Genomic DNA, 134,626 nt, shown 5'->3' on the forward strand with positions numbered 1-134,626 from the left:
TAGATCTTCTGTCTTGCACTTTTGCAAAATCACAAACTAACCACAGTGCAGTCATGCACCATCAACAGCTGAAGTGTGAACCTCCTCACTTGCTTTCATAATACTGGAGACGGCCTGCTAGACTTCAATAAAACTGCCGACCTCCATGTTTACCTCAAGAAGCATTAGAACAACGAACTGTGAATCCACCTAAGGTGAATGAGGTGACTGACCTGTGTGTTTGAGCATTTAGAAAAGACACAGATAAGACAGAATGAGATTATAAAGTAAACTACTTTTTTTTTTTTTACACTTCCTACAGTATCAGTTAGTGTGTGAACACTGAAGATTACTCATGTTTACAAATAACTCACAGTGATCTTATTGTTCCTGTCCAGAGACTATTATTATCTTAACACTTACGGTATATAGTGACTTACCTTTTCCATTCTAAGGCTGTACCACTCATACACTGTGAGTCATCTATTATATATAGTTAGTTCACACCTCTGTGCTGGTCTTTGTCTCTTTTCAACAGACTTATTGTTCAGTGAGTCTGTTCTGTTGTGTTGACAGTGTTTTCATAATGTGAGGGAGTTCAGAGTGTACTCGAGGGTGATGTAGCTCAGCCAAGCTCATCACGGCAACATGTACATACAGCAGAGAAAATAATCAAGAATAATGTTAACAGAGTTGCTGTGGCTCCCAACAACATGTGCTTTCTATAGTGACGTCTCACTCCAAATGAGAGGCGAATACTAACAGAGTTTGCAGAAAATCTGCAAAGAAAACATGAATTAAAGCAGAAGTAAGCGATCCGGTCGTTTGGGCTAATGCTGCGTTCCAGGCAGGCTTTTGAAACCGTAAGTTACAGCTTCAAGTCACGACTTACGACTTTGTAGCGTTCCAGGCAACCCGTAACTCGTGTTTTTCCGACCTGTTGCCTGTGAAAGTCACTATAACGGCCACTCGTGTTTTTCCGACCCGTGAACTCGTACCAGATCGAACTGGTACGACTTCACAGGTCGGAAAAACACGAGTTACAGGTTGCCTTGAACGCACCATAACTTCTTGTCAGCCGATGGAGTTAGCAGCCCCCGCCCTCGTCATGGATCTATTGGTCCTCGTCGCTACGTCACCACATTCACGCGCATCCCTTGGCTGCACACACAGCCCTTCATGCCGTTCTCTCTCCTCATTGGATAAAACTTGTAGGATACAAGTAAAGCACTGGAAAAGAGAGTAACGACACGCATTGGTCCAATGGAAGCGCCTCCTGGTGGAGGAATGTGGGTATTGCAAAAGCGCCCAAGAACTGACAACTCTGCATTGTTGGTGAATGAGCAAGTGTGGTATTTTCAATAATTTAAGGACATTTATAGATCACCCACGTTAATAGCATCATTGAGGATCCTTTACAGATAAATATTAACACATAGGCGAGTAAAAAACAAAAAACAAAAAAAAACAGTTATCTACATTAATGTTTCAATCTACATTTTGTAATAAACAAATTATAAGTATAATTTGATATGACCAAGACACCTAAAAACAAAAACACGGCCGTTTTCATCAATTTACAAGCAAGTGGGCAACAAACATACATTGGAGTGAATGAGTTTTCTGGGCGCTTTTGCAATACCCACATCCTGCCACTAGGGGCGCAAAACCCTTACCACGGCAGTCAATGGAGGTGTCGTACTGTCTTTTCCAGTGCTCTAGATACAAGGAAACTTTTCTCCTCGGCTTACAGCAGAGCAGAGTGACTGACAGACCCGTGTTTCAGACCAAACACTCTATGTAAGTGATTGCCGTCGGATGATATAACTATTTAAGACACAAAAATATCGCTTACTTAGGCTACTTATTATCGTCTTACTATCGTGACTGGGTTTGGTGCATCAGCCGCTAATTCTTCATTCAGGTGCTAATATTGCAGAAGAGGTTGCAACAAGAAGACACTTCACACATTAGGCCTACGTGATGTTTTTCTCTGCTTCCTTTGAGTGAGGTTATAAAGTCACAGGCTTCATGTAATTTTTTTTTTTTTAACTCAACTCTGCAAACTTTTAAGTGCAGAGAGCAAAAAAAAAACAGTTTTGCTTTGTAGCATATGAGCTGCATTATTTAGAGTTAGTATAAACTGTGTGTGTGTGTGTGTGTGTATAGATTGTAGCATGGACTCAGAGCAAATGTTTTTTTCAGACAGCTGAAGAAGCAAAAACATGCTTTACAAAAAGAGAAACATTTGAGAGAATTTTAAGCAGCAGAAATTGTTTTATTATTATTATTATTATTATTATTATTATACTATCTTCTTCTTCTGACCTCACAGCTTAATCTTGTGACCCCCTGCTCTAGACTGGGAACCACATGTTTCGCCTATATGGATTAAAAAAAGGTCAAGTGGCGAGCAGTCAGTCAACATTTTGTTTCGAGGCCCACCACGATAAGAATACACAGCTGTACATGTGCTCATGCTTTAACATGAAAATAAGCACGGCTCAAATGTGATGTATTTTAGATCGGCTCTTTTTTTTTTTTGGAGATGAGACAGCTCTTTCTGAACTTTGACGTTTCAGGTTGGTACTTACCTTTAAGCGCCCGGCTTCCTGTTGAGGAGCCGAACAGGGGGGAAGTTAGCGGACTGTTTGCGGGTAAACCAATTTCACACATGAAGCGCAACACACAGTGACAGCCATGCCAAATATATTTGCTCAACCCTTGCAGGTGCATCTTCCTCACTCTTCTCTGCCAAAAGAAGAAGCCAAATGTGAGACTGAATTTTTTATTCTCTTGCTCCTGCAACTAGAATATAAAGAAGCTCTGCAGTATCAAGCTTTAGAGACTCAAAAAGACACACTTGAGTCAAAGTGTTTAAGTCTGTAACTATAGCTGCTTACTACCATTTAAATAAAGATTTCACCCCAAGGCCTTAGACTTAACCAAACAGTCTATACTATTAAAGTAAAGAGGGACAATGACTGGGCCTTTGCAGATCTAATTCACCAAGTGAAGAGTCTCACCTAATGTGTTTTCTTCTTCATCTAAGATGTTAAGAGAGGATCTCATCCAAGGCCAGAGGAAATAATCAGTCACTCATATAGTATGTATTTATATGAATACGTATAGCAGCTCCCGGTTATCTCCTCCGGTGGGAACCATTAACTGGGTATATGCAGATGAACCTCCTTCAGAGGGTCTCTCCCTGGCCTACCTCTCTCCCTTCTCTCTGACACTCTGTCACACTCTCTGTCTCAGCGGGACTCTTAGAAAGATTGGTTACCTCTGTCTGTGTCTCTCCTTCCCCCAGACACGGTCTCCCTCCCTCGTTTTTCTCTTTTTTCCTCTCCTTCTCGATGCCCCCGTCTTCCACAGTGGGACTCCTAGAGAGATCTGCCCTGTATCCTGGATGACTCCTCTGCAGTATTAATGAGGGGAGAGCTGCAGAAATCTGAGGCTGACAATGACAAGAGGGACCGGGTGGGGTGGGGAGGAAGAGATGATAAAGACAGAAAGATGGATGGATTGAATGCAGGGAAGGGAAGGGGGAAGGCTGAAGATAATCTGTCTGCTGGAAGCTGAATTTCTGTCCATATTCACTTTTTCTTTTTGTTATATATTCCACAGACACACCCAGAATGAGCCACCTCTTTGCAAGTGGATTAAACTAAAGCCATAGAGCAGGAGGACGAGAGGCGACCCAGGAGGACAAAGTGCAAGAGGACAATAAGTGGAATGTCAAATGGCATAAACAAACCTGGCTTGAGGGCAGATTTGGGCTTTTCCCTGAGGATCACAATCTTCACAACTGAGACATTTCAAAAGAAAACCTTCTTATAAACAAGAGAGCTTTTGGTCTTTCGTATTTGTTTAAAAAAAAAAAATGCTCTGGCGCGTCTACGAATCCAGCTTCCAGTGTAAACAACACAGGCCTGAGGGTTTAGACAAGTACTCTGTCTCAGGATGACTATCTGAACGCAGATCTGCAGGAACAGAAGAGAAGCACATGAAAGTTCAGTGTCAAGGCACAAGAGCTATTTGACTTGACGGCTGCTGGATTGGTGAAAGTTTTTTGTTAGACACTGAGAGTAAAACTTTAAAACTTTAAAATTGGAGTCAGATCACATAAAAAGATCTTTTCAACTCCAATTAAAATCTCATCTTAATTATTTTTGGTGTCTCCAGCAGCACATTCACTGCCCCGTAAACTTCACAATTCTCTGAAGGATTTATTAAAAACTTTAACAACTGCCACACACCAACCAAATTAAAAAGGAGTCACCGCTGCCTGTCCCAAAGCCATGGATGGGAAAACTGACAGCATCCAGGATTTTCTCAACCAGATCTGGAGCTTTGCTACAGAGAAACACAACCAGGGGGTGTACAACACCGCCTGTCTGGTGGTCCTCCTGACTCTGCCCCTGCTGGTCCTCCTCACCACTCTGGTGGTGTGCTGCCACTGCTGCTGCTGTCGTCATGCCAACAGCTGCTGTTGCTGCTGCAGAGACACCATGGAAACCACAAGGTCGGAGACAAAGAAGAAAAAGAGCTCGGCCAATACCGAAGACTTGTGGATCTCTGTCAAGACGGGGCCGATGACGCCTGACAGGGTCGCCCTGGCTATGGACTAGGAGTGCGTTTTTATTTTGGGATTACTGATCCTGGAACAGTTGGTGGCGTGGAACTGATCGAGCGCCTTAATGGTGCAAAACTCAAACTATCTTCAACTCCGAGGAGGGAGGAGGAAGACATTGCTTCAGGACTTTGCGTTGCAATGGGCACAGATTTGGTTCAGTTGTGTAAAGTGTACAGATTATTGTCAGTTTTTATTCTTGTGTTGTCACGTGTGGAGATTTGATTACATTGTTTACAGCTTTTGGTGTGAGTTTTTGTTTCGCTGTACATAAAGCAAGAAATATCCAGACAGGAGAATATATACAGTACTATATGTCTACCTGTGTCAAATGTGTATGTGAGTGGGTCAGTGTGTGTATGTGTGAAACTGAGAGAAGTACAGTATTATAGAGAGCACTTTGTTCTTAGAGCTCCCATGTGAAATTCATTGCATCTGTATTTGGGAGAGAGAGCCAATTTAATGTCTGCCCAGTGTTCAGATGGCTGTATTACTGCCTACTCACATTCAGGCTGCAGTGCAAAGTGGTGAGATTCACTCTCACTTTCATGGGAAAAGGCACTGATTTCCAAAAGGTTAAACCCATTGGAGATAACTAAACTTCTTCTGTTTTGATTTCTCGTTCTTGCTTTATTTGATACAATTTTAGATCACAGGAGAGACACTTCTGTTTTTTGGTTTTCGAAAAGCTTCCAGTATTCAGGTCAAACCAGCCTTACAGGCACGATTCATAATCAGAGGGTGAGAGTAAAAACCACCGAAAAGCAAAACTAAAACTAGAATCTGTGACACCCAAATTGATTGTCAGATTTTTCAACTCTGAAAACAGCTTTGTCTAGCTCAAAATCAGCATTTTTTTTTCTGGGCCAGTATTTATTTACAATTGAGACTAAGGTGAAAGATAACTATCGAAAGTTTGTCACATCTCTACTAAAAATAAATTAAAACCACTTCATTAAAAGGGAGCTCCAGAGGTTGTGTAACCTACTGTACTTGGCATTTGATTGAATAGCATTTAATAGACTGTTACACCTCTTTTCATGTTTATATTTTATGTGTTTATCGAGAGCAAACAACGCAAATTAAGCTTGCAGTTATTGTTGTCTATGCATATTTATAGTGTGCACTTGTCGTTGAGATACTAAATTATACATATGATTTCTCTGATGTATAACACAAGCACATAATTTGTTTCCTGCTCCAGTTTCCATTGTTTTCTATTAACAAAAATTAAAATTTAAAATCTATGTCTCTATAGAAAAACATACAAAAGAATGAAAAAGATTCTAAATGATTGTACTGTTGTTTTATTTGTTGCATTGGTTATTGTTGTTAATGGTCTGATCATCATAAAGGTTAGGTTTAGAGGAGGAAGCTGCTTAAGAAGAAATCGTCTCTGTTGAACATTGTCGAGTGTAATTCTTAGAGGTTTGATAAATACCGGCCCATGATATTATTTGCATTAATAACATTTTACAACACAGCAGAATTATAATTTCATTCAGCTAAGAAACAAACACAATGGTAATTTATTCCATCTGTAAGTCAAACTCTTCAATTATGCATGTGAATATACCTCAAAGTTATGTGGTAAAAAAAAAAGAATGAATTTAGCATTCAAAGCAAATTTAACTGAACATATTTCTTAAAATATTGAAGAAGAGAAGAAACCCTGAAATAATCAAATGATTTGGGCTTTGACTGGATTGCGCCCGGAGGTTCATTTTATTTTTTAAGTGTATGACATCTCAAAGCCCAATTAAGCAGACGCGTCTCAGCAGTATCATCATCTTTATGCATTAGTTTACACTGGCACTAAGTTGATCTTCTTGCTCAAGTGCTGCTGGGAAAACAGGCTCCACTCATTTCATTACTGCTCAGACAGATACATTCCCATGTGGGAAGTGGGGTTTGTTTCCTCTGCTTCAAGTTCATAGAGAGAAACTGTACATGTTGGGTTTAATTTGAAAGCTTGCCCTGCAAAGAAAAAAAAATCAGCATGCAGCAATACATGATGACTAATCAGTGTTACCGCCCAGACTGAAAGGTTTCCTAAGAAAGACCAGACAAACTGTCATGTGGTTTGTATTCGTCACAGAGAGGTTTACAGTCAGTCTACAGAGTTTCTTCTCATGGTTATCTACTGTTGCAGCAGATAAAGTGACATAGTTAAAGAGATTTACTATTAGGAATAGTTTGACATAAAATAATGCTCATAGACATGAGAGTGATATCAATCTTCTCATCTATTTCTTAGAAAAACAGCGCACAACCATATTTCCCTGAACGTTAAACCATCTCTCTTAACTACGGAAAACATGTACATATCTGTGAGCGTTGGGAGGAGATTCAGAAGATTAATCCGGCTTTCTAGACTGAGACGCTGCAGCAGGAAGCCGCAGCAGGGAGTCTGATGCTGAAAGATCTAAAACCAAACGGATCATTGAGTTTAAGTTCAGTATGAAGCTTTGAAATAACACCTCGTTGAGTTTTGTCCCTCACTGTGTAGCAGAATCTCACACTTTCAGTATTCTGCTGTGGTTTCACCCAGGCAAGAAAATTACTGTTTTCTGTTTCGACTAAATACGTTCAATAATTCACACATGAATGCTAATAATTTTTTAATTCATTCCATCTCAGTTGCCTCCTGCAGTTGCCAGCTGGCCATGAGCTACTGATCCTTATTATCACACATCTCACAGCTCTCATACATTATTGTGGGTGTTTTATGTGTATTATGATGAACTGCTATTTGCATTAATGATTTCACATTGTTTTCTGTTAACATGTTCCACACCATTCACGATTTTCAACACCTCTAGGCAGTATTTGTGATGTGTTATTATGTTTTGACGTCCCTCACTAGTATAATAATATAATATCAGTTACAGGAGTCAAAAGGTAGGCAATAATACACATATATATACATACATACATACTGTATGTATTTATATACAGTATGTATAATTATTTTACCCTTTGTCAGTTTGCTGTGATCAGAGGGAGCAGAGGTTGGAGGATTTTTCTGCTGTTTGAACAGCAAATCTGCCGTCCTGGGTAGTTTTCTATTCAATAGCATCACTTTTTTTGATCCCATCCAATTATGCATGACATTGTATATTTAGGACATGTTTTTGTTGTTCCACAGTTGAAAAGTGCTGAGGTTATTCCTTTTTTTTAATTATGTGCCTGGCTGGGCTTTGTTGGTAGCTCTGCATGCATAATTTATCCTGACATATAGAGAAACAATGATAAAGGAGAGTACAATTGGAAGATGACAGGGAGAGAAATAAAGTATTTTTCTATTTTTGTGGAATCCCATCTTGCTGTGTTTAATTTAAATTAAACTAAACAGTGTTTTGACGTACGTGTGCATATGTCATATATTGCATAGGCCTCTTCATTCAAAGTGGCTGCTATAGAGCAACCTGAATGGGAACAACGCCTGTGATCATTTTCTCACTCAGTTGCTGACACATTATTCATACTGAGACCACACAAACTGTAACTGACTGTGGAATACGAAGGAAAACAACCAGCAAAGTGTTGCATTAGTGCATTCACATACAGTACAGTGTAATAGCTGCTGTGCAAAGATTCTGAGCGTCTACATTTCATATTACTTATGCACAGGGATTAACTATGAAAATAAGTAAATAAAAGAGGTGGAAGAGGCTTTAAAAAGGTAAAAGCTGTGTACATAAACAAACTTGAAGGCTGCAAAGCTGGAGTAATTAATAAGCACTTTCGCCTCCAGTGATCCTCATGAACATGTAATTTCCATCATCATTTTGATGGCCGTAGCAGAGCAATCTTTGATGCAAGTAATCAGTTTGGCTTCAGGAGCAATTCATCTTTGACATTATTAACGCTCAGATATGTACTTTGGGAAATTTGTTCTGTCTCACGGATCATGATTTTTAACCTGCGCTTTTTTCAGGGTTGTCACAGCTCTGACATAACCTAAAGCATGTAAACATGTTTGTTTATTCCCATTCCTGGGGACTCTTTGAGAATGATCTTACACTCACTTCTGCATGTAAGGAGAAGAGACAAAGGAGGCATCTTGTATTAAGTGATCAGGAGGTGTATCCAACTCCCCTAAATCTTCTTTTTCTTTTTTCTTTTTTATCACTGATGTGTTTGGCCAAGGTGGGATAAATGGTAAGCAACAATCAATGTGATGACAGTAAATTCACACTTTAGCTCTGTGGTTCTCAAGTATTTGTGAGAGTCTATCTGCCTGTAGCTCAGCTGACATATCCCATTACCAGTATCCCCAGCAACAGCCACATTCATATCACTGCAGCCTGTTAAATACATCTGCAATATAAACTGGTCATCTGTGTTTCTTGGTACTTTCCTGATAGTACTGCGCTTACCAGCAAGTAAATATGCAGCCTGTACGGAAAATTAACACAACACAATACAGAATGTGACTGCAGAGGTGGGCTGAAGATAAACAGGAAATTGCACATTGAATAATGAAACTGTGGATTTAAATTGAGATGTGACAGAGGCATGGCGCTGCCAGAATGCCCAACAGACACAGGAGGATTATTACTCATGCAAATATCCATATGGACAGATAAATAGGTAACATGCATGGCCAACCACATAACAACAACATCCCTGCTTTGATTCCTGCTGGGGGCCTTTTGTTGCCCATCATGCCCACTCTCCATCTCCTGTTGTTTCCTGTCTGCTCCTCCTGCCAAACAAAGGCCAACAAAGAAAAAGAGAAAACAAACAAAAATCAATATATACACATTTTCATCTCAACAATCTTCCACCGACTCCCTGGATGCCTGGTTAAGAAATTGTGTTGTTATAATGTTCTTTCTATGTGTAGTTAAAGGGATTCATACTGTACCATGAACTTAGGGTGAGGTGGTCCTCTTCTTCTCTTCCCTCCTCTCTGGTCACCACTTCTATTTTTCCATGAACTGCGCACACTCCACCCCTTAAAACAAACACTCCCTTGTTGCCACATTACTGAGTTCTGTCATGGAAAAAGTACATCACGCACCAACTCAAGTGTCAACCCAAGAGGTACCGGCTGACATATCTGTGTGTCAGAAAGCTTATCCTGTACTGTATACTGTATATGTACGCATAGGGGAGAGAGGGGGAGAAAGAGAAAGAGAGGCAGAGAGAGGGCAAACTGCTTTTTCCCCTCTCTGTTTATCCTGGCACTAAGCAAACCACTTGCCTCACAGAGCAATGGCAGGAACCAATCTCCTTAAAGTAATTTGCAATCACTGTGGTTGAAAAGGCCTTTCGCATCAATGAGCTTTTGTGAGACATTTCATTTCAAAGTTGAAATGAAATGCTATGCTGGAAATATTTGCTGCCAAATTTTAGGCAGCTGGCTTCTCACACACTTATTTGATTTGGATGAATAAACACTCAAAAATAGTCTCTTTCTACTTTTTCATTTGGCCTTTGGGCTAGGAAGGACTTTCCTGAAGTGGTGCATTTCCTCTCAGTATCTTATTTGTGTTTAAATGGTGTAATTTTGCTGTTTATCCTTCCTGTACTTATAGGTGTATAAGGGTTCCTGCCCAGACAGACGGTGAGCTGTTGCTGTTACAGGTTATATGATACAGAATTAGGAAACTGTCCAGGGATCAGAAGGCAAACAGTCATTAGTATGATAAATGTTTAGTAAAATGGGAAACACCCTGTAGAGAAAATCATCTGAGGAGTGTTTCAGCACTCATGTATTCATCAACCTCACCATGCATCATGCGTAAGTTTTACTGTAAGATGTCAGTTTCATAACAATTCAACACTGTAAAATGAGCAACTTCCATCATTTTATGATCATTGTGATGCTGTTGACAGTTGACCCTGGATTAGACTAAATGTGAAATGTGAAAATTAAAGGTGAGATGAAAGCACTGCAGTAGTAGAGAAGAAAGATGTTATTATATCTGAGATGAGACGTCCGGTCTTCGATCCACCAGCTCTTCAAAATCTGTGGAGCAAAAGAGACAGAGCTACTTCCTTGGTAATTATTACTTCTTTAAGGAAAATGACAGTGTCTTCATGTAACAAAAACTTGATTTATTTTATTTTGAGTTAATGCGTGGCATGGTTATTAACGAGCAGCTATAATGTCAGTTTGACAATATAAAAAAATAATAAAATCACATACAGGTTTCTTAATTCTTAGTGAAGGTCCAGTCCTTGAAAAGCTTTTTTTGAGCATCAGCTTACATAAACCTCAGGAGGGCTTAAAATAAGTGAAGGCAATGCTAATGTATGAGCGACAGGGACTGTGAATCAGTTCTGGCAGATTAGCAGGTTGATTGATGCGCTTCGTCCTTGTCACGTGAACCAACAGAGTTTGTGATGAAAGTGTGAAGAAATGTAATTAAGTAATAAAGCCAGATTCAAACCAGTATTAATGATCTTTGTCAGCTTTCCCGATTGGAAACAAGACTTTAGTCATTAAGAGCCTGAAGACGGGGCAAACAAACTTCATTGTTATTGACGTTTGATATGGGCACATCGCAGTGATTGATATGCACTGTCCCAGTCTTATGAATGTAAAACAGGAGCAATGTGGCTATTCCTGACAGCCATTCACTATTATTCACTGGCTTGTCCAACACGAGCTAATGTGATGTGACAGTTTTTGAGGCACAGTGGCAGTGTAATGTGTCACAGTCAGCCAGCTTCATAATCAATAAACTCAAGGCTCTAATTGCTGGTACCTGCTCTAAAACAAAACACACAAACCACTTTTACAACTTTTTTCTACTCTTTTTTTTTTTTTAAACATTCATGTTATTATGACAATACTACTATACACAGGGAATCAGAAAGTTGCTACTCAAATTCTTCATACAACATGAAATGAACAAATATAATACAAATAACCTGGGCTGCTGTCCTCAGGTTAAGACAACAACAAAAACAAACTTAAAAATGAAAATAGTAATTGGAGAAAAACTCAATTTCTTGGTTTCCAATTTTTACTTAAATCTACTGTTCCCTGATTTGTAATTGGAGTTTGAACCAGAATCAGTGAAACAGGAGTTTTTCAAATTACAAATACGCTATGACTGATCTACTAAACCCATTAATGTTCAACTTCAGTTCACACAAAACAACTCAAAGGCAGTTTGGAATTTGCTAATTTTCCACAATCACACTAAACCTAGGATTTTTTTTTGGATGAATCTCACTGTAGGTAAACAAACAATAAGTTACTGTTGTATATGAGCTTTTCTGTCTTTGCCTCCCTCCCAAAAAGAGTGTACATATTGTCCAAGTGTGAGACACACAGAGGCATGTAGACCAGTGAGACTTCCTGTGTGGTCAGAGCACCAAGACAGGTCGTCTAAGCTACACTAATATGAGGAGATAAATCCCAGTCTAGTGTGACGGCAGTTAACATGGCTGAAGACGGCTGTTGTCGCAATAGGTGCTCCTCCTCTATTTCTTTTGGAGGTTTGCTTTTCTGCTCTTCTCTCTGGCCAACAACGACCGCCTCTTCCTGCTGGACAAGGCTCCCAAAGGTCGGATCTTCATCTCAGTGAAGTCGAGGGACATCAGGTGGCCCTTCCACGGCTCCCAATTCACTCCCTGTCAGCAGGACAGCAGATTGAAAGAGAACGAGATCAGAATGAGGGACAGGAGAGGCATAGAGGGGAGAGGGAGGGAGGGAGGGAGGATTGTTGGAAGGGCACGTTGTGATGAAATAGGAGAAACAGAACGCAGAGACATGTGAAGTCAGAGAGCAGACAGGCGGCATGATGGACAGGCAGAATGACAAACACTAATAAATACCAGCCTCTGGCTTCATTTCATGTGACTACAAACTTGTTTTGACTGTTATTGCATTTCACCAACAGACAATGCAGGAGACATTTGCAGTGGCAATATTATGGATGAAATCTCGACAAGAGCAGAGAAATCCCCGGGCATTTCCTTCACTATCAGTCTCCCTTAGACATAATAACTATTGTTGTTACCCCATTGGCCTGGTAAAAACACTTATGGTTTATAGCTGGTGTGAGAAATGTGTTTTCTTATCACTGCTGATGGATTCAGGCCATTTCTGCCTCACCTCAACAATCCAAAACAAAATAACTAGAAGTGGGCTGCGGTGGAGTTGTCTTTGATTGCTGACCAGGGAGCAGCCTCTTGGTCAGTGCTCATGTCGTCTCTTTGTGTGGATGTTGAGAATGGATCCCAAACAAAAACAACACATTTTCTTTATCTTGATGGCCAGCTGTGTTTGTTGTAAATCTTTTTTTTTTTTTTTTTGCAGGTGTCAATCCTGACAAGAAAAATAGTTTGTTGTGAGCAGTGTTGTGTGTAACTACTAATTCCATTTATTTCTATGAGATAGCAGATATTTACAGTCATTTTGTCCTGATCCAGAATGGCAAACGCCGATAGTAAAACAGTTTTAAGATCCACTTTACACTTACACATTATTATTCATGTCAAGGGAAGATGAATATTGTTTGGACAAGAAGTCCGCTGTGTATCTTGCTATAATTAAGTCACTTGAAATCATACAACATTGGAAAATTAAATAATTTAATAGGAATAGGAGTGAGGACATGATGTCTGACAGCCTCATTTTCAAGATACAAAGACAGATTAACTGGTAACTGGTTAATATAAACGTGTCACAGAATTGTATCATCACTGCCACCTATTGGCATGAGGGCACACTACACCAGAAAACTGAGTTAATGTCTATAACCGTCCTTGGGAGTTAAACTATCAAGACCTGTTATCAGAGCACTGATGTCAGTGTGATTTAATGCACTGTAATGTATATTCAGTGTTTCGCTCAAGGACATAATGTGGGCGGGAAAACCCTGCGATCAAACCCCCAACCTTGTAATCAGTAGATGTCCTGCTCTGCTGGTTGCCTGTTTTATTTACTTATTTATTTATCAACTCTTTGTTCATGCTGTCTGGATTATTGCACCTCATGATAGAAAATTACATTTTGCAATGTACGATCCGACAAAGTGCAGCTTATGCAACGCAGAGCAGAGCTGCCTCCCGGCTCACTCACCATACTGTGTCTGTTGTCTCCCCATTTGCCGTTCAGGTTGGCCAGGTGACAGTTTTTGTACCACCAGGCGCCACGGTGGGTCAGGGCACAGTTTCCCAGAGCGATGTCGTTGTCGTTGTCAATAGTTGTCCATGGTCGGCCCTGGTGGTAGGTCATGGCATCGCCTGGGGATCATCAATAACAATCAGCAATATTAATTAGCACGGTTGACATATCCAAAAAAACTCAACGGAACAGAGTTGATGCAGTTCCAAAGGCCTCTACTCACAAAACAGAGAAGTAAACAGTGTACTGTATGCTGTTTCAGCACACTGTGTGTATGTAGACACAGTGTCTCACACTCACTGTGCATTCTTATCTGTCAGATACCAATGTCCCTATATAGCTACTGTCTACTGCTGAGTGAATATAAGTCTCTAAATCAAATATCCCACCTACTGAAGGTGTGTACTGTATTTGCTTTTCCAGCAGCCCACGATATGACAGGTGGGATGCCTTGAGCTTCAAACCCCTTTATTCCCTCTCCTGTCTGTTTCCTTGCTGTCTCTGCCCTCTCTTCTTCTCTATGACTCCTATTTGAGTAAAGTGTCAGGGAGAAAATAAAAACCCTGAAAGCGGCACATGTTGTCTGCTCCGTCTAAATCTTTCATACTGGCTGTAAATTGGATAAGACTTGGAGATCAAAAGACCCACCTGCTGTCCCACTGTATTTGCCAATAGTGAGTTTGAACTTCTGCCTCACTGGAGCAATCTGGAAGTTGTCATATACAGCGTAGGCTCTCTCTGAGCCCAGGCCCAAGTCAAACCGCAACTCATATTGAGTAGGAGTGTTGGTGAGCTCATATATCTTATCCATGCCTGAAGGAGCAGAAAAACAGAGAATGTGAAGGGGAGAAGAAAAACTCCATTTCTATTCATAAACGCATGTTTCAGTGTCTGTAAAGGACTCCCAAGATCATTTGCATGCTCACCAATAAAGAACTCGTCTGTCATGTCGCCAAAACCTGCTATGTATTGTCTCCAGCGTTTCATGAAGTCCAGCTTGCCAGTGGTACGGCGCTGGAGCATCTGAGAGCAACAAGGAGTGTTGTTTCACAAAACATTTCAGACAATTTGCATTCGCTTTTGTTTACCGTTCCAATCGCTAAATGAGAGTGGCAGCAACTCAAAAAATGAGACTGAATGAAATGCAGTATGAATGAAAAAAACAGAAGCAGGAGAAACCAAGATGTTGTGTAGTCAAGCAACTCAACATCGACAGGATAATTTTTCATTTCTCATGAATGTTATTCATCTGTTTTCACAAGTTTTGAAGCTCTTCACAAGATGAATTACATGACACTAATGGGTAAAAAATTGTGAGATGCTACAATAATATTTGCAGGTAAAATTTCTTCCCTTAGTGATTATATGAAACATATTTTTAAATATCATGATACTGGTACTTTATTTAGTTTAATTTAGTTTATCAATAGGACATACCACCCAGCCGCCGCCATCAGTGTCCATGTCGCAGTAGACCTCAATAGGTTTGGAGCTGTCGCTGTTGATATAGATGGTGTAGATGCCGCTCTGACTATTGCCATTCTTCATGATCTGAAGACAGTCCATGGGGAAGGGATACATGAGGCCAACTAGAGAAGAGGATATAATATGAACATTAAGAACTTCAAATAGTAAAGACAATAACATATCCAGGTAGGAAAGAGCAACACATGTGTTATGCGTGGTGTACGAGCGGCTACTAATCTGAGGTAAACTGCACAGACCTGTTCTAAAGATGGTCTCCACCATCTTGCTCCTCTTGCTGCCCCTGTAGGCGATGATGGTGACTATGTAGCTCTTCCCCGTCTCCAGGCCAGATAAGGCAAAGCTGCTCTCACCGGCTCCAAGCTGCTGTTCAACAGCCTGGCCACAACACACAAAGCAACACAAATGACTCTTGCAGGGCACTCAGTGTAAAGCAGAGGCAGTCTCATACAACGTATAGTTGTGTCTGAAGCTCCTGAAGATCAAGGTGTGAAATGAGCTCCTTAAAACATTAAAGTATGAAGGAAAAGATCAGCAATGTGCCATGTGAACATTACTTCCAGGTGATTAATTTATTTCTAGCCACAAGAGGTCAGCGTTCTACAGAGCTGAGCCTCAGCCTTTTTCAAACAATGAAGAAAGTAACTTAATTTGCATGCGTGTTAAGGTAAAGACAGGCCCTAAATCCCAGTGCTGTCTATTGTCTACTGTGTGCGTGGGTGCATGTGTGTGTGTGTGTAAACCTCATGGCTCAGTACCTGCATGTTACCATCCTCATCTCTGTAGGTGAGGATGTAACCCTCGATGTCAGCCAGAGGAGGAATCCAGGTCAGAGAAACAGAGTCCAGTTTTACATCTGCAGCCTTCAGGTCCTTGGGGCCATCAAGTTCTATGGGCACGAACATAAATAAAAGTGTATTGCAGCAAAAGAACATTCATTCATTCTTACAAATTAATGTCTTACAAAAATCAGCTCTGGGTTGGGTAAGTAGAAGATTTTTAGCAGAATACACATAATATTTGTGTTTTTCCTTCTAATATTCTTTGTTATTTTCACATTTTATAAACCCGAGAATCAAGTGTTTCATGCACTCTAAATATCACAATATTAATGCATTTGACAGTATAACATTTCAGCCCCTTTTCACCTTAAGCGCAACAGCAGAGACAAGTATACCTTCCACCTGCGGAGTTACAATTTGGCTTCACAGATAAACTGGGTTGAATGCTTAAGAGATTTGAACTGAAACAGATGCTGAAATAATTTGCTTGACCCAAACACGGATGCTGTAACAGTCGGAGCTTTAACCTCCCGTGGCTTGAGAAAACAAGAGTCATATTTTCAGTGCTCATCTGCTAAAAACCCTGCCCTCTGTTTTCATTCAGGAGTTTCTCCACTTGTCAGGTTTACTATCACTGAAAGAATTAAACAGCTTTTCTGGTAATTAAATTGTCATTTGGGAAAATAGTGTGAATATTAACAAATTTAGTAGCACCATTAGTGGGAGGCAATGCTGCAGAAAAGGTCTGTGGGACACAATTGACACATTAATGATGCTTGTTACTGGGTCCAATAAAGTCACAAATGTAATAACACACACTTTAATATATCCCTGGTGATTCCTTCTGACACAATGGCTTTCCTATTTGAACTCAGCGCTGAGCCGGTCTGTAGCCAATGATGGTTCCTAATGAGTTACGACGAGACAAGTTTACAATCCAAAACTCAGACATTTGCCGCCTAATTGAAAAAGATCCAGCTTTCACTTAGCGCTCCCAGGTGATTTTACAGATCATCTGGTACACACAAAGACGCCCCTGTTGTCGCCCATCCACCATGTGCTGCTGTTGCTATTTTTACCCCACACTGAGGTTCAAGGTCTACCCGCTGACCTGGCCTGGCCTGTGGGAAACATTTCCTGTCAGAGTAGGAGTTGTGCTGATTCCTGGTGGTTAAGAGTAAACTAATTTTGGCTTTGAAGTAAAATTGTAGTTGAATAAATCAAACACCATATGATATGACAAATTATAGATTGCCATTTAGTGTGTATAAATCAAAAGTACCGGGATTTCTAAAGTGAGAAAATCTTTTGTAAAACAGTTTCAGAAGCTCCAACTGCCGTACACAAGAAAAACTTCAGCAAGTCTCAAACACAATGCAAGCACCCATGGGACCTCTCTAAATGAGATTTCCTATCAGCTGTAGTTACTGTTATTCTTGCCTCATCATGTGGAAAGAAATAACTTTCCTGCATCTGCAAATGATAGTGATCGGAGATAGTGACCTGTTCCTGCCTCCGTAGAACCAATACTCCCCCAAATTACGGCCCTATACTGTATAGTAGATCTTGATTTATCACCATTCTCAGACAAAGGTTTCTATTTTTAAAACTAATAGGGTGGTAAACTGTTTGAGTCTGTGTGTTACTGAGAGGCAGCTCTGTGCTAAGTTCACATTATTTTTTTTAAATCAATGCCACACCTGTGGTGCTTGTGGCCCTGCAAAGCTTTTGGTGCCTACTGTAGAAGAAAGGCTATTAAAGACACAAAGAAATCCAAAATAAGGCTTTTTTTTGTTACTTTTGTTTGACTTGTCATCCTAGTCTTCACTACCAATTCCCTGCTGCACAAGATAAAGTAAAAACCTAAAACAACAACAACAACAATCCACTTCAGTGTTCATTAATGGTTGATTTCAGCATTAACAGACCAGAGGGTCCAATATTTGGCCCAGAGACAGCCAGTTTTTCATCAACTGCTCGGATTTCATATTTCAAGAGAAAAGGTATCTTCAAGGTTACCAGCTAGAAATCCTGTCTGTTGTAGTGTATTAACCTGTCTCGGCTTGTGTTGAGATCTTCCTGCTGGCTTTGTTCCCCTTGATAGCCCAGATGTAGACATTGTAGAGAACTGCAGGCCTCAGGCCAGTCAGACTGTGAGAGGTGCTGTCAGACCCGAGTGGGATTTCTCCACTAGAGCCCTCAGAGGAGCTGTAGGTTAGGATGTAGCCATCAATGTCTGCCTGGACCGGATCCCATGAGATGCTGAAGCTGGTCTCTGTTTCATCTCGAGCTAAGAGGTTAGCAGGAGCATCCAGTTCTACAGGAAGATGTTAGTGGAAGAAGTTAATAAACTAATAATGCAAACTGATGTAGTGTTTTCATTTCTCTCTGCAAAGGGAAATGAAACAACTCAGTGTGCATTTTCTACGAATATTAGTAACATGACTGTGAGTAAATGAAGAAAAATGATGATATCCTAAACATCCTTCAAAATAAAATGATCAGTATCAAATCAAGAAGAGGACTCAGGCAGTAGGCTATCAGGATCCTAAGGGGTCTTTGTACTGTAGGTAGTGTTCATCAGATCAGAAGCTATATTCACCTCTGACACACTGAAGATGGATTCACTTCCTTGAGCCAAAAAGGTTAATAGAAACATCTAGCTCTGTACAGAGTTGTGGACGACACATCTGGGAGCAGGGGAGCCCCTTCCAGGAACTGGGCCTGCTGCTGGGGGAACCAAGTAGCTCTGGCTAAATATTGTCAAGCTCAGCACACGGCATTTGCTTTGGAATTAGATTCATTGACTCTGGACTCTTATCATATTCAGGAGGAGCTCACAAACGACAGCTGTTTCACATTTGCACGTTTTGCTGGTGTGTCTAGTTGTTGCAGGGATTACCCAAAGTATCAGGTCTTGTGATCTTGATGATAGTGTGTGGTATCTCGGCCTAGAATAATTTAGAGTCTCAACTCTGTTACACAAGCAGCTACACGAGGCTGTGGCTTGAGGGTGAAGAGAAGTTGTGACTGTGGGAACCCATGAAACTACTTGTGGAAACCAGCATTCAATATGGCTGACAAAATGAAGAACGGGTCCCTATAGGTCTTCAATTATCCTCTGCTGCCGTCTTCCACAATTCAGAAGAGTTGGTAGCAGCCATAAGGTGTGAATCCAGATGTTGGATTTTACACAAAAGTTAGAGTAAGCAATGCATGAGAGCAATAACATTTTAGAGGAATTGACTGAAGTAATGCAGACATCATGTCAGCTGGTCGTCAAGAGTAACCATACTCCATGTGTAGCGAATAAGCAGTGGGCAAGAAGATGGATTAACTTAGGGTAAACATACAGTACATCGGAAAACTGCTTTAAGCAAACGAGGAGATTCTGTCAAGTCTCCTGTGGGAAAACTACTTTACTTTACTTTAGTTTACAAGGGAGTTGCTTGGTTACCTCACCTAAATGACTGTAATTAAAGGATATTTGAAGATTTAAAGGATTAAACATGGCTGTAATGATCATGTAATTTGGTTTAACAAAAAATATGTTGACACCTGTTTCTGCTTGTGTTGAGATCTTCCTGCTGGCTTTGTTCCCCTTGATGGCCCAGATGTAAACAGTGTAGAGGACTCCCGGCCTGAGGCTGGTCAGACTGTAAGAGGTGCTGCCAGCCCCCAACGGGATTTCTCCACTGGAGCCCTCAGAGGAGCTGTAGGTTAGGATGTAGCCATCAATGTCTGCCTGGACCGGGTCCCATGAGACGCTGAAGCTGGTCTCTGTTTCATCTCGAGCTAAGAGGTTAGCAGGAGCATCCAGTTCTAGAGGAAGATGTTAGTAGATGTAGTCAATAAACTAATAATGCAAACTGATGTAGTGTTTTCATTTCTCTCTGTAAAGGGAAATGAAACAACTCAGTGTGCATTTTCTACAAATTGTCTCCTTGGAGCTATAAGGATCTCTCAGTAATATGAGCAGTTTCCAATTGATTGACTTGAGAAAAATTTTAGAAATTGTCTTTCTAAATAAGGAGTCCCAAAATGCAAACAAAACAAAGCCCATAATGTTAATAGGTTGTCACAGAATAAATATACTGTATGTGAATAAATAAATTCTGACAAAAATGTCAAACAGAACCTTATATTTCCAAGGGGGCAAAACATTAGTAACACGACTGCGAGAGAACAAAGAAAAAAGATGATAACCTAAACATCTTTCACCATAAAATGATCACTATCAATGCAGTATCGGGCTCCCAATGGGCTCTCTGTAGGTAGTGTTAATCAGATCAGAAGCTATATTCATCTCTGCCTGGATTTGGTCTCATGACACAGACACACTAATGATGGATTCACTTCCTTGGGCCAAAAAGGTTAATAGAAACATCTAGCTCTGTACAGAGTTGTGGACGACACATCTGGGAGCAGGGGAGCCCCTTCCAGGAACCGGGCCTGCAGCTGGGGGAACCAAGTAGCTCTGGCTAAATATTGTTGAGCTCTCGTCAGGACACAGAATTTCTTTTGGAATCAGATTCATTGACTCTGGACTCTTATCATATTCAGGAGAAGCTCTAAAACAACAGCTGTTTCACATTGCACGCTGGTGTGTCTAGATGTTGCAGGGATTACCCAATATATGGTCTTCTGATCCTGCTGATAGTGTGTGGTATCTGCCTAGAATAACTTCAAGTCTCATCTCTGTTACACAAACAGCTACATGGGCCTGTTGCTTGAGCACGAGAGTTGCTGTGAACGCAAGAGACTGCTAGCGGAGACCAGCATTCAAGATGACCGACAAAATGAAGAATTGGTCCTTCAAGGTCTTCCATTATCCTCTTCTGTGACAGTTTTCTCCCAAAATCCAGTTGAGAGGGTAGATCCCATAAGGTGTGAATCCAGATGTAAGATTTTATACACAAGTAAGAAATGTAGAGGAACTACATGAAAGATGAGGAATGAAGCAGAACTACAGTAAGTATGAAGCAAATGGTCTACCAAAGAAGCCAATGGATGTTTTTCTGGAGTGTAGTACCAGGACATGCTGGAGAGATTATTTCTCTGAGGTAGTGTGGGTCTGCACAGAAGTAAGTTTGTAAGTAAGTTTGGGGAAAAGGACTTCTGGGTCACTTTGCTCCTTGTGACCCCAATAAGCAGTTGGCAAGAAGATGGATGAACGGAGGGCATGATCCTTCAAGTAACTGCTTTAAGCAGACAAAGAGATTAGTCTCCCGTGTGAAAAATACATTTTCTTGTTTTGGGGTTAACAAGGGAGTTCCCTGGTTCCTTTGTAAAAACTGTAAAATTATAGGATACTTGAAGATTTAAAGGATTAAACATGGATGTAATAATGAACCACGTAATTTGGTTTTAAAAAAAAAAGAAAAGTGATGCTTGACACCTGTCTCTGCTTGTGTTGAGATCTTCCTGCTGGCTTTGTTCCCCTTGATGGCCCAGATGTAAACAGTGTAGAGGACTCCCGGCCTGAGGCTGGTCAGACTGTAAGAGGTGCTGCCAGCCCCCAACGGGATTTCTCCACTGGAGCCCTCAGAGGAGCTGTAGGTTAGGATGTAGCCATCAATGTCTGCCTGGACCGGATCCCATGAGACGCTGAAGCTGGTCTCTGTTTCATCTCGAGCTAAGAGGTTAGCAGGAGCATCCAGTTCTAGAGGAAGATGTTAGTAGATGTAGTCAATCCTGATGCAAACTACATTATATAGATGGGTGACAAATTCACTGAAAAACCTGAATGAATAAGTAGTTGGCACAGTGGGTCACTAATTGTTTGATCATCATGGAAATGAAGTAAGTTATTATTGTGGCCTTTTTCAGCACCAGATATGAAATCATCATTAATATCACTAATTGTGCAGCAATAGACAGAATTTGTTTTTCTGGTGGCAACACCTACACAAAGAGTGTTTTCCTTTGATTTGTCACCCATCTGTGTATCATTTGATATGACAAAGAAATATATCAGGTTAATATAGTGTCACACACAAAGTGCTTTGGGTTTGAACAGAAAGTCATAGATCTGAGACCTGTCTCAGCTTGTGTTGAGATCTTCCTGCTGGCTTTGGCCCCCTTGACAGCCCAGATGTTGACAGTGTAGCGGACCCCGGGCCTCAGGCCAGTGATATTGTAAGAAGTGCGGTCAGATCCCACTGGGAGTTCTTCACTTGAGCCCTCGGAGGAGCTGTAAGTTAGGACGTAGCCATCGATTTCTGCCTGACTGTGATCCCAGGACACAATGAAGCTTGACTCGGTCTCATCATGGGCCAAGACGTTAGTAGGGCCATCCAGCTCTGCATGGGGAGTTATGGTTAGTATAAACTATGCAAAGACATCACATCATTCAGTGCAAACATAACAGAAACTACAGAAAACTGATGCAAATGAGCAGTGTGTAGTTACCTGTTACACATAACCTGCTCAGAGGGGCACTGTGTAAGATGTCAAACTAAGTCAAGGGGTTTTATAGTTTTGGTCTCCTGATGAAAGCTTCAGTTACTTGAATTGTCGTTCATGGCTTGAACTTTTGAAAATGAAATTTAAGCAATTTTATAAGAGCTGTTTCAATATTAAATATCAATATTAAATCGTACAAAAAACACCCCAATTCAAATCCAAGTTTGACGTCTTATCACAATGCTACTCTATGTGAGCAGCGATACTACGACTACATTATGAGTTGTTAATTTAAAGACATGCAAACTACAGCTACTACATGATTGCAGAGAGATTATGAATTATTAATGTTGGGAAAATCTGCACCACTGATGTTTTGTCTTATATGAAGACACAGATTTAGCTCAGAAAATCCACTCAGATATCTTACTGTCTTTTTTCCCTAGCTCCTGCTATTATCCGAATACATCATTTTCTGTTTACTTCTGGAGAGCTAACAGGAGAGTGACGAGAGATAAGTACATTTATATGGTGCTGTAAGGCTGTAGCTGCATTGTAATGAGCACTTGTGAAAACGTTCAACACCCATTGTGCAACAAAAACAACTCAATTGCATCTTTCCCTCATTGAAATGAATATGTCTAGGTTGCTCCTCCAGTGTTGCTCAAAGAACACAAACACATGTTATGCTGCTAACATCACTGCTAGAAAATTGAGTTTCAAGCCACCTCAGATATTTGCCTCCTGTTGTTTGATATATGACTCAGGTTATTGGGACTGATGTGTCTGTTTTCCTCATGAAAAAGAAAAGGGGGGAAAATGAATCAGGAAGATAAAAAAAAGTTTCAAAGTAGCGTATAATAATATAAAAATGGAAAAACGTTATTAGCTATTAATAGCAAACAGCAACTAAAAGCAGTAATATATTTTTACCCATTTGGCTAAAAATAATGGAAGCCTTAAGTGGTAAAAAAAAAAGAAAAAAGATGCACGCACACACACTTTATATCTATGGAAATATGGAAAGCATTTTCTACTGTTGGTATATACTGTATGTACTGTTGAGTTTGTAAATGCCCTCAAACCTTTGGACTTGAATTTTTAAAAACAATTTGGATAATTGCCAATCAGTGTTCAAACCAGTTATGCCTTTCTTCAGAAACATGAATACAAGCAGTCAGCTGTATCTGCTCACTTTCCCAACAGGGAGATTAAGAGTTAGCAGAGCATAGGAGAAAACAACATAGCTGACTGTGTTGACCAAGTGAGATTGGCTCTTCTCAGACTTCTGACAGAGATTCAGCCTCAAGCTAAACTAAACTGCCTTTAAATGAGGTGTCCAGCCTAATTATGTCAAACAGCCTTTTTCCAGTGGGAGTTCAAGTTTCCCTCTGGGCAGTTAGGTAAAGAGGGGTTAGTGCGCTAAGTGTAAAATGTCAACATTCATAATTTTTACGTCTTGCCACCACAAAAAAGACAAGAAGATTGTGCACACATTGCAGGAACCCACCACAGAAAAAGATCAGAAGGAAAAGACTGGTGCATTGTACAAAGAGAATGTTTGAGGTAAGAGCGTCTTGCGCAAAGGAGCATAACAAAGAAACATTTAAAACTTAAAATACCTCTGTTCACAGGCTATAAAGATGAAAGAAAACAACCCACAGTGCCTGGGAACACTTGAGATTTCTGAGCATCACAAGTCAATATGGAGACAAACACTGGATACATATGTTTGTGTTTACAATGAAGATTCACTAGCATAGTGTTTAAAAAACTAGTTTAAAAAAGATGGGCTTGTATATGCCTTACCTTACCAGTGACCTTAATCTGACACCACCATTTACTTGCATATAAGGATGTTGTATGTGTGGCGACACAAAGATCAAATCAATCCATCCATGAACGAACCCCGGTCCTGTCAAGGTTTACCTGTTTCAGCTTCTGTTGAACTCTTTCTGCTGACTTTGTCTCCCTTGTAGGCCCAGATGTAGACCGTGTGCAGGACTCCCGGTCTCAAGCCGACCAGCCTGTATGAGGTGCTGTCACGGCCTACAGGGATCTCTGAGCTGGAGCCCCCAGCGGAGGTGTAGCTCAGCATGTAGCCCTCTATTTCTGCCTGGACTCGATCCCATGAGACTGTTGCAGTGTCCTCTGTTACCTCGGTGGTGACAAGGTTCGTTGGGGCATCAATGTCTGTAGAGGAGATGAAAGAAAACAACTGATGAAAATGAGGCATTCTTTCACTTTTCAGGGTGCAAGAGGCTGAGTCATACCAAAATGACCACTATAAAAACAATTCAGCAACCCTTACTATCCCGTGAAGTGTTGGGAAAGCTCATAGTATTGTTAAAAGAGAGGAATGTTGTTTACAAAAAAAAAAGTGAACCCTTGATCTCCAATGCCACCAGCCAGTAGTTCCACACTACTACTGTTAGCACATAGAGAATAATAATCTTCATGACTACAGGAATTCAAGAAAAAAACAAGTCATTTTATATATGTATATATGACGACATGGCTAATGCTGTCTTGATATACTGTATGGGGGAACTCATTAAAAAAGATGGATCCTCTTAGACACGGGTCGTTTTTACTTGTGGTCAGTGCTAGCATAGTATAACAATAGTATAATGTACAGTGCAGTATGGAGAGTGGGTTTAGGTTTAGACTTTAGCTGTCAACAGCCACAACTACACTGAATTGATGTGAGTGGAAAAAGCAGATGAGCAAAAAAAGCAAAACCAGCAACAGCAGCATGTGGTCGGTGAGCACAAGCTGTAGTCTGCAGAAGCGTTTGGCAGGAAGGAATCGTAGAGCTCTTTGAAGAAATGTCACTGTTGTTTTTCTCTTTCAATCAGCTGACAGAAAGAGTATGTGGCACGCAAATTCTACATTTACGCAACCTTGTTATCCACGGTTTTGTTTCGTTCTGTGCACGCATTGAAGCTGACAAATGAACCAAAGAAAAATTTGTTCTCTGGCACACAGAAAAAAAAAGCTCTGTGAAGCTCTTCAAAAGAATATCACAGGCACACAACCCAGCCCGTGGTCCTGTCCTGTCCACTGAACTCCACAGCAGGAGCTGCAGAGAGAAGAGGACACAGGAGCAAGAGCAGAACACAGAACCGTCTGTTGGTAGAGTCGCCGTTCCTGAGGAATCACAGGAGACATATGGTGGACGCAGGTGGAGCAGTTGGTGGCACGTGCGTGTTTGGATGGGTGTTACAGTGAATAGAGAGCAACAAATACCGGGATAGAGGGAGGGAAACCAGAAAATAAAAGACAGAGTCACAGAGTCTAGGTAAGACAGACACAGAGGAAGTTAGGGGAAATGTAAAAGCAATCATCATTTAGGATTATTCCTCTGTGGCAGCCGAGGTCAGCCTTGTGTCAGTGCGTAGTCTGCATCATGAAAACTGATTGATGATGCATCCAGGAGAAGAAAAGAACTATGCAACTGTATAACCCCATATCCCCCTCTTTGTCTCTCCTCCCTTCGCCCGCTGTCACTCCTCTGTCCTTGTAGCTGCTCTGCTCCACAATCTGTCATGAGCTAAACCACTGAATAAATTTATAATAGCTCCATTTTTATAAGGATTGAGTGTTTCCTCTAAGGCCTAAGGATGAGGGGTCATTCAGTAGCCTAAGTACCGTGAGCAATGCCAAGTAAGGTCAAAATGCTCACTTCATAGTTCCTTCATGTAGAAACATATAAAAAAAAAGATATGCCTTTATAGGGATACATGTTCACAATAGCACAGAATGAAGGCGTCCAACTAAATGTTACATGGAGTGTTTTTGAATATTACACTGCAAGTTATCAAAATTACACTGTTGCTCAATAGGACAATAAATCAGTATGAGTTAGCTACAATTTTGTGACAAGATTGGGGTTAAAGTTGGGGTTGGGGTTAGGAAGCTGTCGCTCATATTTGTAGTTATCTCATTTCGAGGGCACTAGAACTGGCTATAAAAGTGTATTTCTATTCATCACATAGCATACAACATCTGCAGCACTGTCATTTCCTTAAAACGTCCTAGATATACTGTAGTGCATACATCAGTGCTTGAAGACAACACTGGACTGCGAGGGGACATAAAACAGCGGCAAGCCATTTAGTCCTCTGGAGGACAGCCCTTAATGCATTTTCACTGTAAACGATGTGTTTTATCCATTAGTACAGAGTTTAAAGAGGCATAGCCCTGTGTATCGTCATCTTTTACTGGACAGTTTTTTGTTTGTGATACATAACCCGAAGTGATGTCTGAAATAAATAAAGTGAATGGGTTTCGAGCTGACGGCCCAAGAACCATGGAAGTTGAAAACATCTGACAGTTTGAAGGAAAGTCTACAAATTATCTTGAATTGTTCTTGGTTTGCAACCATCTGACTGGAGCTCACACGGAGCTGTGCCTTATGCTCCCTCCTTCTCCCTCTCTGGTGTTATATTGTTATCCTCTGAACAAAGAAGTGCTGTTCTTTCTGCTCTCATAGGCTATATAGCTTTGCTGCCTGACAGTTTCAATATATTATTGGAGTTTTTTTCTTTTTTTCCAAGTGCTGCTACCTTCTGTGGGATCCCTGCATTTGCTCTGAAGTTACAGCCTGTGATAGATCGCGTTACTCCGGATGTTCTACCCCACTAGCTGCTTAGCGACAGTGGCTACCGGGCTTCACAACACGAGCTGTGGCTCTGGCCATTTGGAAAACAGCTTATCCATTATGCGTGGCATGTGTCAGCAGAGGCAGCGACCACAAGCCGCATAGTAACAGGTCGTCTTTCATCATTAACAGCCTTGCAGCCTCACGGACTCACTGTATGGTGGAAGCTATACATCCATATACTGTATGTGTGAGGATGGAGCTGGAGGAAAGTATGTGCTGATAAGGTACCATGTGGAGATGGAGTCCCCTGGCTGCTACAGGCTTTTTAATGTTTTCCCTACAGTCTACTGTAAGGGCCTCATCATTCTTTGTGACAGAAATTATGTGTTTATTTGTCAACATCTAGAGGTACAGCAGCACACGATATAGTTGATGCTTTTAGTCATTATAAGGCATCCAGGCCAATAGATCTCTCGCTCTCTCATTAGTCCGTGGTAATGAACAGATAACGACCAGTTACAGATAAAAATCTGTGGGTTGGAGTTTGATCTTTCTTTAAACCTTCTCATTTCACAATTTCACATTTAATTTCCTGGCATCTTCTGTTCATCGCTGGCCAAAAACCTCTCATGTGCAAGCCTGAGCAGACATGGTACTCCCACTGGGCCACATCAGGTGCTACAGTCTGTCTAGATAAATATAAAGTCCCAGCATTCATTCCCTCTTCCAAAGTCAGGCCCATCTGCTTTTGGTTATATGGGCCTTGGTGGTGACTTTATTGAATTCGAACCGGCAGAACCAGCCGTGGTAAGTTGTGTTTATACGGCTTATAATCTTTTGGCAAGTTCGTGACTGTGAAACGTCTGCTCCGTACAGATTTCTTTGATTCTGGGTGTTTCAGCTGTCCTTGAATAAATTCAATTACAAATACATATTGACCGTGTATGCGCTGCAAGACCAGCATAACATACCACAGTCTGAGAGAAGATGATTTATGGAGCCACACTAGACGTACAATATGGAAATTCAGCCAAAAAAATAACATATAGAGATCAATAGCTACATACATCATACAGTTCGCACACAGAGACAAGATAAATTGAGTATATATTTGTATTTTTTGGGTGGGAAATACAAATATAGGAAAGTTATAGTTAAAAAATAATTACCTCAATGTTGTGTTATCAATTGATCAGAAAGAAAATAAATTTAATTCCAAAAACACTGGGACTTAGAGACCTATTTTGCCTTTCATAAATCAGAAGAGGGTAGGGGAATGGAACTACAGTATAATTAAAAATATGCCAACAGTGAACTGTGAAAGAAATTCAGATGAAAAAAAAAGCCTGAAAGAATAGAAGACAGATGGTAAAAGTGAAGAGGAAATGTAGGAAAATCTTTCTACAATGGAGCATCTATAATGGAAGAAGTCATCTTTGGCCCCTGAGGACAGAGATCAGTTTCATATAGCAGTAGCTCCACGGTAATGCTCTACGTGTTGCTACATAATGTCACTGATATTGCCTCTTTGTGAGACATTATTCTAACATCCTGCTTTATTCTTCCTCTTGATTCTCCTGTAAACATCTTATCATCGTACAGTATCCTTACTGTTCCTGTGCAATGTCATTGTTCCTGCTCATGTAGCCACAGCAACTACTGTCACCTTTTTTTCTGTTGCTGCATTTTCTATGTTTTCCATATTTCCTCCTTGTGCTCCTTTTATCTTTTTACCACATAAAAACCATGCCGGCCCAAGGCAGGCAGCTTGTTGGGTGAGATAGTCAGGGACTCCGCTCTTGGTTGCATCACGTCAGTCATCATGAAACCAACACATCCTTGCTGGCAAGTAGAGCAGAGGACTATTCTCCTCAAACACCTCTAAGCCCTTTCAAGTTACACCTAAAATGAAGGATTGTAGCTAGTGGAGTGGGGACAAGCCACTGTCTGCCTGGTGTAGATTAGCACATTCACACGCACACGCGCGCGCACATACGCACACACTCCTGCAATTAGGTGGCACACTCACAAAGGAAAAGAGATTAGCAATGACAGGGGCCCTTGAGTACCTGACTGGCTTCAAAAGAGACGAGGTGAGTCTTGAAAATACCTCGCTAACACTGATGACTGAAAAAACCATTAAATTGGCTGCCTCGGGGTCTAAAAATGAAGAGCCATCAACATGAAGACTGCTTTTGAACTGGGTGAGCTGAGAGTGAAGGTGAAGCAGGAAAGAAAGGAAAGGGCGCTTGAGAGAGAAAAGCAAGAAAATAAAGCACAAATGAGCAGAATAATTAGAGTAACTGAAGATCTAGAGTGGGGTTGCGGACCACTCGTCAATCACTTAAATAATAACTTTTAAATGGAGACCAGCTGTTAAAGGCTATATGCGAAATGAATTCCTCCTCACGTTCTGAAAACCAGACCAGAGCCAGATATGCAGAACTCGGTGCCACACGGCGAAAGTCTAACATTACCATATGGACTCTGTAAATCCCAGACCCTCTCACCTCAACCGTCAGAGAGCATCTTGCAGTCGTCACCCCGTCTGTATCATGTTTCCCCTAGGTGACCATTGCTAACCACAGCCATTAGCAACTGTCCAGATTATTAGACTGTAAATTCCAAGCCCTGAAACCAGTAATTGTGCTTCTTGCTGGGTGTAATCATTATGCTATTATCGTTGGCCGTGTGTGGAAGGTAATACCAGGTTGTATCATACGGTAAGTCAGTATTGCATGTGACAGATTATGTGTTTTTCCTATTAGCATTCAACCACTGGTGAATTACAGATGGCTTGACAGGAGCTAAGAGCTGCCTTTGATGCACCCAATTCAAAACTAAGTGGAATATGGATATCGTCGTTTCTGAAATGTCTTTCACTCCCACAAGTGGCCGATCTATCATCTTAAAGTGTTCATTTCAGCCACATGGAGACACAGCCAGCAGAACAAACGCAATCCCCATTTCGCAATTTCTGCATAGCAGTGGTTTGTTTTCAGAAAGCTGAACCCATTCTGTGTTTACTGATAATAGCTTCAGTCACATTCAGTTAAACAACTCATGAATGTTGATGTGTCGACACTGACCTGTGGCACCAGTGACAGACGACACCTTCCCCTCAGTTGCTCCTTTGATGGCCTGCACTGAGATCAGGTACTCTGTCCCTGGGTACAGACCTGCAGGAAGAAACAGGAATTAAACTCTGATATACGTGATAAGCTGCATTCTGTACTATTGTAATACTCAAGTATACACTTGCAATTCCCAAACATCAGGTGCCTCTGGAAGGTAACATTTTTAAGACTCTAAAATGGTTGGGAACTGCTGCTTTATGCTTCACAACTGCATGTTTGTGTTAAAAAAAGAAATAAAATAAACACATGGTGCTATATTCTGACATCCTGTGCTTTTACTTTTACACAGTGTCTATTCAGTACGTGTAAGTCCATACACATACTGAATGTGTGCATGAATGTGTGTACTTGCTGTTTGCGAGCAAGTAAATATAGACTAGTAATGGTGTTCTTTCTGTTATAGACCTACCCACAATAGTGTGTTTGGTGCGTGCCTCCTGACTCATCTGTACGCTCAGCTCCTCCTCCTGTCCTTCTGGGTCAGTGTGTTTGAGCCTGAAGCGATCCACTTCAGCTGGTGGGTTCTTCCAGTCCACCTGGATAGAAACTTCTGTCTGGCCAAGAACTCGGATATCATCAATAGCCGAGACATCTGGGAAGGATACAAGTGTTGGACAACAAGGTGGAGCAGACATAAGCCTTAAAAATGGGGAAGCCTGTATTATAGCCACAGTAATCACAAGCATCTGCCCTGCTCTGCTCCCACATGTCCTTGAACAAGACCATGAATCCCTACAGCCCAGTTATGTGACCTTTCTGGGGTGGAGGCCAAGCAGGAATTTTCCTTTTGGCCATTTAGAAAACATCCAAACCAAACATGATATATGCAGATTTGTGCTATTCTGAAAACCATAGTCACCTTGGGGGCCTATCTATTGTCTCTATGTAACCGCATGGTTCACTAAATGTGAGGAAAAAGTGCACGGTAAAGTTTAAACACATGTTTTCAATGGTAAAAATGAGCCAGCAGAGAATGACCCAGTCTGATCATTTCTATATCATAAAATGATCATACAGGCTCTGAGTTATTGCCAGTGATTAGAAAAATACAATAAAGTCTTATACACAAGCCTTTTAACACATAAGCATTAACCTGTCTTTGCAGTCATTAAGGGTTATTTGGCAAAGATAAGAAACACTTTTGGTTTCCATGCACTTTGTATAGTTGTACAGACATTTTGAATATTAGCATAGAGGAGGGATGGCCTGGATTTGCAACATATGTTGAAGAAAGAACAGAACAAATAGTCATTTTTAAAATGTCAGCTATTGTGTTTTCTGAACGCAAACAGAAGGACATTCAGTGAAACCCTCTTTTGAAGTAAATCATCTTTTGAAGTGTGTGACTGCTTCATGCTGTTTCCTAGGCACACAACCATATGCCAGATGATGGTGTATTTTCTCATGGCCGTACGTGAATGCCATGCTGTGTGAGGTTTTCCACGGCTAACCAGGCTAACCACACATTTGAGTTAAACTCTCCCTCTGTCTGTCTGTCCCACTCACGCCCACCATTTCGGTCTAGTAATCTCTTTCCCTTCACATCTGTCTCCTGCCACATCTGTGAGCAAGTTCGATTTCCATTAGACACATCCGTGGACTCATTTCCTTGTAATTACCTTTAAATTTAATGGTTAAAAAACCAGTGCTTAATGAAACACTTAGTAATAACATCCTTTACCTTGTTAATTGCTTTTAAGCACTGTATTTGCGTAAAAAGACATATCTGTTCAAACAAGTTCAGGAAAAAACTCTTGTACCTTACACAAGTAACAGCATGTGGCCATTTGAGTGTCCAAGTGTAACTGCTCTGAGTCAGTGTTTGAATTTCGTGGCAATGTGTGACCTCACATCCTCTTGGTTTGCACTAGCATCTTTCTCATAATCTAGTATCATAAGTGGCTGCAGCTCCTTCTGCTAAACTTTAAACAACTTAGCATTTAAGCGTTTTCATGCCTCATCACACGTGTACTCACATCTGACCTCAACAGTGACCATTTAATCCACAGAAAGTCTAACTAAATCCCCAAGACTTGAAGGCCATACCTGGCCTCCAGGGGTCTTTAATAGGTCACATCTGTCCCTGCTCGAAAAAACACAGACAGAACAAAAGGCAACAAGTTGCACACAGCCCTATTCCTTTTCACCAGAAATGAATGTCACTGTGAAAAAATAATTTAGTGAAATGTTAAATGCTGTCAGTGATTTACTAGAGCTCACCTGTGGTAGCCTCTATCTTGTCTGCTTCACTTTGGATTTCTTTGATGACTGCGTACACTTGAACAATGTAGGTGACCCCAGGAATCAGTCCTGTGATGAGGTGGGAGTTTTCTGTGTTGGGAATCCGAACCTATGACACAAGTTGAAAAAAAATCTAGTTCTACACTACAGCCTTTATTTGACATACCAATTGATACGAACAAAAAAAACACTACCTGCTCCAGGACAGTCTTATCACCCTTGGGATGATATGTCAGAACGTAATACTCTGCCCCACGAACAGACTCCCACTCGACCAGGAGCGAGACATCAGTTACTCGAACCAACCGCAGACCCTGAGGGCCGAAGACTGAAAGAGAGAGAAAAGTGAAAGAGGGAGAAAGGCAGAGAGTGTTGAATCAAGGCTGTAGAACATTTGAATGTAACATAATTTTAATTGCATCCACCACTGCTTTCTTTTTTTGGTCTGTCTTCTTGTTTGAAGTGGATATAGCTCAACTGTAAATCTCAAGATTTAGCAAGATTTGATTTTAAATTGTGATGGTGAACATACAGTACACAAACATACACACGGCCGTGATGCAGAGTATTAAACATCTTCTTTCTTAATCTTAGAAAATAAAGTTTTCTTCAACTTTGAATGTTGTATATTTAATGGTGCATAGGGATAGTCTTATCACCAGTGGCTCAGTGCATTACAACAGGAAGATGAGCTCAAGCTGAGTTGAAATTAGCTTGAGTTAAAGTATGTAACACATCTCAATGAACAACGTTTTAGATTAGGCAATAGAAGTTATGATTATTTATTAATATAAAGTATATAAATCAATCGCAAGTTGCAGAGTCTTGTTGTATACACTTTTTGCTTACATTTCATTCATAAGTGTTGGTGTTATAGAAGCATGTGAATTAATATTATAAGAGTCCACTGCACAGGAGGAACTCATAACATATCTCAAGCAGGTTTCAACTTACAAAGTGAACTTCAAGTGACAGAAACCAGTGGCTGCCTGGGAGCTGAAGCTCTCCCTCTGTTTCACCTGCCTGTCCGTCTTACACCACAGGAGAGGAGTCATGAACCAGGCAAACACAATGGACATTTTAAACACTGAGGTTTCTTCACAAACCTGAGCCGAAAATAATTGAGAGAAACATTGTTTTTCAGTGGAGTGGTTACACAAAGCCAAAGTGCTTCGGTGGCGATGATGGAAAAAATATGGTAAGGGGGTGAGAAGGTATATTACTACGTGGGAGTACAATAACAAAACAGCAGCCAAAAGACAGGAGACAGCAAGTCAGCACTGTTGGGGAGTTTGGTTTTCCACAAATAAAGAAAACTTTCTGTGGGTATGAAAAAGACTGAAATAAATGGTAGATGGTGGTGAATTTAACAGAAGTAAAGAAACATGTGAAATGGGGTGGTGAAGGATTCAACCATAACTTTGGCAGGGAAGGAATTCACATCAGGTTGAGATGCTGCTCCACACGGCAAAGACAGGAAGCTTAATGTTTTTCCTCTAATCTTGCAGTCCTTTTCCATCTAACATATCCCCCTGTTGCCACTTGAGGCACGACTATCAACAATCTTTACCCTCAAATCATATTTCAGAAGAGCGAAGGGTGAATAAATTAACATATTAAGATTGGAAAAAGTGAAGACTAATGGTGATTTGTGTCTCCTTTGATTGTAAATGAGTAAAATACCATTGAAGAAGGAAAATGTGGCTGAGACAACATGAAAAGACTGTAAATCTGGAGCGAATGTGCACGAAGGAAGTATCCGTGTTAACTATGTTATGGACAAATGAAATGGGAATTCAATAAACCTCTCTGTCTTTGTTCCTCTGTGTCCTATTATATCCCCTCACACCCCCGTTTGTAAATATTTTAAATAGAATATTTTCACATGGATCTTTTTTCACATGAGAAAAGCAGCCAAATATGGTTTTGAGTTGAGGCAATTCAAAGGGCACCATTATGTTGAACACAATCTCTTTAAATGCGCCCATAAAAGCAAGGGAACATTTTTTGAGACAGTCAAACAGAGCAAGATAAGAACGTAAAATGAAAAGCACCTGCAATGTGTTGATGTAGCTCTAAAGAAGGTACTATATTCATTACATCCAGATTATCTCATGGGATGTGGTTACTAAATGTTACTCCTTTCCCCTGTAGCCTAAAGGATTGACAAGAATTTAAGCTAAGAACATATTTTCTTAGTTATGGCACCCGTGATTCTCTAAACCATCTTACATCTGCCTTTCATAGTAGTAATACAAAAAATTGCATTGAAGCTATATTACCATGAATGGCACCATACTGGATGTACAGTCCATCTAAATGAATACTTTGGGAGTCATGTTGCCGTCATCACCCATGGAGCAGACTGACATCCATCATCCAGGTGTTGAAATGGAAAGTAGCCACAAAAAACAAAGACCGCCTCCACTATTTTGCTTCTGTGCTCCTCTTCTCCCGCTGCTTATTACCACTATTATTACTTACACCTAAAATCAACACAATGTATTTTTTTTTTCTTACCTCCCACTTTCCCTCCCTCCCTGACTTCTCCTCTGACACGGTGCCACTGTTATTGTTGGACCGCATTCAACAGCACCTACACACGAAACTGCAGATCTGTCTCTAACTATCCTCTGCCTCCGCGGAGCAAAACGCAGCCCGAAGAAACTAAACCACCATCAAGGGTTTGACATAGCTGACCTTCTACCATTTATGCTCTATTCTAGTCTATACAACTTCGGTTCAGGGCATGAAGTCGGCTGTGGGTGTTCTTTTGGGTTGATCCACACACAGTAAACCTTAGAAATCCTCTGCTTTAAAGTGTGCGCTCTGTCCTTTCGGTTAAAGAAATGTCTTAGACAAGTGTAGCTAGATGTTATTACTTGAAGGAGAATATTTTAAAGCTTCTGCTGCAGTTTTGACATTCACCTGCAGATGAATATTTTGGATTTCTTTAGAACCTGTCACAGTCTGAAAGTGTGAACTCAGTGAATTAAACTGTCCATGCCTGGCAGCCGCTGCTCACCTTTCTGCTCGCCTAGCCTTAAATTGCCATAAAATGCAATTTTGTACTCGGCTCCTGAGGCAGTACAGTAATAGTGGTTTGGCAAGCAGTGCATTTAGGAGGAAAGATGATGATTCTTCTGCAGGGGGTCAAAACTTGATGAAGGCCCAAAAGACTGATGGGTGCCCTTATATTCCCGTGGTAAGTCATCCAGAGGCCAATGCTGCCAGTGGCCACGGGGTCAGTGCACTGAAGGGCCCCATCAGCTGCTATATCTGAAATAACTGTTGGAGAGATGCTTTGAATTCCACAGAAGTAGGTCGCTATGGTCATCATGAAAATGTCTTGACTCTTGTGTCAATGAACTGACCATTTATTACAAATTGTTTGTTTGCTGTAGACTTCCCTTTAAAGGAGTTGTTACAGATCGAGCAGCAACAGGGACTCTGCTGCAGTACATTATATCATACAGGCTACCTAGTTCGTCAGTTGGAAGAAATGCAGTTGGGATTGTGAAGAAAAATTTAGGAGTGCTGTTAGTACGGCTCCACTTCGTAAAGATATTTAGATGTTTGTTAAAATACAATTCCACCTAAACTCTTATTGATTCGTTCATTTCCATCCTTATGATTCCCAAAGATGCAAGATACTTTGGCGTTGTGTTGTTGCTATGCGGAGTGACAACTGTCAGGTTAAAAAGCTCCTATTCATACATGAATATAGGGTTGTGTTCCCTGTCGTGCAAGTCAGCTACAGTAATTCACCAGACAGCCGTGTGAGTATCCTACATCACAAATGGAGATGGGAATTATGATTCTTTGAAGAGAGTTGGATCTTATGGCTCCATTTTTGCTAGAGGCCAGCCCGATAAATGCAGACTGCTGAGTGACTGGCTGGCTGACTGACTGTGGTGAAATTACACCATTGCTGTGTTTTTAAGTGGCAGTAGAGATGGCTGACCCTGATTTTAATGGTATTTTTGATTGCAAATATTTCACTGCGCTTTATCAGTGCTTTTATCGCTGAAGTACATCAAAGTGCTGCTGCATTGGAGTTGGGCTCATTTTTTTTCAAGCACACCTACCTCTTGTGACTGACTCTCACTCTCTCTGTTCTCATAAAGAGGAGTGGAGTCAGGGCAGGTAGTGAAATTTGGGCTAAATGAAAAGCAGAGCTGAACAGAGTTGACTTGGTTCCCTTCACTTGCACCGAAGAGCCGTTGACGAGAAGCGGATCATTTGCAAATGTAACATCACTAATCACCAAGCCTTTAGCACCATTTATATCACGAGGACTTATAATTGTTGTGCCACTTTCTGGTGTGTCCAGGCCTTTAGGCTAAATGGACAGACATATCAATCCATTACTGAGTTATTATGCATGAAATGAAAATACTCTGCAGAATTTGCATTATTCAGCATTTGAATAGCTTACCTAATGAGCAGTCCTCCCCATAAAAGCCTTCTTCACAGATGCACTGGCCATCAACGCACTGGCCGTTGCCGATGCAGTCATTAGGACACTTCTGGATGCTGCAGTCCTCACCGGTGAAGTGTGGGAAACACACACATTTCCCATCCACACAGTGTCCCTTGTCGTTGCAATTGTCTGGACACAGCAGCTGGCTGCAGTCGTCTCCAGTGTAGCCCTGATGGCACACACACTTCCCATCCACACATCGGCCGTTGTCATTGCACTCGTCTGGGCAGGAGGACACTGAGCAGTCAGGGCCTTCCCACCCCGGGTTGCAGAGGCAGCTGCAGGTGTCGTGTTGGTAGGTACCGTGGCCACTACAGCTTGTGTCCACACCTTGAAAAATAGAAAGGAAAAAGGTCACACTGTATGTTCCATAAATCTTATAGGTGGGAGACAGAATTTTAAAGGACATTACTTGCAGACCTCATTACTTCATCTTTATTTCGCGTTTCCACTACATGGTACCGGCTCGACTCGACTCGGCCTTTTTGCGTTTCCATTACGTAAACTACCTGGAATCTGGTAGGCTACCCGGTAGGCTACTATTTTTTTAGTACCTGCTCGGCCGCGGTTCCAAAACGGGTGAAGCGGTACTAAAATGTGACGTGTGAACATTGCAGACCGCTGATTGGTCAGAGAGTGGTCAGAGAGTCGTCAGTGGCCGCGGGTCATCAGATATCACCACATTTCAATAAATAAATGTTATAAAATGAACAAACTATGCAAGTCTGGTCGCTTTTCCGCTGTCTCTGCCCCCCCCTGCCCCTCCCCACCCTCCCTACCCGTCTGGCCATGTGGGTTTGTTGACAACGAAGCCGGCGAAAAATCAATACGGAGGGTAGATAACTTTAACACATTGGATGTTACGATGTGTATACCCTGCCCTATCGTATGTGTAGTCAAAAACAAAGGCTTACAGTTACGGAGCTGGTTTGTGTGGCGGTGCAGCAGAGAGGAGAGCTGGGACACCGGGGGGCTGCGGCCAGGTAACGGATGTTGCAAGGTTGGTTTTCAGCCGTAAGAGGCCGAAGGCAGAGAGCCTCCGCTCTCACTCGTAACAAGTTCTCTTTCATAATATTTCGTTCGATGTCTCCCATAGTGAGACATCTCACTCATATTACTCAGAGAACCGGGGTTATGTAAATAACCTAAAGTTATGTAGTTAACTATCAAATTACTCCGGAGCTTTTTAATTAAGGTAAAAATGTGGCAAAACCACGGGGGAAATCCTGTTTAGTTTCATTTTATTTTGTTAAGCGCCGCCGGTCGCTATGACAACCGGCTACTCTAAAGGCGGTACTATGGAAACGCTCTCTAGAATACCTGGTACCAGAGCCGAGTCGAGTCGAGCCGGTACCATGTAGTGGACACGCGGCTTTAGATTCCTCCACATTTGAATAATACTGTAAAATAAATGGCTAAAAGACATTACAGCATTGTCATAAAATAATTTGTTCCAGTATTTCCATCTGGTATCAGCAGTTGACATCCCAGGTCAGTCAGCCCCTGGTCAGCCCCCTTACTATTCAGGTTGTGATACATTCTTACCTGCAGCACCACCTCTTCCACAACAGCCTTGAGTACACTGGGTCTTTAGGTAGTTGACTTCCTCTTCCAGCCCATTGACTCTGTACAACAAAGACTTGAAACTTTCAGATTCTCCACAGTCACACGTGGGCGTCTGCAGCCTGATGTTGTGTTTGAAGATGATGTCGTTTTCCCCATTTGTAGTGGTTTCTGTCTGCAGACCTATGAAACAGGACAAAGTTAAACATTACTGCAATTGATCAAAATGGTCACAGATTTAAGAACAACATTGGTAGGCTATCCAGTGGAAAAGTCAACATGCTATAGCTACTATGGTTGCCCATAAAGTTGGAATAATTTTGTTTTCAGACACATTCCTATTTTTTTTATTATTATAAAGGTTAATTGTGGTTTAATTTTCACAATGATATGTTTGGAAGAGATTGATCAATAAGATATACACTTTATCTGTCAAAATAAATCACATTGTCACACAATCATTTCATGAGAAGAGGTAAAATAATATTTTCTTCTCAATTTATGGGCAACAGCATGCTCAACGTATGTCTACATAGAAAATACATGCACACACACTTTCCTGATTGTGTCCATAAAAATTTCATTCACTCATTTGTATTAGGCTTTTAATGACCTGCTTCGTCCTGGGTGGGCAGGTGTTCTAGTTTACAACTGGAGCTCCCTGGGATGTCAATTTTATAGACATGGCTGAAGGTGACTCCCTGCTCTGGGGCTGGGTGGTTGTCGGCGGAGCTTGAGTGTGAGACGGTGCAGAGCAGGGCCAACAGGCACAGGGCCCTCCACAGGAGTCTAGTGGTCATGGCTAAAGGACAAGATAGGAGCAGATTGTTAGTGTTACAGCAAGGGTGTGGATAACCTCACAAGCATGTTTCCCAAAATGTGCGAGCACTAGTTTAATAAAGTTATTTTCACCTTAGGCATTAGAAAGCATCAATAAGAACAAATGCACATCAAATTCACTTCCAAGATTGTCAGGCGGAGTAGCATGAGACCATGCTACACATGGAGCTGAAATATATATCCCATCTGTTATTTAATGCAATAACATCAATGCATTGATTGTATCTTTAGCGCGTAACGGACTACTGAAACTGTAGATGTTTGTCGTCATGGCTGGCTGGACTTCAGTCTCTGGCTGAAAAAGGGTCAAGTCTGTACTTTCCAGTCAGAAATTTATAGAGAACTGAGGACAGAAATACAGTCTGGATGGTACATAAGTTACATTACATTCATTGGGGCACGCTGCTGTATATTTAATTTCAGCAAACCTGAACCATTATGTCACTGTGGTGTGTGTGTGTGTGTGTGTGTGTGTGTGTGTGTGTGTGTGTGTGTGTGTGTGTGTGTGTGTGTGTGTGTGTGTGTGGGTGTGTGTGTTACACCCTCATTCCACAGTATGGCAGCAGAAAGTGAGCAGTCATCACTTTGCCAGAGATCTTTTTGCCCTAAACCATAAATTGTGCTCAGTCAGGCGTTTCAGAGCTTCAGAGACCTGTCCTCAGTGATGATGTCATTGTGTCTAATGACAGTGATGTCATGTGAACATAAAACCTCCAGTGGCTTCCCCAGGGAACCCAAATTACATGCTTTCAAAAGAGCATGCCCATCTTAACCTTCTGGGCCTTTTTTGGGGTCCTTTGGTCTGAATTTAACTTTCTGGTGTAAAAGTTTAAATAGCGGCAGCAGGAACTTCTGATCCAACTGTGCTGAGCTTGTGTGGTCTATGGAAACACAAAACCTCTAATAGAGTGACTGAAAGCTCAGTAATAAAGGGTTGGGGGCCCACTGTGATGCCTGACAACTGGAAAACTGCACTGTGATATACAGTAGCCTACATGTTTAAATAAATGTGTTGGATTTGTTTGAAACGATGCTATGGAACATGCATGCACTGCAAAACCCCACACATGCACATACTAACCGCAGCAGACGAAGCTCTCTTCTTCAACCTTGTTTCAGTGTTTTAGCCAAACTTTGCATAAAAGTTGAACAAAGTATTTTCAGTTTGATAATTTTGAAAAGTTATTCTGATGTTTGTTGAATCGTTGCAGCTTTGAAAAGGAGAAACAGACCAAGTGCAAACTCCTAAAATCAAAACATTTGCTCATTGAGCGAAGATTCAACCAGATGGAAAACGAGAAAATGTCCAGAGAGAGAAACAGATCCTAAAACTCTCAGTGGACACAGTGTGAGCATTGGCCAAAACATTAAAATGTCAGCAAGTGGACCTAAAGCCTTCCAATCCTTTAGCCACCATGATGATACCATTATCAGATTAACAGAGATCCTGAGCAGAAATCCTAAATGATGGGAATACTTGACCTTTGTATGGTACGGAAAGGTCCCATGTACTGACAATAACTCAGGTGAAAAGCTACTTCACTCACTCAACTGGACACAATTTGTTTTCAGTTAAATAAGCATTGGCTTATGAATTCTACTCCTGATGATTTGCACAGGCTGTAACTCAAGTAGCTCTCTGATTCAAAATACTCCTGTCCTTTTTAATGGAGACAAATAGACATGTAATTACCGTAACCTGTTTCTAACCAGTCCAAATGCAATATGCTTGACCTTGCTTGGTTATTCTAGCTGCCTGCTTGATGGCGGTTAGTCAAAAGCTTGAGGTCAGAGACTGGTGCCTGGGCAAGAAATCCAAGTTATGACATCACTAGGAAAGTGCTTTTTGACCAAAATGTAGATTTTAGTGGGTGTTTTATCAATGGCCAAGATTTGGGAGGGCAAACCATACATGAAGTTAAAAGAGACATTACGAGAAGGAGATGGAGAGAGACGAATGGAAAGTGAGAGAAATAGAAATCAAAGACTGGCGGGTGAGCGAGCTAAAGTGAGTGAGAGAGAGTGAATAGGTAAAAGGGGGAATGATGGAGAGAGTGTGTGTGAATCAGTGACAGTCTAGCAGTTAGCCACATTAGTACACTATAGCCATGTGGAATGGCACTGAGCGCTGGCGCACACAGATGCTTAACAAGCATGTTTATAGCTCCCTGTCAGGGTTTTATTTGATGCTCGCCATTTTCAGGCCCTCTTGTTATTTCTCTTGGAGGAGATGGTGCTGTGACCTTCCAAGCATAGCAGAGTGCCACAACTGACTGCTAAGAATGTCCTGGTGTGGGAAAGAGAGACAGATGGGAGAATTAATGGAGAGAGGAAATGGGAAATAAAGGGGGAAGTGGTGCAGTCACAGTGGAGGTAGAGGAATGGTTGGATGGAAAAATGGACAGATATATTAGTAGATGGATGACACAGATAAACACCAGGATGGATGGATGGATGGATGGATGGGTGGATGGATAGATTAGTTACTAACATCACTAAATAAATAGAAGGATTATTGATGGATATATGAGTGGGTTGGTTCATCTATGAAAGATGGATGTATAGATGTAGTTATAAACTGAATGAATAACTATTGTTTGTCGCATTAAGTGGATTTTCTCCAGTGGACCAGTAAAGACGCTGAACCCTGGTTTGGCATCAGCGTGCTACTCATTCATAATGTAAAGAGGCCGACTGTCACTGGTCGGAGCATAAAGCGGGAAACCAGAGCGGTAGTCCGGTGAATGCTCTTACTCAGCATGGCCCATTCAGATAGCATTTCAACCTGGCTTTCAGAGCAACACAAGTAAAATTCAACATGTCCTTAAACACTGTTAAAAATTCCTCTCTGACAATAACCTCTCTATGGTAAAACAGAGCTATGTCAATGGGCCTGTAAAATGTTTGTTGTCTACCTGTGATGTGTGCTCACTGCTTTATAAGGGAGAAAGGAGTGTGTGGGATTTGGCCCATGTGTGTACAGTATGTGTGTGTTAAAGTTGTCATTTATAGCTTACAGAGATGAGGGGGATTTGCCTCAGGATGTAACAACAGCAATTTAATCACACAGAGACAATACTGTCTGGATCCACAGACTCCTCTCTCTGAAGGCTTCTTGACAAGTTGTAAGGGACGCTTATCCGTCTGTTTGTGTTTCCAAAAAAATCTCCTTAAACTCCCAGGGCTTTGTAAACTGTGAATGCACTTAACATTGGGCTGAGAGAGCAAGAGAAAGGGAGGGCAATACAGATAACAAGAACTTAGACAAACAGCTGCAGAAAATAACTTGTATAGGGAATTCAGATAGAGACAGACAGAGAACGGCAGTCGAAGAAGAAGTCAGAGCACATTTGCCCTGTTCTCTCTAGGGAGCCATTAAGCCTCAGACAAAAGGCCGAGTGTTTCGCCAGGTTTCAACTCTGGAAGCATCTCGTAGGACCAAACCAACAAGCTTGAGGATGAGAAGAGGGGAGGGTTGAAAAGGAGGAGAGGCAAGGTCATGCCTTTATGTGCGGTTGCAAACTTGCTGTGTTTGCGGGCATTCTTTTCCTCTCCTCTTTTCCTTCCCCTCGCAGCAGCTCGCAGACTGAGCAGGGAAACTGAAATGAATAAAACGAAGCTGAAAGCAATTATCGTCTGAGAGCAGAGCTTATATCTTCATGATTCTGTCTGCCTCCTGCTGCCGTGCAAACCGCAATGAGACCTTGATAAGGACTTAACTTCATCAGAACCATAGAAGCACTTTTCGCCTGTTTCAATGAGGCTGCATGACTGACGAAAAAAATAAAAAAGAATAATACAACATAATACAACCTGGACATTATTGAAACAGCCTAAATTCTGTAGCGATTAATATTTGAAATAATAAAAATGTTTTTTAGTAGCTTTCTTGTTCCCTGGGGTCATTTTCAATCAGTGCAGGTAAATGAAAAAACATCATAAAAAACATATGTATGCAATCTGAATACTTTTTATAAACCACCCACTCAGGGTCTCTCTGCCTCTGTCTCTCTCTTCCTCCTTCTCTTCCTCTCTCTATCATTTTGCATGGCTGAGGGCCCACATCTGTAGTTCATTTTTGCGAGGGCTTCTGTGTATTCCCCGAGCCAGCACAGTAGCATTAAAGCTAAATCTTCTGGATTGACAGCCCTGTGAGAATATCTATCATCCCAGCACATATTTAATACAAATATTTATGTTATTATCACAGAGGAAAATTTGTGCTGGCACCTTTGTTGGCAGACAATCTAGGATTATCTACAATGCAGTGTGAACGTCAACAGGAATTCATAACTCTAATAGGCCACACATTTGCAGACACTAAAGGCTGGAACTGTTTTCCTAATGGGGAAATAAACATGTTGATTTATGTAATATTGTCTGAGCATCTCCAAACATAGAAATTATTACTTTCCTTCCATTTGATCCAAATTTAACAATGTTTCCATAGAGCAAATAAGTTAAAATAACTTATGACATGACAGTTTCTTTGTACTTCTACTGTCTCACTAAGACGGCAAAACACTTTTTTAAAAAAAAAAGTTTTCGTGAACTTAGCACCAAACACTCACATAACTTCATTCATTGTCTCAAACGGCATCACATATCAATACCAAGATTTTCACAAGCCTCCCACAGACAAAGCGCTGCCATGCAAACCAGATCTAACATGAGCACAGCTTCAGTCGCAGGACACTTGATGAATTCCACGTGTCAGGTCTAAGTTTCGACTGTCATGTAACTGACAGCGGAGTCAGCGTGAAAAGCCATGGATGCACGCTGCGTCATTAAAGTCTTAAAGGAGCCTTAGACAGGACACATATAGGAGAAGTGAGGGATAAGGAGAAAAAGAGAGAGTAAAGGAAAGATGAGTAAGGCAGACGGGTGGCAGGAAAAAAGAAAGTGAGAAGAGGGAAAGAAAAGCCAGGAAATAGCTGAGATGGAATTTGTCGTGTGAAAAAAAGATAAAGAGGGAAGCAATAAGCATAATTGGTCCCCTTGAGATCAAGTAGATTTATCATCAAAGTGTTTTGTTTTTTTTGTCTCCACAGTTATCATGATAAATCAACTTACATTAAGTCTATTACAGGATCAGACATTTTAGAGTTAGTGACTTTAAATCTCATTGAACAGAATACAGAAACAAAGCATGTAAGAGTATGTAAAACACCTTTAGGTCCCAGTCAAAAGTTCAATAATGAAAACATTCAGATTCAGTGTTTAAATGACTGTGTATAATGATGAATCTAAAAAAGGTTGACTTACCCTTGAGGATTTTCTCAGATGCTCTCCTCCTCTACCTTCTTTCGCTCTTTTCTCTGAAGGACTGAACCCCCGTCACCAAGCCTCTCCCTCTGCCACCTGTTGACAGGCAAGGCCCAGTGATTCAAAGACCTCTACACTGCCAGTGACTTTTGCTCTACTCCTCCCTCTTAAATTGTTAAAATCTCTCCCAAATGCCTACAGGCCAATGGGCAGTTACTTTGGGAGTGTCTCCTGTCTTCAAGTGATTGAAGAAAAAGGAGAAGGAGACAGGGAGGAGGAGGGATCATGAAACAGCATAGCTCTTTTCCCCCTGAGTTAATCACCCTCCATCTAAACACACCTCTTACCCTGCCCTCTTCATCGTCTCATCATTGTCTTTATTTTTTTTGTTTTAACAATTATTCCGTTTCCTCCCTGTATGTTTCTGGTTACAGAGAAGGCTGGAATTAATCTCTTTAGCAGAAGGAGTAGGGTCTTAAACAAGGTTGGATTCGAGGGGGCGAAATAAAACCAAGCCAAATAAAACCAAGGGCAGACTTATGATGGAGAGAACCACTGGGGAAACATTACATTTCACAAAATACACTTTTAAAAGTCAAACCTGTACACAGGGTTACACAAGAAGTCTTTAAATAAAGGGCAAATATGGATTCAAATGACACAGACAGAGCAATGACATACTGATTGTGTTAGAGAGAAACAAAAAGAGCTGGGAGCATTTCCTGAAACAATGATAATAATCACTCAAGTCCTTTGTTTGGATTATTGGCAGATAAAACCCAAAAGTCTTGACTTGATTTGACATTTATTGTTCTCTCTGAAAGATTTCACAAGTTAGTCCTGTGTTTTTGAAGACTAACTCCTTCAAGTCGACAGAATAATAATAATAATGATTAAAAAAAACGTAGCCTCTCACACTGCACTTAAAAGCTTAAGAAGAAAAACTATGCTGTGGCTGTTTGGTTTTTATTATTCAAGTATGCCCAGTGACTTTTGAAACAATGCAGCCAACTGTACTAGGTTACATTAAAACAGTAACAGAAAACAGGCATCCTAGACTTAGACCACCATGACCACTACCACAGACCCCCAGGTGTCAAGGTTGGCCATAGTTTACGCCGACAGTGACTGTTTGTCTCTAAATATAATAGTAAGGTTTCAAATGTCTGTGGGAACACAGTGGACAGGGAGTTTATTCAAGTGGCACTGCAGCTGAAGCTCAGCTGTTTGTGCAGAACAAATGGTGTTTAGACTTTTAATTGTACTTCCTAGTATAGGAAGTGGACAGTGTTGAGTTTTTGGTTGATTCTTAATCAATATCTGGCACCTCGACCATATGAGAATTCAATACATGCTCTGAGCATGCGTGGAAGTTTATCACCAAAATCTGTTAAGCATGGATGTGATAAAATTGTCACCAATAAAACAGGGTTTTCTTGGGAGAAAATGGGCTATACAAATAAACCTGCCTTGCCTAGTGTCCAAACCCGCATAAACAACAAAAACTCCAATCCATGTTATAAATTAAAAAGTGATTTTTAGCTCTGGTTTGGTCTCCACCAACCTTTGTTGTGCTTTTTCATAATAAATGCTCAAATATTTTAAAGCAGAAGTAAGCGGAATGTTGGTGTTAATATAAGTCTTAAATAGTTATATCTTCCGTTCCGACAGCAATCTCTTATATAGAGTGTTTGGTCCGAAACACGGGTCTGTCAGTCACTCTGCTCTGCTGTAAGCCGAGGAGAAAACTTTCCTTGTATCCTACAACCTTTATCCAATGAGGAGAGAGAACGGCATAAAGGGGCGGTCCTCTCTGTGTGTGCAGCCAAGGGATGCGCGTGCATGTGGTGACGTAGGGACGAGGGCGGGGACTGCTAACTCCATCGGCTGACAGGAAGTTAGCCAAAACCACCGGATCGCTTATTTCTGCTTTAAGCACATGTTCCAGTTTGCGCAAAACATGACTTGATTGAGCCAAAACAAGCTGTGTTTACTAAAGCATTCACACTAATGACGGTGTGGTAGTTTCACACTTAAAGGGACAACGAGGAGTTTTGGAAAGTGAAGTGTTTTCACACCACATTTCCCACGAGCCGCATGCACGGTGAAATTCTTGGACCGGCGCAAGACGGACGTCATACCAAGAATGTTTTCATTAATCAAGAATGAAAGTCAGAGGTTCGAAGACGATCAGATACCGTCGTATTTCCGACTATAAACGGCGATTCGGCGGCGTTACTCTCATGACCCGCCGGGCAGCGTCCGCGAAACCGAAAGTATTAATAATAATAACAAAATGACGATAGAAACAAAACGATATATTTATCGAAAATGGAGCCATTAACAAGTGTGGGTAACGTAGATTCATCCACATTAATATGAGACTTTTTTATAACCAAATACAAACTCCTCATTGTCCCTTTAAATCCTTTGATCCATTGTTATTAGAAATATTAGCAAGGTGTAGTATTGTATTATTTTTATGTTTATCTGTGATGCCATGGTGGTGATAATAGGGAAATACAAATTTTATGTCAAGCATGTTTGCTAAGAAGGCAAAACGAACAAGGACAACATCATTGTCAATAAGAGGCAAAATAACTTTTGAAGGATAACATCTGCCATTTTTGCAGTGTCTGCCGTGCATTTACAAGAATTACAAGAAGAATTCCTGAGTGAGTCACCGGACATTACATAATGACACAGTCATTAGAGAGAGTTTACACTTCCTCTGGATGTTGAGTTGTAACCTTGCAACATGAGTGAATGCAATGTTCATTTTGCATTTTTCCTTTGTCAGAGAGTTATGAAATGTTCTATTACACCATGTCCAACAAATACCAAGACAACTTAACTGAGATTAATTAAGTAATAGTAATGTTGAAAAGTAATACATGGATGTTCCCACATGCAACAGGAGGAGTTGGAGGTCTATGTAGCCAACAAGCATCTCTATGTTCAATATGTGTGGTGGTGTAGACAACATGTTTTTTGTCGTCCTGTGTGAGTTGAGATCAGACTTAAATGTTTATCTGACATCAACTTCAAATGTTTGGAGCTTGTCATTACTTCTGAGGAAACATCTTTGCTTATGCTTATGCTACTTGGTTCGTTGGAAAATAATGACTAATCTTATTTCTGAAGAAACAATGTTTCTGTTGAACTGCCACCTCTTTAACTTCTGCAATCAGTCAGTGGCCGCAGTACGGTAGCTGCTTTTACATGCAATTGTAAAAGAATGTTTATATAGAGAGGGTATAAAGGTCTTAAATTCTCTCAGACTTTATTCATGCTTAAACATATTTCCTCTCCATCCCTAAAAACAAGGGAAATCCTCAGCTTGAGTGAACAAAAGTACACACAGAATGTCAGATCGGCACATTGAACACCACTCATGCACTCGTTTGTTGTGGCAAGTGATGACATTTACAGTGTTTCATGGAACAATGAGAAAATATTTCATGCATGTCATTATGCTCGTAGGGAAATATGACCGTTTCCCATTGAAAGATGCCGGGAAACTTACCCCCTCATGGGGCAACAGATGTAACAGAACTCCTCACTCCAGGGTGAATTTTATATTATGTCTCTGTTAATGTCACGCATGTCCTGAACTCTCATTACAAGGAGCACACACATCTCTGGTTTCCCTTTTTTCTATTTATCCCCTATTTCTTCCAGACAGAGAGGCTAATCATTTACAGAGACCTTCAATTTAAAGCTGTTAGCTGAAGGTGTTTTTGACATCACTATGTGGACCTGGACATGTTTAAAGGTCAGCACAGTTGTTGGTCCTTGACTGAGGTACTTTGACTTTTTTGCAGAGTGTGGTGGAAAAGGCTCCTTTATTTATTTTTATTGTGAGGCTTTATTTTGATTCCCATTTACCATTGTGCAAACACTTGCTGTCACAGGATGGAAGGAGGGATCAGCAGGGATAAAAGTGTCCATTAAAGTTACATTTGTGGTGAATAATACTGCCTCTCCTGATTTGTGATGACTTGTTTCTTGTCTTAACTCTGAGCCTCACAATTAAAGAAAGCAACAAATTTACAATGCAGAAACTTCGAGAAGCGTCTGGAAATTCCCGGTGGGCTGTACAATAACAATAACACCTGATCATGATCAATTCCCTTATGGCTTGTGGTTTACATTTTTCTCATGCTCTTAAAAAATTAAATGCAGATACAAGTTTGATGAGCTCCTCATTATCAGAACAGAAAAGCTTGGTTGTAGGTGGAAGGTTAGTCTTGTAAGCAAAATAAAACTGGTTGCTACATAATGCATAAACTTTTTCCAACTGCTTCTATGAATTTTTTTCCAGCTCACATATACTTTCACAGATTCTTTGTTAGTTTGCTGGGTAAAATTTGCAACAAATTCCAGTGTATTACTCCTACTCCTTCCTTAAATCAAAGATTCATTATGCAATGATTCAACAAAGTGACGTGTTGATACTCTTAACATATGCAGTGTTTCTTATAGAGCTAATGAAGCAATGAGCATGTTGGTATCTCTCATGCGTCCTCCAGCGGATTTGGGATTTTAGTTTCCTAACAGAGGAAGTAATTTATTGTCCTCTGCCCTTGCTGCTGCTCATCTTGGTTTTCCTCCCGGCCAAGATAAACAGCAGCTCTCATGATGCCCATATATTTCTAGTTACAACAACCATTCAGTATGTGAAGACAACTACTGTTTACAACAGGCACTCGTGCTGCTTAATGCCTTGCCATAATTAACATGTTACAGAACCAGTGACCAAAGGCATCATTAACTGAGCTGATGAATATTATATTCATCACTGTATGCCATTTCTAAACAAATAAATGTTATGAAGGCGATGATGATGATAAGGAACACAACTTCCACAATGTGAATGCATTTATCAATGCACTTCAACGTCTACTACAAACAACATATGTCACAATTTCAAACATGCAAAAAAAAAGCTAAGAAATATGTAATGTAGGCCTACATCATTAGTGTTGAATGGATTAGTTGCATTATTGCTACACTGATCAACAGAAAAGCAATGAACCACAACTTTGTCAGTCTTTTAAGCTATGTATAGAGGAAAATGGCTCTAAATGTCAATGTGGTTTTTTTTTTAAACTGATTATTTTCAGGCTTTGCACTGTGAGTCAGACAAAACAGGAAATCTGAAATCATCCTCCGGGGCTGTGGTGGACATTTTTTCACTCGTATACGGTGAATACGGTAAGTCAGTCTACAAATCAACGCTCTGGCAACCATATAATGTATGTCTTGTGACAGTAGACCCTCTTGTGAACTACATGTAGTACATGCTTTAAGACTTGGCAATGTGCAGCTAAAATGATAGCCTGTAACTAAAGCACTTATTTCAGACAGACTCTATATGCCACATTAGTGTAAAGACATGTTGACCTTATCAACTATGTATAACTGCCTGTGTCATGTGTCTTTGCTCAGACAACCGCTTCCAATGAACTCTCATTGGATTCTTTTAAAGTAAATATACAAAAAGCGCATTAACTCTCCCCTTTGAAGCAGTTGATATGTTTAATCACACACAGGCTAACTGCGGAAAGGAGAGCTGTAACATCACTGATCGCGTGTTTCCTTGTGGGTCTGGGAACTGTTGATTGAGAGGACTGATTTGATCTGAAGGGGAGCTACACTGTGAAAGGCTGTGTGCAAAATGAGAGCTGACAGACGGATCCAAATAGCACCCGCAGATATCTAACACATGAAATATGTTTAAAGATTGACTAAATGTCTGGCTTGTCGAGGGGTTGTTAGGCTAGATTAACACAGCCAACTCAAAGATGACAATTTTCCATCACCGTGGCGTTTCTCCCATTACCATCTAAACATGCAAAAATAGAGACAAAATGTTTTCCCATTGTTTACACGGAAATGACAAGATCAGATCAGGGGAAACGGAGCCAATAGCGGCTTCGATGCCACATTCTGCATGTTTACAGCTGTCAAATGGCTTGGGGGGCTGTTTTTATTTTTGACCAGCATAAACTGAACGTGTGTGACTTTGGTGGAAAGCCGATCAGATTAGAGGACACAGTGTGGAAAAGGCCTAAGTCACTGAGGGGAAAATAAACTAATGCCATATGGAGGTTGGGTTGAATGTGTTCCATTCAAGGTTCATGTTGTGTGTTCAGCTTGCTTTGATGCCTACCACACTGTGCTCATACGAACAAACTTGTGGGCACGCACACATACACAATGCTCATGTTCATACACTATAAGCTGTCGCCCTGCCTTTGATTATCCCTAATGCGCACAACAGTTCAGTTTTATCTTCTTTGCCGACCACTCAGAATAGCAAAAGCAACATAAGGGGAATAATTGTGCATTGTGATTATCTGATAATGTTGTTTAACTGCTGTGAGCTGTCAACACACCCGGCTCTCAGGCTGTTTTTTAAGATTATTGTTAATGTGGTTTTTGTTTTGCTAGACAGCACATGGTAAAGAGCGACAACAATGATCTGACAATGATATATAGCCACAGTTGTGGCCTGGGCTCGGACGTGTGACGTCATGAGCTCAGTGGCTTCTTTTGTCACATCTGCTTCAAATCACAACTTTAAAAAAAAAACCTGCGGGCTGTTTGCTGCTAACAGTGAATACAATTGTCTTAACTTTTCACAAAAATAAAGCACATAAATAAACAACCCACAAAAGGGGAAGAAAAAAACTTGCTGCCAGAATGATAATTAGCAGCATAGCACGTTAGCAAAGGAGATGATTGGAACAGACAAGGCAAGTCAAGCAGCAGCCTGACAGATGAGCTGGTGTCAACAGCTGTAACAGCTTCCTGGGCTGATGGGGATACCAGTCCTCAGGGTCGGGTCATCCTGTCATGAGATGCCGTGTGGAGACCTGACCCTGGTCCATACCAGCTGACATAACCCAGCCAGCACTATGGCTTTTGATCCCGCAAACTCCCCAGCTTATTTTTTTTTTTTTGCCCAAGAGAAACTAAAACTGGTGACATGGTGACATACTCACTTCCTGACATGTTAATTTTACAGTAAAAATGGAGCAAGTCATGAAATAGACTGCATGATGGAGACTGTCACTTTCTCTATAAAAGCAACCGTTCTGGCACTAGATTGCAACAAGACACAAAAATAAAAAAGGGACTGTGTAACTCTGCATTTATGTTGCATTTGTAACAAATAAGTGCACTGAAAACAATTTTTCTGCATAATTTTATCTTCTCAGGCATAAAAATCATCTCTGTGTAAGTTATCAGATTTCAGCCGCAGCAGGAACAAACTTAAGATAGCCTCTGAGTGACAGTCTGAGACCTTTAGGCCTCCACTGGAAAACAGAAGTACACGGTTACAAGGAGTGACAGTGACAAATAACACACTTTAACAGAGAGTTTTAAATCACTGATTTCCTGCCTGTATTAATATGATTCAAACACAAACATGGAAAAACAGAGGTCACATGAATCTACACTTCCTCAAACCCTGACATGGAGGAAATTATTTCAGCTCGGTAAAACGACACCAGGAATTACCCTTCACCTGATTCTCGTGGGTCAAGAAAGATTTGTTTTCAAAGCTTGCGGACTACACTTCCTAGAGCATTGGTGGTCCTGTAACTAAGTATAATCACAGATGTGTCTGTACCTCCCTCTCTCTCTCTCTTTCTCTCTCCCTTTGTTGTCTCCTTCTCTTTTTCTCTACCCTCCAAAGTCACTACATTCATTTAAATTCAGATCTCATCATCTCAAAGTACTTCCTCCCCTTGACAATGACATTAACACCTGACCATAAAATCAAGAGAATGCAGTTTGGGGTTTTACAAATATCCCTTTATATCCCCTTCAAATATTGGGACATAACATAAACCAGATCATGTTTTTCTTCAGGAGGTTATGCATCAAACACTTGATTCACACAAATAGTGCAGCAGTACATGAATATGAGAGTTGAGAGAATAGGAGAGTTGACGTCTTTTGAAAAATGCTCCCCTCGGCAGAGCATAAGTGAATGCGGCATATCTGCAGATGGGACTCATCATTTTTACTTGACCCAAAAGACTCAGTTCGAAGTCCTACAATATTGTGATTGATAATATGTAGTGGGTAATCTATCTGCCAGAGCAAGAGAATGGTAAAACAGATGGTACAAGACAATCACACATCACACTAGTGCCTATATCATTCAGCTTTAAGAAAGTAATAATGATGAACACAATTGTTCAGGTATTGAAACGAAGACTTGGTGGTGATGGGAAGTTTCCAGAAACATTATATACTTTGGAAAGTATGGGAAGTCTAACTTTGACCTGAGTTTTTTTGGATGGAATTTCATGGATGGCAAATGGACTTGCACTTATATAGCGCTTTGCACTACACTTTTTGTGGCATTCAGCCTTTCACACACACACACACACACACACACACACACACACACATATAACTCTAGGGACTAATCATTCACACACATTCACACATCCGATGACAAGTGACACTGAACCCACACACAACACTTGCGAACTGAAGGAGCCAGGAATCGAACCACCGACCTTCTGGGGACATTTTGACTATGAATTTTAGATTTCTTCTCATTTGAAACATGACATATATAACTTAGATCTTTCATGTTTTAATTCTAAATTCCTCATAAGACTATAAAGTATCAGCAGACCTACTATCATATATTTCTGTGTAAATTAGCAACCAACACCCAAATGGCATTTTATTCATCTTTACACTACTTAGACATCAGACATAACAATCCTATTCCGAGAGAATATCCTGTTCTTTGCGCTAATACTGTAGACAAATACTGTTTGCCTCTGGCTAAATGCATCAAAGCGTATTTTCTTTTAGAGATTCCATAGGCTTATTTGTGTTTGATGGGCTTTTTCGTGAAATTATGTAAGTGTGCTTATTTGTCTGCATATATGCCTTATACAAGTCCTGTCTCTCTCTTCCTCTTTCTTTCTGTCTCTCCTGGGACTCTGCTAGACATTCCCCAGGTCTGGAAAGCAGGGACCTCTGAGTCAGTTAGGTCATGGCCTCTTACTAAATGGGCTGTATCTTGTTCAAATGGACACTGATGACTTTAAAGGAGAGGGAGTGACCATGCTGACGTGTCAGCGAAGTAATGGTTTAAGACTGTTGATTCAGTGCCTGATACCTAACTATCTATGCACGTGTGTGTCTAAAAGTCAACCTAATGATGGTAGCCCATCATAAAAGTAGACGCACCACTGGGCTAAATTTAACTGCATTGTTTCAATAGTAGCCTATGTTGATTTATTAAGTGCAAGAAAGCCTATAGTCGATCCTTTTACCGCCCTAATTTTGTCTGAGTTTCTCCCAAAGTGCACTTACTGTATAGGGTATTTAAATAGACTTGCACTGCTGCACTAGTTTTCCATAATCAAAAACCCAGTCTGAATGGTTTGCTTTGTCGATGATTTATTAAAGTAGCTTTAAATACTGTAACATGTGCTCGGCTCTTTTCATTTGGCAAAAAAGGTTTGCGAGAGACGTCCGGTACAGAATAATGGACCAGTTGAAGGTTTTGAGAGCTGTAGCTCCGCCTGCAAAGTTTACGACATTTCAAGGAGAGAAATGTATTTATTTTACCCAGCCAGTGAGACACAGGAAATATCTCTCAGATTTTTCCTCATTGCACCAGGTACTGCATGCATTTGATTGTGGTTTCAAAAAAATATTTTAAATGATCTGTAAGCTTTTAACCACATTTGTATAGACTAGACACTCAAGACGTAATATGTTTCTCGACATTTAGTGACTAATTTCTTGGTACAAATTCAAATAGGAACATAAAAGTTCACATTTTCATTGACTGATCCAACATAAGAAAAATCTTGCCCGCATCATCAAATGAAATGCTCTGTATTAAAAACATATATGTCAACTTATTCTTCATAAAATACTTGAAATACACTAATAGACATTAAAAATGTTAAAAGATAAATAGATAATTATGAGTTGAGGTTAGAAGTTAAAATGTGTCTGGATTAGAAACTGTGACTAGGTTATATACTTTAAATGGCCGGGCTACAGCACAGAGCTGGTAGTTCTTCAACGATTTTCAGGGAAGCATGACATTTCTGTTTTCTGTGCCAAATTCCATCACATTATGGCCCCATATAATATTATGTTTTCGTATAGAAATAAAAGGAACATTTTGTTTTGGCAGCTGGAAATGATTGCACTCCAAACTGACTTTAAATATTTGAGCTACCAGAGGCGTACTAGGCTACACGCTGAGATGTGATGCTATACACTCCAACTATGGCCCCGATCTGTCCCGACCAAAATTACATTCTTTCCAAGATGCCAAAGATAAGTTCTTTAATGTATATTTTGCTGCTGTTGGGTGCTGCTGGGTGCAAACTGATTACACAAACTTTGTTTGATTAATGTTCACAGGTCATGTCGTACACAGTTAGGTCAAAGGGGCCAAATTGGACCATTAAGACAGACAGGAGTGTGTTTATTGTTTACAAGCTAATTTGTTCCTATTAAAATGTCATTGGCATGGCAGACATGATCATGTCCACCCTGGAATTGGAAGTGTGTGCATGTGTGTGTGTGTGTGTATATGTGGGGGCGGGTGGTTGTCTGCATCTGTCTTACATTTCATCATCAAGGAAGCATGATATAAAAAGCAGGAGATGGAAACATTAAGAATGAATATGCAATTTTCCCTCATTCCTTATTGAATAAAACTGTGTCTAAATCAAACTCTCTCAGGCGACCACACAGACAGAAAACATACTGTTTCTGTCACATACCCACCTCTAAGTGGTATGTTGGTAATCAGCAGCCACATGATCCTTGTTTACCATAAACCAAACCATCTTGTCCAGGATGGGATGAAAGGCCCTCAAAACCACCATAGCATAAAGAACCACTGATGAACACCAGAGAGGTTAAACTGTATGGTTAAGGCTCTGCATGGGATGTATTGAATGAATGTGTTACATGCAGGCACAAGCCTATCTCCTAGTTCAATCTCTTCACGGCTGTACATCTGCCATTTTAGACTTCGACTCCACAACATCAGAGTGAAACACAGCAGTTATTTAATTAAATTCACTCTATGCACAGAACATGGAGCACGTCTGCTTAAACATAAGCCAGGATGTAAACCTCCATTAGGTGACATCTTCAAACTTTTCCCATTTGCTTGATGAAAAATTTGAGTTTGACTGAATTAGGCAGTGTACATCACTGATGAATCTCAAATGTCTCTTTGTTCAGAGTGAAAAAACATTTTAAAAAATTAGGGTTAGGGTTTTTGGAAGAAGACCAAAGAAGAGGAAGGAAAAGGAAGAGATGGAGAAGGAGAAGAAAATGAAGGGGCTCTGGAGCTGAAGCTGTGATGTAGGCTGGACAACAGTAGCTCCCTCCACCTTTCCACCCACTTTATTTATTGATTATTATTCTCTTATGAAATCCAGGGCTGTTTTGAAAGCAAAGGAGACTCTACTACTCAGTATTAGCTTAGTAAGTGTTGAGAGTGTTTTATTTTTTTATTTTTTGCCTGGATCTAAGCAGTGGGGCCAGTCCTATAATCGTAATGACATCCCATATTCACTGACTGAATGACTGACTGACTGACTGACTGACTGACTGACTGACTGACTGACGGTGCTTCTCCCACTTCCAGCTGCAGTCTACTTAGCTGCTTTTGTTTCCTAACTTCTCAGGAACTTCAGAGGTGCAGAGGAGAAACAACTTTCGTGACATGTATCAATATTACTAAAGGAGGCAGAAGAATAATGAAACCTAAGACACATCAAGCAGAGAGATAAGGAGAGAGGAAGGGAGTGAGAGAAGTCATCGGTGACAAGGAGTCATACTCACTGCTCAGTCAACAGGGAAGAGGAAGAGCAGAGGAGGAGAGGAAGAAAGTGAAAAGATAAGAGAAAAGGAGAGAAACACAACCTGGACCTGACTGGGAGAGAAATAGTTACCACAGTAACTGAGTGTGTTTGCCATGATCCCCTAACAGTGCTGGAAAATCAGTCAGTATTTGTGGCGTAAGGAGGACATCTAGTGGTTCTCTCATGACTAGCACAGCATTGGCACCACTTAACTAAAACAGCAACTGTTAAAGGGATAGTTCAACATTTTGGCAAATTCGCCTGTTGTCATAATCCCTTATAGGAGTAGGTTCATTACCTTTAATTGTCGTTGCAAGCTGTTTTGTTAGATTGGCAGGGCAGAGACGGCGGCACACAGTACTTTTAGGTAGAATAGAATAGAATGCGTTTCCCTCAAATACAACTCCAAAACACTCTTGTGGACAAGTTGTAACCTGCACATTTGCCACACTATGAAATAATAACGTATAATTATGTAACATTACGACACAAACGCTCGGAACTACTTGCTTTTGAAGTCACTCTGCTGAGCAGCCGTGTCTGGAATGTAGTTCTGGCTTTGCATTTGCCTTGAAAACAACTTTGTCTCGTAATGTTATTTCATAGGGTGGTGAATGTGCAGGTCCCAACTTGTCCACGAGAGCGTTTTGGAGATGCTGGATTGTGTATTTGATGAGTTTGATTAGGGAAAGTACTGTACTTTCCCTCATCAAACTCATTGCATCTCTGCTCTGCCGATCTATAAACAGCATGCACCGGCAATTAAAGGTAATGAACTTACTCCTATGACTATTGTGGCAATGGCAAAATGACTAACTATCCCTTTAACTATTTTCATTACCTGATAGTGTGACAAAGAACAACTAGATACATTGATTTGTGTAAAAGTCAGTTCAAAGACCAGTTTAAAAAAGACACTAGTAGATTGTAAATCTATTTACTAAGTCTGATCTGTTTTTTTTCTCCTCTGTGTTCACACCTATGGACAAGTTTTTAGACCATGGTGGAAAGCCACGATACCCGGTGAGAAGCAACAATACTAACCACTGCACTACCTTGCTGCTCCAGTCCCAGTATTTACTTATTTTTTGATACATTTACACAAATAAACATTACAAATACATTGTATCTATTTTTTATGGAGAGAATGTGCAGGTGAGGTAACTAAAGCTTTCTTGCTGAAATGTACTCTGGTGGATGTAGTTACCTTGTATACTTGACTAAACCCCCACATTTTTTTTTTTTTTTTTTACAACAGCTGAATGTTTCAACCAAGGCAGAAACCTACAGAGTTGCCTGTGGATCTAAAATTGCCTACAACTGTCAGTGACACAACACTGTCTATGGGAAATGTTACAGGACATTTATTATTGGAACCAGGGACACTTATAAACTCCCCTGTCATTTTTAATAGGTCTTAAAGTTCAAAAACAAAAGAACACTGCTGTGACCACTGCTCTATGATGTCACAGTTTGGAACACAGGGATCCAGAATGTGGCATTCTATGGAACTCTCAAAGTGACATTGCATCTCAGACACACCAGTTCCAGAGCATTCGTCTATCGTCTTTCTGCACAATACTACTACTGTATGACTACTCGCCATGGCCGAACAAAACAACGCAAGTTCTGTACAAACTGCCTCTCAGGATCATCCGAGATATGAGAGGCAAGAAGTTTGGGCATCTTCCCCTGAGCTGGAGAGATTCAAGTGCTGAAGGTGGTGAACGAAAAACTGAAGGTAGAGAACCAAGAACTGAAGAAAGACAATAACAATCTGCAGGCAGAAAACAAACCCCTGCAGGAGAGTAAGGAAAACTTGCAGACCAAAAACAAACTCTTGCAGGTAATGGAGGAATGCCTGCGGGCAGAGCAGCTCCTGAAGCAGAGGGAGAAGTACCTGCAGGCAGACAAACAGTACCTAAAGGACCAGGAGATGAAGATCCAGGAAAATAACACGGTTCTACAGGTGGAGAACCAAAAACAAAGGAGCAAAAGAGGAAGAACAGTGCCGCAGGAAGAGAAGAAAAAACTCCAGACAGAGAAGCAGGAGGAGAGGAACTTATTGCAGGTGGAGAAAGACCAACTGATGTGTTGTATTGACTATTTATTGTGGGCCATGTTGGCTATATGAACTACGACAACCTAGCCTACTGCTCAAAACTAATTGCCCCTTGTGGGATTAATAAAGTTGTTTGAATGGAATTGAACTGGAAGTGGAGAAACTAGAACTGAAGGGGCAACTTTTGGAAATGGAGGAGACGTTTCTTGTTTTGGGAGAGGAATGATGAGTAGGAAAAGAGGAAGGGGTTCTGGAGCTGGAGGCACATATACTTCTCTATGCCCTTTCTGACCTCCACCCCTTCTCACTGTTATCCATTCTCTTGATTAAAATATCAAATAAAACAAAATTAATAATATTTCTGCTTGTATGTGCCTTTTCTAAATGGCGATATGGTATAACTACTTCTGTTGCTATTTCAACTTTGTATTTTATCAGAGCTCAAGTTGCATTTTGACAGGATGGATATCAAATAACAAACGTTGTTGTTCCAAATTAACAGTCATGATAATTCTGTTCGTTAACATTATTTTCAGGTAGTAAATTTGATGTAATTGGAGTATTAGCAAACCACTCTTTTTAAACATTAATCAGTCTGTTTTTACAGAAAGGAAGTGGCCTAATAAACTTGAAGTGTTCCTGAAGTTCTGAGTATCGTCACACAACTCAACATCCTGTAATAACACTACACCATGAGAGATTGCAAATTAATCTACGGCTGCTTTACATGACAATGAGTAGAATAAACAACACTGTGATAATAATTGTTTTTACCTGATTTCCTATGACCTCTGTACTTTTGGTGGTTTCCTGCAGAAGCATCTCAACCCAGTTGAAAATTAAGGATGTCCATTTCTTAACCTTCAAATCACAATAACAGAAAACATTTGTTTTTCACACATTTGTAACAGCTGTCAGGAGATAACCGTTTCATATAAATGTATCACATTAAATGACAAACCTCTACAGGGCAATGTTACTTTATAGCTACATTGCTTGCTGAAGACAAGCCCTCGGTGATAATGTCACTTCCGCTTCCTCTCAAAGCGTCCATGATTTTAAATAGTAAAAAAGATAAGGTTACATCTTCAAACTCCTTCTTTTATACAACCGTGAGTCCAAATCCCCAAGATGTTCAGTTTCTTATTGCATACTGTTTCAGGGATATAGCACTTGGTAAAACAGGAATAAAGATGGCCATTTTCATATGAAAACGGTGAAAATACCAAGTAGCTACTTGATTAAGAGCTTCTTGTGTGTTCACCTCAGCGCACTCACAGATCTGTACATCCCAGGAGTGACAGGGGTCGTAGCTGAGTTTAAGTCAAAGAAGTTAATTTTACTTCTGTTTTCCAAACATGGCCTTGTGTAGATCTGCCAACCACCAGTGTGTCTAATCTACCAAACAGGCACAGGATCAACCACCAACAGTCTGACTCTTTGCCAAAGAGCAAAGCTGGAGAAGTTTCTCCAACACTCAGAAAAACTTGATGGGCCTTGAAGCAAGCTTAAATGCTGGCAGAGAACGAAAGAGGATAAACATAAGCAAGCAAGGAGTCATTCGGGGGCTTAGATCAGAGTGGGAACCTGGGAACTGATACACCCACTGCACATTTTAATCCAAACACTGCAAGGTAGAGACAAATAAGTCAACTGTTTCTTCTTTGGCAAGATACTAGACTCATAGCCGCTCACCTGACCATCCTGTCAGAAATGTTGTTATTATCATCATTATTATTATATCATCTAATAGATATGGTAAAATGACCCAAAATGGCAGCCACACACAGTTTTTTAAAACATTTTTTAATGTAACAAACAAACAGAAAACCCATGAAGGTGCAGATAAGCTATTTTGCACTTTAAGTTAATGTCAGTATAGTATGGCCGTAAACAAGAAGAAACCTGAGAGAGGTGAACAAGCCTCAACATTAGAACAGACACTGTAAAAGCATAGCATGGTATTGAACATTTGTAGTATTGAACATTTGTAGTATTGCTGGTTAACATCTCAACATGAACTCTCAATCATCATCAGTTGTAATATAGATAGACAACAAAACTTACGTGTTTCTATTGTGCAACACCACAACAGTTCTTGAAAAAGTTCTTTCACAGAGAACATCCTGTGTCACTAAAGCTCAGGCTGAACAAAAGAAATGACATTTTTATGAATACATCAGGTCAAAATATCAACCCCACCATTTCTTTATCAGTTCAAAGTGGGGGTGTCAACGTTTACAATTTTTTCTACACGTGTACACGGGGCTTGTAACCGACGTGTACACGGTTACACGTGTAGATGTTGACACCCCTAGTTCAAAGACATATAAAAAAAGGAAAGACAAAACTATTCAAAAAAAGAAATCTATCCATTCTATTTTCTATCCCTTTCCCTATATGCCAAAAAACCACTGATGTTTGAGTGACTGTGCTACAGTGTCCGGACACGAGTATAAATAAAAAATTAAAATATAGGTATTTTCCGCTTGAAACTGGTATCATTAGTGTTACAAGACTGTAAATGAATGGAGTACAGTTTCCCACATTTGGGGAATTGAAGGGAATTTGTTTGTCCTACGCTGACATTGACTGTCTCACAATACAGTCAGTGCTTATGGAGACAGCTACCTAAAGTCAGCTGCTTTACATGGCTTTACACTGATTTTGAGCAACCACTGAATTTCTTACTGTTCCCTAGAAGGACTGAGCATATTTTATTTAATATGACATAATGAATAAGGTCTTGTTGTAGAAACTGTGTAAATAGTACAAACATGGCCCCATAACAATTTCTCATATATTTTTTTAACATATCAACTTAATATTAGGTAAAAAATCATTACTTCTCTCTTTCTTTTCAGAATTCAATTTTTAAATTTCAGGCCACGGTTTCCTTTCTTGCTCTACCCCTGCGTTTCCCTGAGCTCTCACTGCTGTTGTCACGGCTGCATCTCTTTTTATTCTGGGTGAAAATCAGAGTCACTGTCATATTTTTTGGTTTTCTTCTAGATCTCCCTGTGCTCTTCCTCTTCACAGTCTGGCTCTCCTGACCTTCATCCTCCTCTTCTGAGTCAAATGACATGTTGCTGTCCAGCTGCTCACTGTCACCCTCCTCGTCACTGGAACCCGTTTCCTTCAACTTCTGCAACTTTAATTTTGAAGACTCTGAAGGGTTTGAACGCTGGTCTTTGTTTTGCCCTGACAGTAATAATTTGCCATCTGAACCTCTCTTTGGACGCCCTCTCGGTCGGCCTGTCCTCTTCTTTTTACTTTTTGGCAAAGCAATCGCCTCCTCCTTCACCTCCTCCTGCACCTCCTCTTCTGCGTCTTGCTCTTCTGCGTCTTGCTCTTCTTCCATATTGTCAATCTCTGAGTCTGTACCTCTCCTGTTCTCATTACTGTCACCACTGTCACTTGCCCTTTTATTGGTCTTACCCTTTCTACGTGCAAACCCAGAATTGGATGTGTGGTAACGCTGGACATGACTCTTCAAGCTCACGTTGTGATTGAAGCACTTGTCACAGTGCTGACACTTATAAGGCCTCTCCCCTGTGTGCAGACGCATGTGAGATTTGAGATGGCTCGTCTGGCTGAAGTCTCGCTGACACACCGAACACTTGTACGGCCTCAGTCCAGTGTGCACGGCAGCGTGTCTCCGGAGATGATGTACATCCGTGAACTCAATCCCACAGACTCCACATTTGTATTCTGGTGGCCCTCTGTGTTTTGACAGGTGAAAGTTGCGGGCTTTATTGGTGGAAAATGTCTCTGGACAGTCGGGACATTTATAGGGATCTTTGTTATCCTCGTGAATCTTCTCATGTTTAAGTTTGTCTACCCTTGTTTTGAATGTAACATAGCAGTATTTGCACGGATGTTCGTAGGTTTCATCGTGGATTCTGCTATGAGCTTTTAGAGACTTCTCAGCGACACATCTTTTGCCACAAATGTCACAGGAATAGGGCTTAATTTTGTACTCGCACGTGTGAGGCTTCAGACGATTGAAAAAACTTCCACACTCTGTGCAGAGCTCCTTAATTTTGAGGCCAGACTGGGAATCAGACTCTTCTTCTTCCTCGCTTGATTCCTCTTCTTCCTCCGTTTCTTCGGATTCCTCTGCTTCCTCTGCTTCCTCTGCAAGCTCTTCAGCCAGCAAAACCTCACCCGGTGGAGTCCACTCCTCGTCTGTACTCATCTTAACTTCTTCATCATCAACTTCTTCTTCTTCATCATCATCATCATCATCGTCATCCTTATCATCATCATCCGGGGGATCACTTTCTTCATCACTGAGGGAAACTGTAACAGAGACGGCTGCGTTGTCAGGGCTGTCACATGTGGGTATTTCCTGTGTAAGACAAAATGACACCATGGTAACATTATGCTTATTTATATTCTTCAAACCCCACAGAGTTATGGAAACTGTAATTCCAAACAAAACGACAGTGTAAGACACACACAGACCATCTATATATTTATATATTTTAAAAAGTTCAATTACTATCTTAACTCACAACCGCAGTTGTGACCAGTTTTTTCCGACCAGTTGATGAACTGTAAAAACTTTGTATGTAGCGTACACTTAAACTAGTGTATTATTTTGAGATTAGACGTCTGGGCCGTGCATCTGAGGTATTATGTGCTGGGAACCTATTTGTACCATTGACGAAGCATGGTGCTGTACTGAGCATTATTTTTTGGCTATGAGTGGATTTTTTGATCACAGTTGGCTCGTGGCTACAGAGACAGCAGTATTTTATTTTGGTATCTGGCTGTCTGTGCTGAAGTCACTACGACTAGAATAGTTGTGGTCGGCAAACTTGATCTCTCGAGGGGGTGTTCTGGGTTAAACGTACGCCGGAATATCTCTTGAAATGTTTGACAGGTTCATGCATTTATATCTACTGTGTAGTTTTCATTGTTTACTTTAGTTGCGTTTCCAATGCAGGAACTTCGGGGTAATTTTACGGGGCGTGTCTCTACTGCAGGAACCTCCCCCACAGAGCCGCTTACAGGAACCTTTACAGGGCCGAACGGAGTCCCTGCCTGGGGGTAGGTACTCAGATCGGCCCTGAAATAGTCCCGGTGGGGCTTGAGATTTACTCTATGCTGATTGGTCAGACTCAAAGCAGGATGTGACCCTAAGAGAAAGCCCCAAAATAAGCAGCATTTTTAAAACCCAACGTTACTAAAAACGGGAAAACGGCCGGAAAAAAAGAGAGAATAACTCAGCAACAGACGAGAGTAGCAGTACTAGGCCTGGTAAAAAAGAAAAGAAATAGTGTGATAAATACGTGATTGCGGGATTACGTGACGATCGAGGCAGCAATTAAAAACAGAATCTTTTTTTTTTAGAGAGCGTCTACATACTGCCAGAAAAAAACAACAAGAGTGGTAAAAAAAAAAACGCTGCACATCTACCACGCGATGATCGAAACTGTCGCACATCGCCATAAGAGCCCAGTGGTTCCTGTCTGCAGTGGAGACACGGCCGCCAGAGGGCCGAGTGAGAGGACGGTTCCTGTAGAAGTTCCTACCCCTTCCTTTTACCAGGAACTCCTGCAGTGGAAACGCGGCTAGATAGTTATTAATGCTGTACATATTTGCTGTGGAGTGTTTTGTCTAAGTTTTGAGAATATGAAGTGATAAAGCTAGTTGTTTGCAAAACAGCTGGGTATTAATCTTCTTCTGCTCAACTAATCAATTGACTAACTTTTTCAGCTCTGGTTAGTGATTATTATGCTACAAAATACACTGACGATAAATTACGAATGTACAAAAGCATTACATAGCTGTAACTCTTAACAGTATGTATCTCTGTGGGGTTGTGCAATATTTGGAGAGAGGGCTATTATACAGTCTTTACATGCTTCTTGGATGGGCAGGGCCACTACACTGAAAAGCAGAAATGTATGTACTGTACTACATTTGTTATTGTGTTGACTCGTTAACAATTAAAAACAGGGCTCTAGCACTGACTTGTCTTTATGATTGATGACTTAATACATGATTAGACAATAACATTAATACCCAGCCATTTTGCAAACAACTATGCAGAGAGCTTTAAAGGGACAACGAGGAGTTTTGGAAAAGCGAAGCGTTTTCACACTACATTTATGACCCTCCGCGCGCATCGTGAAATTCTTTGACCGGCGCAAGACGGACTCATGTTTTCATTCATCAATAATTAAAGTCAGAGGTTCGAAGACGATCACATACCGTCGTAGTTCCGACCATAAACGGCGTTTCGGCAGCGTTATTCTCATGACTCGCCATGAAACCGAAAGTAAAGAAAGCTGGTCGGCTCGACGATAAATTTATCGAAAATGGGCCCATTAACAGTGTGGGTAGCGTAGATTCATCCACATTAACGTGAGACTTTTTTATAACCAAATAGAAACTCCTCGTTGTCCCTTTTTAAAAAAACTCCATAGCAAACATTTATGTACAGGATGAATAAATATCTAGGCATTTGCTCACTGATATTAACAGTCATTGAAACTATATTTCGCAAATACATAGTTTGCTGTTGGAGTGTGTGGGAAAATGAATTCCAACCAGTCAGCTGGAGGAGTTGGATATGTTTTACATGGAGGGTGTCTGATTGTCTGACGTGTTGAGTAGGCAGGACTGTGGGGATGATGAGCAGATGTTACCACATCTGTCACAGCAGACTCACCACGTCATCCAGCTCTGACTTGACGGGACCCAGGGACGGGACAGCACCGGGCTTTAGCTGGAGCATGCCAGACGGAGACGGTGTTTCAAAACAGTCATCTGTGAAATGTTCACTACAAATCATGATGTCGGTCCAGCACGACTCCTTCAGTCTTTGTCCATTGACCTCGAACAGGAACTGGACCCACTCCAGTCTCCTCTCCGGATCCTCCGGCAACTTGAATCGTTGCACCACGTGACGCCTCGACTCACATCCCACGACGGAGCACAAACTTAGGCGGTATTCAGGTGGCTGTAACAGACAAGAATAAAGACTGTTAGTCAACAACAACACTTAGAAGAAATGATAGTCCTGCTAAGTCAGATTTTGGGCTTTTGGACAAAGTTCAGTGTTTAAATACTGAGGTGTTTTTCAGTGGGCCTCTGCCAACAGTTCGGCGAGGAGATGAGAGATTCAGCAGGCTGATGATGCTGAACAGATGGCTTAAAGATACATGTACTGCTCAATCACTGAACTTTATCGACAACTTCAACATCTTTTGGGAACGCAGGCACCTCTTTAAGGCAGATGGATTTAGCCTTAACAAGTCAGGAGTACAGCTGCTAAGTGCCAACATCTTTTACTTTTTGCGTCAGGCACCAGCAGTCCCTGTCAAGGACAAGAGACAAAACAATCCAAAACAACAGATAAGACGGCGCTCTGGTGAGGGCGCTGAGTTAAGGATTGACAACGGAGGACAGCAGACTCAGAAAGAACCTGCAACGTCATCATCTGCACCCCAGCAACTGGATTATCCACCAGCCCCAACAACGTCATCATCTGCACCCCAACAAGTGGATTATCCACCAGCCCCATCAGCTCAACACGAGGAGTCTCCCTTAGCCCCAAAAGCCCCAAAGGGGGAGTCTCCCCCGGCCCCAACAGGAGACTCCCAACATTCAACCCCCCGAATCCCATCCAGCCCCCAACTCTCTTCATCTAGTCCTGACTCCCCATTTCTGGATTTCCCTGACAGGATGAAGAGCTTTCTCACTACTGGAATTGTTTTGTCAAAACTTTACATTTTTGATTTTACATCATCAGTATATTACAATGTGATTCAATACTACAACAACAACAACAACAACCGCCAGGGGGCTACAAACACACAGAGGCAATTTTTCAGGATATTATGTTAGTCTTGATAGCTTTCATATTGATGGATTATTTTTAATAGTTTTAATATATTGTTTGACTTGGCTAAATGTATAATAAGATGATGGTATAATTGTTTTTCTTTTGCAGATGGATTGTCAGTGAAGCTAAACAATATACAGTATATTCAAAGCAAAGGGAAAAATATGGTTCAATAGAAAATCAGGTTGCAAATATCTTCCCATAATTTGGTGGAGAAAGGGCCAGACCAAAATAAATGAAACATCTTCAGGGTGTCCTACACGGGACCAGGCAAACTTTCGTTCATTATAAGACTATCGTATACAACTTCTGTCTGTGGCTTGGACTGCATAAAAAGATGTTGCTTAGTGCTCTTTCCCCCACCCAGTTGGAAAAGGTAGCTACCTCCACGCTGTCTGCAGCCCGCAGCTCCGCGCGTGGGACGGCATTCTTCTTCAGGTAAGTTTTTAATGGGTTCTTGGGGTCGTTGGCTTTTTTAGATAACACAAAGTCGTCTTTGTCGAAATGTTTACAGCAGACGCGGTAGTTCTTCTGCCGTAGCGTCTCGGTCGACGTGTTGACATCTATGTTCAATACAACAAGCCACTTGTCCACTAGAGCCCGGTCGTATCTAAACGGCAGTCTGTGAAACGAGTCCGTGTTATACCTTCTCTGCTTCTTTCCGCAACCGGGATAAAAACAGACATTAACCATCGTGTCCGCTCCTTTCCCCTCGGTTTTCCGACTCACGACTATCTGATTTTGTCTGGAAGCAGATTCGTGCAGATTGCTTCTCCTTCTCCTTCTCCTTCTTCTTCCGATGTTATGGCAGTCGGCAAACAGCGTTTCAGTTCATTAAAGGTAAAGGTACTTTATTAGTCACATATACAGCTAGTACCGACTGGTTGGGAGTGTGGATCAGGATGTATACAACTCCCAATCAAAAAATAAAAATAAAGAAAAAAAGACTTTGTCTCTCTGGCGAATTAAAAAATAAATGAATTATTTTGCCGGCTGAGGTCCTGTGTCATTTGCCTCACACCCATAGACTGTAAGCTCACACCTTGTATTTCAGCTACAGTGAACTGGGACATGCTACACTGTTTCTTCATCACCACAATAGTTACAGACAGACACCCGTGGTGTGTTTCTGGTTTTGTACAACGTGCTGTTCAACCCTGTATGCCCACACCTGCGTCATCACCGTCTCCCCCCTCCATAGATAACCTCAAACAAACCAAATTAAACTACCTCCCTTTCCTTTCTTTCTGCCACTGCTTTTTGCCACCTTGTTTCCTTTAGTTTGTAGGCTACTTAAAGGGATAGTTCAACATTTTGGCAAATTGGCCCATTGCCATAATCCCTGAATAAAGTTTTTTTTAAACTTGACTTTTGCCTCTTAATTGTACATGCAGCACACAGGGATTATAATTTATTTATTTATTACGTAGGATTGTAGAATATTGTAGGCTAACTAGTTCAAAAGGCCCGACCTAAATGAATAAAGGTTGTATGAATTATTTATAGGCTAAATATATGGAGCGCCTGGCGCTCCCGCTCCTGCTTTTATTGATCGGTGGTCGAGCTCGATCAAAGGCCGACGTCTCGGCGATATCTTGCCAATGAGCAAACGCTCTCCATGCGACGTCTTGGCGACGGAACTTGATGCGTCGGGAATACGTCGGCACGACGTATGTGTGCTATCTGGGTATAGTCTTATGGCGCATTTCCACTAGCACGGCTCGGCTCGGTTTGGTTGTGTTTCCATTACAACTGAGTTGCCCAATTCCAATTCTATTTTTCATCCCTACCCCTACCCCTTAACCCTTGCCCTTGAAACGGAGCTACAAGGAGCAGGGTTGAAAGTCAACCCCTACGAATTGGGACACCACTTCAACAATCACATACGTCATCAGTCATCTCTGCTGGCTTTCACATAAGCAGACGTGACGAGCTTTTGCCACAAATCCTCTATTCAAAACCACGTTAACTTAATAAAATAAAATAAAATAAAATTTAATGAAGACTGATCGGTTCATTGTAAAACATTTATTTATTGATGTAAATGTGGTGATTTCTGTATAGGCTACAGAGCCCCCAGACAGTGCTGCTCCTGTGTCCAAAACACATGAAGCTTCACTTTTAATTCAAATTAATGTGACAATTGTTACATTTCATCAATGAGACCAGCATTTATCTCCTAAAAAGAATGTAACTACGCGGCGGTAAACCTTTAAAAACCTGTGGGTAAGTTAATTAGCGATCGTCTTTTCTACCGGGATGAGGTCTGGAGGTTGGCCGGCCGACGAGCTCTCCGGACGGTGTGGTGTCTCCGTGAAAAGCCGCTGATCTGCTCCACAGGTGGAGGCTCCAACGTGGAGCTTCACTTCTCCGAAAAACATCGGAGCAAACGTCTAAACAGCCGTCATTTGGATAAACCGACCGCACATTGGGGATCTAAACAGCTACTTTCTTGCATGAAAAAATATTAAAACTTAACAAAATGACGTAATAACAGCGCTACAGTGAGAAATAAAACAGCTGCCGGTTGCCGCAAGATGCATTCTGGGAAACTTCGGTCCGTAGTGTGCCCCTGAAAAATCTCCGTTTCGAGGGCGAGATAGCCCTACCACTTCCCCCTAATCCTCGTCTGAACCAGAATTGGGACACCTACCACTTCACGTGAACGCGCAAAACGAAGGGTTAGGGCCAAGGGCTAGGGCTAAGGGGAGAATTGGAATTCACCCAGTATCACTAGTGCCTCCTTGACGTGGGCGGGGTCGTCATAACACGGCGCCGAGCAACGCTCTAAACTCTGTAAATATATAACTTTAGCAACTGTTAGGGTGAAAACTGTCTTAACACTGAATGTTTGCCTTTTACTAACTGAAGTTGATATTGTGCCTTACTGATTAATAAATAAAACAGAACACCAATGTTTTACTGACTGATGAGATAAAGCTGAACCTGTGTCTCTACACTGGAGACTGCAAAGCTGCACACATCAGAACTAACACTGAGCATATTCTCCACTTTGACATTACCGATCAACACTGAATATATCTCACTGATGATTGTTTTATTAGATTGAGCACTCATGTTACCCAATTAAACAAGTTAATCCTGCGTGGGGTGAAACATTTGCCTTTATGTACCTGTTTATGCATTCACTTTAAGTAGTAGTAAAGTTTAGTCTCATGTTTTAACTAACCTATTGTGTCTTATATTTTTGACTAACCCATTGAGTTATAATATAATGCAATGAGTACCAGTAACCTGTTTGATCATTCAGAGGTAAAGTTGAGAGCACACAGAGCCACAGTGAAAGCAAAACATATCCAAGGCCGAAGGGAGGGGAGGATGAGAGGCCTGTGGCCCGCTGAATGAAGCATTGTGAGGAAGAGTTTTAATGGTCTGTATTATCTGCCCTGACCCCTCAGACACCTGGGGTGGAGAGTTGTGTCAGTGTAGGGAGGGTTTGTTGTGTTTCAGGCCCAGAGGTTCGTGTGCTGGAGAGATGGGACCAACCTGTGCCAGCCAGAGGGCACCAACGAAGGGAGGGCTAAGTCTAAACCACAGCCACTCCCCACCTGTTTTTGACCAATAAGAGTTAATTACACACACATAGTGCGAAATATTAAAAACCAATGTAACGCCTTTGTCTTAGCCAGATGCAAATCTCTTGAGATGGTTGTTGCAGCTAACTGCTTGCAGACTGCGATTTCCTGAACAGGGGAGTTTCTTGTATCTGATTCCTTTGATGATCCAATTTAATAAATAGTTAACCGGAACGTCGTTGTTTATCCTCTCTTGGAATAAACAAACACGCAATGTCAGTTTTCCTGTTTTTTCATCCTGACACAACATTTGAAACATTTTCAGGTGAGAAAGTAGTCGTTTAGATCCCCAACGTGTTGAAAATCTGACAAAATACCAGCTGTTTACAATTTTGTTCCAATAAAGTCGGCGTCAGTATAAGCTAGCCGTAGTGAGCAACGTACTTCCGGTTATTTTCACAAAATAAAATACCCGTTGCCTTTTATCATAAGGAAAGCCACTGCGATAGAATTGGTGCTTTTACTTTGTAAACAGGAAGTGAACCTACCCTCGCTGTAGCCAGCTTTAAACCGCCGTTTTGACTGCTCTCGTCCCGTTAACGGCATTTAACCGTTCAATATACCTTACCGGAGAGTCTTGCCAGCTCTGAGATCGGCCTGGTTCATTGTAAAACATTTATTTGTTGATGTAAATGTGGTGTTTTCTGTGCGTACAGACCCCAAGGCAGTGCTGCTCTTCTTTCTAACCACAAACAAACTTCTGCTACAGCCACAATTGTTAGATTTCATCAATGAGACCAACATTTATCCCCTAAAAAGAGTTTAACCAGCCGGTGGTAAACCTCTAAAAGCCATCGGGTAAGTTAATTAGCGGTCGTTTTCTCCCCGGGGTGACGACCGTAGGCTGGCCGGCGGAGCACGTCAGGAGATAATAATGGAACGTTACGAGGCGGAGTTGTTTTCGAGGTTAATACAGAGACTGCTTGCTGAAAAACTGTCTCTGAGGGCAACACGCATCAGTGGTTTTGCATGAATTTAACTGTCTGGTAACGTTCTGTTATTATCTCATAGCGTGGTGAATGTGCAGGTCACAACTTGTCCAACAGAGCGTTTTGGAGTTGTTGGATTGTGTATTTGATGAGTTTGATGAGAAAAACCAAGAAATCCCATGAGCCTCCGTAGTGTAGCTCTGAGCAGCTCGCGGCTCTGCTCCACCCTTCTTAAAACAGCTTGCACCAACAATTAAAGGTAACGAACCTACTGCTATGACTATAGGGATTATGGCAATGGGCCATTTTGGCAAAATGTTGAACTACCCCTTTAATTATGTTTTCACTTCCTCTCTATTGTTAAAGGGATAGTTCAACATTTTTGGTAAATTACGCCTGGCTATTACCATAATCCCTATAATCACAGGAGTAGGTTCATTAATTTTAATTATTGGTGCAAGCTGTTTTGAGATCAGCCAGGCAGAGATGCCAGCTGCTCAGCAAAGGCAATGGAGGTGAACGGTACTGGGCCTCTTTTTCTCATCAAACTCATCAAATACACAATCCAACAATGCTAAAACGCTCCCGTGGACAAGTTGTGACCTGCACATTCACGACCACACTATGAAATAATCATGCAACAAGACGAGACAGAGCTGTTTTGACAGTCAAATTGCATAGCCGGAACTTCATTCCAGACACGCTACTGCTGGGCGGAGTGATTTCAGACCCGCACGTACTTTAGGGTTGCTCTATTTGATTGCATTAGATTACACAGGTGTACCTAAAAAAAATAAGTGGCTAGAGAGTGTATTATGCAGTACATTATGTTGATGGTGGGATGGGAGCGGAGGAACCACCTCATCACAGGGAGGACATGCTGTAGGCTAACTCCACACTCATCACCACAATCTCCAGAGGGAGGCATCTCATTTTTCCCAACAATGAGAAGTAATGCCAGTCACTTTACTAACTTAAATGCCCTGGGCAAGCACTTGCTTATCCCCAATACAACGACAATAACAACATTTGCATCGTAGTGTTCATTCGCCCTGTTGTAGGCTATGTTGCAGCAGAGAGACCGATGAGTGAAAAACACAACAGTCACTTACCACGTTTGCTCTCCCTGTATGGCCGACAGACGGTACGGCATCGTTTTTCAAGTGCGACGACTGAACAATTCCTGTCATTCGTTTCTCCATCGCTATCTTGTAGTCCTCCGGTAAAAAGTGCTCGGAGCAGACAATCATTTTCCGGAGTATCATTACAGGAGTGTTGGGATCGATGCCCAGAAAGAGTAGCCACTGTTTCATCCTGTCCTTATTTGAGGTTGGCATTTTGTGAAACTTCACACTGCTCCATTTCTTCGGCTTGTTACCGCAACCTCTTACAATACATGTGTACACCATGATTATGTACGAGGATGCACCCTTTTTACAGTCTATGGGATGCACACAACACAGAGGCGACGGCAACTGAGGCGCTGCTGGCTGCCGAGGTGCGCACTGTGTCACTCCTCTTTCTCCTTCTGTTGTTGTTCATTTTAATGGCGGTGAACAACCAACGAGTACGGAGCATTACCGCCTCCCTCTGGACCGGAGTGTCAACGGGAGAATAGCAGGAAAACAAAACTTATAAACCTAACATTTAAATCCTTTGTCTTTCTCTTAGAAACAACAGCATCTGCCCATAGACACGCAATGATGACTCACTGAGATATACTCTCTCTAACATACCTTGCTTGTCTGAATTAATATATGTTTTACTGACTGTCATGTTGGACACCTGTGGAATAAGGAATACAGAATCTGCATTTTAAAAAGCAAAGCACTGTATAGTCATCCACTGTATCAAAGAGTATTGTAACAAACTGGCAATGCCACCATGTTATTCCACCAAAATGCTGTAGCATAATAGTCATCCACTGTATCAAAGAGTATTGTAACAAACTGGCAATGCCACTATGTTATTCCACCAAAATGCTGTAGCCTATGACTGGAGAGTTATTTCATTTATTTGGTGATCTCCTTATAACATAGGCAAGCTGTTGTACCTATATTCAGCAGTTACCCCCAAACCATTTTTAAAAATACACACTGACTCTTAAGGATATTGAACATGTTGTACAGAAGATGAAGATACTGAAAGACTCAGCAAGAATTAAGTGCTGGCACTTGAGGATGAGGTTCTTCCAACAATTAGCCTAACACACATCAAGCTTTTTATAAGAATCTAAAAAATATACAACACAAATGAATGATGTACAGGAGCCCAATTCACACATTGGTGTCTGCAGAGGGTTATTCAACACTTATGGACTACAGAAAATGATGAGCATTACAGTAGCCTACAGTATTTTACTACCGCTTCGAAATAGGCCTTGTAGAGAATTATTTAACTTATCTTTTACCGTTTTTTATTTTGAGATAATACACCGATCCATGTGCACAGCTTATATAGCCTAATAACATCATTACACAAAGCTTCATTAGAAATGCATTACCTCCTTTTTGCCTTTTGCAGCCATCGGGACAACATTCCTCCTTAGGTTCAGACGCTGCGTTTTTCGGGCTGCTGTCGTTGGTCTTACTGGAAAATAGTCCTCCGGGGTGAAGTGAGCACTGCAAACCCGGTGATCCGCTCGCTTCAGTGCTCCCACTTCAGTGTCGGGGTCCATTTTCAGGTTAACTAGCCAGAGCTTTAGTAACTCCCGGTTGCGGCAAGGAAGCCTGTGGAAGCTTAAGCTCGTCCAAGTGGTCATTTTGTTGGTGCAATTTGGAAACGCGCAAACACGAACCATAGTGTATGATAAGCAGAAGCAAACTCCAGAGGTACACAAGCCGACCGTCGCAGAGTGATGAGCTGTGCTGCGGCTGCGCGCGGCGCTCAGAGATGACGTCATCCAGTTCAGAGGTTAGTAAACCAATCTAAAGCGATATCTCTAATCGCTCTGGGCCAATCTAAAGCAAAGAACTTTTTTTTTGTTCAATCTTATACGGTAATTACTATATTCACAAATATAAATGGTCCTCAAAAAGACGAAGGATCCAGGAGTTTAAAATAGAAATCCGCCACTATACTACATACTATGAAGAATGGAAAAGTTATAAAAAACAGTAGACATTTACAAATCATTAAAAAACCCTGTTTGATTATTTGAAATGATAACCTATTTTTTCCAACTCAGTTAAAAGGATGTATTTTGTTTTTGGTTTGTTCATTTGATTTATTTGGGTGTGAAAAAAAAGAAAAAATCTAGACCCCAGATGACGATTGTTAGAGAATAATTTCACTTTCCTAGATAGTTTGTGTAGTTAATGGTCAATCCCTCTGTGTTATAGTGTGGAGCTATGAATTAGAGGACTTCCTGTTAGATTACTGCTGTTATCTGCCCTACTTTCTCTCTGAGAAACATGCCAAGGCCATGGTCCCTCTTTGGCATCTTCAATCTCACTCTCCTGGCAGGTTGCAGACACAACTGTAGAGTTAGATGATAACGCTCACCGTCACTGGGTAACATTTTGCGTGAGAAACTATTGTTTCTCTCCCATTTCCTAGCTGGAGTGAATCCGTATCTTCATTTTTATGCACTATAGCCAATTGGATGTTAAAGCAGAAGTAAGCGATCCGGTCGTTTTTCTGACTTCTTGTCAGCCGATGGAGTTAGCAGCCCCCGCCCTCGTCATGGATCTATTGGTCCTTGTCCCTACGTCACCATATTCACGCGCATCCCCTGGCTGCACACACAGCCCTTCATGCCGTTCTCTCTCCTCATTGGATAAAGGTTGTAGGATACAAGGAAATAAAATAAAAGTTTTCTCCTTGGCTTACAGCAGAGCAGAGTGACTGACAGACCCGTGTTTCGGACCAAACACTCTATGTAAGTGATTGCCGTCGGAAGATATAACCATTTAAGACTTATATTAACACAAATATTCCGCTTACTTCTGCTTTAACACATCTCCCCTTTGCTGTCTTGGTCCACCTTTCTAGTAAAAGAATCTGAGCTTTGCCGTTTGACCCCTGAATTAAGGTGGCGTCACGCACTCATGTTGTGTTGACGACTTTTCTGTTTTCCCCGATCGAGCCTAAATAAACTCCTTCAGCGTAAGACATCCAGGACTCTGGTACTTCTTCTTCACCGGCATCGCCACAAATTCCTCCCTAACATAAATATCATTCTAATGACACCAAAGTTGTATGGGTGATTAAACGACCGCATTTTATGCCAGAAATAAGGTCCAGATTGTAAAAAAAAAACAAAACAAAAAAAACGCACTTCTAACAAACTGGCAATGCCATGTTATCCCACCAAAAATGCTGGATTGACTGGAGAGTTATTTCAGTTATCTGGTGATCACAAGCTGTTGTAATATTCAGCAGTTCCCCCAAACCATTAAAAAAAAAAATACACACTGGCCCTTAAGGAAATTGAATATATTTTATCTTAACAGAAGACTCTGTTGGCATACAGGAATTAGGTGGTGGCACTAGGATGAGGTTCTTCCAACAATTAACACACATAGAGTTTTATGTAAGTTAAAGAATTAAAAATATATAACACAAATGAACAGCGACCATCCAAATCAGCCCAGTTTAACACATTTGTACCAAGTCTGACCAAAATGCAGTGAAAGTTTCTCATAATACATAATGGTTCCATTTATATAATGGGAACCAGTGATACTCAGCTGTATGCAATAGATTATTTAGTACAATGTTTTTCTAAGTGTCCTCAGTTGCTTGATTTTTTCTGCGTCTCCCCCTGCGCCCCCGTGTGCTCTCACCACCGTTCTGGCGGCTGTTCCTCTTTTTCTTTGAGTGTGCAGGATCAAAATCAACGTCACTGTCAGAATTGTTCGACCTTCTCCTAGATGTGCTCTGCTTCAAAGTCACTTTCTCGCCCTCGTCCTCCACTTCCTCCTCTTTTGAGCCAAAGGACATGTCACTTTCAGACGGCTCGTCCTCACTCTCTTCATCATTGCATGGCTGTAGCTTTGATTTTCCACTCTTAGAATTTGAATCTGAGCCTCGCACTTTCTTTGCCCGAACCAGTGCTGGATTTCTCTTAGGCCTTCCTATGGGTCTACCTGTGCTTCTCTTACTCTTTTTAGGTCCTGGCACCTTCTCTTCTGCGTCCTGATCTTGATCTATTTTGTCAAGCTCCAAGTCATCGCCTCTCTTGTTCTGATTACCAGCGTCTCTCCGAGTTTTGTTTATCATACCCTTCTTTTTGTCATCCCCTGTGTGGTAACGCTGCACATGACTCTTCAAGCTCACGTTGTGATTGAAGCGTCTGTCACAGTGTTGACACTTAAAAGGCCTCTCCCCCGTGTGCAGACGCATGTGAGATTTGAGGTGACTCGCCTGATTGAAGCCTCGCTGGCACACTGAACACTTGTACGGTTTCTCACCAGTGTGCACGATTAAGTGTCTTCGAATAGAAAGTACACGGTTGAATTCAATCCCACAGATGTGGCATTTTAAATCCTGGGGGGCTCTGTGGTCCTCCATGTGGATTCTACGTTCCTTATTTGAGGCAAATGTCTCTGAGCAGTCTGGACATTTATAGGGTTTTCCTTCAGTTATGTGAATCTGCTCATGAGTTATTTTGTCCACCTTTGTTTTGAATGTAATGTTACAATATTTGCACACATACTCATAGTTTTCATCGTGGACTCTGCTATGAGAATTTAGAGCAACCTCGCTGACACACCTCTTGCCACAAATGTTGCAGGAATAGGGTTTAACTTTGTGCTCACATGTGTGAGGCCACCGTTTACTGTAAAACCTACCACAGTCTGTGCAAAGCTGATTGCTGAGGGAGGAGAATCCACGGTAAATGTTATTTTGCTCATCATCATCATCATAATACTCAGTGTCTTCATCAGAGTCTCCCTGTAGCAGTGTAGCTGGAAACAAATCGTCTGGTTGCCAGTCCTCATCTGAGTCCACGTCTTCCTGACCCTGATCACTGGATTCCTCTGTTTCATCCATGGGGTCACTCTCCTGTAACACATACAGTGGAAAGAATTAGTAGGAATAACATTTTATTAACATCCAACACAGATTTTAATTGAGTGTTTATGGATAAAGGTTGAAATACATATTCAGTCTAAATATCTGGCATTTTAGATTTTTGCATTATGTCTTTTTTGTGGCTTACTTGGATACGCACCATTATTAAAAGTCACATCTGTAACAGTGTGTTTGGATATGGTGCAGTATCTGTGTCTGACTACTGATGTCTCACCTCTGTAGATATTGCTGTGCCACCTTCAGCTGCTTGAATGGTGGCATTGGCCTGGCTTTTCCACTGTTTTCTGTATTTGCATTCAAGGCACTCTTTGTTCAAGATGAGGAGCATGCCACGGACAATCTTCTCCACCTTTACTTTTGATCGACACAAAGGACACTTGGTGCTGAACAGCTGGATCAGGAGTTTTTCATTCACGACATACTTCCCCTTCATCTGAAGAAGCGCAGCTCTGAAAAAGGAATTGAATTGAAATGATTTGAGGTCAGCGTTTCAAACTCTAGCATGGTTTAAAAAGTTAGTCTGACTTACTTCTCCCTGATGATATCAAGATTCACAATATTTTGCAGAATCTGACCATGATCAGTCAAAGAAACATCTGAAGTATCGCTCGGCACTGGGCTTACAGGAACGGCTGGGAAAATGAAATATAAAGATTTTTTGCTCGCCTGAAAATACATTTCCAAACTGTTTTTTCTCAACACATCACAATGTTTCGTTTCTTACCCACTGAAGCCAGTTCATCTTCAGAATACGAAGTTGGACTATCACATGTTTTTAACTGTTCACACTGATAATCAACTTCTAGTGTTCCCACGGATTCCTACACAAAACAAGGAAAGCACAAAATGATATAATACTTGAATTTAAAAGTTGGGATAACACAACATCACAGTCTGTGAGTAACATTATCATCTCCTCACCACAGACGCAACAAGTGGTCATCAGACACCTGTTAGTGCAAACAACATTTATGAGACGATAAAACATGTGCATGTGGAGTCTGATGGGACGAATCCATTATTTGCAATGTGGAGGTCTAAAATTACCAAAAATGTGGGATATTTAAAGCAGAGATAACCTGTTTAAAGCTACTGAGATGCTATAGAGTGACAAAGCGGAAGCAGGAAGTAACGTTGCCATGCGTGCACGGGGGTGATCGCGGAGGCGATCGCGGGGCCGCATTGTCCGTGTCTCTTTTTTCGATCCGCTCGTCAGCTCCAAACTCACTCGTCTGCACCTCGTTAACAGACCACAGTGTGGTTTTACACACAGCAACATTTGACTCAGGTGAATAAATAACAACAGTCTCGGTACAGATCAGTTGGCGCTGTTGCCGGTCTGTTTTTGAAATTTCCGGGTTTGATTCTCATGTTGGACGTAACGCTTGCGACTCACGTCACGTTATAGTATCGCTTCGGCTCGCTTGGAACTAGGGATGGAGTGATTTTCGATCGGATCGTCTATCGGCGATCGAAGGGACGATCGTGATTTTTTTTTCAAATGGCGATCTTTAATTAATTTACTGCCATAAGATGTTAAAGAAATAATCTCTAGAACCTGCGCTCTACTGTGTACTTGAAAAAAGTTTCGCGGAGCAACATGTCTGCATACAGAGCCCTTGGATCTGTGCAACAGAGGAGTGAATATTAAACTCTTAATTACACACCCTGTTGCATCTTTTTTTTTTCCTTCTCACTTTTTTTCGGAGGTGCATGCCGCGGACAAAGGCTGTGCGGGGTGGGGCGGGTCATTAAAAAAACTGATGATGAAGTCCAGAGTTTGTTATCAGGGGCGCGCTGATGTTGAGGGGAAAGCCGGCGGAGGTGTGAGGGAACCGGTGGTGAGACGGCGGCTGGGCGCATCAGCAGAGCGGGTTGGTTTCACTGAGAGCAGAGAGCAGACCGGGGAGAGGGAGAGGCGGCCGCCGCGGCTGCTGCACTCGCTGCACTGTGACTCTCCCACTCCTCACAAGCTCCACACTGACAAGCTACCGGCAACACAGCGCCTCTGTCTGCCCTTTCAAAGTAAAAAGCCGCTGTCTGACGTTTAATAGCGGAAAATAGATGCGGTGGTGTGGGGCGGGTCAAATTACTTCATAGATGCGGGACCCGTGAGTTGGAAAAAAACCCTGAGCCGTGCGTCATGCATTCGCGCTTGTCTGTGTGTGTGAACGACAATAACGGAGAGTGAGCGCTATGCGGAGATGAATGAACGGAACTATATAGCAAGTTTTTTTTTTTGTTGTTTTTTTTTAAGCTGACGTAATTGCACCGATCGACAGTGTCCACGATCGAGTGATCTGAATATAGGGCCGATTTCCCATCCCTACTTGGAACCAGGGCCAAGGAGGTACTACAAATGGTACCTGGTACCAGATACTAGGGCTAGTGGAAAAGCAAAAGAAGCGGGCTGTGCCGCGCCGCGCCAGTGGAAAAGCGCCATTACATGGAGACTTTTTCCGAATGGGCTCTATGCACAGCTCCACTACTTCCTGAACTTAATGCCAAGAGTACCTTGCTGCAGTCAATATGGCCGACACGAGCGGCGCCATACATCCAATCCATACCGGAAGTTTCAAGCGGAAGTTAGTTAAACACCGCTCTGAGGAAGCGGAAGTTAGTTAAACACCGCTCTGAGGCGGGCTACAACAATAAAAGCACGTACGTTTCAATCCATACCGGAAGTCTCAAGCGGAAGTTAGTTAAACACCGCTCCGAGGCGAGCTACAACAATAAAAGCACGTACGTTTCAATCCATACCGTCCGGAAGTCTCAAGCGGAAGTTAGTTAAACACCGCTCCGAGGCGAGCTACAACAATAAAAGCACGTACGTTTCAATCCATACCGGAAGTCTCAAGCGGAAGTTAGTTAAACACCGCTCCGAGGCGCGCTACAACAATAAAAGCACGTACGTTTCAATCCATACCGGAAGTCTCAAGCGGAAGTTAGTTAAACACCGCTCCGAGGCGAGCTACAACAATAAAAGCACGTACGTTTACACATAATTATGGATTCTTTGTTTATCGTAACGGTATAATTGACTAGGTAATTAACTTCGCAAGTTTATAGGCTACTGTAAAACTCAGAAGTTAGAAGTCCACTAATCACTAAATATAATGTTAACTTTTCATGGATTAATAACTTCTTCTATAACTTTTAACGTTCAACGTTAACATAAAAATATGGTTGTGTGGTGGGGTTCACTCACGCACACTCTCTCTAGCTCCCAATAGGACTGAATAATATAAATATTGAATAGACTGAATTCTCATTAAATAAACCTAGGATTAATAAAATGAGAATTTACAATATCAAATTAATTGACCACTTTCAGATTAGTCAGTAGTTGCAACATGCACACCACACAGTCATACTTTGACATTAATATTTTAATTATTGGGGAGGTATAAAAATAGAAGACACAAATAATTGGTGGTACCAGACATTATGCACTGATCATGATCCTTCCTGTCAGGTAAGATGTGACCGAGGAGATAAAGGCCAGTTTGGGGAACTGTGCTGTCTTAAGGAGGCTCAGATTTCTTGACATCTGTAGTACAATCAGTCTGTGATAGCAAGTGTGTTCTTTTATGCTGCAGTCTGCTGGGGAGTAGGGACTTCAATCCTGCAGATCATATTTTAACCCTTCAGGGATCTTCAGGGATGAGTAGGAGCATCATGGACAACATGATGGCCCTGGACATGTGTTCCTGCAACAGAGCAGGCATTTCCTGGGTCTACAAATGTATTCATCATCAGGTTTAGCTATCAAATGAATGCAATAATTAAATTTTCCCATTTTCAGTCCTCTGTTAATCTTTCTGGAATCAAACAAAACACAATATTGCACTTTCATACTGGCAATAATAACTTGACTTGAGTTATTTTTTGTAAACAATGCCTTTATTACAAAACAGAACAAACAAACAGAACAAACAGGGGTCGCCAGGCCATCCTGCTTTGTTGGGGGCACAGTATCTGGTGGTGGTGGGGCTTAAAACAGGCTCCCACTGGCCAACACAACCTCAGCCTTCAGCCTGGTGAGGCCTTCCTCAGATTCTGATCAAAATCTGAAAAATAGTAACATGATCCAATCATACAGTAACCTTATGATGCTGTAAAGAGTGTTCTCTTTGTTTTTATGCTTTCCAAAGGAATAAAATTGAACACCCAATAATTTCCTCACAATTCCCATGCAAGCTCGATTGACATTCTTACCTCTGGGAGCATAACATCAAAGACAAAATCGAGGAGGTGGATATCCCCTTTTTTTATCTGTTCCCCCACGCCCGTGACCTCCTCAATGACTCGAAGGACCTCAAAGATCTATTAAAAACAAAAACACAAAGTAAACAAATTAACCGTTGTTACCTCTGAACACACATACACATGACTTGGCATTTTCATTTACTCGCTGGTCACTAAGGTTAAGCGTCCTCAGTTTCAGATGTTGCTTCAGATTCAATGAGGTGGAGGGATTTTGCCAGAGATACATCCGGTTGGATCTCATCTTTCCACTGATGAGATCGTCATACAGGTTCTGAAACCAAAGAGTAAAAGGTGAACATGTAATCATTAGAGAAAGTAAGACAGACTGGAACTACTGAAAGCACAGTCTATTCAAAAAAGTTACCTTGATCTGCATCTTAGAAAAGATTGACAGGATCCCTCCATCCTCAACTGCATCCATGATCCTGCAGAGAAACATGAAAATATTAGGACTTCCAGAAACTCAAAAAACTGGACTACTCAGCCACAGATTCTAGGAACAGTCACATAAAGTGAGAGGGGGCAGAACCAGAGCAGGAATATTTATTCTTCATGTTCATTTGTTTTCAATCTTTCTTTTTTTTTTTTTTTTAAATCTGGACATATGCAGGTCTCATCCCGTAGCCGGTTAATTAGATCCATGCGAGACCCCTTAGTATCCATATTGCAGCTTTTGCAAAGTTTTCGACTAGTGGATACCTAGGCCATATTACATTAGGACAATAAAAAAGTGAAGGAAAAAAAGTCACCTTTTTCATGTCATTAAAATGAATCTGTGGGTAAAAAGACAAAACTAAAAAAAAGGCATGACTAAAGTACAGTGTTGTGCTAGTTACTGAAAAATAGTAACTAGTTACAGTTACTAGTTACTTCATTAAAAAAGTAACTCAGTTAGTAACTCAGTTACTTAAACCAAAAAGTAATGCGTTACTGAAAAAGTAACTTTTTCGTTACTTTAAAACGTTTTTTTTCCAATGCTCCCATTAAATAAAGGTTGATTGAATTCCCCTCTAACTGTCATTTCAGTTCTGTACTGATGCTGATGAAAAAACGTTTTTTATCTGTAAAACTTTACCATCATCATCATGCTGCATGATGTCAGCAGCAGCTTGACCTAACAGAACTGCAAAAAAATATTGAGGATGTCTTACTTTGACTGAGTTAGGCTACATTCAAGAACCTGTTTTCAATGACGGAAATAAATTCACTCCAGCGGTAATTTCTTTCGATCGATCAGCTGTGTTTACCCAGAGTGATCAGCTGTGTTTACCGTTTCAGGCGTCCGTCTGTCGGACTCCAACCGCTGCTGCTCGGGTGGAGTGGGTGCTGGTGTCTCGCTGTGACTCTCGAGCTGTGCCCCAGTTCAGGGGCTGCAGCCTGAACTGACACACAGCTTCGGTCTCGGATGCTGCGTTAGCAAACGTTACCTTAGCTCGCCGTCATGCTCTGACCTGTCCAGTCCTCAGTCTTCATGGAGCGTGTTTGATTAGGCCTACGTGTGGGACGCTAGAGGGCGGCTAGAGTGCCTATATCTCTCTATAGGCACTCTAAGGGCGGCCGCAAAGCGCTTTGTTTTTCACAGTGTTGCAGTGTGCTCTGTCTTTCTTTCAATTCAATGAAACTTTATTGATCGCTAGAATGTTATAGGAAGTGTGTGCCGCTGTAAAACCCAGGGATGCAAACGGGTCAGGACCAAAAAAGAGAGGAATTGTCTTGGGGGGGTGCTCACCATTAACAAATGATTATATTACAATATCATGGAAAAGTCAATTTCCAGTAGTTCAACCCCAACCAAGTATTGAGTGCATATAGATGGACATAGTTTTCAGAAGGCCAACATTTCTATATTAAAAATGCTTTTTAAAAAAATCCTTTGCAATGTTTCAATTTTGGAGATACTGAATTTTAGGTCTTCACTGAATGTTAGTCATAATTATTACTATTAAAATAAACTGAATAAATAAAGACATGGGATGTTTCATTCAGTGTGTAATGGACATATAGGCCTATATAATGTGTTAGTTTCACTTTAATTGAACACATTCTACATCGCGGAGGCGACGTCTCTCCTTCACCTCTGAAACGGGGCAGAGCTCCGTGGGAAACACCTGCCTGACACAGCAACGGACATGCACGGGGGGAAAAAACGGCGTCGCCGTCGCACCGACTGCACGCGGCTACGCGCCGCTTTGGGTAACGAGCGCGCACGTCGCGCGTCTACATTGGAGGTCGGCTGTTACCAGTATAATCAGAGACAACCATGAATGAGTTCGCCTCAGTTTCACGTGATTGTCACTGTCAGCCTGTAGAAAAACATTTTACTGACCCCAGCTGAGACGCTGAGACCCCCCTCCCCAAAAAACAAAAACTCTTTGGATCTGAACGATTCACACAAGTCACCTAATTGGTCATGAAAAAAGCGAGTTTCGCTTTTCGGCGCGCTGTTTGCATCCCTGAAAACTTCACCAAAAGGAACGGAAAGGAACGGAGTAACGCAGCGTTTGGTAACGGAAACGGAGTTACTGATTTAAAAAAAACAACGCGTTACATTATTAGTTACTGAAAAAAGTAACGGCGTTACGTAACGGCGTTACTAATAACGCGTTACTACCCAACACTGCTAAAGTATAAAATGCATTTCTCATAGTTTCTCTGCAACATCACAAAGGGCAGTGATAATGTAATTAAATAAAAGAAGGCACAATCAAGAAAGTTCACTGTACCTTTTGCTTTAGCAGCTCATCTGCTAAGCGGTCCTCTGTCATATCACCAAGGTTAGGGTTACTGGAGGAGTTCCGTGGTGGCACCTTCTCAAACTCCGTGTTAAGAACTTTGTTGCCTTTACGGGTCTCCCCTCCAACCCAGGGTGACCAGTTGTCGTATTTTGGTTTGACAACAAATGGGTTCTGTGCAGGAGCTTCAAGGAAAAGACAGAGATTTGAATAATGTTAATTCTGAAGGGAAGAATACACAACCACCTGTGCCTGAATTTTAACATCTAGACAGACTTACAATCAAAAAATCCTCGGCTGATCATGTGGAGATCAACAGAATCCCAGAATGCAACTATGTCGTGTTCACCATTAAAATCCTCTCTTGGTTCTTCAAGCTCACTAACTGAAATTGACAAGCATAAAATACAAGTACTCTTAGATCAGATAGTTTTGTAAATACATCTTTAGTCACAATAATAACATTTGTAAAAGAGTATGTATAACTGAAAGGGAGTCATACCCTCAAAATTGAATACTCCTTTTCTGTGGAGGTCCATAATTACCACAGGAGGGTAGAAGCCACAATTGACACAAGAGTATCTGTACTCTGTCTCGCAAAGAGCTTCGAACTGGCAGTATCCTTGAAAAATGAGGTCACTGGCTGGAAACTTAACCTTCAGCAGCTTCTCATGAGAGTTGATGACTCGAGACACAGACACATGATTCTATAGTTAAAAACAGAAGAGTAACAGGAAAATATTATGATTGACAAAAAATACCCAGAAAAGTAGTAAAATGAATCCCAGATATCACTGTGCCTGGACATTTGCATCTGTAAATCACTGCAAATTATGTTTTAAACAGAGAATAACTGTCACAATAAATGTGCCATGTGCCAAACAAACCACATTAGCTGAAATAACAAATTTAGAACCAGAGCAAATAATTACATTTGTGGCAACATGAGTAGCAACACCTTGTATGGTTTGTGGTTTCACACACACCTGAAGATTGTGCCTCAAATACAGACATAGCTGCAGTGTAATGATGACACGGTCATTGAAGTTGTGGAGGCCATCTGTCCACTCCTGGTATCTGTACACCATCTGACATTTGGTGCATCTTCTATTGTAAGTTGAGATGTCTGCAATAAACATAAAAACATATATTATGATATATCAAATTAACTGTACATGATAAATCAAAAAAAAAAATTAATGAACTTACTTTGTATTAAGCCTTCCATGCCAACAATTGTGGCTTTGTTAGTTATTCTAATAGCATTCTCCAGTTTTGGATTGCCTTCACAGAGCTTACAGGTTGTTTCAATAGGAAACAATTGCTGAGGGAAATCTGTTGGAGCTCTGCGGGCTGTCACATCTTCAGGGAGAGTGGTTGGTATTTTTTTGTACTTGTAGACATACCGCACACTTCTCTCCGTCTCTGCAGTGGGGTGACTGACAGAGTGAGTTGTCGTTGCTGGTGTGGTGGTTGGTGGCACCGTCTTGAAAAGGTGCTTGTGTGTCTGGAAAAGGTGCCACTTTGCAATGTATTTGTGAGTACAAGATGCACGTGGCTTAGCGCAGGGACAATGCCAGGTGTTTTTTTTAATGTTATACGTTACAAAGACTCTCCCTAAAGTGCTGTAATGTTGCAATTTTGGTTCATGAATGGAAAGGCAGATATGATTTTTTGAACCAGTAAGGTCAACAAGGACAGACAAGGGGACATGTGCTGCTTCTGCTTCTTGTTGCCTTGTTTTGCACACTGCTACTTTAGAGTCTGCAAAAAAACGGTTTTCCACCATTTCCTGGAGGACTTGGTGGTCCAGTTGGTCCTCACTGGCTGTACTGTCACAATAATCCAATGAACGGATGTGATGGCACAAGCTGTGAGAGAGGCCACTTCGCTGTGCAGGCAGGTGGTATTGCCGGCAATCCTCCATCTCACATCTTGTCACATGTTGCTGTCCCCATGTCTTGCGCTGCACATGCACTGGAACACTGAATCCTCTTAAAGTTTTTCTAACAGCATAAAGGCCATTACTTTGATCAACCGATGTACTTCGTAAGTGGGATTGTGCCGTTATGTCTTGTGCTTTGCCATGTTTTCTTTGGATATGTAAAAACAAATTCCTCTTGTACAGGACAACTGGGCAGTGTGGGCACTTTACATGGGTTGGTAGCACATCCTCAGTGACTTGTTCCTCTGCAGCAATGGGCTCCTCTGAAGTTGTAGCTGGGGGTGACTGAGGGTGATCTGGCTCTTCTGGCTCAACAGCAGGGGTCTTTGGGGATGCTGTTGTGTAGGGGGGTGACTGAGGGTGATCTGGCTCTTCTGGCTCAACAGCAGGGGTTTTTGGGGATGCTATTGTGTAGGAATGGTCCATTTCAATGGCTGAAACCAAAGCTGGCAGTGAATATAAATGGTCCACACTCGTTGATGATGACACAGTAGGGTGGGTCTCTGATAAGGGCGGTTGAGAGGGTGGAACTGATGGTTGAGAGGGTGAAACCGGTGTGAGCTGGGGCACATCACATTTGTTTTGACAGTCTGTGACATGTGTGGTAATGGCCTCTTTCCGAATTATTGTTGAACAACAAAATGGACAATGGAAATGTCCTCCATTTCTGCACTGCAGATTACATCTGCAGATGATATTTCCTAAAAATAAAGAATAATTAGCCATAGAAGAAAATCATATGAGAAAACATCCTATATAGAGTATAATACAGATGTGTTTTTCCTCATTATAAACAGTTACCGGTATGTCCATTTCAAAAAGTGAAACTTCTCCACGGAGTGCTACAAGTAGGAATCTCTTGAGAGTAACTTGCTTTCTTTGATAAACTTATCAGACATCAAAGGAGTGCAACCCAGTGTAAGACTGGTTAAAACATTACCTTAGACATGCAAAAACACAAGTATCATTCAAAATGACATGTACAGGCATATGATCTAAATAATATATTTAATCATGGCCATACCATTGAAATGCACTGCATTTGCCACATGATTCCGAAGGTGCCTGTGGATGACGCTCTCATGTTTTGTGTTGAATGAGGGGCAGAGAGGACACCTAAAACCAGACGGCAACACGGAGTAGATCAGGCTGTCGCCCTCTTTTAATATAGAAGGATGTATCTGGAAGAAAAGAATGGATGAATGAATGAATAAATGTGTGTGTTGTACAAACAAACAAGGCAACAAAGTTCTTAACACGGAGTTTGAGAACAGCAGCACTGTTTATTAAAACCGGTGCTGTGTGTGTGTGTTGTTGTGCTACTGTGCGCAATGGCACAGGCTGCACTTGTCAAGTGTGTCCCGATTGCTCTTAAATATCCCCCCACACGCTTGGCCACTTAATCCATGCTTGCACACTATACGCAAATGTACGTTACGCCGGCAAAACGTCACCAAAGTGTGTGCGTGGCCAAGCCGGGCCAAGCGCACTGAGTCAAGTGTGGAGGAATGGGACAGCCCCAGTAACTTACCCACCCAACCACGCTGCTAAAATTGCCGTATGAGCTAAGCTAAGCTAAGCTAATAGCTCGGACAAGAAAAAACAACCTTCACGAGACGTGTCACTCAGTTATTCCACGCATCGCATTTGTAAAAAGCACGAATTACATCCTAAAGATAATACCACACTCGTGGAATGATAATTAAAAAACTATTTTTCTTACCGTTCGTTGAACCGCTCTGTCTACACCAAAGATGGTGGATTTTATGGACTTCTTCCTTCTTCTACACTTTTGGTGCATTACCGCCACCTTCTGTCCTGGAGTGTGAACCAGACTGCACGAAGAACAAACTTCCGCTTGGGACTTCCGGTATGGATTGGATGTATGGCGCCGCCCGTGTCCGCCATATTGACTGCAGTTGGGTCCCTCTCCTTAATGCTGTTCCTTTGTTTCCTACATTATTGGACAAACTGATTAATCCAGGTGTGTCTGTGTGTAGTCACAATGGTCAGACACACCTGAATTAATCAGTTTGTCCAATAATGTAAGACAGGAAACAAAGGAGCAGCATTAAGTTCAGGAAGATGTGGAGCTGTGCATAGAGCCCATTGAGGACCCATGGCGACGTTACTTCATGCTTCTGCACTCTATTGAGCTAAAATGCTAAAATTTTTGGCAGCAATCAACTTCTGGCAGGACACCGGTTTGTTTGCCATCTGCCTGACTCCACGTGAATGCAGCATCAGTGTGACCCTCCATCCTCTCTCACACTACACCCCGATGATGTTTTTCACAGACGCCACCTCCATCGTTTCTCCCAGAGCGAGAGGGACCTGTGTGCAGGGACATGGGCGCCGCCATTAGCCCAGCTGAGCTCCAGGGTGAAACTGCCTTCAGCCGTCAACTTCCAGGCTGCGCAGCCTGGGAGGCTGCACTCTGGGCTGCACAAGCTCCACCCTCTACCGCAAGCAGCAGAGTGGAGTGATTCAACCGAGCGGCAACCTAAACAAACTGCTTAGCAACACTGCAAACTGCTTTAGCTAGATATTTAAGCTGTTTTATTCGACAAATACAAGCAAGAGCAAGATTTTCAGAGTATTTTTGTAACTTAACTGGTTAGTTGAGCTGCTCGATTTTTTAATTGCAAGTGCTAACGTGAGCTTAGCTAACTTTGTTTGTTTGTTGATACAAAAGGCATCAGCATGAAAGGCTGATAGCAGAGATTCCTTGCAGGCTGGCCATAATGCTATGATAATTTATCATATTCAGTCATCTGCCTTCAAGGCTGATTGTAGAAGCTGCCTTGCAGGCTGATTATTAGGTTAATGCAGATTTCACATTGCATATATTTTCATTATTGCCTTAGCTGCCTTCAAGGCTGATTGTAGAAGCTAGTGCCTTGCAGGCTGATTATTATGCTAATGCAGATTTCACATTTCATTATTGCCTTAGCTGCCTTCAAGGCTGATTGTAGAAACTAGTGCCTTGCAGGCTGATTATTAAGTTAATGCAGATTTCACATTGCATATATTTTCATTATTGCCTTAGCTGCCTTCAAGGCTGATTGTGCCTTGCAGGCTGATTATTAAGTTAATGCAGATTTCACATTGCATATATTTTCATTATTGCCTAGCTGCCTTCAAGGCTGATTGTAGAAGCTAGTGCCTTGCAGGCTGATTATTATGCTAATGCAGATTTCACATTTCATTATTGCCTTAGCTGCCTTCAATGCTGATTGTAGAAACTAGTGCCTTGCAGGCTGATTATTATGCTAATGCAGATTTCACATTGCATATATTTTCATTATTGCCATTGCTGCCTTCAAGGCTGATTGTAGAAACTAGTGCCTCGCAGGCTGATTATTTGGCTATATTGTATCCTTGAAGCCTTGAAGGATGCTGACTGAATAATGACAATTATACAATATGAAATTATCCTTAGCCTAATAATCAGCCTGCAAGGCACCAGTTTCTACAATCAGCCTTGCAGGCAGCTAAGGCAATGAAAATGTGAAATCTGCATTAACCTAATAATCAGCCTTCAAGGCACTATTTTCTACAATCAGCCTTGAAGGCAGCAAAGGCAATAATCAAATGTGAAATCTGCATTAGCCTAATAATCAGCCTGCAAGGCACTAGTTTCTACAATCAGCCTTGAAGGCTGCTGACTGAATAATGAAAGTATGCAATATGAAAGCTTCATTAGCCTAATAATCAGCCTGCAAGGCACTGGTTTCTACAATCAGCCTTGAAGGCAGCAAAGGCAATGAAATGTGAAATCTGCAGCATAATAATCAGCCTGCAAGGCACTAGCTTCTACAATCAGCCTTGAAGGCAGCTAAGGCAATAATGAAAATATATGCAATGTGAAATCTGCATTAACCTAATAATCAGCCTGCAAGGCAGCTTCTACAATCAGCCTTGAAGGCAGATGACTGAATATGATAAATTATCATAGCATTATGGCCAGCCTGCAAGGAATCTCTGCTATCAGCCTTTCATGCTGATGCCTTTTGTATCAACAAACAAACAAAGTTAGCTAAGCTCACGTTAGCACTTGCAATTAAAAAATCGAGCAGCTCAACTAACCAGTTAAGTTACAAAAATACTCTGAAAATCTAGCTCTTGCTTGTATTTGTCGAATAAAACAGCTTAAATATCTAGCTAAAGCAGTTTGCAGTGTTGCTAAGCAGTTTGTTTAGGTTGCCGCTCAGTTGAATCAAAGATATTCAATAAATGGAAAGATACTCCATGAGCGGCTGCTCCAATGATATGAAATGGTATACACTTCCTGTCTCTCTAAATGGGCGTGGCCAACCGTCACCCCACCTCGTCTGTGAACGTGTGTGTGGATTTATACAATTTTTAGGTAGATGAAAGTGAGATATTTATATTTTCTTATGATAACATTAAATATTTACACTACTAACAGTAATATTTAGCATGCCAAAAATAATTTAAATCATTTTCACGGGAGTTCGCGGCCGTTTGTTTGACGTTGCCTAGGAGATCTGTGCCAAATCTCGCGAGAGTGTGTCGTAGAGACAGAGACAGGTCTTGAACAAAGTGGATTTTCTCCGGATCTCTCCGTCTGAAAATTACCATTTTGGTGTCAAACTGTTCAGAAGAGATGTGGCTTGTGAAAAATGAGTCCAAAATTTGCTTCAGTGACCGTGGGGAGAAAGGCCCGATCATAATCGGTGTTCACATTAAATTGTCCCATAGGAATCAATACACTCCAAACTGCCTCTGGTCTCTCTAAAGGGGCGTGGCCGTGCAGAAGCCCACGTGACATGCATACAGGAAGCTGACTCGTCATGAAAGGTCTTGGTTTATAAACCGTCTTTGGTTGAATCACTCCGCTCTGCCGCTTGCGGTAGAGGGTGGAGCTTGTGCAGCCCAGAGTGCAGCCTCCCAGGCTGCGCAGCCTGGAAGTCGACGGCTGAAGGCAGTTTCACCCTGGAGCCCCAGCTGATCCATACCGGAAGTCACGACCGGAAGTTGCTCTTCTTCGTCTCTCTCTGGCCTGTCTAGCCAAGGGGGTGGATCTGACTACACCAAGGGGGCAGTTGTCGGTCTGAGAAGTGAAGCTCACTTCCGCGTTCAAAAAACTGCAATCCCCTGGGCTGTCGCTGGGGGCTGGCTCCAGAAGGGAGCAACTCCAATTGAGCCCCATGTTAAAATAGCCGATTTTACAGCTTAAAAAAACATATTTACAGCCTGGTACATTTTATTTTTTTGGTCTCAACCGATAGTTTCTACCCCCGCACACACTCTGAGGGGGGTGAATTTTTTTTAAACTCTACAGTTTTACTATTATTAGGTTTAAAGTTCTGGCCAATCAGGGCGCGGAAACGTTGAGTGACAGGTCCGGAGACCGCTGCTACGAGGCCAGTGGGCGGGCTCTCGGCCGGCCAACGGCCGCACCGCTCCAAATATGGCAAGTAGAATCCAACATGGCGCGGTTCAAACCCCCGTAGTAGCGGCACAAAACAGACTCCTCAAAACCAATGGGTGACGTCACGGACGCTACGTCCATTCTTTTTACAGTCTATGGACTACACGCAGGCGTAGCTCACAGTCGGCCATATGAGGACGGGCAACTTGCTCTGACTCTGGCTGCAGTTACAGTGCAGTAGATAGGTGATCCAGTCATCTGCACTAAAATAACGATTCATAGCTCTGTGAAAAATAAATCAGTATGTAGCTATTACTTTAACTATTTGCATAATGTCACTATAATGTTACTTTTACAAAAAAAAAAATACATTATTAAAATTATCCGTGATTCTAAATATGCTGCATCATAACTGCATAAACGTTCATAAAAATCAAACCGTTTTAAAATCGGACAAAAACTGAGCAAGTTATGGTCATTATAGCAGAACATGCACCATAGGCTTAATGCTCTGAGGGAGAGAGTTGCCCGTCCCAAGATGGCCGCCGTACGCTTTGTCATTGGGAAACAGCGGCGGGTGAGTCATCTAGTTCTTATATATATCTATGTGTCTAGCCTCTACCTGCTCTTTTTACTAAACTTAACCAACTCCTTTCTTCATTGCCTAACCCTAACCAAAGCACCCACCAACGACATTTCATTTATTGTTTCTCTCTCTCTCTCCTGGTCTGCTGTCAGCAGGAGCGGCGCTAGCCGTTAGCCGTTCGGCGCTAGCCGTTAGCCGTTAGCAGCGTTTTTTAAATAACTCAATAACTTATGGTGCGTTCCAGGCAACCCGTAACTCGTGTTTTTCCGACCTGTTCCTATGGTTACCCGTTAGAACGTACAGTCAAACTCGTAACTTCCCACCTGTGAACTCGTACTAGATCGATCTACTCCCAGTTCCCAGTTCGTAACTCGTAACTTGCCTGGAACGCTACAAACTCGTAACTGGTGACTTGAAGTCGTGACTTACGGGTTAAAAAGCCTGCCTGGAACGCACCATTAATCGATCCATGCAAAAAAATATTTTATAGATCAATCATGTTGTAACTAAGATATCCGCTGGAAAACAATATTTTATTATGGACCATTGAGTTACTGAGTTGTTTTTTTTATCTACATAGAAATGATACACATGAAGAAGAGCAACTTCCGGTCGTGACTTCCGGTATGGATCTGGGCTAATGGCGGCGCCCATGTCCCTGCATACGGGTACTCTTGCCCAGAGCCGACCGCTCCGGTGTCTCCAGTGAGTTTCCATGGTTACCTGGCTACGTTCTGCTGCCACCGAACGTAAAAGATGGCGGCACAACATGGCAGCCAGCACTGAGCTCACCAGCTCCATGTTTATATGAATGGCAAATTCAAAGCTTACCAGAACACTTCGGTTTGTTGATGGGGGGTAATTACTAATGAATGAAACACACACTCTTGAACGAAATAATCGATTTTAGTGAAGAGACAACAAGAGAAGTTACACAACTGTCGCTTTAAGTCAATGTAGTCTGTACCAGGTGTAGCTAAAGAGACGCATATTACGTCAGTAAAAGCAGTCTCACCTCACATGTGGGGGTCTCCTCCGGCTCCCGCTTTGGTTCGTCCGGCTCCGACTTGATACACAGAGACGGGACAGCACCGCGCTTCAGCCTGGGTGTGTCGGGGGTCGAAGCCAGGTAGATGAAGCAGTCACCGGTGAAGTGCTCGCTGCAAATGGTGATATCAGTCCAGCACGTCTCTTTGAGTCGTTGCCCATTGACCTCGAAGAGAAACTGGACCCACTCCAGTCTCTTCTCTGGATCCTCCGGCAACTTAAATCGTTGCGCATTGCGACGCGACGAATCGCATCCGACCACGGAGCACATGCCTCCGGCTGCCGAGGTAACGTTAATATAACGACCCTCGGTGTGGAGTGGACCTGTTGCTGCTCTCAACAGGCAGGACACACTTCTGCTGCGGCAGTGGGGAGTTGAGTTAGAGGGGGCTGCGGCCGAGCAGTCGGGGTTTCGTGGAGAGGTTTGCGCGGTATATTATTGTTGATGTTGGTGCTCTTCTTCTACGGCTGCTGTTGCTGCTGCTGCTTCTTCTCTTCGTCTTTGCAATTTACATTTCGGTGCATTGCGCCACCTACCGCACCGGAGTATCCAGACTTTGATAGTATCCACCTTTTTCCGAACGGTTTTGCACTTCCGGTGGAATTGTATGTTTACGTTTCCATGGTTTCAGTAGTCGCGGTAAATGCATGGATTTCTTTTTTTTTTCAATGAAAATCTGCAAAACGCACTGATCATCACACCAGCTTGCAGTGGATATCACAAAAATTGACATCCGTGTTAAAAGCCAGCGTTAATAGATCCATGCATTTGCCGCAACTATGACAACGACTGAAAACCATGGAAACGTAACTTAAACGTACAATTCGGAAACTTGTGGATAGAACAGCCTACACAGTGCAATTAGTTCAGTATCAGTTTCTTTATTATACACAGTGTCTAAATAGCTGCTGTGAATTTACTTTTCCCTGTGTCCCTCTGTAAACTTATATTTCATGAACATATGGCATGAACACATGAACACAGTATGTTTATGGAAAGGCAGGGAGGGTATTAAATTTTAAGAGAGTTAAATGTCAGAACAACTCTGAAAAGTATGTGCATAACAGTCTGTGGGGTGCAAATGTGGAATGGTCTGGAGAATGAACTCAAAAATAGCACAACTATAAAACTGTTAAAATATATATGAAGAGTTCATTCATTTGCAAAAGCAGATAACTCCGTTTTTAAAAAAAATAATGTTTCTAAAAATATATGAGAATGAGGAAAAGCTGGGTGGAGGTCTTGTCTTATTGAGTATGGGATGATGGAGTAGTGATAAAGGGGTGGGAACTGACTGTTAAATTGTTTGGGACTTGTTTTTTAGGACACTACAATGTGTTACTTATTTTATGTGACCTTTTTTTCTCTCTTTCTTTATCTTTTTTTAATATGTTCAAAATAAAGACTAATCAAATCAAATCAAAAACATTGCTCTACATTTAGTGCAGCCTCCTTAATCTTTCTCTGCACACTTGGATCATTTCCCTAAACTATAGAGCTACATGGCGACACCTCCTTTTTACCATTACCATCTTACACACATATTCTGATGTGATGCTATTACTCGTCTGTTCTGAAATGTGAAGTTAAAGTGATGGGTCTTCGGTCGTAGCGCTGTTTTGTTTGGGTTTACAAAAACGTATCGTAAGTGCACTCTTCCGACTTTCTGGCACCAACCCCTTCTCTCTCTTGTTAAATAGCTCCAGCAGGATAATCAATCCTTGCCAAAATAATTTATAGTGTGTAAAATAACTGGTCCTGCCCCATTGTTAGGAATTCAGTGTGGTTTTTCTTCCAGGCATATCCCACCAGCTTTGGGGTCAATGAATAAGGTTACTTGAAAAGTAAAGGAAGTTTGAAGAAGGTTAGTGAGGACTCTGATTTCTTATTTCCATCTTTAATGCTGGAAGAGAAAAACAATAACAACACTTAATGATAAATGTCTGTCAAGCTGATTCAATCCTCTGTTGTTAGTGTGTCAATATATTTTATTAGGTATTGTTTTATCCATCAAGTCATCACAACCTTTTGCTGGTATCAGTGTAAAAACTATTTTACTATGCAAACATTTTAGGCACAGAACAAGAAGTGGTAATGTTCAGATATAAAAACTGCATCTGGGGTAGAGGTGCATAGTGATAGAGAGAATATATGTCGACTTATTTGGTGTAACAACACAAACTAAATTCTATTCACCTCCATTGTAATGTCATAAATCTCATTGACACATTCCTCTGGACAACTAAGAAATGTATTACGCATTACTCTGGCAGCTGCTCGGCTTTGTGGTCCTTTATAACTGGCTGTAAACAGAAAAGCAGCTGAAACATTTTACAGCCCTGCTGTCATAAAAATGTTAAAACACACAGACAACTCTTTCTGAGGATAAATGGCTCACACATACATCACCCCAAAAGACAAACTGTTCGACGTACAGACAAGGTACATTTACCTGTTATCTCAGCATATACTGTATATGACCAGCTTTCAGTCAGATTATACATCAACCAACTAGTTTTATGAAGGACGCATACAGCAGACAGGCACACAGTCACTTCACATCACATCTTTTATCCAGTCTGATGAGCCCGTGGTGGTGGAGACAACAGTGAACAAAATTCATATGCATGTACTTCTCTAAACATTAAGAAGCAATAAAATCTACTTCAGCCTTAGTGAATATGTTGTATCTTAGAAGTCTAGTTGTATATAAACTCACACATCATATTGCTTATTCCTTTTCACATGAGTTGAAACTCACTTTATTCTTAGACTTCTTGAACCTTCACACCTCTAGATTTCTTCTTGGTCTCCCCCTGCGCTTGCCTGAGCTCGTCCCACTGCTCTGGCTTCTGGGTCTCTTTCTCTTTTGGTCTTTTGGGTCAAAATCAGAGTCATTGTCAGAATGTTTTTGTTGTCCACGTGATTTTGATGTGCTCTTCAACGCATCGTTGCTTTCTTCCCCTTCTTCCCCTTCCTCCACCTCCTCCTCTCCCTCCTCTTCCTCCTCTTCCTCCTCTGTTGAATCAGCCGGCTCGTCTTCTCTTTCTGCGCCTCTGCGTTGCTTTCTTTTTGACTTCCGTGCGCCCCGTTTAGTCTTAGTGTTTGAATCTGAACCTTCTAGTTGAGGATCAAAGTTCCCTGATGGATCGCTCTTAGGCCTACCTTTGGGTCTGCCTGTGCTTCTCTTCTTCGTCTTTTTAGGTACACCTTGTTGCTCCTCCTGCGCCTCATTTTCTGCATCCTGTTCCTCCTCCCTGTTGTCAACCTCTGAGTCTGTACTTCTCATCTTCTCTCTCTTCTCTTCATTCCTGGATGTGTGGTAACGCTGCACATGACTCTTCAAGCTCACGTTGTGATTGAAGCACTTGTCACAGTGTTGACACTTAAAAGGCCTCTCCCCCGTGTGCAGACGCATGTGAGATTTGAGGTGACTCGGCTGGTTGAAGCCTCGATCGCACACCTGACACTTGTACGGTTTCTCACCCGTGTGCACAGCCATATGTCTCTGAAGGGAAAGTTCCCAGACAAATTCTTTCCCACAGATGTCACATTTTAACTGTTTGGGGCCTCTGTGTTCCTCCAGGTGGATTCTACGTTCTTTATTTGAGGCAAATGTCTCTGAGCAGTCTGGACATTTATAGGGTTTTCCTTCAGTTATGTGGATCTGCTCATGATTGATTTTGTCCACCTTTGTTTTGAATGTAGTCAGGCAGAATTTGCATGAATACTCATAGTTTTCATTGTGGACCCTGGCATGGGAATTTACAGCAACCTCACTAACACACCTCTTGCCACAAATGTTGCAGGAATAGGGCTTAACTTTGTGCTCACATGTGTGAGGCCACCGTTTACTGTAAAACTTACCACAGTCTGTGCAGAGCACATTGTTTTTGCGGGTGTATCCACAGCAACTGTCATTTTGCTCATCTTCTCCTTCTCCTTCTTCATCTTCATCTTCATCGTCATCGTCGTCCTCAGTTCCTTCATCATGTTCTACCCGTAGCAGTCTAGTTGGAAACAAAACCGTTCTTGGTTTCCAGTCCTCATCTGAGTCCACCTTTCCCTGACCCTGATCACTGGATTCCTCCGATTCATTCATGGGCTCACTCTCCTCAGACGGTTCCTGTGAAACATACAGTGGGAAGAATTAGTAGGAATAAAATGTTACCTTATTTTCATCATCATTATTATTTGATAACATCAAACACAGACTTTAAATCAAAATCAAAATCAGAATTACTTGAAGAATTTCCCTGGGGATCAATAAAGATTAAGATTAAGATTAAGATGCTTTATTGTATGACATACAATGACAATAAAGCATCTTAATCTTAATCTTAATCTTAATCTTTATTGATCCCCAGAGGGAAATTCTTAAAAGAGTGATGCAACACAAAAAATAATGGAAACCAGCAAAAAAGAAAGTACACAGCAGAAAAACAGTAGAAGAAATCAGGAGCATTTGTAACAGGCTGCACACGAGTTGATGCATGTGCACTTACTGAGCGTTTATGTGTTTATTTTCTTTTGAAGCTTACTTGGGTAAAAATGTAAATCAATTTGAAAAGCAGCAAACTCATGTCTTACCTCTACAGTTACTTCTGTGCCTTCTGTTGGGACTTGCACTTCAGCTGCTGGGACAGTGGCATTGACCAGGCTTTTCCACTGGTTTCTGTACTCACACTGCTGGCACTGTTGGTTCAAGACAATAAGCATGCCATGGATAACCTTCTCCACCTTTACTTTTGATCCACACAAAGGACACTTGGTTTTCAACAGCTGGATCAGGAGTTTTTCATTGACAACATACTTCCCCTTCATCTGAACAAGTGTAATTCTGTAAGGGAAAAAAACAAAACATATTGTATTACCACAAACCTGGTATCAAAAGGTTATTAAAGGGATAGTTCACCCTAGAATGATATTTCGCTCATTATCTACTCACCCTCATGTGGACTAAGGGCTGGAAGAAGTTTCAGAGTCCTCCGTCCCTTCTCTGAGTTACAGGGGGTCTCAGCGTAGCAGTGCATGTCCATATAACGGTTGTAAAGGGACACCGGAGCTCTTCGTAAAAAAACACACACAAAAAAACATCCAAATACCTCCATGCTGCTCGTATGTAATGTCCGTCTTGTGCTGAAGCCCCAAATTGCGTAATTGTCCCGAAAAAAATTAAATAAGTCTATATTTTAAGCTTGTTTGTAGCGGAAGCTTCTCAAAGCTCCTCTTCCTGGTCCGTCCAAATCTCGCGTGATTTGCGCCGGCGTCAGTGCGGTTACTGCGAATCACGCGAGATTTGGACGGACCAGGAAGAGGAGCTTTGAGAAGCTTCCGCTACAAACAAGCTTAAAATATAGACTTATTTAATTTTTTTCGGGACAATTACGCAATTTGGGGCTTCAGCACAAGACGGACATTACATACGAGCAGCATGGAGGTATTTGGATGTTTTTTTGTGTGTGTTTTTTTACGAAGAGCTCTGGTGTCCCTTTACAACCGTTATATGGACATGCACTGCTACGCTGAGACCCCCTGTAACTCAGAGAAGGGACGGAGGACTCTCAAACTTCTTCCAGCCCTTAGTCCACATGAGGGTGAGTAGATAATGAGCGAAATATCATTCTAGGGTGAACTATCCCTTTAAATATAGAAGAAAGCAAAAATGTAAAACTCAAATGGAAGAAAACATACTTTTCTGTTAAACTATTATTGACATGTTTTGGTTGGATCTGAACAGAAGCATCTGGAGTACTGGTCGGGGCCTCCGTGGCATCTACAAATAAAATACAAAGAACACATGAGAAAATACTTCACTGTAATTCATTTGTGATGACACATCACATTTCTAACACACTGATGTAAGTCCTGATTCTTCAGAAAATTAATTTGAGGGATCACCTGTTTTAAGCTGAGAAGCAACCTCTTGGGTTTCCAGAGACACCTAAAGAAAGCAACAAAAAGGACAAGGTCATACCTGAACAACAGTAACATAGTTACAGAACACCATATATTTACAGTATGTGGAAAAATGTGAGTCTTATACAGTATAAGACTCACATTTTGTGTATAATGTATAATGTGTGTAATGTATAATACAATAAGTACAATATTACAGGAGCACGGTATGATAGTCTTAGGTTGACTTAGGTAGTTAAAGCAGAAGTAAGTGGTCCGGTCGTTTTCGCTAATGCTGCGTTCCAGGCAGGCTATTGAAATCGTAAATTACAGCTTCAAGTCACAACTTACGACTTTGTAGCGTTTCAGGCAACCCACTCGTGTTTTTCCGACCTGTTTTACCGGTGAAAGTCACTATAACGGCCACTCGTAACTTCCGACCGGTGAACTCGTACCAGATCGAACTGGTACCACTTCACGGTCGGAAAAATACGAGTTTCCTTGAACGCACCATAACAGTCCTCGTCCCTACGTCGCCACATTCACGGCGTTCCTTGGCTGCACACACAGCCCTGCATGCCGTTCTCTCTCCTCATTGGATAAAAACTGTAGGATACGATAAATGTTTTCTCTTCGGCTCAGAGCAGAGCAGAGGGACTGAGAGACCCGTGTTTCAGTCCAAACACTCTATGTAAGTGATTGCTGTCGGAAGATATAACCATTTAAGACTTATATTAACACAAATATATCACTTACTTCTGCTTTAACTGCCTAAGACTGCAGACACTGAATGATACATGATATGGATTAACAGTAGTTAATCCACTTTGCATAGACCCGACCCTGCTGCCCTTTTGACCACTTGATCTGTAAATATGGTAATAAAATGCTTGTTGGTGTGATTCAGGACTTTCCATTATACTCAACCAACAGCAACACTAGTTGTAACTAATGTATCTGATGTATCCTTTATATAAAAATATACAGGATAGAAACACTATACCGCAGCACATTTCTCTGATGTATCTTATGAAGGAAAATAAGTCAAGTGAATTTAAATGAATTTCACTCCCTGTGTAAACAAACAAACAAACAAACCTTGCCTGTACAATATGTGTCATCAGTGGCGGCTGGTGACTGAAAAAATTGGGGAGGACAGGAGGAAAACCAGTCCACGGTGTCATGTTATTTTAGTCAACTACCTATCTCTACTTTCTTATATTCGATTTAATTTGAGTAATAAAACAATGACGTACAAGACTTCTTTAAAAAAACATTTTATTAAATGATAAAAGTCTGTTGACATCAGGACCATGAGTGGAGGTGAGTGACTTTGACATCAGGACCATGAGAGGAGCAGAGATCCTGTTGACAACATCAGAGGTGCAGAGTGAGCAGAAATCAAACTTTGTCAGTTTCATAGTAATTGGAAAAAACACTGAGGAAAAAAATAATTGAACTATTAAGTACTCACCTTTTCTTTAGAATTTGTAAAGCCACAAGGCAGAGTGACTTTGACATCAGGACCATGAGAGGAGGTGAGTGACTTTGACATCAGGACCATGAGAGGAGCAGTGACTTTGACATCAGGACCATGAGAGGAGCAGTGACTTTGACATCAGGACCATGAGAGGAGCAGTGACTTTGACATGAGGACCATGAGAGGAGCAGAGATCCTGTTGACAACATCAGAGGTGCAGAGTGAGCAGAAATCAAACTTTGTCAGTTTCATAGTAATTGGAAAAAACACTGAGGAAAAAAATAATTGAACTATTAAGTGCTCACCTTTTCTTTAGAATTTGTAAAGCCACAAGGCAGAGTGACTTTGACATCAGGACCATGAGAGGAGCAGTGACTTTGACATCACGACCATGAGAGCAGGTGAGTGACTTTGACATCAGGACCATGAGAGGAGCAGTGACTTTGACATCAGGACCATGAGAGGAGCAGTGACTTTGACATCAGGACCATGAGAGCAGGTGAGTGACTTTGACATCAGGACCATGAGAGGAGCAGTGACTTTGACATCAGGACCATGAGAGCAGGTGAGTGACTTTGACATCAGGACCATGAGAGGAGCAGTGACTTTGACATCAGGACCATGAGAGGAGCAGAGTGACACATCTACTTAAAAGTAAAGTCCATCCTTCTAGATGTCTGTGTGGCAAACACATCTATGGTCTTCTCATACCAGTGTGGATTCTGTCTGAGAGATTTCAGAATTCTCCTCTCAATTGCAAGCATTGCCAAGTTCCTTAGTCGTTCTTGTCCCATTGTGTTTCTTGTGTATGTTTTCAGTCTTTTCAGACAAGAGAAACTCCTCTCAACCCCAGCAGATGTCACACCGATTGTGGCAATAAGAGACTTGAGTTTGTACAATTCAGGCATTGCATCGCTCAGTCCACTGACTTTCATTGACTGTAATGAATCACAAAGCTTAATGCTGTCACCTTGAATCTCATTGTCACTGTAAAAAACCTGCAACTCAGACTTCAGTTTCACCATGTCAAAGAAACGGCCATAGTTATCTGACAGACTTCTGAATGCAGCCGAGGGGAAGTCTGCTTTGAAGAACGCAAATTTGCCAACATCCAGAAGCTCCATGAATTTCAAACATTCAAGGTTTTGATACCGCTGACCAATCTGACTTTTAACACTTGCATGGATGGAGTTGTACAGCTGTCTGTAAACTTGTCTTGGATCCTCATTACCTTGTCTTCGTTTTCGTCTGTGCATGAGCTCTGGATCCTCTGTAATATCTGCTGCGCTACTGAAAATCCTCTCAAATGACTCCTCTGACTTCAGCTCCTCCATCGTGTCCATGAGCTTCTCAACAGTCCTTTTACAAAACGAAACATCCATTGATTTTGCCTGCAACACATCAAACACCACATCTGTCTGGGAGAAGATTTGCTCAAATGTTAAAAGCAAAAACATGAATTCAAAGTCTTCTAACTTTGTCTTCAGCCCATCTGCTGTTCTTATAGACTCATCATCCATTGTGGGGTGATCGATGATCCGAGTGAATGTGTCTATCAGTCTGTCTCTGTTTAGAGCCACTGTGTTGACAATGCGAGAGGTGAAGTTCCAATGTGTAGGTGCACATCTTGGCACTTTGGAACACCCAGATTCTTCCAGAATCATTACTCTTTTGGTTGATTTGCAAAAATAAGAGCTGAACCCACCAAGAGTAGCAAAGAAAATCTTGGCCTTGGGGATGCTTTTCAATCCTTGGCTGAGGACGAGATTGAGGCGATGTGCATAGCAATGCACAAAGACTGCACTGGGAGCAACCGCTCGCACCTTAGCTTGTAAGCCGTTCAGATCTGAAGCCATAACAGCAGCGCCGTCGTAAGTCTGTGCAATGAGCTTCTCCACAAAGTTCAGACCAGACATCTCTGACTGCAGTAACTCAAAAATGGACTGGGCATCCCGTCCACTGGACACATCAAAAAATCCCAAAAAGCGCTCCTGAATTCTGCCATTATTGTCTATGTAACGGACAATAACAGACAATTGAGAGTGACAGCTCACGTCAGTCGTTTCATCAACCTGCCAAGCAAAAAATGGTGCTTCATCCACCTCTCTGTTGATCTCACTTTTAATTGTTGATGCAATTGCTGATATCAAATCATTCTGAATGGTTTTAGAGAGGCCAGAGAATACATTAGAATTTTCAATATGGTCTGCTAATAGGCTGTCATAGCGTGCCATCAAGTCCACCAACTCCCTGTAGTTGCCCTTGTTAGCCGACTCTTGCCTCTCATCATGCCCTCTGAAAGACTGCTCCTGCATTCCAAGATAAGATGTTGCATCAATGAGACGGATTAATGCATCTCTGTTTCGTCTTACTTTGATGTTATAGTTTGCTCTCTGCAAACGTGCTCCCTCATCAATCAGCTCACTGATGGGCACCCGACCAAAAAGCTTCAGCCTACTGTTTGCTGTGATGTGGTCCATACATTGGTCATGTCTTTTTGTGCTTCTGTCCAAATTCTTAATGTCACAGAATCCTTGTTTAGACCAGGGGTTGAAGTGTGCTTTGGACTTCCCCATCAACAGGCATGGCCAACAGTACAATTTGTTGGTTGCTGGACTGCCAGTGAGCCAAGAATATCTCGTGTACCAAACTGGATTCAGCTTTGAATCTTTCTGCTGATTGCTACCAGCATTTTTGGTCATTATTATCTGAGGGGTGGGTCGTCCAGCAGTCTTGATCCTCACCTTTGTGGCATGATCCATGCTGTGGAATGGCTGTGTCAACAAAAAGTCCACAAGATTTTCTTCTCCATCCCACTCTCTGCATCTGCGTCTATGCCCCTCAGTCATGCTGGCTGCCTCATTTGCAATTACACCATCACTTTCCTTCAAAGAAAAAATAAAATGTATAAGTGAATGAAATTACTTTTCTTATGCCAAGTTTTTATGCATTTAGAAATGTATGGATGAAAAAAAGAACTTGTAATTCGTTTAGTTATGCATGTGACAGTCACACCATAAGACAATTTTGAGGTTTGACTCAAAAATGTCTAATAACAATGCAATGCAACAGGTCCATGTAGAACAAATGAATGTTTAACCATTTACTGTATTTTAAATGATGAGAATACTACTATTTATTCATTTTCATCTTATTTGACAGAGAAAAATACTAGCCTATGTCATGTCAAAAACCATACTCGTATTCTTTAAAGCTGAGACATTTAACTCACCTGAACATCCTCCATGCTGTGCAGTCCCTAATCCGGTCCAGGTACTTGGAAGTCAGGCAGCTAAAGTGGACCCGATGTGAGGCTGGAACGTCGTGGCGCACTTTCTGCTCCGCGCCTTTTCCTCCACTACCGCCCATAAACTCAAGCTAACTGCTGAAGCAGTAGCAAGTTAGCTAACTACATTCCGCTCGGAAAACCATAAAACTCGTAACGTAAACATAAAAAAAGTAAATATAGAACCGTTGAAAACGACTTAAACAAAACTTACACGAAACTATTCACAATAAAAGTACACAATTTGATTATAATCGTTACTTTTCTACGCTGCTGCAATGAATCGTGGATCTCGTCTTCTCCCTCACTCTCACACTGACTCGCCCCTCCCTCAAATGGCTGCTGCTGTCAACCCTACCGTAGCAACCGTAACTATGCAGGCACGACAGAAAAGAGGGTGATGTTGATATTTTTTTTTAACGCGTTAGTTTAGGCGGCAGCGCTGGAAACCCTGTGATCAGAAACCCTTTGTGGACTCTGTGAAGACAGACGGGAGTGAAGCCGACCTCTCCTCTGCTTCAGAGAGGGATAGCCTGGCACTGTCGGACCTGGCTCTCTGCTCCGTGTCCGGAGCCCAGTCGGGACCGGAGCAGAGACCGAAGACTGACCGCAGAATACGCTGTGAAAATACTCTGAATTGACGGAGTGAAGCGCTACGGCGCAACGGAGACAGGTCAGACAGCGCAGAGAGGAGAACAGCACATGAGGAAGATGAAGATGAGCCACTGAATGAGGAGGGATTTAGAAATAAAAGCCGTGCTTCCCTCTTGTGGTCATAGCGTAGGGTTTTTTTTAAATATATAAGTCGCTTCTGAATATAGGTCGCATGGCCAGCCAAACTAGAAAAAAACCGCGACTTATAGTCCGGAAAATACGGTATTTATTTTTAGCCGGCCGCGGGGACACACCGGCTCATGTTAATCGATGTGTCGTTCACAGACACGCCGCCAGCTCGTGCCCTGCAGCGATAATTTCAACTACCGGGTCCGTAATCTAGTATTTTCCGTGATCAGGCGCGTCAAGCCGGGTGGGAAGTCCAAACAAACACGAGAGAATCCGGTCCTGACCCTTCAAAATAAACACCGGTATTGACACTTTCGGAAAACCGGAATGATGGACTTTTTAAACTTTCTCAAAGGTAAATGTTTATTAGCTAATGCCAGCAGCTATCCACCTAATGTTAATAGAAAGCATGGGTTGCTATGGAAAACTGAGTGATTGGTGTAGTTTGGTCATGTTTAATGACACAAATCTTCAGGTTTTGGGCTTAAAGAATGATAAATATCAACATCACCCTCTTTTCTGTCGTGCCTGCATAGTTACGGTTGCTACGGTAGGGTTGACAGCAGCAGCCATTTGAGGGAGGGGCGAGTCAGTGTGAGAGTGAGGGAGAAGACGAGATCCACGATTCATTGCAGCAGCGTAGAAAAGTAACGATTATAATCAAATTGTGTACTTTTATTGTGAATAGTTTCGTGTAAGTTTTGTTTAAGTCGTTTTCAACGGTTCTATATTTACTTTTTTTATGTTTACGTTACGAGTTTTATGGTTTTCCGAGCGGAATGTAGTTAGCTAACTTGCTACTGCTTCAGCAGTTAGCTTGAGTTTATGGGCGGTAGTGGAGGAAAAGGCGCGGAGCAGAAAGTGCGCCACGACGTTCCAGCCTCACATCGGGTCCACTTTAGCTGCCTGACTTCCAAGTACCTGGACCGGATTAGGGACTGCACAGCATGGAGGATGTTCAGGTGAGTTAAATGTCTCAGCTTTAAAGAATACGAGTATGGTTTTTGACATGACATAGGCTAGTATTTTTCTCTGTCAAATAAGATGAAAATGAATAAATAGTAGTATTCTCATCATTTAAAATACAGTAAATGGTTAAACATTCATTTGTTCTACATGGACCTGTTGCATTGCATTGTTATTAGACATTTTTGAGTCAAACCTCAAAATTGTCTTATGGTGTGACTGTCACATGCATAACTAAACGAATTACAAGTTCTTTTTTTCATCCATACATTTCTAAATGCATAAAAACTTGGCATAAGAAAAGTAATTTCATTCACTTATACATTTTATTTTTTCTTTGAAGGAAAGTGATGGTGTAATTGCAAATGAGGCAGCCAGCATGACTGAGGGGCATAGACGCAGATGCAGAGAGTGGGATGGAGAAGAAAATCTTGTGGACTTTTTGTTGACACAGCCATTCCACAGCATGGATCATGCCACAAAGGTGAGGATCAAGACTGCTGGACGACCCACCCCTCAGATAATAATGACCAAAAATGCTGGTAGCAATCAGCAGAAAGATTCAAAGCTGAATCCAGTTTGGTACACGAGATATTCTTGGCTCACTGGCAGTCCAGCAACCAACAAATTGTACTGTTGGCCATGCCTGTTGATGGGGAAGTCCAAAGCACACTTCAACCCCTGGTCTAAACAAGGATTCTGTGACATTAAGAATTTGGACAGAAGCACAAAAAGACATGACCAATGTATGGACCACATCACAGCAAACAGTAGGCTGAAGCTTTTTGGTCGGGTGCCCATCAGTGAGCTGATTGATGAGGGAGCACGTTTGCAGAGAGCAAACTATAACATCAAAGTAAGACGAAACAGAGATGCATTAATCCGTCTCATTGATGCAACATCTTATCTTGGAATGCAGGAGCAGTCTTTCAGAGGGCATGATGAGAGGCAAGAGTCGGCTAACAAGGGCAACTACAGGGAGTTGGTGGACTTGATGGCACGCTATGACAGCTATATATCTATCGCTCTGCATTGAGTCAATGGAAGAAGATCCCGCCCCGAGGCCAGTTAGGGAAGTAAAAATCTTGCCACCTCCGTAGAGCCCCCACCTTCCTGCTCCCTGCTCCTCACACAGCCTGCTCTGTCTCCTGAGCCTGCTGGCGGCGCAGTTGAGCCGTTTTAAGTGGATTTTCTTCCAAAAAACAAACTTTTTTTATGATAAAATACATATATAATATTTTATAAATTATACTGAGATTTGGTAATGATTTATTTCAACCAGTTACTCTTTCTTAAATAAAAAATAAATTTTCCTTTTGCCTCTCAAAAATAGAGGAGGACCAACCTCCTCTGCCTCAATGGACCAGCCTCCTCTGTGTGTCATGTGTACTATGTTATGATTTGCTGTGTAAGGATGAAGGGGAAACTACAGAGTTGGACACCACCACCACCACAGCAGACTCACCTCACATGGCGGGTCCTCCTCGGTCTTCACCTCCGGCTCCTCTTTCTTCACCACGAACGGGACAGCGTCGGCCTTGAGCCAAACCGGGCCATGAGGAGCCGCACGCACAAAACAGTCCGATTTGAAATGCTCGCTGCAAATGGTGATATCAGTCCAGCACGACTCTTTCAGTCGCTGTCCGTTGACTTCGAAGAGAAACTGGACCCACTCCAGTCTCCTCTCTGGATCCTCTGGTAACTTGAATCGTTGCGCATTGCGACGCGCGGAGTCACAGCCGACCACGGAGCACATATCGCAGGTTCAGACTTACAGATGTTTACGAAGTCCGATATGGGAGGCAAGGACAGATGTTTTCCAACATCAGCAGCCACAGCAGTAAGAAAATGCCATGCCCGTTATTATGGGAACTGAATAACAGGATCGAAAATGGCGCCTATTCAGTTGTATCAGAGTTGGTCGCCTGGCCAAAAAAGTTTATGACTTCCGGTGTTACTTCCGCGTTGTGCGACCCACTGAATATGCGCAGTAGTAGTAAAATTGTTGTGATTTTTCCCTTTGGAAATTTTGCTCTTCCCTATTTTGCATAGGATGATAAATGTGATAGTAGCCTATAGCCTATTGCCAGATTGGTTTTACATTTGTACGTTTTAATCAAAAGCGTGAGCGGACTGTCAACATAAAATATTACAAATAAATATCTAGATAAATAAATAATAAAATTAAAATAAAAACTTAAGGACACTCACCAACAGACTTATTGTTATGAATTCTGTTTTGCTGACCACAAAATAAACCATTTTACTGTAATCCTATGTGATGGCCAAGATGGAGAGATCTGCACAAGTCTGGTAGATTACCAGCAGGTGTCGCCTTTCAACTTCAAAAGTTCTGTGGCTAGTTCAGTCAGGACTGCGAGTGTTATCAACCAGTAGTTACTGTAATAGAACAGGGGTTTTAAGATTATCCCCTCTATTTTCATAGTTGTTTGGAAATCAGACACAACTGGTGTTTTTGTGCTTTAACCTCTTGCATAACCTTTTGTTCTGTGCAGGTATAGTAGGCTACTACAGGTTTTGGGCACCAAATGTAGTAGCGTTGTCAGGCAACATTGTATGGAACACTACGGTTGCCAGGTTACAGTATCACCGGTTACAGCTGATCTGTTATTACATTCTATGTCAGTTATGTGATCGTCAGTTGATAATAAAACAAGTAGCCTAAGCAAGTTTGTGCTTTAACCGTACATCCTGTAGTTGATTATTGAAGACAACAGAACAGGATGAAACAGGAGGTAGGCTGCTTTCACAAATACAACAACAGGCAATAAATGGTTAAAAAAAATCAATGATGATGATGTTGAGATCAGGACTCTGTGAGTTGGGGGGCAGACCATCATGTGTTGCAGGACTCCTCATTCTTCTTCTCCCTGATGATGGTTCTTTGTGACTGGCTGTAGGCTACGTTTGCTTTTTGATGTCTTAGACGCCTCAATGATAGTTCTCAGAGTCCCATGAATTTACCAGAAAAAATACCTATAGCTACATTAAGTTATTAAAATGGCACATGAAATAAATATAATGACATTTGGAATATTTATTTCACCAGGAGTGAAATATGGGTTTGGGGTCCTATGTGGTTTTGAACATATGGCTCCTGAATAATTACAAATTCTTGTGTAGCAGGTGGTGACATATTATTACAAGTCTTTGTCAACACATGTTACTTAATCCTCTTTTCTTTTTTTTTCTTTTTTTAAGTATTTTTTGGGGCTTTAATTGCCTTTAATTGATAGTGCAGTCGAGAGAGAGACAGGAAATGGGGAGGCAGAGAGTGGGGGAATGACACACAGGAAAGGGCCGTCCGACGCGGGACTCGAACCGGGGCCGCCTGCACCGAGGACTGAGCCTCAACATGGGGTGTCAACTCTACTCAGTGAGCTAAACGCCGCCCCGCTTAATCCTCTTTTATGACAATAGAAAGAAATGATAGGATTTTTTTGGATCCACTTTGCGTTGAGTGTTTTATTTGACAAGTTATTCCATATAGCTATGCATTAACCAGTGCTGCAGGTATCTGGCCTGACGAGGCCTGTCAATCAATCTCTCATCACACTACCACAACAATAATTTGTGTCAGTGTGTTTGTCTGTGTATGTATACATGCTTGTGATTTGTTTTTGATTATGTTTTGCCACGTTAATAGAATAAGGCCACATCACTTATCAATTACCATACCAATGTGGAGTCAGGACAGCGCCAGAAAACGCCCCTTTTACACTCTTGCTTTGATATCATCACTCACCATTAGTCTATTTGCTGAATGTGCTGAAGCTTCAATGACTGAAACGTATTAGGAATGTACCGTTAAACTGTAAACACCAGAATGGGGCCAAAAATCCCCAGCAGTGCACACAAACACACACAGTGTGAGAACTGCGTGTTTACTCAACAACAGGCTCATTCCTTTCATGGTGACTGCAGTTCAGCGTGAAGTTCCCATGTGACTGAGCCAGAGACAGGAGGGAAAACTGATCCAGAAAGTGTAGAAAATGTCGTTTTCTTGCATGTTTGAGCACAAATTTGACCTCTGACTCCTGTTTACATTCTCTCCTCCTCCATCATGTAAATTCTGAGAAAAAGACAGAGAGAAAGAAAAGGGAGCGAATGAGAGAGAGAGAGAGAGCGATTCAGTCGAAACATGTCAGCTGCCTTTCACATTCACGCAGGAATGTTGGCAAGTCTTCACAATGTTGTCAGTCAGTACACGAGATAAGAGCTTTAAGTTCATAAATAAGATTGATGGCATCGCATGCCACCGGATCCTGCTCTGTGTTTTCCCATACAAGCCTCTCTGTCAAAAGCATCCGCGCTATCTCACCAACTCATATCCTCTCTGCCCAAGTCCAGGCATGTCAAGGTGTTTTAACGCAGTCCCCATCCAAAATCAGACTACAGCAGGATACAGTCTCGGGCTTTGCCTGCTCGGTCGTGGCGGAGAATGAGGAGCAAGTTTTTCAAACCTGGAACAGAAAACTGACCTTTTATAGTTTGTTGACAGTATGAATTAATGGATGGCTTTGAAAATGTAAGTTTTGGCCCCACAGATACTCATTCAGAAAATCATCATGTGAAAATTGTTCTTCTAACAAAGTCCTTGAACACAAACAAGTCTTGATGACAGTCCTGTTCACTGTGGGTCATTTATTTTAATCTGAAGATATCAAACCAAATTATATATTTAACGTGGTTTCTGTGCCAACCCCCCACCCCCACCCCACCCCACCCCAGCTAATGGGTGTCAAAACATCTCTCCATCTGTATTTCACACACGTGCTCTAGTGGTAGGATGACTGGTGAACCATGTGAGTGGCCACTGATGACACCATAAACATTCATTGTTCTTGTCATTGTCATTAACCTCATTGTTCCACTGCATTGTGAGATCTCATTGTCAGTGCTGCACGCCCGCCCCAAAACTGGTACAAGTCGATATTTGTGACCGTGTGTGTGTGTGTGTGTGTGTTCATGCACGAGAGAGAAAGGTAGCCCTATCCTGAAACAGATACCGCACAACCGAGCTCTCCACTCTCTCATCTTCATATCCAATGCCGCGTTCTGAACTGGTTCATAAACACCTCTTGAGTGTGAGTTAAATTGATGGGCAGTGAAAGCAGCCCTGTTGACAAAGGTGTGTGGCGGAATGCAAGAATTTCAAATGGCATTAGCGGCTAATCTGGGAGAAACCTGCCTTTGTCATATATAAGGTTACGTGTCCCTATGAGAATGTGATCTATGTCAAGTATGCTCTTCATGGCAAGAGGAGAACAAGAGAGCAGGCCACCCGAGAAAGTTGAACCCAAAAGAATGCAGCTCTGGTATTCATTAATGAAGAGCGCTCTGCTCTGTGGTGGAGTGAGAGGACAGGAATGAGGAGACTGAGCGACAACAGAAGTGGGAGAGAAGCTTTTCTGACACTAACAATTTGTGTTTCGGGTGATATTTTCATATTAACAATGATAAATCAACAGATATATGAAGGATAAAATCCTCAAAGAGCCAGTTAATGTATATTAGAATATTTTATTGCTTTATGAAATGTTGCATGAATTCAACTGTAAAAACCTTCATACTGTTTGAAGTTCACAGAAATGTCTGTTTAGAGTCAACACACAGCTTTGACATGACCGTGATTGTCGGCACATAACTTACAAACATACAAACATAAACTCTTTGGCGACCTGCTCAAAGCACTATCTAAAATAACAATACAAACATCTGTATAAAATATATAATAACAATAATAATTATTATAATAATTATAATAATAATAATTAACCTGTTTGTTAGTTCAAAGCTCACAGTAAACAAAACAGAACAAAAAAAAACCAACACGGTGTAGTTTTCAACATTTATCCCACAATGGTGACCGAACCAGCAGAATCACCACATCGGGAAACACACACACACACACACACACACTCACACTCACACATACTGTAATCACACATGCAAACGTACTCTGAGAAGGAAAAAGTCATTAAAATTAGGAGGAAAAAAAAGATGATGAAATCAACACCATGATGCAACCCTCCCAGAGTTACAAACAACACCAGGTCTGTGTCAGTTTGGCAAAAACAAACCAAATTTGTCTTTTTTTTTTTTTTTTAGTATTATGCACCAGGCTGTTCACACACCTCTAAGCCTTTGTAGGACCAGCTACTCAGGCTTAATGAACATGGACAGCGAAAGCATTTAAATCAGCAGTGTTTCATGTTATCAGCTTAAGTTATTGAGCAAAGGGAAGTCTTCCAAACAGATAACATCCATGTTGTGGGAATGAGGTTATTCAAATTTACGATTTTTTGAGAGGAGGGGAATGCAGGTCACATAGATAACCTTTAATTGAATATTTATCTAGAAGGACATGAGGCTTAAGTTAATACTTGGGGAATGTGGAAACCACATAAGATAAATATGTAGCTTCTTAATTCACTGGATTGGGAAAAGAGATAAAGGGGGTGGGGGTAAATGACAGGGGGAGCAGCAATTATATATATATTTATATAAATATTTTGGCATACACTCTCTGAGAACATGTTGCCCTATTACAATCCACAATACTGTCCAAGTACCTCAGAAGATGCATTTTTTCTCACCCAGCCCGGCCGGCTGCCTGCAGCTGCCCAGCTTGGTGAGAGTAAGTGAGTCAGAGCACAGCTCTGTCTCTTAAATGTGAAAACAGTCCTTTTTTTCCCGTGCTTTGGCCTCTTTCCACAACATTCTTGCATCCAATATTTTCTTCCATTCGCTATTCAAATACTTGCACTCTTCACAGATTCTCAGAATTGCTTTTTTTTCTCATTTAAAATCCACTTCTCAGTCCTTTAAATGAAGATTTCCACAGCCTCTGACTCCAACTCTTCCAGGCCTCTGAAAGGGTTTAATAGCAGCTTCTTAGGAGCTGCCTTGTCTGGGGGGGAAAAGAGAGAGACAATACATAATTATATGAATGTTTTAGGGCTAAAACGGTGGAAAAATATCACACAGCTCAGTTATATGAGAGTAAAAGGTTAACAGAGATTTTCCACAGTCAAACAGACCCCTCTGGTAAATGTGCTCAGTCAACAGATCCACATTATTTCCTAACCATGCACATTCCACAAGGCCCACATTATGAACCATGACCTGGACAGATGGCATCTGATTGGCTGGCTAAGTAGCAGCATGGTTAATCAATGTGGACATCCATAAAGTCCGGGTCCAAACCTCTTCTCATGTGGACAGAAAAGTCGACTTTACATGCAGTGTGAGAGTGCGAATGTGTGTGCGAGTGTGTGTAGTATGAGGCTGTGCAAACTTGTTTATCCATGCTCCGCTCTGCATGTGTGCAAATCGTTTATCGTTCAAGTTTTATACTGAGAGCATTATTGGATTATTGGCCCTCGTAAACAGACACACTCATGCATATTTGATAGCTCACTCACCACTGTGGAGCTTAGTTGTGCTGGCAGCCTCTTTGGCTTTGGTTCCCTCCACCTGCCGCTCCAGCGTCCCAGGTTCAGACTGAGTGGAGAACTGACGGTTGGGCAAAGTCTGATCATCTGAAAGACTTTTACCTACGGGACAACATCACAGGGAAAACCGTCAGCTTCAACTCAGAAAATCTGGATCAGAGCTTCACGCCTGTGTCCGGGAGCAGTCTTCCCCTCACCTCTGCTCTTTGTGTTGCTCTTGACGGAGCTGATGGAGGGAGTGGAGGAGGCGGCTCGGAGCGGCGCCCCCGCTGCGTTCAGGAGGTTCGTCCGGGGACTTTGCTCGTCCCTCCGCCCCTGGTCCTGGTGCAGCCGCTGGTTGAGGATCTTGATCACGGCGTCTTTTTCTAAGATCTGAGCGTAAAGAGCACGGATCCTGATACGAAACAGAAACAGAGGAACACAAATCAGAGCGGAGCAGATAACACGATGGTGCCGCAAGGAATCTGTGATGATTTGTAGAACGTAGAGATTAATCGTAGGTACGAACCTGTTCTCCATCTCTTGATTCCTGTGGTCAGCAACTGGCAGCTCCTCGTTGAAACTGTTGTTAGAGGAGTGGCAGGGCGAGTGGTTAATAATGGTGGTGTCTCTGGAAAAAGTTAAGATATTGGATTTTAGCTTAAATTCTATTTAAACATGTGTCTGTGCAATGTCCCAGCAAATAACCAATCACGTTCTTTACCTCTGAGCAGCAGCAGTGGCAGCCACCTCCATGGCAAACTGCCTCATGGTGCTCTCCTCCAGATACTTCTGTTCCCAGCGCACCATGTCGGCCTCAAGGGCCAGGATTCGCTCCTCCCGCTCATGCAGGCGCTCTTGGAGGGAGCTCATGGTCACTCCGGGCGGCTGGGATTGCCTCTGAGGTGGAAAATGAAAGTGAAACAGGCAAAGGTTAGGTGAAATATAATAATATTGAGCGCAGAAGCCCTAAAGTCATGTACAACGGTTCTTATCATATGACGTTTTCTGACGGAAATGTACCTGCTGCGCCCTCAGACTCCTCAGCTCCTGCTCCAGTCGTGTCCGCAGTTTCATCTCCAGGCTTTCCCTCTTCTCGCAGGTGGACTGTAGCTGAGCCAGCGCGCTCTGAAGCCTCTCCACCTTCTCCACATAAGCCCTCTTCCTCCTCAACTCCTCCTCGAGCTGGCGACCGCGTCCTCGAGCTGCCTCCAGGGCCTCCTCGAGTCGCTTCGCCCTGAGGCTCTGCTCTTCCGCCGTGGCTCGCAACCGCTCCAGTTCTCGTTCTACGCGCTCCCGTTCAAAGTTCTGCTCCTCATCTGCAGCGAAGAAAAAAAGTAGAAGAGGCCGGGTTAAGTGCATGTTTCATGTAGACGTGATTTTAATGGTAGTTTGGTTTAAGAAAAAGAAACACAAGTGCTATGAGATGCTGCGGTCCTTTCTAAATATATCTATGAATCCACAATTTCTCCCTCCTGAGCCCTAACCCCAGTAATAAGCACCAGAGTTGCTACATGGTGGCCAGTGTTCTTCATTTAGTGAAGCACTCCTGGAATGCTGAGAGGAGGAAGGAGGAGGAAGGGGGAGAAAGCCGCCCTATCCCTTTGACCCACATAGCACAGAGCATTCCTCATCAAGGCCATACAAACACCACCACTCTGCTTGAGACCAGTTCCTTAAACAGACAACATAAATCACAATAACAACAGGTGGGGGCGGAAGGGGCCGGGGGCTCGTTTCTACCACTTTCAATGCTGCTCTGTGATTTAGAGCCAGTTCATTTCCCCTTTCCAAAGAGGTGCGTGGATTGAATTCCCCATTATTAAGCCTTCTTACCAAATAAGCTGAGGTTATGCAAGTGAAATTCCTGCGTGCAGGACATCCTAAGCTACAAAAAGGGCCTCATGCTATGCTGCAATCCAGTCCAATCAAGCATGTTGATTACAAAGGAAGATATAAGAGAGCTGTGAAGGGGAATCCAGACATACCAAGAGACATACTTACTTTGTTCAAGGAGTTTCGCCATGATGTGCTGGTTATGATCAGCTGCTTCCACTTCTTTTGCAACATGCGTCCTGGCATTTTCCAAGTTTTCTGTAATGCAACACAGTTTTGAAATTACATTTGATTGTACACCATATATGCATGTTAGAGCTGGTATTGCTGTGTGGTACTATGATGTTCTTAGTCGTGGCAGTACCTCTAAGGTCTCTGTTGAAATCCTGCAGCCTCCTGATCTCAGCCACCAGCCTCCTCCTCAGAGTCTGCTCCAGGTTTTCTCTCTTACTGCTGCCCTGCATCAGTGTCTCATAGGCCTCCGAAATACGCTGGATCTCCTGCTCCAACTGAAAGGAGGGGAAGAGCGAGAAAGAGGGAGAGAGGAAAGATGGAGGGGGGGAAGAGAGGAGCACAGAAAGAGAGAGGTTTTTGGTTAACCTACTTCACATGCCAGGGAGGAGCTGGAATGTTGATTCATGTTGTTACAGTACATACATGTACATATGGGTACCATTGCGAATGTGTGTATACAGTACACTCAGTGTGTGTGTGTGAGTGTGTGTGGTATATGAGAAGGAATTCAAGCCTGCACCACTCCCTGTGAGACTGATTTATATCTGCATTCCTGAGGGCTGATACCTCTAGTTCCAGGTGTGTGAGCGCACAACAGCGTGCACGTACACCGCACACCTCAAGGTTAAAATGCACACAAAGAATCTCTCTCTTTCTCTCTCTCTCTCTCTCACACACACACACACACACACAGAGGTCTGGGAAGGATGCCAGCGGAGGGAAGGTGTGCATGCCTGTGCCTGGGTTGTGGAAACGGCAAAGAGACACCCACCATTACAGCAGTCACACAGGCATGTTTACTCAGGGCTGCGGCCTGACGGAGAAAACTTTCCAACCCCGGCAATTATCATTCTTTAAGGCTGAGACAAGGCAAAGGCCATGTGACATAACGCCAGCAGAGATCGGAGTGAATTTTTACAAAGACTGGCAGAGGTGTAAGATGTGTCTGAAGCTGTTTCCACCATGTTGAACAAGAAAATATCTGATTTTAGGGCCTGTTTGGTTTTTTGTTTAGTGTGTTGTTAGGTGAAAAAACAAAAGGGACCTTTCACTTTTTCCACAGCAGCCCACCACCTGCCGCGCACCCCCCACCCCGCCCCCCATCAGCTGTGCGTGGGTCACAACCTGATCGACTGCTGTCTGACAAGCCCTAGATTACCCTGAAAATCTATGGCCTCCCTGGAACTAAAGGGCACACGCACACACACGCTCTCTCTGGCCTCCGCCAGGTCAGCTACACAATGAAAGGAGTGTGTAAACACAGTAGCAGGCTGTGACCTCTGTTTGTGCCTCTGTGGTATGAAGGTGGCAGCTGCTGATCTCATCTGTCCAGTCCAGATGAGGGAGTGTGCCTGGAGTTGGATGTCAGGGAGACAACTGTCGACTGGGGTTGTGTTTCATAAGACAGGTGGCTGACATGGAGGATGTTGTCTGGCCATTCAGCAAGTAAATAGCTTTAGAGTATTCCCATCTGAATTTAGATTTCGAGTTGCTATCAGTAACTTGTGTTCCTATATTTGAAGAGAATCAGTCCTGATTTATGAAGGGAGTGTTGTGCAGATATTTACCTTCTGAATACGGCCTGTCTTCTCCCTGTGTGCCTCCAGCTCTTGCCTCAGCCTCTCATTCTCCATCAACAGCAGCTCCACCTGGTTGGGCTCCTCCAAGCCAGCAGGTGGCAGGCCGGTGAAAGCGTTGTAGCAGGGAACTTCAGCTGGCTGAGCCGACTGGACATACCTACATGAGAGAAGATCATCATGGAGTTAAATAAACGCTAAATACGAGCTGAATAAAAACATGTGGCGCAGCAAGATGAAGTAAGGCATCTGAGATATCGCTCTATTCCTGTCTATCACCATGCAGACGATCTGAGTCCAGTAGCTGCCAAGAATGTAAAAGTCTATATGAGGAACATGCTTCTGTAAAAGCATCCAAGGCAACACAAGCATGCAAAACTATCTTGTTGCAGTATGCCGAGCATTACAAACACCTACAGGGCTGAACTTGTTCTCCTGTAAGTATTTCAAGAAGGAATTGTGAATTGGTACTCGGGCTATGGTGTGACTCACACTGATAGGTATGTGTTTACGCATGTGAAACACAATGATGAGCTTGAGACTATTTTAAGGCGGGCTCTTGGACGAAAAAACACCACACCGCAGCGTATGATGTAAGGTTAAAGTAGTTGGACACAATCACAGATATAGTCGTGTCTAAACTCCAGTTGGTACCTGTGCTGCTGGGCCTGAACCGGCTCCTGGACCTGGTGGGGGATAAATCCTTGGCCCTGAATGGGGGCCGAGTACTCTGGAGGAGGGCTGCGTTTGCCCAGGCTCGACCCTGTGTTCTGGAGGGCTTGTGGGGTGTAGTAAGGCAGCTCTGGGTAGCTGTGAGAGGTGCTCTTGATCGCCTCTGCTTTCGCGGCCGCATCGTTCCTCTCCAGAGATATCTGCATGCGATGCTCACTGAGTGACCGCACATGACTGCACTTCAGCTCCATCAAGTCTGCCTCCTCGTGGAAGGCCCCCTCATGCAGGAGCTTCTCCTCGTGAAGCTGCCTGATGGGGCCCGTGGAGGCCCAGTGAGAGGCCAGGTATTGAGAGTGAGCCTTGGCCTGCTCGTAGGTTGGCAGCTCTTCCCCGTGCAGCTGGTAGAGCTGGTAGCCACTTTCTGAGTGGTGGTAGTCTCCTTGGTGCTCCTGTCCCTGAGGCTCCTGTCTCGCAGAAAGCTGAGGGAACTGAGGGTCCTCCTGGGTAAGACTCTCCAAAGAGGATCGCGGGCTCCTGCCCATGTCGCCTCCACTGCTGGGTCCGCTGTTGCTTCCACTGCTCCCGCGCAGGGCCTGCTGCTGGATGGCTAGTAAGGTTCGGGTGTCTGTGGGGTTTCCATAGCGGAGCTGCTCCTGGATGAGCCGGTGCAGGACCGTGCCAGACGGCTCTTCAGTGGACGACATACTGCTTAGTGTGCGTTGCTGTTCTCTCTGAAGACCAGTTGAGCTCTTTCTCAGTGTAAAAGTATTTCAATAAATCAGCTGTGGACCTGAGACAAAACATGAGGAGAGGATAAAGTAGGATCAGTCTGAGGTGGTCGGGACAGATGTGTACAACATGAGACAACTGATAAATAAATGAAATACATTAAACACATTAACATAAGTCACATACTGAGGAGAGGCTGTTTGAAGCATGTAGGCCCTGGCATCATTAGTAACACTGGCAACACAGACTAACATGTAAACGCATTCTCTTTTATGTAAAGTTAATTTCATTAATAAATGTTTAGTTAAAAAAAATGATATGAAATAGAGAAGCACTAAAGTCTCCCTCACCAACAGCGACAACACAGTGATGTGGAGACATTTCCCACAGCAGGCAGAAAATACATGCGCCAAAAAAAATTCCAATCTCATGGGGGAGCAAAAGCGCACAAAACCGCATTGTAAAATAACTTCATCTTTGGTTTAACAACACAACTGTCGCCGTGAATAACTTTTTAATTTGCCCACAAGTCACTTAACTTTAGCACCACTGACTGGGACTGTATAGCTACTTTATTCGTGTTCGGTGCTCGGGGTTTTCTATTGTGCCAAAGGAAACGGGAGAAAGAAAAAAGACGCTCGTCTTACCAGCTCACGCTCTCATCATAACAAAACGTTGTTCTCGATCCTGAAGTTAAAAAAAAAAAAAAATTAAAGTAAATCCACTATTTCCATGAGCTTTGTTTCTTCCTCCGAATTAAACGTGTCTCATCTTCCTCCCCCCGGACGGTGCGCCGCGCTCCTCTCTTGCTGTGAAATGATTGTGGAGAGAGCAGGCGGCGATAATAAGTAACCGAGGAGGGACTGAGGTCGGAATGCCAGGAATGTAAAACGCGAGGTCCCTCGGGGATCAAAAGCGTAAAAACCACACGGGGAGGGGAGGAGGAGGGAGGGAGAGAGGAAGGGAGGGAGGCTGCAATGGGTTTTATCATTACCAATGAGGAGCTGAGAGGTATAGGAAAGGGAGGGGGGGGGGGGGGCATTTGTTTTACATAGTATTGAGTGAACGTCTTTGCATTCATGTCCAGAGGAGATCTGTCTTCTGTTCTGGCAAAGGAAAAAAAAAATCTCACCCCTGTGAGACTTTCCAGAAGTTTTCAAATAGCAGTGCTGGTGCTCGCAATATTTGTGTCCCTATAATTAACTCATTTGAAGAAGTATTTAAAACATGTACTGTAGTGGATGGTGCAAAATGTAAAGACATTCAATGCCACTGACTTAATTTAAAACTAAAGCACTAAAATAAATATATAATAAAAATATATCCCTCTTCAAAGTTAATCATTATATTACTGAATTATGATTACTGTCTTTTACATTGTCTTTTTTTTGTAAGATCTTCTGATAAAACTCATCATCAATAGGCAAACTGAATAAGAATAGTGTCCCAGTTGAAGCATGGAGTACTGCAAATAATAAATATGTGCTTGAGTACAGTACTAAGCCTATAGATGTAGAGTTCCTTTGCACCACTGGACAGATACTAATGCACAAATATGTTAAAATGTACTTTATATATACTGTATATACCACTGAATTAATCTTTTGAAAGTTTGATATGATGTACTATGTGCTTTTAATGTGTGACAGAAAGAGGAAGAAGGAGCTCTGCAGCTCTGACCTTTGCACTCCTGAGATTTGGTGACTTGTAATTTGGTGGCACGCACGTACAAATCAACCCACCCAGCCACCCACCCCCGGGTTAGTATGGGTGAGTAAAAACTGTCTGTGCAAGTGTGTTGAAGCTGTGCATGCCTTAATCGTGTGTGTGTGCGTGTCTGTGTGTGCCTGTGGTGTGTGTGGCAGCTGTCCTCAGGAATCTGAGGTCAGTCCATGCCCCATTGCTACAAACACAGTGGCTCTTTGTACCCAACATCATGGTGCAGAGCACCGCCTGGAGAATGCCACACATGGGCGCTCGGTCCTGCTGATTTACAGGTTCACATCTCAAACACACAGGGCTTGTCCACCCGCTGAGACGACAGAATCACAAGATGGATGGATGGAAAGCCAGCCAGTCAGAGGGCTAATTAACCCCCTTTCCAGTCACAAATTAGGTCACTTAATTAGCTTTGTACAATGCAGTTTCTCTCTGTATCCAGACGATAGATCAGACCACAACATGGTATCTGTTTTTGTTTCCCTGATAGATAATCACGCCTTGAGGGAGAGTTGTAGAAAACCTTTATGACATACTTTATTTCTGTCCGAGCCAAAAGACAAGATAGAGCTATTTATTACCAGCTTGGACCTAACTGCTGCCATAATGAGGACTTTAGACAGAGACTCTGACTTTTACTGTGGGCCCTTTAAATAGCAGAGATTTTACTCATAACAGACTAATCATATCCCTAGGCAGTGGAGGGAAAGAACGAAAGAAAGAAAGAAAGAAAGAAAGAAAGAAAGAAAGAAAGAAAGAAAGAAAGAAAGAAAGAAAGAGGTGCTATGCTTGTGTATGTTGCAAATTTTCCCTCCAAAACCCTAAAGTTGAAAAAAAAAAGCATCCACCTCCAGCAAAAAAAACAGATGCAATCAAAGTAGTAATGACAAGCCACAATGATTGATTGGTATACAGTAGCCTACAAATTGAAGCCATTGGCCTCAGGCTGATTATCTCATTAGAGACAGAAATCTATAGGCCCAATGAGTGGGTATTGGTATGTGTACCACACACACACACATTCTCGTCATGTTTCAGATGCTGTGTACTCTTAAACTGGCTCTTTTAAAAAAAAAAAAAAAGCTCCTGCAGACACTGCGTCTCTGTGGGCGGCACTCACACGGAGGCGACTGGTCAGCAAAGTGGAACATGTTTGCATTTCCCCTTCAGATCCACACTGTGAAGCAGCACTGTCCCCACCTTTTAAAAAGTCTGCTCATGTCATTTAACACCATCTCACTACTTCCTCTAGTCCCTCTGTGTATGTGTGTCAGCATGTGTGAGTGTTGCGTGCATGTGTGTGTGTGTCTCTCAGTTGGTGGACAACGCCTCTGGCCATTTTGTCCTCCATTGTAACACACTTCCTGTGAACTTGCAGAGGAATGCAAGGCTGACCCTTTGAAAATTATGGACACTTTCAAAGAGTCATTACAGGAGATGAACATCTAAAATGGTGTGCCACAAAAATTCCTCACTGTCTGTCTGTAGGTCCTGAAAACACCAAATTTCATGAGTTTTCCCATGTTTGTGTAAAATAAAGTGGCACTGAAGAATATTTGAGGACGTCCTGCGAAATAAAATACAATTGTGTTGTTGCTATACACAGTAAAATCATATTTCTTTTGAGGTTTTGGTGGAAACATGGGCACAAATGAGGCAACAGTTAGAGTACTCAAACTACCAGTTACACAATTGGAAACAGTCTGACTCTAAATTTACTCATCTGCACTGTGTGTTAAAAACCAGTATAAAAATGTCTTTGTCGAAGGAAGGGAGGCAGGAAGACAACGTCTGTGTGCTTGTGTGTGTGTGTTGACAGAGGGGGAGTCCTTAAAGGCACAAACTGGCATTTTGTTGTTGGAACATCAGGTACCTTGATCAATTTACATTATGCAACCCCATTGCGTGATTTATGTATTATTATCAAAATACTTCCAGCAAAATGTTTAAAAATAGTAGATTGTGAAACACTGGGCCCCTGGGCAAACACATGTAATAGGCCTCTCTCCTTAGAGCCCAAGATTAAAAAAAGACAAAAACAACACATTCTTTGCTTTTAGCTGTTTTGTTTCACTTTGTAGCGGTTTCATGATGTTTTTCAGTTTATCTGTGTCTCTGTGGTTTGTGATAGAGGCCCTGTGGGCCCTTGTGCAGTGCTATAGAAGCACTGGCTTGTATCTTAAAAGACACCAGTTTGGTAATTTTGCAGATAACAGAAGAAATACATTTAGAAAAGAACGGGAGTTACTGTTTTAAATAGGGATAAGACAAATGTCCTTTTTCTGTTACTTAAAAGTTGTTGAGGGTGGATACAGATCAACTGTAATGCGCTGTGTAAGGGAAAAGCTATAATCTTTTTAATCACTACATAGCGATTCTGAGTAACATCAACAAAATGACAAGCTCTCATTGAACACCTGTAGGATCAGTGACATCATGTTGGCCAGAGTTAATGCTACTGTATTACAATAACATCAATTACTGGTCTACTGACTTACACTATACAGAAGCAGTAAGCCATAGCATTCAGTGTACAAAACATTCTCCAAAATATATCACACAAGCTGTTTTCTCCAAACATAGTATGGATTCAAATAAAGACTCCTTTATTTATTGCTGGTCCAACCAAAATCAAATGAGTAGGCTACATCAACTGAAATTGGAGATTTACTATTTCTAATATTTAAAAATCAAAATCCAGTTTGACTTTTTTTCTGTTAGGTTTGTCTGCATGTCATCCTGACAATAACAATATACAATGTAAAACACTGATTTGTATTTGAATTATTTGGCACAGCTTACTGGATGTGTTGTCCTTTATCTAAACTTTACCGCACTAAACATTTTCTTAGTCACCATTTTGATGACCCATTTTTGTGCACTATTATTGCCTAGCATATGATAAGACCGACATTAAAGCGATAACTGGAAGGCAGCAACAGCCAGTGGTCTGGAAATGGTCTCCACCACAGGTTTGAAACATCACAGCATGTTTGCACTGTAAACCTGTAAAGTGTTACTGAAAGGCTGGTGAGTTTACTTTCTCTGATAGTTATTACCCACAAACCCATGCTGCAGCTGATATGACAAACAGTCAGGCAACAGACGCTCTCAGTTTCCATGTCCTGATAACGTACAGTTGGACAGCAGGTTGTTGTGCTCAGTGTGCAGATGTATTGTTGACGACATAGAAAATTCAGCAAATGTCTTTTGCGACTCTGCGGATGTATAGTTACAGTAACACATGTGAAACTCAATCAATTGCAAACCTGCTGCCTGCACAGGACCAGTTTTGAATGCTACTTAGACACTACATAGTGAAACAAATGTTGCAAGTCAGAGAGGGCAAAAAGGACTGTAGTGCCGATCAACAATACTTAAATGATTGTCCACCCGAAGGCTAATGTGCCCAAAACATACATTTTACAGTAATCTTTGGACTTCTAAAGATCTTCTTAAATAAAACAATATCAATTGCTTTGGGTCCACAGTTCACTGTCAAATAACAATACAATAGGACAATTGTGAATATATCTCCAATTATTTGTATGTATCTATAGAGCGATTCGGCGACGTCACCGGAAATCGAACGGCCGCCATTACTGCGGTGACAACTCACAGTCAGGCAGCTGTTGGCTCTGTGCGCGAAGCGGGCATTTGAATGCAAGTGGACCTTTTCTCTTCCCTTTCTCTTCTGCGAACATGTCCAGGAAGGCTGGGAGGACATGTGCCGTCCTTGACTGCTCTAATATCAGCAAAACACAGCCCCTTACTTCAGGAGGAGTGTCCGTGTTTAGACCGTAACGTTACGTACAGCGTGTCAGCAGCAGCAGCCGCCGCCAGCGACGCAGTCACAGCTGACCTGTACAACCTGCTACCCTCCCTTCTCACCGTTACCTTCACATCGTGTGGACAGTCTGTGAATGTCTCACTGATCCCTTCAATATGATGTGATCATGGTCGTCTAAAAGCCGGTGTAAAATATGTCCGACCCATCCGGAGCTCAGGTCATTTTGACCATAAATCAGAGACCTGTAATTGACGTTTTTTCTGATCATCGGAGGCCAGCTGGTCAATAAAATATTATTGAATATCTAAAACAAAGCAAAAGTTGTTGTTGTTTTTATAATCTTATTCATGTAGCCTGTCCACATGATTAAATATCCCGCTGCTGGCTTGCTAACGTCAGCACGCATAACGTACCGGTATGTTATATCGTTTATGATACAGTCTCTTATCTCCCTGTTACTCTAATCTTTCCTGCTAATCGCTCAAACAAATGATTAATTACTAAATGAATATTGGTATTCATGTAAGATACCTTAATCAGTTACTGGGGGGCACTAAACATCACAAATGCAGCCTATTTATGATGCTGTCATAGAGAATCAGTTTACTATGACTGACACATGTCACCGCAGCAATGGCGCCGCCGCAAGATGGCGGCATACACAAAACGTTCTCCGAATCGCTCTATAGTACTACCACTTTTATACATATATTGACGAGAGATTGTACTCGTCTGTCCTTTTAAAGCATCATTTGTTAAACCACATCAAGATACAGAAAGAAATCAATCCGCCGACAACCACTCAACAGACGAGTCTAATCTGGGTCGTTGATGTGATTTACACTGGGCTGCAGTTGTTATGGCTCATACATCAGAGAACGTAAAGTGGGCTGAAGGCTGTTTCATTTGTCATAGTTTAGATAAGTGATTATATGAGGAGAGATTTGAAGACCAAACTGTAAGATGTCTGACTCTTTGTCTATCCTTCCATCTCTTTTTGTATTGCTATCAGTTTCTTTGTCTTCCCTCATTACTCTGGACTCAGACTCTTCAATGTGGTGTCCCTGAGAGCTCGATGCACTGCACCTTACGAAAATACATACAAATACACAAACACGCTGCAAATTCAGTCCCACAACACAATAGAAGTGGTGGGTGGGGGTACTATGAAGGCATAATCCTAACCACAGCAGCCTTGGTTGTGAATCCAACCCGTAGCCCTTTGTGCTTCTTTGTCTCTCTTTCAAGTGATGAACCAGGTCGGGATGCACATGTTATTCAATGCTTTTAACTTGAAAAAGTCACAATTGAGCATTGTGTCCCAGCCAGGTTTGTGTTGGTGTTTGCAACGTGTTGGTGTCTTTGCATGTGTTTTTCTTACAGTTGCAGCGCGTTGATCTCTGAGGACCACCGCATTCAATGATCATATCCGTCTTGAGACAGAGTTTAAGGGACTGGATGGGACAGGAAGTATGTTACAGTGTTGGACCGTGTGGGAAAGAAGGAGAGAGAATAGCGGACAAGGTCATCTGATATGGCAGGATTGGTGAGGAATGTAACTGATAGTGTTGGAAGGAGCGAGATGGATTCCTCTCCTTGGCTCTCACATCCATGGATGGCTTCCTCATTCACACAATACACAATAGATGAGGACAAGGTGCATTGCTCACAAGTGGTATCCTGTTCTCAGGGAAATGCTGATGACAGCCTTCCCATGTATTCGAATTTCGCAAACAGTTTGGCTTGTGATGCCAGTGTTGGTTTTCAGATGAAAATATGTTGAGGCAAGCAGACAAGCATGATCTAACCTAATTCTTCTTTGACACCTCTTAAGAGTAAAAGCAGAGAAAATAAATTGGCTGTTGGTTGCTTGTTTGTTTAATGTGAAGAGTTGGAAAAAGTCTGCATGTTTCAGCAAGTCGAGCTGCATTGAAGGGAATTTCCAGACGTTCATAGCTAACAGACTTAGACATGAGTCACAAGAGATGAATCTGTTAGGTGTGCGAAGATGACAGATGTGTAGCGCAGTCATATCTAGGGCAGGTTTTGTTGTGTTGTCTTGAGTTAGTGGTAGAAAGTAACTGACATGAAAAAGGACCAAGATGCTAGCTACATTTCAAGTAGGCCTTACCTCTGAATTCTGGGAAATATGCAAATTCACTTTATTTACTGTGTGTTAGATGGGTATATTTGTTTAGGTTACGTCTTTCAACCAAAACATGAGTGCTGTTTTAGTATTACAAAAAATGCACATTGCCATGGTTACTGGGCTAATGGCTAATGGTTTAGGCAGAAAAAGCAGTTGGTATAGGTTTAGGAAAACTGGCTAACTGGCTGCTGGCATTAGCTTTATAGTTGCCATACAAACATGAGATAGAATAGATAGATAGATAGATAGATAGATAGATAGATAGATAGATAGATAGATAGATAGATAGATAGATAGATAGATAGATAGATAGATAGATAGATAGATAGATAGATAGATAGATAGATAGATAGATAGATAGATAGATAGATAGATAGAAATAGAAATAGAAATAGAAATAGAAATAGATAGATAGATAGAAATACAATGACTATTACGATTTAAATGCAATTTCTAAAATCTCTTCATTTGACCCTAACTGTGGTGTTCAGGTGTGTTTTCAAAGAGACCACATGCACTCAACCCTGCCAAACTGGAAAATCCACATTTTTCCCTTCAGTCATGATATCTGAGAAGTCTTCTTGTGTATTGTCCTTTGGTGCAGGGAAGTCAGGGATAGGAAGCCTGGACTAAAACAGTAAGAGCTGTCTGCTGCATGTTAGATACACAATGTATGAAAACACTGACTTTGAATACCCTGTGATACTGTTGAGACACTTTCTCTGTAGCTGAGTAGTTGTTACATTTTAACGGGCAGCGACCCAAAACAAAGAGCACAGATTGGTATAAGCCAGGAATCCACCCAACCTGGTGAACTAATAGTTGAGGTATTGAGCAACAGCCCTATAATTTTAATAGGAATATTTGTGGCGTTGGGTAATAGGCGGCTAGATCACTACATCACTACAGGCTACATGTTGCACCTTTAACACATGAGATTAACGTGTCGATGTTGCCGTGGCAACTACGGTTGTTTCTTTTTGTCTCAAAACACTCTGAATATTTGGCCTCCGCTCTCAGACGTATTACTCATACACAGTGCTGAGGGCAAATAGCTGAGTGTCACTGTAATGATCTTCCCTTTTCCATTTTCTTCCCATCACCTTACTTCCCCTGCCTCTTCTCAGTCAGCTCAGCTATGAGTTAACTACGACCTACAGGAGCAATTTCTCATGAGTAAACTGTGGTCGTGGTATTTGAAAATAATCTCTAGAGGTCAAAGGGGGGAAAAGTCATGGAGCTGTACAACATTATAACTACCTGCTGCCGGCTACACATAGCCAGACACTTGATCATTTTGTAGAGTGTCTAACATTTCAGTTTTCTAGTGGGGCTATGAGCGAGCAGCCATACACTCATCAGCTTCTCAGAATAGAAAAACTGATCTTGAATCTCACCACAAATCCCCTTAACGTCTCAGCTGTCACCATCTTCGGGGTAAAACTGAACCAACTGAACTGAACTGAACTTCGTTACTCTGAGGTATATCTCCGAGGCCCTTTATATAGACACCATGCTGACCTTTAGAGGTGTGAAAACATTTTGCAGTCTTCTGCCCCGGAGACAACATGCCTACCCGGCAGACGAATGACACAGCAACAATCCATGACACCCCGTCCTAAAACAGCCCTCCACCCCAGCGGTAAGCTGCCATCCTGGGAGGTCACCAGAATGCCAGTCATTCATTCTTGCCCCAGCATGTGTGCCCCCAGCAAATAGCTGTGCTCCTCTGCTGCTGAGGCTGCACATAGCATGTGATCTGATGGCTGGCTTTGGCCGACGGCACCATGGAAAGAGGGAGAAAGAGAGAGAGAGAGGGCCCTGTGTCTGTATACTAGCTCAACAGCTCTGAAAATGTACCAGGGGCTTTCCATGGTCCAGAAGCAATGAGGGGAATGTGGGCTGGGATGGTGAGTGTGGGGGACGGGGCTGGGGGGGTGTGCGTTTGTATGTGTGTGTATGTGTGAGGGTTTAGTGAGGGGTGAGAGGACAGGGTGAGCAGGTAGTAGGTATAATGGGCGTGTAGTGTAGTGTGTGGGGAGGCCTTGGGATGGGATGAGTGGATGGAAATTTGTTAGAGGTTGATTTGAGCCCTCAACTCTAAATGAAGCAGAAAATGTGATTATGGTGGCAACAGGACACATTCTCATTCTGCACCGTTTGCCTGTTATATAAACATTCATTCATCAAAATATATTGTAGTCTTATTGCATTACTTAACCAATCAGAGTAATTATGAAGGTGCACGGCATCACATTGTGTGTTGTAGTGGGGGAGACACATTTTTTATCAACTTTAATATCTGACTTTGATGGATGAGACAGAGAAATGAAAATGGAAAATGTACTTGGATGCTGAGTTGATTCTTTGGGTAACTTGTGGATTTTACTGTAGATGTAAATGTAATTTGTCTCCATGTGTATTGAACAGAAATGGTTTCTTCCGGTCTATCAGCATTCAAGTCAGTTTCACTCAAACATATTAGCTTTTCCATTATTGATGACTGGGGCAGTCAATGGTCTTATCTGGGTTAACAGTGCATCACATGGCTAAAGTCGAACTACTGTTGAACTATTATCATTGTTCACATTTCTGTTGCATGAGAAAACCTGCATGAGAGACATTGGCACTAAAAACACTGATTTATGTCTCTTTGTAACAATTTGCACACCTTTAACTGTCAAAGCTTTTTCTTTATTGTGCAATACTGTAATTTTTAGTCAGTACCATTGCACAATACCCCAGAGATTGCATATCAAACCATCAAACGCTGTACACTCCTTACACTTAAGTATGATTGACAGTGAAGAGTTTTTTTTTTCTTTTGACTGTCTACTTGTTGCAATTTATCAAGTACCTTAGAGCCACAGGCATTATACTGACTTTATGGCATTCATTATGCACCAGCCTTTGCCATGCAAATAGGACCTACTAACAAACTGAATTGAATTTCCATTTTTAATGTTTAAAAAAACAGTGTGCTTACAGGAATACACAAGGGTAAATCAGAAGTTATTACTTATGCAGAAAATATAAAAACAAAAGGAACTAGTTCTTAAAGTTTCTGTTCTGATAATTGAAATACCTCAAATAAATTTCTTCATTACATGAATATGTATTTAACTGTGCACATGTGTAGCTTTTGACAAATTGGAGAGGATTGGCGGAGTCTTTCTTTGGTTCTAAATGTTTCAAGCGTGGACTTGAGACAAGGTCATGAGTCATAATCACTGCAAAATCATATCATAGCTGCTCAAACATGACTGACAGAGGAGTGGGCTGCTATGTTTTTGTTTTTGTTTTATTCCACTGATGAAAACAGTATATGGTCTGTCACATTTTAAAAATCACAGAAAACCGTTCTCACTGAATGAAAGCCCTGCTTCATAGTAAAAAAAAAAAAAAAAAAAGTGTGGTGGTGTAAAAATCTTCTCCAAAAATAAAATACTCAAGTTAAGTGTAGATACTTGAAATATTCACTCAAGTCCTGTCAGTGATTTCATATTATGTTGCCACAACTTCTTTGTTGGAGATTAGAAAGCAGTTATCAGACTTGAATAAAACCCTCAACAATAGCACATACCACAACAAGTCTTAACCCCCTCTGCAGCAGCTTGTTTTTCTGCTTGGCTTGCTGTAGGCCTATTGTGCAAATCAAACAATTTGTAAAAGTGTCAACTGGAGAAATCCATTATCTTAAAGATGACTTCCAACTTCGGGGTCACTACCAGTAAGTGATGATGATTCAGCTGTAAGATATGTTAATGGTTGTAACTCAAGGCCTGGACGTGTCTGCTGACACACAAAGACTCTATTGTGTTGAGTAAAAGAAGGTCATTGTCTTATTTTACACAGATTGTCTATTTTTAAGGCGGCAGAGTGAGAAGCCAGGGGAAAGATATCTATTCTGAGTTGAATTCAAATGGCCAATCAAACAAAATGGGGGGGGGGGGGAATCATTCAAATCACTTTTAAGTTAATAAAAGTCCCATTGTGGATTGACCCAGATAGATAAAGCTGTCAGGGAACCAGCTGTGTCTGCACTGTGTAGCTCATGTTCTTGAAGCAAAACATGAAGAATCATGTTTTTGATACGACTAAACGTCATTACGTATCTGCATATTATTGTCTATCGTCTGTCTCTGATCTGTATAATCAAATTAAATGACAAAACGTATTATTAATCTTGACCTAAACCACAACTGACCCTACTGTTCTGATGTGGTGATAATTTCAAGATAGCTCTTACCCCACTGGAGATAACACACATACACACACACACACACACACAATCCTCACACAGCTGTGTAGCTGTAAGAGCGACCAACAACTGTAACGGATCATCTTTCACTATGATTGACCTAATCAGCTTCAAAGTTATCTGATCTCCTTAGTGAATTGCCACATGTGTCCAGCATGGTGACATGGCTGGCTTCAGTTACATTACATTTGCTACACGTGCTTGAAATTATTCAGAACAAATTCATTCAGTTTGAAGAAATTAACTCGACATTAAAAGCCACCGTGGTCATGTTGTGCTAATGTGGACTCATTTCAACATTAGAAAACATCCAGCACTTACAGATCAATACCATCATTCATTTGGAGTCATGTCTCTGGAAACCTGATCAATGTAAGTCCAACATTTAGTCTCTTAGCTCTGCTTTGGTCTCCACCAACTCCAATAGCGTATCAGGGCTAACGTTAGCTAATACAAGTAAGCTTAAAGCAGAAGTAAGTGATATATTTGTGTTAATATAAGTCTTAAATAGTTATATCTTCCGACAGCAATCACTTACATAGAGTGTTTGGACCGAAACACGGGTCTGTCAGTCACTCTGCTCTGCTCTGAGCCGAGGAGAAAACATTTATCGTATCCTACAGTTTTTATCCAATGAGGAGAGAGAACGGCATGCAGGGCTGTGTGTGCAGCCAAGGGACGCCGTGAATGTGGTGACGTAGCGACGAGGACTGTTATGGTGCGTTCAAGGAAACTCGTATTTTTCCGACCGTGAAGTGGTACCAGTTCGATCTGGTACGAGTTCACCGGTCAGAAGTTACGAGTGGCCGTTATAGTGACTTTCACCGGTAAAACAGGTCGGAAAAACACGAGTGGGTTGCCTGAAACGCTACAAAGTCGTAAGTCGTGACTTGAAGCTGTAATTTACGATTTCAAAAGCCTGCCTGGAACGCAGCATTAGCGAAAACGACCGGACCACTTACTTCTGCTTTAAAGGTGTTCAGAAATGGCCGTTTGTCCTGTTTGTCGCGCCTCCTTCTATGAGTTTTCACGAATTGCCGCACAAGTTTACCCGAGTAAGGAAAACGAATTTGATTGGTCGTTATCGAGCGGGCGGGATATTCAATGTTTGGGGCTCCGTGTGTGTCTCAGACGTTTGATTGACGGATGACGGATCCAATATCAGTGGCTGATGAATCGTGTACAGGCTGACGTATAATCCGTGCGCCTGCATTATCCAATGTGAAAAAAAAACTACCCCACTTTCATCCCAGATTTACTCGAAAATAGAATTTTGCACAAAGTTTGGGCTCCATCGTCTGATAGATGAGTTATTACACTAATGTTAGGACCCACAGTGGGCTCAAATTAAATTTTCTTTTCTGAACACCTTTAACTAGTACCTACGTATTGCTTTATAAGCTCAGGACTCACTCACTTTGCTGACTTTATGACTCTGAACTGGCGCATCTAAAAACGCTATATACTTCTATAAACGCTTCTATAAAATTATATGATCATCTCAGATTTCAAAACGAAGAGGGACAAACAGCACAGCTCAAAGTGTTATGTAACACCTATATGTCTGAAGTTATTGGCTGTATACCTGTGTCACCTCAGTCCAGTTCACAGTGTGCAGAGGAATGCTCAGCATCTGCTCGCCTTCATTTCCTGTCGTATAATTCTCGCTCTGAACAGGACAGGGATCACAGGAGACGCCGTTAGCCCTAATGTCCCAAAGCAAGAATGCAAACACCCGAGAAGCTCTTCCAAGAATCCCCAGTTGAGGACTTTTCTGGAATGTCCTAATGAGCCTTCTCCGCTGTGTTTACAGTTCCAGACCGATGGCAACCCTGCAATCTGCCCTGCCAGCGTATCATTATCTGGCCTCCTCAGGGGACACACAGAGGAACAGCGAGAGTTAGAGGATTTTTCTTCTCCCTATTTAGACGTTTAGATATTTGTCTACAGACCATATTACTCTAAACAGCAAGACAAAAGGAAAGACGAAACCACAGACAGTGACTTAATGGGTTCAAGTGAATTGCTGTAAAACGCTTCAAATTAGAGGGATGTCCAGACAAATAGATTGATGTTAAGGAGATGCTGCCTTGTCTGTTTAATGTCATTTGTGTTGCAGTCTGTCAGTGTGTTGAGTCTCAGCTGCATGGTGAAAAAGCAAAGGGTATTGATTCAGGGTAAAGCAGAGCAAAGCGATCTGTGTTTTTGACTTACTAAGCCCGGTGTCGTGTTGCACAATGAACATCCACTCAAACCAGGAAGGAAAACTGACCTTGACATTTTACTAAAAGTGGAAACTTCATGTCAGCAGAGAGAAAAGAGTAAAATGTCTGTTGGCAGAATGGGGAAAGCATGCGACACAGCTGTGTTGCTGGTGGTGGTATTGGTGTGTGTGTGTGTGTGTTGGCAGTATGTGTGTTCAATCCCCGGCCAACACTATGTTCTGATCCACTTCAGTGAGAAATAGAAACACAAATACGATCTCAGACCTTATTGACTTCAGACTTCTCTTATGTAATGCAGGAATGTTGGACCTGGACCATCTCACTAAATCAGACCACTGTGAAGGAAACAGAGGTTACACTCTCAAGAATGTCATGGTAACTCTCCTCAAATATACAGCGCTAATACCTTTGAAATACTGTCATCAAATATATCTTGAGAAAATAACTTTGAAGCTTGTTCAGAAGATCGGACAGGTGTTGAGTAAAGACTCACCGCGGTCTTGTCAACCATTGGGACTTCATGGCTTGTTTGTTTAGGTCCTTATCAGTAATGGTGAAAGAAATGTTCAGATCAATTTCCAAGAAAGCAAAGCCACAGTGTGCTCCATGATAAGTCCAAGTTAACTGTAAAAACAAACACTATCTCTCTGTTATAGTCACATTTGCAGTCAGGCATTGGGTTGTAAATATTTTCAACTGAAAAGCTGTGCAAACACACTTTTAATATTATCATTGCTCAAACTTCTTTTTTCTTTTTCTTTTTTTTTCTTTTTTTACCAATTCATGAACAGAGTAATGGTTGACATGTTATCATAATTTATCAATTCAACACATGTTTGTATGATTTCAGTGTGCAAAGTAACTGGTAAGTAGAGCTGATAAGTGCAGGGGGTATAGTGCAGAATCAACCATCTGAAATGTAGTGATGAATATGAAATTTAAAGTGACCCAGAACTGCACTTGAATATAGAAGTTGAGTGAATGTGGCAAGTATTTGCTTTACATCACTGCCTATGAGCAACAGTGACAAGTTACTCCCTCACATAGACACCTTATGACAGATATGACTGTGTCCGTTTAACATTTTTAATCCCCCAAAGAGCATCCATCCCTTCAATAAAAGCCAATAAAACTCTAGTTCATGTCAGAGCTGTGTCCTGCCATGGCCTGATATTTTCACATCAAGACAATGCAGGGCCCCTTGCAATTTCCTTCCTGCAACAATGGCCAAAACAGAGAGTGAGGGGTCCTGACTGGAAGTTGTGCAGGCTTCACCTCTTTCACAAACCCTCAGACCATCAGCAACCCAGAGGGAAAAGCCGCCCACGTTTATGGAGTGCAAAAAGATGTGAGAAGGAGAGGATGCCCAAAGCGTGGGAATTTCACCTATCATATTATTCCAGAAAAATTCCAGGCCGGGGACCAATGGAGTCGTAACAGGATGCGTGTGTGTTTGAGGAATTTAACCTTGTGATTTCACAGTGATTGACTGACATACACACAAAACTGGGTGTATTAATGTGAGTGTGTGTGTGTGTTATTTTCATTAATTCTTGCTCACTTGCTTCCCAGACATGAAACTGTCATATGAGAAATATTTTGTCTTCCAAAACAAATTTGAAAATGTTTATTCATCAGCCTGACAAAGCTCTGAGAATTTTTTAGGTCAAGACGTTTGGAGTATAGGCATTCCAGCTGTGCGGTGTGTTTATTTTCTCTAGTAGCCTAATTACCACACTCAAATGTCTGTTCAGATCAAAAAAGAGATACAACATTTCAGCCAGGGAGCTCTCCTGGCACTAGCAGATGATTTTCCATTATTAACAAAGAGTCAGGCTAACAGTTTTCCTTCGTTTGCTAAGCTAAGCTAAGCAGCTACTGGCTGTAGCTTTATGTTTATTCTGCACAAATGTCTTGACAAATTTCGTTATAACAACATTAGTCTAAGGCGTTTTACATGATGGTCACGGCTTGAAATGTCACACTACTAATATTACTAAGAAATTGCTCTTAGACATCGTATAGGAATGTGGTGTGGCAGGAAATAGATTGTGTAAGATACGGTGCAACTTAGATGACCACATTCCTTTTTTATTTTGAACCATAGTTTTGAAAAGATCAGTGAGAAGCTGAAAAGTTACTTAGCTTAAGAGGAATAACATAAAGTATAGTCACCAAAATAAGATATATAATAAAATATCAAAGGGAAGAAAATGACCACATTCCTCTTAAACTGCTATTATTTAATAATAAAACAGCAGAATAATCCCTGACAGAGGGAGCATGTTATTTGATGAATATTACTAATGTAGTAATATTTGAGAAGGAATTTTAAGTTGCTTATATATACTATACTGTAATCCTCTGAAATGTAACAAAAATATACTGTAAAGTAGTAAAATGGAAATGCAAGTCCATGTTCCTAAACCTGTACTTAAATTAAATAAGTAAATGTACTTAGTTACTTTCAAACACTAGTCTGTTTAAAGATCATATATTTTCCTTGTGTTTCTCATGTAATTATATATCATTGCTTTTATTTCTGAAATACTTGACTTACAGAGGGGGAAGAAATACTTCCTCTTTCCATATTTCAGTGGTTATTTGAGTATTATGGTCAAGTGAGGTCTTGTTAATTGCTCCTCTCTCAGTTGGGTGCCCCCTAGTGGTGGGAAGTTTCCTGCCTTTGGCATTCTTT

The 134,626-nt window shown here is 41.8% G+C and overlaps 6 protein-coding genes and 4 long non-coding RNA genes across 15 annotated transcripts; 3 read left to right on the forward strand and 7 right to left on the reverse strand.

Annotated features, from left to right (window-relative positions):
• The first annotated feature begins 4,036 nt into the window (after window positions 1-4,036).
• kiaa0040 (KIAA0040 ortholog) lies at window positions 4,037-4,904 on the forward strand. Its single transcript, XM_085804078.1, has one exon. It carries the CDS (start codon window positions 4,284-4,286, stop codon window positions 4,611-4,613), a length of 330 nt encoding a protein of 109 aa, XP_085660204.1. The 5' UTR covers window positions 4,037-4,283; the 3' UTR covers window positions 4,614-4,904.
• A 6,480-nt stretch (window positions 4,905-11,384) lies between these two features.
• On the reverse strand, window positions 11,385-44,748 carry tnn (tenascin N). 2 transcript variants are annotated; one of them, XM_085804755.1, is made up of 20 exons: window positions 44,517-44,748; window positions 39,025-39,213; window positions 38,394-38,594; window positions 36,804-37,178; window positions 32,560-32,693; window positions 32,345-32,474; window positions 30,534-30,716; window positions 30,077-30,166; window positions 24,311-24,574; window positions 22,015-22,278; window positions 21,375-21,638; window positions 19,535-19,798; window positions 18,030-18,293; window positions 15,953-16,083; window positions 15,434-15,572; window positions 15,147-15,298; window positions 14,636-14,732; window positions 14,358-14,522; window positions 13,665-13,828; window positions 11,385-12,211 (listed from the first exon to the last, which is right to left on the reverse strand). In XM_085804755.1, the coding sequence occupies exons 2-20, from the start codon at window positions 39,209-39,211 to the stop codon at window positions 12,062-12,064; spliced, it is 3,618 nt and encodes a 1,205-aa protein (XP_085660881.1). In that variant the 5' UTR covers window positions 39,212-39,213; window positions 44,517-44,748; the 3' UTR covers window positions 11,385-12,061. The 2 variants fall into 2 exon arrangements, with proteins under 2 accessions (XP_085660881.1, XP_085660882.1); XM_085804756.1 differs by lacking the exons at window positions 18,030-18,293; window positions 19,535-19,798.
• Window positions 44,749-60,220: 15,472 nt separating this feature from the next.
• LOC146970523 (uncharacterized) lies at window positions 60,221-72,290 on the reverse strand. The gene is made up of 3 exons (XM_085804029.1): window positions 71,962-72,290; window positions 65,149-65,439; window positions 60,221-62,817 (listed from the first exon to the last, which is right to left on the reverse strand). The coding sequence occupies exons 1-3, from the start codon at window positions 72,256-72,258 to the stop codon at window positions 61,348-61,350; spliced, it is 2,058 nt and encodes a 685-aa protein (XP_085660155.1). The 5' UTR covers window positions 72,259-72,290; the 3' UTR covers window positions 60,221-61,347.
• Window positions 72,291-75,329: 3,039 nt separating this feature from the next.
• Window positions 75,330-93,245, reverse strand: LOC146970524 (uncharacterized). The gene is made up of 6 exons (XM_085804030.1): window positions 92,826-93,245; window positions 90,381-90,390; window positions 77,613-77,709; window positions 77,418-77,520; window positions 77,098-77,337; window positions 75,330-76,877 (listed from the first exon to the last, which is right to left on the reverse strand). The coding sequence occupies exons 1-6, from the start codon at window positions 93,134-93,136 to the stop codon at window positions 75,575-75,577; spliced, it is 2,064 nt and encodes a 687-aa protein (XP_085660156.1). The 5' UTR covers window positions 93,137-93,245; the 3' UTR covers window positions 75,330-75,574.
• On the reverse strand, window positions 83,899-84,578 carry LOC146970525 (uncharacterized). Its single transcript, XR_015038002.1, has 3 exons — window positions 84,392-84,578; window positions 84,170-84,274; window positions 83,899-84,074 (listed from the first exon to the last, which is right to left on the reverse strand). It is a non-coding gene; the product is annotated as an uncharacterized LOC146970525 (long non-coding RNA).
• Window positions 85,553-86,482, forward strand: LOC146970526 (uncharacterized). The gene is made up of 3 exons (XR_015038001.1): window positions 85,553-85,833; window positions 85,891-86,309; window positions 86,358-86,482. It is a non-coding gene; the product is annotated as an uncharacterized LOC146970526 (long non-coding RNA).
• A 1,601-nt stretch (window positions 93,246-94,846) lies between the features above and the next one.
• On the reverse strand, window positions 94,847-107,207 carry LOC146970527 (uncharacterized). The gene is made up of 5 exons (XM_085804032.1): window positions 106,745-107,207; window positions 98,768-98,810; window positions 98,561-98,642; window positions 97,457-97,706; window positions 94,847-96,992 (listed from the first exon to the last, which is right to left on the reverse strand). The coding sequence occupies exons 1-5, from the start codon at window positions 107,033-107,035 to the stop codon at window positions 95,652-95,654; spliced, it is 2,007 nt and encodes a 668-aa protein (XP_085660158.1). The 5' UTR covers window positions 107,036-107,207; the 3' UTR covers window positions 94,847-95,651.
• Window positions 100,064-100,682, reverse strand: LOC146970529 (uncharacterized). Its single transcript, XR_015038007.1, has 3 exons — window positions 100,550-100,682; window positions 100,239-100,440; window positions 100,064-100,129 (listed from the first exon to the last, which is right to left on the reverse strand). It is a non-coding gene; the product is annotated as an uncharacterized LOC146970529 (long non-coding RNA).
• On the forward strand, window positions 100,064-101,522 carry LOC146970528 (uncharacterized). Of its 4 annotated transcripts, none has more exons than XR_015038003.1 (5): window positions 100,064-100,120; window positions 100,268-100,370; window positions 100,401-100,615; window positions 100,680-100,713; window positions 100,844-100,920. It is a non-coding gene; the product is annotated as an uncharacterized LOC146970528 (long non-coding RNA). The 4 variants fall into 4 exon arrangements; XR_015038004.1 differs by having other exon boundaries at window positions 100,712-100,779; window positions 100,844-100,885; XR_015038005.1 differs by lacking the exon at window positions 100,680-100,713 and having other exon boundaries at window positions 100,844-100,948.
• A 3,596-nt stretch (window positions 107,208-110,803) lies between the features above and the next one.
• LOC146970530 (angiomotin-like 2a) lies at window positions 110,804-118,626 on the reverse strand. 2 transcript variants are annotated; one of them, XM_085805060.1, is made up of 11 exons: window positions 118,432-118,626; window positions 117,038-117,845; window positions 116,375-116,543; window positions 114,937-115,081; window positions 114,741-114,830; window positions 113,760-114,055; window positions 113,461-113,636; window positions 113,266-113,367; window positions 112,955-113,151; window positions 112,728-112,859; window positions 110,804-112,213 (listed from the first exon to the last, which is right to left on the reverse strand). In XM_085805060.1, the coding sequence occupies exons 2-11, from the start codon at window positions 117,757-117,759 to the stop codon at window positions 112,128-112,130; spliced, it is 2,115 nt and encodes a 704-aa protein (XP_085661186.1). In that variant the 5' UTR covers window positions 117,760-117,845; window positions 118,432-118,626; the 3' UTR covers window positions 110,804-112,127. The 2 variants fall into 2 exon arrangements, with proteins under 2 accessions (XP_085661186.1, XP_085661187.1); XM_085805061.1 differs by having other exon boundaries at window positions 113,266-113,319; window positions 118,432-118,606.
• Between the last annotated feature and the right edge of the window lie 16,000 nt (window positions 118,627-134,626).

This window comes from Trachurus japonicus, chromosome 17, assembly GCF_045865225.1.
Source record: "Trachurus japonicus isolate A0001 chromosome 17, Traja_1.0".
Classification (NCBI taxonomy): domain Eukaryota; kingdom Metazoa; phylum Chordata; class Actinopteri; order Carangiformes; family Carangidae; genus Trachurus; species Trachurus japonicus.

Coding starts and splice junctions, on each gene's coding strand:
- kiaa0040 (XM_085804078.1), top strand. CDS start 4,284: ATGGATGGGAAAACTGACAGCATCCAGGATTTTCTCAACCAGATCTGG.
- tnn (XM_085804755.1), bottom strand. CDS start 39,211: ATGACCACTAGACTCCTGTGGAGGGCCCTGTGCCTGTTGGCCCTGCTC. Junction 21,639..22,014: donor CTCAACACAAGCTGAGACAG/GTCTCAGATCTA, acceptor ATCTTCCTCTAG/AACTGGATGCTCCTGCTAAC. Junction 16,084..18,029: donor CTCAACACAAGCCGAGACAG/GTTAATACACTA, acceptor TCGTGCCCATAG/AACTTGATGGCCCCAAGGAC.
- LOC146970523 (XM_085804029.1), bottom strand. CDS start 72,258: ATGGTGTACACATGTATTGTAAGAGGTTGCGGTAACAAGCCGAAGAAA. Junction 65,440..71,961: donor ATACAGGGAGAGCAAACGTG/GTAAGTGACTGT, acceptor TGTCTGTTACAG/CCACCTGAATACCGCCTAAG. Junction 62,818..65,148: donor AGTCAGAGCTGGATGACGTG/GTGAGTCTGCTG, acceptor TGTCTTACACAG/GAAATACCCACATGTGACAG.
- LOC146970524 (XM_085804030.1), bottom strand. CDS start 93,136: ATGTGCTCCGTGGTCGGATGCGATTCGTCGCGTCGCAATGCGCAACGA. Junction 77,521..77,612: donor AGATGAACTGGCTTCAGTGG/GTAAGAAACGAA, acceptor TCATTTTCCCAG/CCGTTCCTGTAAGCCCAGTG. Junction 76,878..77,097: donor GCAATATCTACAGAGGTGAG/ACATCAGTAGTC, acceptor CTACTAATTCTT/TCCACTGTATGTGTTACAGG.
- LOC146970527 (XM_085804032.1), bottom strand. CDS start 107,035: ATGTGCTCCGTGGTCGGCTGTGACTCCGCGCGTCGCAATGCGCAACGA. Junction 98,811..106,744: donor AGGAGGACCCGCCATGTGAG/GTGAGTCTGCTG, acceptor TGCTTTCTTTAG/GTGTCTCTGGAAACCCAAGA. Junction 96,993..97,456: donor GCACAGAAGTAACTGTAGAG/GTAAGACATGAG, acceptor TATGTTTCACAG/GAACCGTCTGAGGAGAGTGA.
- LOC146970530 (XM_085805060.1), bottom strand. CDS start 117,759: ATGTCGTCCACTGAAGAGCCGTCTGGCACGGTCCTGCACCGGCTCATC. Junction 115,082..116,374: donor AGACAGGCCGTATTCAGAAG/GTAAATATCTGC, acceptor CCCTCCTTTCAG/TTGGAGCAGGAGATCCAGCG. Junction 113,637..113,759: donor GGAGTCTGAGGGCGCAGCAG/GTACATTTCCGT, acceptor TTTCCACCTCAG/AGGCAATCCCAGCCGCCCGG.